General features: G+C 50.3%; 9 protein-coding genes and 1 non-coding gene across 18 annotated transcripts; 4 read left to right on the top strand and 6 right to left on the bottom strand.

Moving 5' to 3' along the window:
* The first annotated feature begins 17,290 nt into the window (after positions 1 to 17,290).
* Positions 17,291 to 19,189, top strand: GP1BA (glycoprotein Ib platelet subunit alpha). Its single transcript, XM_052658925.1, has one exon. It carries the CDS (start codon positions 17,291 to 17,293, stop codon positions 19,187 to 19,189), a length of 1,899 nt encoding a protein of 632 aa, XP_052514885.1.
* Positions 19,190 to 21,440: 2,251 nt separating this feature from the next.
* On the bottom strand, positions 21,441 to 24,253 carry SLC25A11 (solute carrier family 25 member 11). The gene is made up of 8 exons (XM_052657462.1): positions 24,018 to 24,253; positions 23,271 to 23,423; positions 22,978 to 23,184; positions 22,701 to 22,791; positions 22,529 to 22,619; positions 22,344 to 22,443; positions 22,200 to 22,251; positions 21,441 to 22,061 (listed from the first exon to the last, which is right to left on the bottom strand). Exons 1-8 carry the CDS (start codon positions 24,110 to 24,112, stop codon positions 21,906 to 21,908), a joined length of 945 nt encoding a protein of 314 aa, XP_052513422.1. The 5' UTR covers positions 24,113 to 24,253; the 3' UTR covers positions 21,441 to 21,905.
* A 74-nt stretch (positions 24,254 to 24,327) lies between these two features.
* Positions 24,328 to 28,940, top strand: RNF167 (ring finger protein 167). Its single transcript, XM_052657461.1, has 9 exons — positions 24,328 to 25,202; positions 25,285 to 25,365; positions 26,548 to 26,673; positions 26,768 to 26,855; positions 27,016 to 27,106; positions 27,327 to 27,432; positions 27,575 to 27,668; positions 28,295 to 28,375; positions 28,454 to 28,940. The coding sequence occupies exons 1-9, from the start codon at positions 25,119 to 25,121 to the stop codon at positions 28,747 to 28,749; spliced, it is 1,047 nt and encodes a 348-aa protein (XP_052513421.1). The 5' UTR covers positions 24,328 to 25,118; the 3' UTR covers positions 28,750 to 28,940.
* Positions 28,941 to 29,427: 487 nt separating this feature from the next.
* Positions 29,428 to 37,088, bottom strand: PFN1 (profilin 1). 3 transcript variants are annotated; one of them, XM_052657069.1, is made up of 4 exons: positions 37,024 to 37,088; positions 31,995 to 32,184; positions 30,386 to 30,578; positions 29,428 to 29,772 (listed from the first exon to the last, which is right to left on the bottom strand). In XM_052657069.1, exons 1-4 carry the CDS (start codon positions 37,077 to 37,079, stop codon positions 29,675 to 29,677), a joined length of 537 nt encoding a protein of 178 aa, XP_052513029.1. In that variant the 5' UTR covers positions 37,080 to 37,088; the 3' UTR covers positions 29,428 to 29,674. The 3 variants fall into 3 exon arrangements, with proteins under 3 accessions (XP_052513029.1, XP_052513031.1, XP_052513030.1); XM_052657071.1 differs by lacking the exon at positions 37,024 to 37,088 and adding an exon at positions 34,104 to 34,129; XM_052657070.1 differs by lacking the exon at positions 37,024 to 37,088 and adding an exon at positions 33,074 to 33,108.
* ENO3 (enolase 3) lies at positions 34,363 to 40,087 on the top strand. Of its 2 annotated transcripts, none has more exons than XM_052657067.1 (12): positions 34,363 to 34,393; positions 35,581 to 35,667; positions 35,952 to 36,047; positions 36,428 to 36,486; positions 36,653 to 36,722; positions 37,142 to 37,275; positions 38,206 to 38,428; positions 38,521 to 38,718; positions 38,905 to 39,106; positions 39,527 to 39,635; positions 39,790 to 39,848; positions 39,935 to 40,087. In XM_052657067.1, exons 1-12 carry the CDS (start codon positions 34,378 to 34,380, stop codon positions 40,002 to 40,004), a joined length of 1,323 nt encoding a protein of 440 aa, XP_052513027.1. In that variant the 5' UTR covers positions 34,363 to 34,377; the 3' UTR covers positions 40,005 to 40,087. The 2 variants fall into 2 exon arrangements, with proteins under 2 accessions (XP_052513027.1, XP_052513028.1); XM_052657068.1 differs by lacking the exon at positions 34,363 to 34,393 and adding an exon at positions 34,905 to 34,975.
* Positions 40,088 to 40,874: 787 nt separating this feature from the next.
* On the bottom strand, positions 40,875 to 45,066 carry SPAG7 (sperm associated antigen 7). The gene is made up of 7 exons (XM_052658678.1): positions 44,911 to 45,066; positions 42,403 to 42,470; positions 42,079 to 42,167; positions 41,847 to 41,931; positions 41,636 to 41,725; positions 41,382 to 41,538; positions 40,875 to 41,264 (listed from the first exon to the last, which is right to left on the bottom strand). Exons 1-7 carry the CDS (start codon positions 44,993 to 44,995, stop codon positions 41,155 to 41,157), a joined length of 684 nt encoding a protein of 227 aa, XP_052514638.1. The 5' UTR covers positions 44,996 to 45,066; the 3' UTR covers positions 40,875 to 41,154.
* Positions 45,067 to 45,859: 793 nt separating this feature from the next.
* CAMTA2 (calmodulin binding transcription activator 2) lies at positions 45,860 to 60,676 on the bottom strand. 2 transcript variants are annotated; one of them, XM_052658677.1, is made up of 23 exons: positions 60,608 to 60,676; positions 59,228 to 59,322; positions 58,910 to 59,013; positions 58,495 to 58,562; positions 58,277 to 58,412; positions 57,608 to 57,679; positions 57,194 to 57,347; positions 56,714 to 56,848; positions 55,223 to 56,163; positions 54,412 to 54,538; positions 52,727 to 52,861; positions 50,812 to 50,927; positions 50,036 to 50,220; positions 49,659 to 49,737; positions 49,304 to 49,526; positions 48,833 to 49,134; positions 47,614 to 47,810; positions 47,197 to 47,380; positions 46,911 to 46,982; positions 46,775 to 46,795; positions 46,421 to 46,590; positions 46,166 to 46,240; positions 45,860 to 46,059 (listed from the first exon to the last, which is right to left on the bottom strand). In XM_052658677.1, the coding sequence occupies exons 2-23, from the start codon at positions 59,256 to 59,258 to the stop codon at positions 45,996 to 45,998; spliced, it is 3,591 nt and encodes a 1,196-aa protein (XP_052514637.1). In that variant the 5' UTR covers positions 59,259 to 59,322; positions 60,608 to 60,676; the 3' UTR covers positions 45,860 to 45,995. The 2 variants fall into 2 exon arrangements, with proteins under 2 accessions (XP_052514637.1, XP_052514636.1); XM_052658676.1 differs by lacking the exon at positions 46,775 to 46,795 and having other exon boundaries at positions 57,608 to 57,694.
* Positions 60,677 to 61,192: 516 nt separating this feature from the next.
* INCA1 (inhibitor of CDK, cyclin A1 interacting protein 1) lies at positions 61,193 to 67,322 on the bottom strand. Of its 4 annotated transcripts, none has more exons than XM_052658256.1 (9): positions 66,926 to 66,951; positions 65,472 to 65,559; positions 63,467 to 63,683; positions 63,275 to 63,376; positions 63,077 to 63,190; positions 62,804 to 62,843; positions 62,334 to 62,527; positions 61,709 to 61,871; positions 61,193 to 61,499 (listed from the first exon to the last, which is right to left on the bottom strand). In XM_052658256.1, the coding sequence occupies exons 5-9, from the start codon at positions 63,127 to 63,129 to the stop codon at positions 61,353 to 61,355; spliced, it is 597 nt and encodes a 198-aa protein (XP_052514216.1). In that variant the 5' UTR covers positions 63,130 to 63,190; positions 63,275 to 63,376; positions 63,467 to 63,683; positions 65,472 to 65,559; positions 66,926 to 66,951; the 3' UTR covers positions 61,193 to 61,352. The 4 variants fall into 4 exon arrangements, with proteins under 4 accessions (XP_052514216.1, XP_052514217.1, XP_052514214.1 ...); XM_052658257.1 differs by lacking the exon at positions 66,926 to 66,951 and adding an exon at positions 66,690 to 66,718; XM_052658254.1 differs by lacking the exons at positions 63,275 to 63,376; positions 63,467 to 63,683 and having other exon boundaries at positions 63,077 to 63,141; positions 66,858 to 67,322.
* A 113-nt stretch (positions 67,323 to 67,435) lies between these two features.
* KIF1C (kinesin family member 1C) lies at positions 67,436 to 89,229 on the top strand. Of its 2 annotated transcripts, none has more exons than XM_052658776.1 (23): positions 67,436 to 67,587; positions 69,241 to 69,361; positions 69,608 to 69,739; positions 70,137 to 70,213; positions 70,552 to 70,731; positions 71,341 to 71,406; positions 71,783 to 71,961; positions 72,052 to 72,163; positions 72,550 to 72,627; positions 72,778 to 72,843; positions 72,935 to 73,010; positions 73,498 to 73,576; positions 73,782 to 73,927; positions 74,899 to 75,068; positions 75,228 to 75,307; positions 75,436 to 75,511; positions 79,567 to 79,646; positions 80,473 to 80,567; positions 83,899 to 83,982; positions 84,368 to 84,554; positions 84,699 to 84,771; positions 85,833 to 86,447; positions 88,005 to 89,229. In XM_052658776.1, exons 3-23 carry the CDS (start codon positions 69,634 to 69,636, stop codon positions 88,686 to 88,688), a joined length of 3,309 nt encoding a protein of 1,102 aa, XP_052514736.1. In that variant the 5' UTR covers positions 67,436 to 67,587; positions 69,241 to 69,361; positions 69,608 to 69,633; the 3' UTR covers positions 88,689 to 89,229. The 2 variants fall into 2 exon arrangements, with proteins under 2 accessions (XP_052514736.1, XP_052514737.1); XM_052658777.1 differs by having other exon boundaries at positions 69,608 to 69,743.
* Positions 89,230 to 100,591: 11,362 nt separating this feature from the next.
* TRNAS-CGA (transfer RNA serine (anticodon CGA)) lies at positions 100,592 to 100,664 on the bottom strand. Its single transcript has one exon. It is a non-coding gene; the product is annotated as a tRNA-Ser (tRNA).
* Between the last annotated feature and the right edge of the window lie 31,200 nt (positions 100,665 to 131,864).

Below are 131,864 nucleotides of genomic sequence, written 5' to 3'. Positions count from 1 at the left end.
GACAAGCAGAAGCTGTGGGTAGGGTCCCGTGTCACTTAGCTTCTTCGCACTGCAAGAGTCAGATTCACGAGTGAGGTCTCCTGTAGGTTTTCACATAGACTGGGACAGCCCGGACAACTGTCAGCACCCAAGGCAGCCCAGGGACTGACCACTGCTGCCTTTGCTCTGGGCTCCTCTCACGCCTGCTTTTTCTATCTCGTACGTCCTCTTCCTACTGTGTAGTCTCTGCTGTCTCATGTCTTCCACCTCATCTCACCCCTAGTCTTGGCCCCGCATCAGCCTTGACCTCTCTCCAGAGGCAGCCAATTCAGGCTTTGCTGCCTGATGCCATGAGGCTGTGGGTGCAGGCACAGAAAGGTGCTGGAATGGGCCAAAGATGCCCCCTTTACCCAGGGTGGTGCTGGGCATGGCCACACGACCAGTGCCATCCATCACTTACCAACCCAGCCCACCTCCTACATATCTAGTTACCAGGACACCCTGTCATGAGTCCATTCTCACAGCCACAGTTGAAGATGCATCACACCCTTCCAGCCAGGATTGAAACGTCTCACTTCCAAGACTGATGGTGACAAGGGCCCTTTGAAAAAGCTCTCTACCTCGGAGTCCAGTGTCCTCAGGCTTACATTCAACCTCCTCTGGGTGTGGTTTCTGTCCTTTTTCCAAAGCATGGACTAACTCCTCAGTTTAAGCACCATCACTACATCACGTATAAACAATACAGCTCTCTCTCTCACACACACACATAGACATCATGTAAGACACATAAAGGGGCAAACCCACACTTGGACCAACAACCTGCATGTAGGAGAGTAGCCTGGGGTGGAGGGACAGTGAGTAGGAATCGTAATCCCAAACCTGGAACTGAAGCCTGGGTTGCTGGCCCCAGACATCTCTCCTGTTCTCCAGGAGAGGGCTTTACTGCAGTCTCAGCGGGGTGGTAACTTAACGGGTGGAGATCTTGCTCACACCAGTGAATCCCAGGGGCATCTCCTGCAGAGTCAGCACATCAGAAAATCCTCCCCTGAGGGAGTCCCCAGGAGGGGCTCTCACCCTCCCTCCCCCAGCCCCTCCCCCACCCGCCAGTGCCGGCCAAGAGCTGAGCCAGCATCTTTCCAGTGTTTGCTCTGGATGAACATTGCCTGAGGGATGGAGAGGCCGATTTGGAGTCAGACACCTGATCCAGGTCTGGATTTTGTACCTTTTTTGGCTTCGCCACGAGGCACATGGAATCTTGGTTCCCGGACTAGAGATTGAACCCCGGACCCTGCAGTGGAAATGCAGAGTCTTAACCACTGGACCTCCAGGGAAGTTGCTGATTTTGTCCATAAAAAGGACAGCTGAAAATTCCACGGAAGCTCAGTGGGCTGCCTGGCAGTTGTGTTTCTGGAGACGCCTTGACTTCCAAGCTGGAGCCAAAGATCTCAGCTCAACAGGAAGCCACTCCCTTCACCTCCCGGCTCTTGGTTCTTGGCTGGCAACTCGAAACAGCTGCACTGTCCGGGCGGCCAGCTCTGCTCCGCAGCCATCAGCACCCCACAGGGGCAACATCCCCGGGCTGAGGCCCCGCCACTGGCAACTGAGGGGCTCCTCTTTTTTGATGGACCTGGAGAGTAGGTCTGGATGAGCCAGGATGGGGCAGGGGTGTGGCAGACACTGATTTCTAGCCTGTCTCCGGCTCTGGGACCTAAACCCTCAGATGGCTGAGATCTTGCTGGGTTCCTTGTTCACGGCACATGGCCCAGAGCCCAGGACGTAACAGGCTCCATAAGTGTTTACTGGATGAATAAGTAAGAAGAAATGAATGTGTATCTTCCCAGCACCCTCCCTTCTACTGAGAAGTACTCCTGTCCAATCACCTGACTACAGAGGAGCTTCCAGCTCCTTAAAGATGTCCCTCCAGACCCCCACAACCCTGGCCAGAGTTGATGGGCCAAGGGGAGGACGCCTGACCCAAGCCAGGCCAAAGAAAGTTTTTCCTGAGAATTTTGTTAAACAGGAACTCAGGGTCAGTCTCTCTGCTGTAGAAGATGTGAAATGTAGACACGCAAGACAGCCACATTCATTCCTCGCATTTTCCATGGAGTGAGAGAGAATGCAGCTGATACACAAAGACGAGTAGAGACAAGAAAAGGCCTCCAGCCTCCCAGCCCCTGGCTCCAGAAATTCCTGAGGCCCAGCTGTGCTTGTCTCCTCCCGCAGCCTGGTTGCCCAGTGATTCCTTTGATTGAATGAGGTACTACATTACCTTACCAGCGCAGCTCCCTTTCCTTGGCTTAAAAATTTTAAGATGTAAGAAAAATAAAGTGATACAAAGAAAACAAAAATGTCCCATAACACAACGCCTGGGAAAACGCCTCTGACAATAAAAAAGCAATACATGCCATCACCAGAAAAATGGAAGAGTCCAGAAAGACACAGTGAAAATCAGAAACTTTCCTCTTCCTAAAGGTTAACAGCTCCCTGTAAATCAAATTCTCTTAGACCAACGTCTGGCATATGTGTGTGTGAGTATCTGTACGTATATACACATATAACCTTCCCTGGTGGCTCAGAGGGTAAAGAATCTGCCTGCAATGCAGGAGACCCAGGTTCGATTCCTGGTCAGGAAGATCCTCTGGAGAAGGAAATGGCAACCCAGTATTCTTGCCTGGAGAATCCCATGGATAGAGGAGCCTGGTGGGCTACAGTCCATGGGGTCGCAAAGAGTCGGATACAACTGAAGGGACTGAGCATGCAGGCATGCAAAGAAGCATCAGAATGTGCTTACTATTTGGTAGGTTTTTATCCCTCAGCATATTGTAGAGATTGGTTCGTATCATCACACACGGGTCTTCCCCAGTCTCCTAATCGCTGCAGTGCTCACTGCATGCATGCAAATCATAGATAACGCATTGCCCAGTGGACAGACATTTAAGAAGCTAACAATTTTGGGTTCTGTGATCACATACTATGCAACTATATGTATGCATTTAACTTTGCTGGACCTTTGCAAATGATCCATAGGGTAAATTTTTAGCAGTGAAATTGCCAGGGCAAAGAGTTTATGTGTTAGAAAAAACAACAACTATTGATGCCTTTTGCCATGTTGTTCTCCAAAAAGCACGCACACACTTACATTCACTCCAACACATCACAAGAATACCTGTTTCCTCATACCCTCCCCAGGCAGCCTATTATCAAATTTAAGACTTTTTGCCAAACCAAGAGGTGAACACTACTGTCTCATTATTTTGATTAACATGTCTTTTTACAAATGTATTTACTTACTTTTGGCTGCACTGGATCTTCATTGTTGCACATGGGCTTTCTCTAGTTGCAGCAAGCTCGGGCTCTAATCTCAAAGGCTCAGTAGTTACAGCACACAGGCTTGGTTGCTCCACAGCATGTGGGATCTAGTTCCCTGACCAGGGATCGAATGCATGGCCCCGGCATTGGCAGGCAGATTCTTAACCACTGGACACCGGGGAAGTCCAATTTACATGTCTTGATGAAGAAAATTGAGATTTTTTTTTCAGCAGATAGTTTGGCCATCTATGTGTATCTTCTTTCTTTTTCTTTTTTTGAAAACTGCCTATTCATTTCAGTGGAACAAAATAATATCTGTTCCAATATATGAGAATCTGCAATACAGTGAAGATAAAATATTATCTTGATGTTGAAAACTAGGGGATTTCCCTGGCGTTCCAGTGGTTAAGACTCCACGCTTGCAACGAAGAGGGTGCGTGTTTCGTCTAAGATCCCACATCTTAGTTTTAGCCAAGCGATGTGGCTAAAAAAGAGGGGGGAGGGGAAAGAAAGGGAGAGACACAGGAAGAGGAAGGAGGGAGTGAAGCTGTCCCCATGGGGCACCCTTGGGGATCCAGGGGCTCCCAGAAGCCCAGAGTGAAGGACTCACTCTCCCCAGGCATTGCTCTCTGTCCTATCTTGGATAAACAAGTCCTTGGGACTTACCAGCACAGGAAAGAAAGTCCATACTAGTCATCTTGTTAAAGGGGATCTCCAATCAACTTTTCACTTCAGGACAGGAGACTAGAAAACGAATCATGAAGAGAAGTCTCAGTATCTGAAGAACTTGGAGCACCTTCCCAGCAAGTTTCTACGACCTCATGGGCTTGGCCTCAGAGAAGGTGATCTGATGGTAGATGCATCCCTGGGATTCCACAGATGTTGAAGGTCCAGGAAAAAAATAACTGAGTCAGAGAAAAACTGCTAAGAACTCCCAGTTCCTAATAGCCCAATGAAGTGGAATTCCTCAAGCAAGTAGGAGGCAAAAGGCAATTATAAAACGAAGTGGGTTAGAGACTTCTCTGGTGGTCCAGCAGCTAAGACTCTGCTCCCAATGAAGGCAACCAGAGTTCGATCCCTGTTTGAGGAACTAGATCCCACATGCCCACAATGAAAGATACTACCTGCTGCAACCAAGACCCAGCACAGCCAAAGAAATAAATAAAAATAAACATTAAAAAAAAATGAAGTGGGTTATATCCAGTGATTCATACTCCTAAACTCTTTTTTTGACTCCTAAGACTCTTAATATTAAAAATAAGTGGAACTCAATTTTTTTAAAGTCAGGTGTAAAATAGACTACCACTTTGGGAACTTGGCAGTTTCTTACAAAATTAAAAGCGTGTATTTCCTATCTGACCCAGGAATTCCAGTCCTAGAAATTTATCCAAGAAAGAGAAAAACTTATGTTGGTAAAAGATCTGCACGCAAACCAGAGCAACAGTTGCTTGGCTGAGAGGACTGACCAGAAAGGGCACAAGGGAATGAATGAAAATGTCTGTACTGATAGCGGTGGTGATTACATGGATGGACAGATTTCTCAAAACTCATAGAACTGTACACCTCAGATCTGTGCATATCTCTGTGTATAAGTTATTGCTCAATGTAAAAGGTTTTTAGGGAATTCCCTTGCAGTCCAGTGGGGAGGACTTGGTGTTTTTACCGCCAAAGGCCTGGGGAACTAAGATTCCGTAAGCCACCTGGCACAGATTTAAAACAAACAAAAAAGCTTATTAGTTGAAAAAATTAAAGTAAGACATTGTTGGGACTTCCCTGGTGGTCCTGTGGCTAAGATTCTATGCTCCCAATGCAGGGGGTTTGATCCCAGGTCAGGGAACTAAATCCTGCATGCTGCAACTAAAGATTCTACATGCTGTAAGTAAGACTCGGCACAGCCAAATTAATAAAATAAAATAATTTTTTTAAGTAAGAATTGTTTAAATGCACAATAGAGGACTATTAATAGAGCATACAACTCAGTTTTATAATGTTTAAGGTTGATTTTAAATACAGTTGGCATTCTGTACATGTGGACCCAGAAGCTATGGAAACAGAGGGCTGACTGTATTTACCCAAATAAGGGGGAAATATCAGTAAACTGAAGCAGAAAGGAGTAGTGATAAAGAATAGCTAGTGATGAAATGGTAATGAAAGATCTCCCCTCCCAGTGAACCCACACCAGGTCACTTTATGAATGAGTTGTACCAAAATTTCAAGGAATGGATCACCTGTATTTTGTATAATCTGCTCCTGAAAACAAAAGAAGTCAAGCCAACTAGGTTTATGAAGATTTTACTCCAGCTAAGGATGGACAAGAAAATAAAAATATAGGCTTCACTCACTTATGAGCATAAATGTGAAAACCCCAAAGGAAATATGGGCCAACCAAATCCAGAAGTTTACCTGCAAAGAAATCTTCCAATCTAACGAGGTCAAGTTTGCCCTGGGGGTGCGAGGACAGTGTGCCACCCCACATTCTTCCTTCCTGACAGAACCCCAGCTTGTTGGAGGCAGTGCGTGTGCCCCAGTCCTGAGGGATGAGTCACGATTAGTCACAGCCATGCCCTGCTCCCCGCCAGACACTCAGAATGCAAACCTCCCTTGCAACCAGAAGCACCAAGATCCGTTTCTGACTTATGATACCAGGACAAGTCGACTGGGGGAGGAGGTGTCAGTGGAAGTCTGACCTTGGCTGCTGAAAGGAGAGTCACTGATGGTAAAGCAGTTCAGCACTTCTGTTGTCCCACCCTCCCGTTCATCACCAGATCTGTGTCTTTGGATGCAGTAGTCAGCTTGCACCCCTGAGGGTGCCGCAAGGACAAAAAGCCAGTGTGCTGATGGCAAGACAGAAAGAGAGACTCTTGACTGGAGGATGCCATCAAGTGCTGGGTTAACCTGAGATGGACCCTCTCCAGCCTGCTCCTTAAGTAGTTACTGTCCTTTGAGAATTCCCTGGTGGTCCAGTGGTTAGGACTCCATGCTTTCACTGCAGGAGGCACGGGTTTGATTCCTAGTTGGAAACTAAGATGATCCCTCAAGCCTCAATGTATGGCCAAAATAAATAAATGAGTTAATTAATAAACTTAAAATAAGTTACTGCCCTTAGATTTTTAAGGTACAACTGCTGGTATTCTGCTATATGCAGCGGAGACCATATCTACCAGTTCAAATGGTTTATCATCAGAAAATCTACCACCATTATTCACTGCATTAGTGGGCTAAAGGAGGAAGAGCACACGATTGTGTTTTGTAATAGGAGAGGCTCAGGGCGCAATGCCTAATTTTAATCTATAAAACTTCAGAGGGAATTCCCTGGTGGTCCAGTGGTTAAGAATCCGCCAGGCAATGCAGGGGACATGGGTTCAATCCCTGGTCTGGGAAAATCCCACCTGCCCCGAAGCAACTAAGCCCATGCGCCACAGCTACTGAGCCTGAGTGCCGTAGAACCTGTGCTCTACAAGAAAAGCCACCGCTGGGCAACTAGAGAAAGCCCTCCAGCAGCAACGAAGGCCCAGCGCCGCAAACAACAACAACAAAGCAAACAAAACAATCCTATAACTAATGTATTTAATGATGCCCTCCTGGTTAACATGGATGCAAGACACAATTGCCACTACCACAATACTGGGGGTCCTGAGCAATGTGCTAAGATAAGAAAAGGCAATAAGCAGTACACAGACATGTAAGGAAAAGATACACCCATTGTTACCTGCGATGACATGATCACCTGTGTAGAGAATCTACCAGAAACAATAAGCAAACTACTAGAACCGAAAGGAGAGTCAGGGACTCTGATCACTACAGCAGAAATTGAATGCTAATAGCTCTCCGTTAGGAATTATAGAAAGCAAAACATCATTCACAATAGTAATACAATATGTAAAGTATTCAGAACTTGATTAAGAATGTTCTTTCCATTTATGTAAAGCCTTTATGGAAAAAAATTAAAACTGTTAAAAAGATATGAAATTTTGGTATAAATGGAAAGATCAACAATTTGTTTGGATGGGTCAAATCAATATTATAAAGATGTTGTGCTTAGTCGCTTAGTTGTGTCCAACTCTTTGCAACCCCATGGACTGTAGCCTGCCAGGTTCTTCGGTCCATGTGGAGTCTCCAGGCAAGAATACTGGAGTGGGTTGCCATGCCGTCCTTCAGGGGATCTTCCCAACCCAGGTGTTGAACCTAGGTCTCCCACACTGCAGGCAAATTCTTTACCATCTAAGACACCAGGGAAGCCCATAAAGATGTTAATTCTCCCTAAAATAATATATAAGTTAAATTTTCCGGAACTTGACAAACCTATTCCAGAACGTGTATGGCAGTACAGAGGTACATGGATAGTTACATCACCTTTGAAAAAGACAAGAAAAGAGAGAATCACCCTGCCAGGTAGTAAAACATATCGTAATAATTTTGGCAGAATCCTTAAGACTATAATAAAAAGACACTAGAGGAAGCATATAAAAGCTAGGTATGAGACACAGACAAGCCAAGGCAGTGTCTTATTTGATGTGGTCAATCTATGCCACAGTTTCTACCTCTTAGAGCATGAGCTATGTTTCTGAGTGCCTTCTATCCCAAAGCTCGCCATCTAGAGGGGTAGACAAACACTGAAACAAAGTATCACCATAGCTTTGGCAGGATTGTCTGGAATTTATATACAGTAACGAGTCCAGTCTAGGGAGCTCAAAGAATAAATACCCTTCCCAGAAGTGGTTCAGAGCTAGAGCCACCAAACCATGACAACCTTCCCGACAGAGTGCTCGTGCTTAAGAGTCCAAGAGGCTCCAGGGACTGGCCCAGTTAGTGGCTTTACCATGCAAATACTAGGTAGAAACATCCCATTCCACCTGCTGATACTTAGGTTCAGGTCCATAAGGACCCCACTCTGATTCTAATTTTTGTTGTAGTCGGGTTCTTTTGACTACAAGCAAAAAGGAATACAGTTAAATCACCTACAAAATTAAAAAAAGAAAAAGAGTCTCAACCTTCCTGGCCACAGTTGGTTTGTGCAAAAATCATCAATGGATGATTGTGGCTAAAGTTTGACTGGGAACAGGATATTTACATGCTATCAAAGTATCTCTCTCCGAAACTGCTTCTTAGTTACAAAAGGAATAATAGTATCTTTTTTTTTTTTTGGCTGCACGGAATGTGGGATCTTAGTTCCCTGGCCAGGGATTGAACCAGCTCCTGCAGCGGAAGCTTGGAGTGTTAACCATTGGACCTCCAGGGAAGTCCTGAAAAGTAGTATCATGATAATGAAGAGAATGGGTAGATTCCCCTTAACCAAATGCTCGAGGTTTTAAAATCACCAGTAATGGATCAAATTGACATAGTATATATCTCCCAATATGATGTACTGAGAAAGACACATTACTCATCTAATATTCCTGCCAGGAAAACAACCCAAATCCAATCATGAGAAACATCAGCTAACCCAAAGAAATACCTACATAATTGAGGGATATCCTGTGTAATTACCAGATGATGGTTTTCAAAAATGTCGAAGTCATGAAAAATAAAGACAGGTTAAAGAACTAAAGGAAACTAAAGAGATATGGTCCTGCGTTGGATCCTCAACTGGGGAAAAAAAGCTATAAAGGACATTTTTCAGATAGATGGCAAAATGGGAATATGAACCATGAGTTGGATAATGGTATTGTATCAATATTAAATTCTTGAAATTAATAACTATACTACAGTTAGGTAAGAAAATGTCCTTGTTTTTTAGGAAATATGTTGAAATATTGGAGGGAAAAGATGTGATGTCTGTAACTTACTCCCAAATGGTTCAGGAAAAAGACAAAGTGAGAAAGCAAAGGAGACAAAATGGTAATGAATGGCGAGTCCTAGCCAAAGTGATACATATTAATAAAATTAACCATCACACTATACATGGGATGTTTACTGTCAAGTGCAATAAATTTAGACATTGGCAATGAAAAGCTAGCCAAATCCACCCAAGGGACAATGAGATTGATTTACCTTCTCCTATTCTACCTGCTAAGTACGACTGGACATTGTATTTAAAACAAACACAAAAAGATGTAGAAACCCAAAAGGTTAGGTGCCTCAGGATCTCAGGGACAGCCTGATGGCAGTGAGATCCCTGGGTTTTCTTTTTGCCTCGAATGTCCCTCTCTTGGAGGAAAAGAAATTAGCAACCTGGAAACACCACAGACACAGCCTGCTCTCTCCGCCAGGAAAAGGAGAGCCTAACGGCAGAAAACTCCGAAAATAACCACTTGAGTCCAGCCAAATATTACAGAAAAACGTTGACCCCACCCACACCCATACCAACAAAGGCCAAGTGGTGAGCATAGATTTTCAGGCTTGCTATAAGGTGCCCCAACATCCCTGCTGGGGTGGTTTCTAAGAAGGCCAAGGAGGAAGTGGGAACTTTCACCCCTATCAGCTGGTAATGAGGCCTCCCACACTCAGGGTCCACAGAAATTGCAGGGGAGCCTGGACGCCCATCCAGACTGGCGCAGTGACCAGTTATCTTTCACCCTCCCTGCTGGCGTGGTATCAGAGGAAGCCTTCTAGAGAGTCAGAAGTTCCCCTCATTTCTGCAGAAATGAGGGCATCTGCCCCAAGTGGCAGTGGTGACCCAGTGGGGACCTGGAACTCCCACCCTCACTCATGAGACGTCCACAGTTTGGATGTGAAATGTGAACTTCAGCTTCTGCCTGGCAGTAAGGAGGCAGTGCCCCTCCCTTCCCTGCCAGAGCAGTAGCAGAGAAAGCCAGCTGAAACAGAAGGTTTAAATCAGATCCAGAGTCTCATAAAATAACGTTAAGATATTCCTGTTTCATTAAAAATTGGTCAATGTACCAAAACCAGGGAAGGTCTCAAATTGAATGAAAAAAGCCAGTCCGTAGCTGCCACCACCCAAAGGGACAGAGATGTTAGAGCTATCTGAAAAATCATTCAAAGCAGCCATGATAAAATGCTTTCACAAAAAATTATGCATATGCTTGAAACAAATGGAAAAATAGAAAGCTTCAGCAAAGAAAGAGATCTAAAGAAGAACCAAATGGAAATTTTAGAGCTGAAAAAATATAAGAACTGAAACAAGAGCTCAGGGAATGGGTTCAGCAACAGAATGGAGGGGACGGAGAAAAGAATCAGTGAGCTGGAAGATTCAATAATGGAAATCACCCATTCTGAACAACAGAGAGCAAGAATAAAATTAAAAAAAAAAAAACAAGCCACAGTCTCCCATGGGACCTGTGGGACTACAACAAAAGATCTGCCAATATGTCATCAGAACCCCAGAAGCAGAGGAGAAAGAAGATGAGGCTGAAACAGCTCTTAAATAAGTGCTAAAAACTATCCAAATTTGCAGGAGACATAAACTTACACACGTAACATGCTGAGCAAACCCCAAACAGGATAAACTCAAAGAATAACCCAAAGATAAAGCCTCCCAAAATAAACAGGCAACTACCATATGACCTAGAGATTGCATTCCAAAGCAATTTTCCCCAGGGAAATGAAGACTTACGTTCACACAGAAATCTCTAACATGGACAGCACATCTATCTGTAATAAGTCAACAGCTGGGATCCGCCTTCATGTCCTTCCACTGGTAAACAGATAAGCTGTAGAACATACGTACTAAGGAAGACTACTCAGCAATAGTAAGAAATGAACTTCTGATGCACAGAACAACCTGTACAAATCTCCAGAGAATTACGCTGAGTGGGCGGGGGTGGGGTGGGGTGGGGAACCAGTTCCAAAAGGTTATATACTGTATGATCCCATTTTGGGGGGGGGGGGGTGTGGGGGGCATGCCGTGCAGCATGTGGGGTCTTAATTCCCTGACCAGGGATTGAACCCTTGCTCCCTTACAGCCTTGAGTTGGAAGCTTGGGATCTTAACCCTGGACCGCCAGGGAAGTCCCAATATAACATTCTTGAAATGACATGATTATAGCAATGAAGAACAGATTAGTAGTGGTCAGGGGGTAAGGAGGGGTGGGGAGGTAGGAAGGAAGAGGCTAAGGGTATCAAAGGGCAACATGAGGAATCCTTATGGTGATGGAAATGTTCTGTATCTTGACAGAACAATGTCAATATCATGTTTGTGATACTGGATGTACTACAGTTTTGCAAGATGTTACTACTGGGGAAAATTGGGTAAAGAGTCCACAGGATCTCCATCTTATTTCCTACAACTCATGTGAATTGATAGTTGTTTCAAAATAAGAAGTTTAATTTTTAAAATTCTACCTGAAATTTTAAAAAGTATCTTTGTAAATAATTCCACTTTTAAAAAAATAGAAAATACAATCTTTAAGTTCATTATGTTCCAAGTGATATTCCAATAACAACCAGTTTAAAAAAAATTAAGAGGATTTTTGGCTCACTGAACTTCAAAATCTGTTTGATAAAGCATTTCAGTGATGCCAAGGACCTGGTTTCTTTTTTCATTATAACTTCCCTGATATTAACTTCATCCTAAGGTCAGATCCCCTTGTGATCACAAAATAGATGCCAACAACTCACCTGGGGTTACTTATTTCCTTGTCCACATCCAGAGAAAGTACACATACCTCAACCAACCAACAGAAGTCTTGGGCTTCGTTATGAAAGGACCAACTTACTTTCTGTCTCCATCCTTGGACCAGTCACTCTCACCATGGGACACCCTTACCAACTTGTATCAGGGGAGGAAAGGGAGGAGCTCCCCTTGTCCAAGGGGAGGAAGTGTAGTGACTAACTTAGGTCAACATATGCAGGTAAGATAGAGTCATTTGCACCAAAAATTCTAAGGATGGAGTATGAGTAATTTCTCGAAAGAAGAAAAGCTAAATGGGTCTTGAGCAGACCTCCAACTAATGTCTTCAGCACAAACTCTAAAAATGAACCACAGAGCTTCCCTGGTGGCTCAGTGGTAAAGAATTCACCTGCCAATGTAGGAGACCCAGGTTCAATCCCTGATCTGGGAAGGTTCCACATTGTTGCAGAGCAACTAAGCCAATTTACCATAAACTATTGAGCCTGTGCACTAGAGCCCGGGAACTGCAACTATAGAGCCCACATGCCACAACGACTGAAGCTGGCGTGCCCTAGAACCCATGCACTGCAACAAAGAGTAGTAGTAACTCTTTATATATAAAGAGTAGTTGGGGGCTAGAGAAGAGCCCAAGCAGCGATAAAGACTCAGCACAGCCAAAATGAACAAATAAATGATTTTTAAAAATAAATAAACCACAACCAGAGCCCTAAATTAGACTTCTTTGGATGCATGCAACAGAAATCAACTCTAACTTAATCCAACACAGAGTTCTTGAAAAGATGCAGAAGCTCACTGGCCACAAGTGAACACTGGAAATCCAGAACTGCTCAGGAATCAGGTGACTCTGAGGAATTAGTAGCAGGAAGTATTCTACAGCTTTTCCTGAGCCCTTTGTCGAAATGAATCAAGTCCAGTCCTATTTTCTCTACTTCTGTGGCCTCATTCACTGTTTGAAATCCTAGGAGAAGGAGTATGACTGTCCATGATTAGATCACATCCCTGGACTGATCCTTCCTAACAGGAAGGATCTAGTGGAAAGAACTTCCAAAGACATTTTGGTTTCCAAAGCAACAGGCCAGGATTCTTACTCCCATCAAGTCTGCACTCATCAGGGGAGGTGTAATCTCTCAAAAGAAATGGGGTCCTCTTATTTGAAAGGAATAGATGCTGGGTTTAAAAATTACAAATATTCAGGACTTCCCTGATGGCCCATGGCTAAGACTCTTTGCTCCCAACACTGGGGGCCTGGGTTTGAGCCTTGGTCAGGGAACTAGATCCCACATGTGGCAGCTAAGGGTTCACATGCTTCAACTAAATCTCCTGCGTGCCACAAATAAGACCCAGCACAGCCAAATAAATAAAAAATTTTAATCAGAAATATTCACCTTAGGTATTACATGATAAAACATGTGAGATGACATGAAGCAGCACTCAAATGAAAAGTATAAACTGAATGAGTTTACCTGAAAATCAAGATTGAAAATAAGTCAACTAAGATTTCAACTCAAGAAGGTAGAAACAGAACATGAAAATAAGCGCACTGGAAACTAACAAAACATCGTAAGTCAATTATACTTCAAAGAATAAATTACAAAATAAAGAAAATGGGCTCAAAGTGTGAGAAATTATTCAAGATCAAAGTAGATATTTGTCTTCAAATCAAAAACCCCAGCTATTGACTCATGAATATAATAAACCTGGTTCTTGGACTAGCCCATTAAAACAGACCAATCTTTGGCAAGTTTGGTCAATAAAGAAAGGGAGGCAGGGAGGAAGACAGAGAAGAGGAAGAGCAAAAATATAAATAAACAATATTAGGGGTTATAGCTACAGGTATGGAGATTTTAACAGATTATAAATGTATAAAATGTGCAAATTTATGACAATAAATTGAAGGCTACATGAAAGAGATATTGTATTAGAAAAATAAGTTACAAAAATTGACTCAAGATGTAGAAGCTTCAAGAAACAATTAGAGAAGGAATTGAAAAGGTATTTGAGGAGTTTTCCCACAAGTGTCTTCAGGCCCAGACAGTTTCATAGGTGAATTCCACCAAAACTGCATGGAAAATCCCTATGATCTCTAACTTTTCCAGATAACATAAAAATTTCCAGCTTATTTTACAAGGCCAGTAGAACTGTGAACACAACAAACACAGAGAGATAAATGTACCCCCCAAAGAAATCTATGGGCCACACCTATTTTCTAACTTTGTACATGTACAAATTCTGAATAAAATCTGAGCAAACTAACCTATAACGATGTTTAAAGAATAATTCATAATGGCCAAGTAGGATTAATCCCAAACATTCAACAATGCAAAATTAGAAACAATTCAGCCCATCGGCATGTGAAGAAAGCAAAATATTAGGACTGTTTCAGTAGGTGTCAAAGCACATGAATCCCTTTTCTGTGTCTGCAAAATCCTTCAACATGGAAATCTTTGGAGAAGCAGAACCTGCCTTGTATTATAGAAGGTGAAAATGCCAGATACCTTGCTTTCCAAGACTCCTTTGTAACTGGGTCATAGGTACAGATCAATAGGACTCACACCCAGACTTTTCAATATTTATTTGTTTTGACTGTGCCAGGGCTTAGTTGCAGCATGTGAACTCTTAGTTGTGGCATGTGGAATCTAAGTTTCCTGACCAGGGATCAAAGGCGGGCCCCCTGCATTGGGGGTGCAGAGTCTTAGCCACTGGACCACCAGGGAAGTCCCTCAAACCCAGACTTTGAATCTGGAGTTAGTATCACAACACAGGAGGGATAATGCAGGATTCTCTCTCTGCAGTCAGGAGGCTGTGCTAACTCTGAGCTCCTGGCCCAGCAGTTGCAGTGGAACAAGCTTCAGAGACCTGGTCTTGCAGGGAGAGCAGAGATTTCCTCGCCAGACTGGTTCTGCAGCCTGGTTCTCAGCTCTGTTCCTAGCTACACCAGCCCACGTATGGTTCTCTAGCCCTCGTTTAGAAGCCTGTGAAGTAGCCAATGTAGTTTCAATAAGTTCCTCTTGAGCCTAAATTAAGTAGAAAAAATTTCTGTTGCTTCCAACTAAAAACCCTAACTGATGCCAAAATGGCAAAAAACCCCAACAGCCTCAGAGGCCTTACTCCATGTCGTGGGCTCTATGTAACTTCACCTCGCTTCTTGCTACTTACATAGTGCCTCGTTTTCTCCATGTCTTTGAGTACTCTTTGCAGCCAACAAATTATATAACTAACAGGTCTCTGGATTAACTGCACCTGGCTCAAGTATCCATTCCTTGTCCAGTCACCAGCCAGCAGATAGGGGCAGGCCTGTGCAATTGCAGGGTACCCCTTCTAGGGGACAGTTAATAGGATATTTTCATCATGGAAGGGGCCGTGGACCAACAGATACGACATCTATCTGAAACAGGCATCCAGCTGGGTCTTGGGAAATCCTAAAAGGCTTTTCAGAGGAAGAAATTCTGGGTTGGAACTCTCCAGATAAGTAAGTTAGGCAGAAAGGGATGAAGGGTGAGAAGGCACAAGAAAGAGAGTAACCTAGAGTCAAGGGTGGAGCATTAAGAGATGGGATTAGGGACTTCCCTGGGGGTTCAGAGGCTAGGACTCAGAGTTCCCAATGCCGGGAGCCCAGGTTTCGATCCCTGGTCAGGGAACTAGATCCCGCATGCCGCAACCAAGAGTTCTCATGCCATATCTAAGATCCAGCTCAGTGAAAGGAAGGAAGGAAGGAAGGAAGAGATAGGGGCTGGACAGGTGGACAAGGGTCAGATCTTACAAGACTCTGTAGGCCTGTTAGGGTTCTCAGACTCCCTCCTGAGGGTTGCAAGGAGCCATTGGTGAATTTCAAGCAGTGGAAGGATACGAGCATTTCTGAAGGACCACTCAGGTGGGGAGAAGGAGGGGGGTCAGTAAATGGGGAGAGCAGTGGAAAGGCTGTCACAGAGACACAGTGGACAGAACATGGCACCCTGCATGAAGATGGTGGCAGTGAGGGTGGAAAAAAGGGGGCTGAGGGGCATTGGGAGGGAAAACCAGTGGGACTTGGTGGCAGGTTAAATAGGGGGTGGAGCTAAGGATGACTCTCAGGGATTTTGCTTGTACTAGATAAATGAGCGGATGACAAAACCATTCACCAGGTTGGACAACACAGGAAGACAGGCTATTCAGAGAGAGGCGATGAACTTAGTTTTTGAACATATTGCTTCAGGGCCTGTGGGACAGCCAAGAAATTAAAAAGGCAGTGGGACATATGTGTTTGGGTCTCAGGAGAGGGGTCTGGGCTAGAGATGAAGACTTGAGAGTCACTGAGGGGACAAGTGGTGGTCAAAGGCAAGGGAGTGGATGAGGAGAAGCTCAGGGGTTTGTGTGGCATCACAGAAGAAGGCCAGTGACTGAACTCTGGGGCAGGTTAATCTCTCATGAAGGACAGAAGAAGAGGAATCCACAAAGAAGATTTGAAAAAGGTCAGCTAGAGAAGCAGGAAGAAAACCAAGAAAAAATTACTCTTGGATAAACAACAAGGTCCTACTGTATAGCACAGGGAACTATATTCAATATCCTGGGATAAACCATAATAGAAAGGAATATAAATAAGAATGTATGTATGTGTATAACTGAGTCACTGGCAGTAACAGCAGAACAACACAACCTTGCCAATTAACTCCAATTCAACCAAAAATAAATTAAAAAAAGAAAAAAAATTACTGTCATGAGTCCCAAGGTGGGAGTGGCCACAGGTGTGTGGGCTGTGGAAAACAAGATGGTGTGGAGGAAAGTGTCAGGTGGGTGGAGAGGGTCAGGGGTACATGGCAAGAACTGAGTCCATGGAGTAGGGGGCAGGTGGGAAGCAGCCTAGAGGAGAGTGAGGAGTGAGAGGGAGGCCAGGGTTAAAAGTAGGCAATTCTAAGAATGCAGCTGTGAAGGGGAAATGAGGAGGGCAGCTGGAGAGGTTTTTAAGCCTGGAAGCAAGTGGTGGTTGGAGTCCACCCCCTATCTCCCCAAGGTAGGAGGAGAGCAGGAGAGAACAGAGCCTAAAGGAGGGCTCAGGGCAAGTTGTGGAAGGATGTGATAAGGGCTTATGTCCAGGATGGAGGCTGTTCCCGGGTTCCGGGAGCCCATATCAGGCTGCCATTTCCTCCCCATCCCTACCCTCTTCCTGCTCTTATTCAGGCCCCCCTGGAGCTGGAAGACAGAAGGACCAAGTCGCACCCTGGAAGAAGCTCTGTGTCTCCGGCGGTTCTTCTGCTGGTCTGTGAGCTGGGGCCAGGGCTCGGGGAGGCCGGGGCCTGAGGGAGGGATAACAGCCAAGGGCTGGAGCTAGTAGTTTAGGCTTTGCGGGGCAAGGGGAGGAGAGGGGAATGAAGGGAGAGAGGTGTGGGAGGTGAGTTTCTGAAACAATCCTAGAGGCTGTAGTGGGGGCCAGGGCCTGGAGGCATACTGCTGAGGGCCCGAGGGGTGCCCACTCAAAACCCCTTGCCCGCAGGTCACCATGCCCCTCCTCCTCTTGCTGTTCCTGCTGCCAAGCCCTTCACACCCCGTCCCCATCTGTGAAGTCGGCAACAAGGACAGCCAGGTAGAAGTGAACTGTGAAAATAAGGGACTGAAGGCACCGCCTCCAAACCTGCAGGCCGACACCGCCATCCTCCACCTGGGTGAGAACCCCCTGGGCACTTTCTCCATGGCATCCGTGGTGAATCTGCCCCACCTCACTGAGCTGTTCCTGGGTAAGAGCCAGCTGACCAGCCTGCAGGCAGACGCGAAACTGCCGCGGCTGGAGGTCCTGAATCTAGCCCACAATAAGCTGAGAAGCCTGCCCGAGCTGGGACAGGCACTGCCAGCTCTCTCTATCCTGGACGTGTCCTTCAACAAGCTGACCTCGTTGCCTCCTAACGCTCTGCATGGCCTGAGCCACCTCCACGAGCTCTATCTGCGCGGAAACCAGCTGAGGACTCTGCCCCCTGAGCTCCTGGTGCCCACACCCCGCCTGAGGAAGCTCAACCTGGCTGAAAACGACTTGCAAGAGCTGCCCACTGAGCTTCTAAAAGGGTTGGAGGAACTTGACACCCTTTACCTCCAAAAGAACAGGCTGCGCACGATACCAACGGGCTTCTTTGGGATGCTCCTCCTGCCTTACGCTTTTTTCCATAACAACTCCTGGTCCTGCGACTGCGGGATCCTCTATTTCAGCCGCTGGCTGCAGGACAACCCCAGCAACGTGTACGTATGGGAGGAGGATGTGGACATTAAGGCCATGACCCCCGATGTGAAGAGCGTTCAATGTGTCGATATGAACGGCACGTACGTCTACAAATTCTCGGGGGATGGCTGCAACATCCCTGGTGACAGGGACAACCTGGACTACGATGAATATGATGAGGAACAGGAGGTAGCTGCCGTGAACACTGTAAGCACCCTCTCTAGCCACACCATGCACTGGGACCTGCTCTATTTAGCACTGACTACTTCGCCAGGCAGTCAGGTGTCCTCCTTGCCTCCAGTTAAGAAACTGACCACGATCCCAATTACTATAGACTCCATCACCTCCTCCAAAACTCTAAAACCCACTACTGAACCCCCCACAACCCCAACCACCCCAGAATCCACAACCCCGACCACCCCAGAACCCACAATCCCGACCACCCCAGAGCCCACTACCTCGACCACCCCAGAGCCCACTACCTCGACCACCCCAGAGCTCACTACCCCGACCACCCCAGAGCCCACTACCTGGTCCACCCCCGAGCCTACTACCCCGACCACCCCAGAGCTCACTACTCCGACCACCCCAGAGCCCACTACCCTGACCACCCCAGAGCTCACTACTCCGACCACCCCAGAGCCCACTACCCTGACCACCCCAGAACCCATAAGTGAGACTTTACAATCAACCATATTCTTAACCTCCACAGAATCCATTTCACTCCCCACTATCTTAGAATCCACCATAACCATCATCTCTGAATCTGACAACCTCTGGAAGGCCCAGGGATTGGCTAGTTCCAGTAACAACCCTCTTCTCAGCTCTGACTCTTGCTGTCTGTTCCTGGGCTTCTATATCTTGGGTCTCCTCTGGCTCCTGGTTGCCTCTGTGATCCTCATCCTGCTGCTGTGCTGGGTCCAGCAGGTGAAGCCATGGGCCCTGGCCACGGCCACCCACACGGCGCACCTGGAGCTGCAAAGGGGAAGGCAGGTGACGGTACACCGGGCCTGGCTGCTTTTCTTCCAAGGCTTACTTCCCACTTTCCGCTCTAGTCTTTTCCTGTGGGTGCGGCCTAATGGCCGCATGGGGCCTCTGCAGGCGGGTCGGCGGCCTTCGGCCCTGAGCCTGGGTCGTGGTGGGGATCTGCTAGGGACTGTGGGTGTTAGGTACTCTGGCCACAGCCTCTGAGGGTGGGTGGTTTGGGGACCCCGAGACAGAGTCTGACTCTCCTTTTGGGGTCTAATAGGGGGCGGGTGGGTATGGAGCACAGGGTCAGGGAGGTCTTCACTACTGTGCCTTTATCAGGAGTCTCCCCTGCACACAGTCCCAGACCCAACAAATCATGGAGGAGTTGGAGGGGAGGTCACCGAACAGAGCTCCGTATGCTGGATAGATGGTGGGGTTCCCAGACCACTAGGTTATTCCTATCACTTTGGGGAAGTTTTAGGAAAGGGCAAATAACATTGTAAAGGTGGTTCCCAAGTGTACCTGTTGAGGAAAACTTGGAAAAAGATGTGTCAATGTGTGGGCCCTGAGTGTCTCTGGATGGTATAAATAGGGGTGGTTTTCTGTTCTTTTCCTCTGTTTACCATTTTCTAGTTTTCCACCATCGTAATGTTATTTGTACAATAAACATAATTTTAAAATGGAATTTTGTTTCTTTGGGTGGTGCAGGGAGAGGGAAACAAGGCTGGGGCGCCTTCACCAGCATTCCCAAGGCCCCATCTGCCCCACCCTAGTTGCACTGCTCAGAAGCTCTAGTCCTGACCTGCACCTCCCCTGCCTGGGGTGCCTTCCTTCTCTCCTCCAGGGGTCACCAACAACCAGGCCACCGCGAGCAAGTTCCAAGTCAAGAATCAGAAGTTTCCTGGGAGCTCAGGGATGCTACTGAGGGTATCTGCCTGCAGCCCGCAGTACTAGGCCAGGTGGGTGCTTCCTGGCACCGGGGGGCACCAGAAACACAGCTCTCCTGCTCTGCCCAGGGGGGCAGGGCAGGGCAGGGGAGAGCCTGGCAGTGTGCACCATCTTGGTGGGTTTTACTGAGTTAATCTCAGGTTTCCTGCTATCAAGCCAGGAGGCAGGCAAATGGAGCCCACTTCTCTTCCCCAGGTGCCGTGGGCTCCGCCATTCCCCTTAGCATGCTGGGCAGACTTTCTCTCCTGCCTCTAGCCCAAGCCCAGACTTGGGGTCCAGAGAATCCGAGTGAGGGCTAAGCATTTCTGGCTCCAGGGAGACCCCTTCCTCCTTTGGGTGGTGCAGGGAGAATCTTCCTAATGTGAAACCCTGACATTTCTTTTCTTGCTTTGAACTCTCCCCATAATAGAAGACAGCTCTTGAGCTTGGCCACCGACGACTTCTGTGCACCAATCCGCCTAATGGTCCGGCTTCCCCTCTCCCAGCAAACACTTCACTGCCTGTGCTCCAGCTATTAGGCTCTGCAGAGATTACCGGCTCCTTAGAGTTTCTCTAAGCCTTTGCTCTCAGAGGGCCAGGAATGCTTCCCCGCCCTGCTTCCCTGACCAGTTGGTTACTGTGCAGTCTCTCCTGGCCCAGACCGGCCTGGGTGCTTCATGTCACCCTGCAATGGTCTGCTGGTGACTCTGTTTCTGTGTCACTCTCCTCTCTCTGGACTTGGAACTCATTAAGGACAAGATCCAGGCTTCAAGTGTCCCTAAGCAGCTCCTGCGGCCCAGGCCAGCATGTGTGCAGAGCGGGTAAGACAAGAGGCAGAGGTGGGAGGACCGGGCTGCACGGCCAGGCTGTTGAGCTCAACTTCTGCTTCTACTGACGGGTTCTGCCAAGGGGACAGCTCTCAGCTGCTGCCTGCCTGTCCCCTGGCCTGGCTCCGGAGAAGCCTTCAGGCCTCAAGCACCAGGCTCTTCTTCCAACTGACCTTCCTATGTCCTTTTATGTCCTAAGAGGTTTCTAAACTTCTTGAGGGCAGGGCCTGGTATCTCACATCTAAAGAAACAAAGAAGGCAATCACCCTCCCCAGCCTGTGGCCCAGATCAAGTCTCTGGCAAACATCTTCCTCTTCCTAAGCCTCCAGGCTCTGGGGGCCTGACTGTGTGTCCGCTCCATGACCTGCTCCCCCCGCCCCCACCCTCAAAGGTCAGCCTTCTCCTCTCAGGCTGTAATCCCTCCCTCTTCAGGCTGCAGAAGCAGTCACCAGACTCCCAAGGCTCTTCCTGGGGATTACATGAGACAACCTGGGCGTCTGCAGAATTCTTGGGGGAGCGGCTGGGAAGACTGGAGTTTGGGTTTTTCTCATGTCAGCTGCTGCAATATGACTGATTTATATATAACACTTGTATAAAAACCGTGAGTGCTCTTTCTTTAATAATTTTCTTACAAACTCCAGTTCCTATTCTCCAGGAGCATCTGCTCATTTGTCCGGTCTCCTCCCCGTCCTGTGCCCACAACTCTCCAGATTTGGGGGTGGTGTCAGCAATCCAATTTATTGATTATGTCCTCAGTGAGGTGGAGGAAGGGCCACGTCCTCCTACTGCAGACCTTTGATCATCTTGACGGCTTCTGCTATCTCCTGTCCCTTCAGCCCTGCCTTGGTTTCCCCACTGAGAACGGAGGGACTTCTGCTGTCCTATGTGTCCTGAAACTAATATCCAAGGAGGCCCCAGAAATCCCCAGTGAGCTTCCAAGGTCCCCCCAAGGTATAGCCAGGGACAGAGATGATGCTGATCAGGGCAAGGAGGGCAAGCTGGAGCTGGGCAGGACAGACCAAAGTCTTTAACCGTAGAGCAGGGAACCACACTGTGTTGGGAAAATAAATAGAGGGGGCCCAGGGTAGCAGAGTCCAGGCCCCCAGGGTTGGGGGGCACACTGACTGTAGGAGCAGGGGGTGAAACGGAGGCCCGGTGCAGTGACTCCAGGCCCCTCACCTGCCTCAGCCACTGAGGAAGAGACGCTTGTAGGCCTTGTTCATCTGCTCCAAGAAGATGAAAGTGAGGACAGTGTGGGGGCCCAGGCGGGCATAGTATGGTGTAAAGCCCTTCCACAGGCTGAAGAAGCCCTCGTAGCGGACGACCTTCACCAGCACATCCTAGACAGGAAGGCAGGCAGGGCACTGAGGCTAGGACCTAGCCTCTGGGGTCCCCTTCCTCTTACCCAGCTACCGCCTTCTCCCCCTGCCTCCCAGCATCCGATCCTGCAGCCCAAGCCCCAGGCTCTGGTTCCTCACCAGCCCATTCTTGTATTCTGGCTTCCCATCAATCATCCGCATGTTCTGAATCCTGAAGGACAGGAGGCAGGGACATGAAGACATAAGAGGGCCTTTCTCATCCCTCTCCAGGCCCAGGTCTGTGCAGATTGTCCAGATACTCACCGGGTCTTGACAATGTCCACGGGCATGGAGGCAGCAGTGGTGACCAGGCCACTGATCATGCTAGCACAGAAGTGGCACAGGATGTTGTCAGAGAAGTAGCCTGGGGGAGGTGGAGCAGGGGGTGGCAGTCAGCTCGAAGCTGGTCCAGGCTAGCTGGGAGCTGAGGGCTCAGCTCTGGGTCTCACCTGAGTCCAGTAAAAACTGCTTGGACTGGGAGTAGGAGGCAAGCTGGGCGGCGTTAACGACGACAGCCCGAGCCATGGTAGGGATGCAGCCCTGGGGTGAGGGGTGGAGGGGGAGTCAGAAATGCCCAAGACTGGACCCCAGGTCCCCTAAGTCTCCAGCCCCTCTACTCACCCTCCATAGTGTGAGGACCCCCTCTTCCTGGACAATTCGAAACAGGGCATTAAACACGTTTTTGTAGCCACGACGCTGGTCAACTGGAAGCCTGGTGGGAAGGCAGGGAGAGGCCAAGTTCGGGCTAGACCACTCTGCCCCCACAGGCGCAAAGAAAGGAAAGCCAGAATGCTGTGAACAGGTGAATGCTGTGCCCTAGATCTAGGATAAGAAATCACTTCTTTCATACTAGATTCCAGGGAATGGTGCTGGGGGCAGGCTCAGACCTAGAACTCACCGGCCATCAGCGGTCATGCGGATAAGAGCCACCTCAGCTGGTGTCCCCACAAAGGCACCAGTTGCACCTGCAGTCATGCCAATCACGGCCTTCAGCAGAAAGCCAGGGGGTGTACCATCAGTCCCAGTCAGGCGCTCAAACAGCACGGTATAGATACCAAGGCGAGTAGTAGTGTAGGTGGCCTGGCGCAACAGGCCAGCTGATAGCCTGGGGAGAGGAGTGCAGGGGTCTGAGTCAAGCCCAGGTCTAGAGCTGACAACCCACAACCTACCCCCATCCTTTGGCCCCAGTACCCGGTGTAAATGCCCCTCAGCCCTTCTGCTCTCAGGATGCTGGTGAGGGCATGGAAGCTGGTTTTGTACTCTCGTGTCTTGGCTCCTTCCCCACTCAGCTGCATCCGGTTCTTCACGAGGTCCAAGGGCTGCACAAAAACTGTAGCTCCCATCCTGGGGGAAGACAGGGGTGGCATCAACGGCTAGGTGTCTCAGATCTACCAAAGTCCCTTGGAGCTCAGCAACAAGAGGTCACAAAGGGCAGGGCCTGCCATGCCACTGACTAAGTGTTCAGGAGCTGGTGGGCACGTGTACAAGAGTCTCTACCTGTATCAAGAGCAATGGGTCTTAAAAGTCCAGCAGTCCAGAAGGGACCATGCAATGAAAGCGTTTCACGCAGCAACAAGGGTGTCAAGCAGTGACCCCGGGACTGCGTGCAGTCCAATCCAAGGAGAGGTGGGCATTCATGATCTGGGACCCCATATAGTCCAGCAGGAGCCATGCAATGACCTGAAACCCCATACAGTCCCGAAGTCAAGCAATAGGTTGGGAAACTCAGCTGGTCTGGTGGGGGTCGTGCATGCAGCCCAGAGGCCCTGCGATGGGTGAAAAGATCCTGGCAGCCTATCAAGTATCTTGCAATACGATGGGGACGGCACTGACCCCGTGTCAGCTCGGTTCACTGCAACACACCCAAAGAAGAACCGGGCCCGGTTCCTTGCACCCGTCCCTTCCTCCTCCTGTCCCATCCCTGGGGCCTGAGCTTACCCGGCCAGGCCCCCAAACAGGAACTTGACGGACTTAGGGGAGGTACGGGGCTTCCCGTCCATCCCAGAAGCCCCGGGACTCGCCGTCGCCGCCATCGCCACTCAATGGCCCTCGGCTCGCGGTACCGTGCGCGCGCGGCCCCGCTCGCGCCCAAGGTGACACCGCGCGCGCAACAGGGGCGAGGGCGCGCGCGCACACCCCTCCAGCTCTCAGGTCCAGCGCTAGCTGGAAGTTGGCGCAGGCGCAGGCGCGAGCGCAAAGGCGGCCGGGAGTAAGGCGGAGCTGAAGGAGGAGCTTCAAGAATGGATGCGGGAAGGGGTGTGGCTGATTTTGGAAGCCGAAGCTAAGGCGCAATTTTTATCGGATTGGAATCGCGGGAAAACGGAGAGGAGGGTATCTAAAGATCTCGCGAGATGGACTGAGCTAGGCTAGTCAGAATTAGGCGGTCTCTCGCGATACATAGAGGAAGCTGTCAGCTGGTGGGAGGGAAATGTGGTGAAGCCTCTCGCGAGACTTGAAGGTACCGCGGCGGCCAGAAGGAGGGCAGGTTTGTAAACCGGGGTGTTGCAGGGTCCTAGGCACTAGCGGGGAAACGACTAAGTAGTCATCTGATGCATCGGTGCTCCTTTCATCGCCACAGGCACTGCCTCCACCTCTGACCTTTCTTTTAATCGGTCTTTTAGAACCGGAAGTCCTTAGTCGTGAGCGTCCAATGCTGGAAGCGGCCTGACTTTCCTTGCCGGAAACTCTTTTCCAGGGGATGGGAAGACGGCCCACCTGGCCGGAAGTCCCACCCCTTTGAGCTCCCCCTCCCTTCCAGAAGTTTTTCTGTCACCTGTGCTGGTCTCCGTCCCCTTTCCCGGTTTTATTCCTATATCAGAAAAGGGTTATTTTTAGTCTCTCCCTCCCAGCTCCAATAGACTAGTTGGGTACCTCACTCCCCGAGTCGGAGGTCCTTTCCCGAGCCCCCATGTAGCTGGGAAGTGGGACCTGGGGGTGGTTGGACCCCTGGGATCCTGAAGGAGGGCCAGAGAGGGCGCAGAACTCCGTTTCTGTTCCTGTTATCCGGACGCGGCCCCCTCCGCCTCTCCTCCCGCTGCCATGCACCCTGCGGCCTTCCCGCTTCCTGTGGTTGTGGTCACTGTGCTGTGGGGAGCGGCCCCCAGCCGGGGGCTCATTCGAGCGGTGAGTCGGAGGGGCCAATGGGGGAAGGGCGCTGAAGGGAGAGTTTGCAGACTAAAGGGCCAACACGGACTCTTGTCCGCAGATCTCGGACCACAATGCCAGCATGGATTTTGCAGACCTCCCAGCTCTCTTCGGGGCTGCTTTGAGCCAGGAGGGACTTCAGGTGATTTTCTTCCCTTTTTCCTGTTTCCTTAAATTCTCTCTCCTGGGTGGAGGTTCAGGAGGCTTTCTTGGATGAAGCTGTTAGTGGGAAAAGTGTCAAGTTAGGACTAAGTGCAAGAGCACGTCTAGTGTGGTGGCAATCCAGAATCTGGAGGTAAAAGACGAAGTCTACTCCTAGAACTCTGGGCCTCGGAAGGGAAACTGAAAGTGGACTAAGATAACAGGTAAGGCTAGTGGTGCTCATCAGTGGGGTCTCTAGAGCCTTACTGCCCTTATGATCTTGACAAGTTAAGTATCTCTCTGAGCCTTAGTTTGTTTTACTGTAAAATGGGAAAATAATAGAACTTATCACAGGATTATTGGGAGGGTTAAATTAGACAAGCAGTTTTGTAGTACTTTTTCACAGACTACCATATAGCAGGAACTCAGTTGGGCCATAAATACCAGTATTATTGTTTGTAAAATGGGTAATTGGAAAATTAAAGGGAGGTGTTAAGAAATAAAATTCAACAGGACTGAATTTTAAAGCTCTTACTGGCTTTTATTTAATGACCCATGAACCCAGCAGATAGATCTCTGAAGAACTATACAAAATGAAAGATTTACGGGCAGAAAGGGGTGGGACAAGAGTTATACCAGCAAAGATTTGTTTGTGGCAAAATCACCTTGCTTTAGGGGACAGAAGGGGTCTATCAGGCAGATTACTTCACTAATGCTGACCATGTAACTCCAGATAGACTGGTTTAAGATTCCATTCTTGGGGGAAGTATTGAGTTTGGTAACAGGGGGCTCAGCACAAATACCTCCTTTTTTAAAAAAAAACAAACAAGTATGTACTAGAGCAGAGAATGTGAAATAACTTGAGAAAGTGATGTGGATGAATGGAGAATCGAATTACAGTGAGTGGGGAACTGGAAGGCCGAAGAATTAGCCAGGAGTGGGGGTACAGATTAGCTCATGTGGGAAAGAGAGGGATGATGCAGAATCTAGTAAAGGGCTGTTGTTTGCCCAGAATTGCATCTTCAGAAGGTTAAGAGGTAGATTTCCGACTTTGGTGTGGTTGTTCAGACCAACCCCAGGAACGAGGATGTGCGGGATGTGGGAGCCAGTGTGCATGGTGGAACCTGTGGGGAGCAGAACCCAGGGATATGAAATCCAACTGTTGTTTGCTTCTCTTCCCCAGGGCTTCCTTGTGGAGGCTCACCCAGACAATGCCTGCAGCCCCATTGCCCCACCACCCCCAGCCCCGGTCAACGGGTCAGTCTTTATTGCACTGCTTCGAAGATTCGACTGCAACTTTGACCTCAAGGTTGCTGAATGTGGTGTGGGAGCTGGGAGGGTGAGCGCCAGGCACGAAAGGTGGCAACGCCCATGACAGTTTCTTATCTGCCTTTTCTCCCTAGGTCCTAAATGCTCAGAAGGCTGGGTATGGTGCAGCTGTGGTACACAATGTGAATTCCAATGAACTTCTGAACATGGTGTGGAATAGTGGTAAGGCTGGACATCTACATTTTCAGTAGAGCTTAGACTGAGAGGGTGGCAGGAGGGGTGGAGCCTTAGGGAAATCAGTGCTTTGGGTGGGATGGGACAAGAGAGTCAAAGGATTCGTGTGGCAGCTTGGGTCCCCAGTGTAATGCCCTCATCCCTGCAGAGGAAATCCAGCAGCAGATCTGGATCCCGTCTGTGTTTATTGGGGAGAGGAGCTCCGAGTACCTGCGTGCCCTCTTTGTCTACGAGAAGGGGTAGGACCTGTCCCTCCTTCCTACTCTTCCTTCAGCACTTCCATGCCATCCTGGAGCCCAAGCCTGTGCCCCAACCATTCAGCCTCAGGCCCATCATACTCTTCCTCTTGGTACTTTCTCCCCCATCCCCACCCGCCCTGTCCAGAGCCAGTTACTTTGTCCCTCTTTCTTTGCCCTTTTGCCTTTTCCGCCCCTCTGATATTTGTCTTCCTTTTCCCAGGGCTCGGGTGCTTCTGGTCCCAGACAATAGCTTCCCCTTGGGCTATTACCTCATCCCTTTCACAGGGATTGTAGGACTGCTGGTTTTGGCCATGGGAGCAGTGATGGTGAGTAGCTCAGGGACCAAGATGGGAAGAGTCAAGGCCAGATTTTAAAGCCAGATTGGCTCTGGGGTTGCAAGACAGGGATGGTTTATACTGGATTGTCCAGATTTCTTCTAAGACTGATGCATCCACTCCCTTTCACCAGATAGTTCGTTGCATCCAGCATAGGAAACGGCTCCAGCGGAATCGACTGACCAAAGAGCAGCTGAAACAGATCCCTACACATGACTATCTGAAGGGTGAGGAGGGTTAAGAGCAGGCCTTTCCCACCGCTTACCTGGTTCTGAAGGAGCTGAAGCCCAGGAGATAAGGGGCAGAGATGGTAGGGAGATGTCAGTTTGAGATGCCATCTTTCCTTTTTAAACCCGTACATAAAAGGACAGAACAGGTTTTAGAGCAGGAGATGGAAAACAAAGATGATTAAATGGAATAGTTGGGGGGAGGGGGAAAGATGGAGGACCTTTCTCGTAAGAGAGAAGGTGGATGAAGCAGAAAAATGGAAGGAGTGGGGAAGATGCTGCCAGAGAAGGAAGGCACAGGTAAGAAGGGGCTGGGTCTTCAGGCCTGGAGCCTTCAATGCCCTTATAAGGCTATGGCAGAAGCCCCGCCCCACTTCCTCTCCTCCCACTCATTATCTCTCCACTCACACTAACCCCCAGAAAACCCACTTCCCTTCTTACCTCTGCTTCTCTTTGCTTGTGCCTTCTAACCCCAGATTCCTCATGTTCCACCCTGCTCATCTTAGCTCTTCCTCTGGCTCTTTAGAGACAGAAAAATATCTTGCAGGTTTAGCACAGGCCTCCCAGAGTGACTTCCTGTGGGCCCTGGTTCAGAATGGTTCTGTAAGACTTTCTTCTTCCACTAGGAGACCAGTATGATGTGTGTGCCATCTGCCTGGACGAATATGAGGATGGGGACAAGCTGAGGATACTCCCCTGTGCTCACGGTGAGGCCCTCACTTCCTGTGCCCATGTCCCCAGGCCCCCAGCAGGCATCAGGTGCTTTACCTCATTCCTCTTGGCAGCTTATCACAGCCGCTGTGTGGACCCCTGGCTCACTCAAACCCGGAAGACCTGCCCCATCTGCAAGCAGCCTGTGCATCGGGGTCCTGGGGATGAGCAGGAGGAAGAAACCCAGGGACAAGAGGGTGATGAGGAAGGGGAGCCAAGGGACCAGCCTGCCTCAGAACGGACCCCTCTTCTGGGCTCCAGCCCCACACCTCCCTCCTCCTTTGGCTCTCTAGCTCCAGCCCCCCTTGTCTTTCCTGGGTCTTCAACAGACCCCTCACCCTCTACCTCTTCAGCTGCCATCCTGGTTTAATACTCCCTTCCGCACCACCTCTGATGACCTGTTTGCACAGCCCCTCTTGCTCTCTCCAGTCTTCTAGTTTTGAGGGATAGGAAACACTTCCACCCCAGATTTCTCCCCTTACCCAGCTCCGTCCTTTTGAAGGGGTTCGGGGTACAAAGGGACAGGGTCTTCACTTACTGGGTTAATAAAACTGTTTTTGTGGACTAAGGAAGGGTGAGATCATTCTCACACAGGGAAATGTATTATCTTTTGGGGAACTGCCCCTTTCTACCATACAGGGGTGTGTAGGGAGGGGAGGCTAACCTGCCGTCTTGGGGACAGCCCCAGTAGGCATCTGTTGTGACTCAGAGAGGGAGAGCCCCACCCACACATGAGGATGACTCAACTGGCTCTGCCTTGCCCGCAGGCCTGGACCCATTCTCTGGTCTGGATGGCTCTGTTCCATTATCCACCAATTCAGTTAGCTAGCACACTGGGGACCTAGCGCTGGATATGTTATTGGAGAAGGCCTGGCCAATTTGGCCAGGTGTTTAATCCTGGACATGAAAGCAAGAAGCTCAAAATCTTAGACCTTGTAGTCCCTAAACCCTCCTGCCGCTTCTAACCCCAAGCCAGGATAAAGGAGACAGGTCACAAGAGCTGTTCTCCATCCTGACACCCAGGCTAAAACCACACAGCACCTTGTTAGTAGAATCTTTTTTATTCAGAAAAAAAACCCAAAAAACAAAAAAGTTTTCCAACCACACACAGGAGGGGTATGGGTTGGGGGCAGGGGGTGTCTGTCCATCCAGCCCGGGCCCCCAGCCCATGTGGTTTTGGCAGCAATAAGGGGTGTGGGGTAATGGCCCAAAAAATAAAAATGGTGTATGTATGTGTGTGGGAAGGAGAGGGGTGCAAAAGCAGTGGGGAGTGGTGAGGGGAGGGCCAGACGAGGTCAGTACTGGGAACGCCGCAGGTGAGAAGCCATTTCATAACATTTCTTGTTGATCATACCGCCGTGGACACCTTCTTTGCCCATCAGCAGGACTAGCGCTGGAGGAAAGAGAAAGGAGGCTAGGACCCAGGTGTCACCACCCCACCCCCTGCCAGCTGTTCAGCAGCTGTCCAACCCTGGGGGCTGTAACCCAACCTCATCTCTCCCAACCCCCCACACACAGGCAGGCTGTCAGTCACCCTGAAACAATAGGTCTTTTCAAAAGGGGAAAATCAAGCTTAAAGGCTGGAAAGGAGCGCAGTAAAATTTAGGGGTCAAAGGCTCCCGGACTGTTGACTCATGTGTTCAGGCTAGAAATGGCTGTGGATGAGTCGGCCACCTCCAAGTTTTCACAAAAGAGCTCAAAAGACAAGAGCAGAATGCTGACTTACGATGAACCTTTTACCTCCTCCAAGAAAACAGGGAGTTTCTCCTCTGAAAATGCTCAAGGTAAGAAGGAACTTAAGAGGTAATACAGTTCAACTTCTTTACACCGTATGGTGAGGCACTGAGAGAACTAGAGGAACAATTCGATGCCCCAGCATCCGGCAGGCTGGGAGTAGAAACCTGGTTTGATCCTTTCATACTAAGTGACCACACAGAAGAACCCAAAAGATTAACAAAAGGAGGTACGTTAAGGATTTTGGAGCTAGAGAATGGGTAAGAACTCACTCTTGGCAGTCATGGTGACAGTGATGTTGAAAGTTGGGGCTCCACCGGTGCTCTTGGTACGAAGATCCATGGTAAATTCTCCATCCTGCAGCAGTGAGTCCCGGATCACAGAACATTTCTGGCCCCCAAGCGTTAGCCCATTCACGAAAAAACTTGACCGGTCTTTGCCAACCAGGATACCGACCTCAGCAGGCTGAAAAGGGAACCAAGCACCCAGCAAGTTAGTCAATACACCAAAGTTCTCACCTGTCTTCCATTTCTCAAGGAAGCTAAGCCCCCTGGGGTGAAAGGTGTATGTTATGTGCTTTGTACACATTCGTGAAATTTGAGAAACTAAGGATTGTTGGAAGTGCACAAAAATACGATCTTGAAACCTAGAGAATGGTAAAAGGAAGGGACAACATGGTCCTCTGACTCAGATGTCGATTTAGGTGTCGTTTAATAGGGAAAGCAAACCCAGTAAATAAATGGGGCCAAAAACCAGTTAAGAGAATGGAGTGGAGAGCCTTGGATGCTCAGAACTCTCCTTCAGGAAAAGCAGAAGCGAAGAGGGGAAGGGAGGGGGCGGGCAAAGCAGGAGAAGCAACTTTGCCCTTATTTGGTCAAAGGTTCTGCAGGAGTTGTTAGGGGCCCGGACGCCTGGGTCTCTAAGTAACTTAAGAGTTTAGGTTCAGGTATCTATGCTCTAAGATGAGGAAGCAGATGCCTGGGGGCATTCAGGGAAAGTCGAAGAACTTTTGGAGGGGGCCTGGGGCTAGACCCGACAGCCAGCTCTCGGGTCTAGATACCCCGGGGAACGTATCTTCCCCTCCCCCTTACACCCCAAATCCCCACATCCGGTCCCCTCCCGCCCGGAAATCCCCTTCCCCCCCTTTCGAACTTCCGCTCCCCCTCCCCACTTCCGGGCAGTGTGGACAGGGGAGGTGGTGATGGGGACAGCAGTAGTCATCCCTTCTTCCTTCACTTATACTGTCCTAGAACTTCTCAGAAAGTTCCCCTGCTCCAGGCTCTGCCGGATGGCGGGAAGGGAAGGCGAGGGGACTCCCGGGACTGGTGTCTCAAGAATGCTGAGTCCGACCGGCCGACTGGCGGGGAGGGGGTCGTCGTGTGGCGCCCTAGCCCTCTCTAATGGAGTTGGGAGGGGCAGGGACCCAGGCCATGCGACTGTGGCTCCCTCCCGTCAGAGGAACAATAGTGGAAGGGGCGCGAGCTGGCGGCCGGAAGTGGAGCTAGGGGTCCCGGGGTCCCCAAGTCCCTGCTCAATCAAAATCCCGGGTAGAAACTACGGCGCGTGCCCGACCCGCCCTGGAGGAGGCGGAAGTGGGCCGCCGCACCGGGCGGCGCACCCTCCCCGCCCCGTGCCCCGGATGTAACGCCCCGTCGCGGAAAGCGGGGCGGCGGGCTGGCTGGGCGCCGCCGCCCGGGGCGGAGGACTCAGGGGGCCATGGAGGGGCCCGCTCACGTGCAGCCGCCATTCGCGCCACTTCCAGGGCAAGGACCGGGTCACGGCCTTTCGCCGCCCTCCGCAGACCGCGCCCGCCCCCACCCGAGTCCCTCCCTCAGGGTCCAAGCCGGGCCAGTCCCCAGGACTGTGCAGGCCTCTCAGTACCGTGATGTTGACGAAGGTCTTGCCGGGGACGGCGGCCCAGACGGAGGGCGAGTCCTTATAGCCCACGATGGCTGCGTCCTGACAGGTCCCGTCCGCCATGAGGTTGTCGATGTAGGCGTTCCACCCGGCCATGGCGCTGCTATTGGGGCTGCTCTCGGGGCTGCTGCTGGGGCCGCGGGCTGGGCTCGGGCTGGCGGGCGGGGGAAGACTGAGAGCTTGGGGCACGCGCTGCCGTCCGGACCGCGGCTCTGCTAGCTGTGCAGCAGCCCTCGCACCGCCACTTCCTGCTCCTCCCCACCCCCCTAGATTTTTATTTGCAAAGGGCGGTGGGGGCGGGGCTTGCTCCCCACTCCCTCTCTCCCTCCCCTCTCCTGCCCAGATACCGAACTTTGCAAATGCATTTTAAAAAATCCCTCCCCCTATTGCAAAATTTGCAGAGTTCGATGGAAAGCGAGGCAAAAAGAATCGGGGTGGGTGGGGATGGGTTAAGATTAGGGCCCGCTCCACTCCGCCTAAACTATCAGACTTTAGTGGAAGGAAAGGTAGTGAGCCAGAGGGAAGAAGGAAAGTGAAAGAAGTAAGAATTAGCAAACTGCAAATTTAGCAAATTAAAGAGGATTCGGGTAACTCAGGGTTAAACAGGACGACTCCCCCTTCCCCCACCTCTGCCGGGGGCAGGAACGGCGGGCGGCGGCGGGGCGCGTGCGCCCGCGCCTGCGCCGGGGCCGGGAGGGAAAGCGCGTGGGGCGGTTAGGGCAGACGGCGGGCTTCGCGGGCGCGCGCCCGGGCGCGCCAAGCGTGACTGATTTGGACCCTCGGCGAAGGCAGGCAGGCCGGGGACGTGTCTCCCGCCGGGCGGAAGGGGCGGAGGCGAGGCGTGGCGTGTGCCTGGCCGCTTCTGCCCTCTTGATTTTATTTATTCAAGAAATAAGGTAGTAAAAGGAAATTAGACCAAATGCCCCCGGCCGTCTTCAGAATTGAAGGCACCTACCAGGGACACTTCTGTCCCCAGCATCTGCCCGGGCGGCACAAGCGGTACTCACTGGAGCCCACCTCGACTCCAGGGGGTTGTGACTCACTGGATCAGCTCCAGCCTCATTCCTCACTCCACGTCCCAGCCCTGCCCGAACCCCGGTCAGCAGTTTGGGTGCTCCTTGGCCCGTGTCTGCAGAGGTCATTGAGCACCGTGGGGCCAGACGGGCGGGCCTATTTTCCAAGGCGGAAGAATACTAAGCGGTTTCTCAAGATTGCAACTTTTTCAAGAGGAGGAAAGTCCCTTCAACTTTGCCCTTTTGGGTTTTTCTTTTTCTTTTTTTTTTCTTTTTCAGTAAAACTTAGGCTAAGAACTTGTGTGCGATGAGTTCGCTGGCTATCCACCGGGAAGCGGGTGGGGCAGGACCTGGAGTCCGGCTTAGGTGACTCTAGATCGCGCTGGCCGCCGGGGCCGCTGAGGGGCTAGGCCGCTTCCGGTCCCTCGGGGGAGGGGCGGCTCCCGGGCGCGAAGGGGCTTCGTTTCCCTCCTGACCTCCGCAGCGGGCGCGGCCACTCGGAACCCACGGAACACCCGACGCCCCCCGAACCAGTGTTCCTCGACAGCCGCCGCGGCTGACTCACTGGCCAGCTCGGGCGGGGCCGCAGGCGGGCACGTGGCGGCGCTCCCCGCCCGCCATCCTGACCTCTGGCCTACCGCACCCCCTACCCCAGGGTGGAAATCTCCCGAGAGGGAGCGGCCAGAGATAAGGGGGTGGGGGGGTTGGCGAGAAGGCTGGGAGACACACCGCGGGGCAGGGCGGGGAGGGGAGCTCGGGAGAGAGCTTGGGGGTGAGTCACCGGGCGCCGGCGGCTCGGGCGCCGGCAGGCTAGGTCTCCCGAGTCCGGGGCGAAGAGCCGAGAAGCCGGTGACCCTCGCCCGCCGGCCGGCCAGCCGGCTTGAAACCCGCATGCCCTCCGCTCCTGGCCCGAGCTGCAGCCAAAGTCAGGGCTGACTTTACTTGCGCCGCACCCACTGAGACGGAGAGAGTCACAGACTGCAGAGACCCACTTCCCCGCCGTGCTAGAGGCCCACCCGACTGGCCCCGGCGGTCAGACGCTCAGAAAGGGGCACTTCACCTTCTGTCCATTCACTTTTTGGGGGGTCACTTTTGATTCAGCACCATTCATTGGTGGGCTGGGATCACGCCCTAAAGCGCCAGCAGTCGCGATCGGTGGAGAAAGGGCTTCTGACTGACAGCTTCCACGCAGGCGATAAGTGCTGTCCCAGCGCTATCAGCAGGGCGCCGCGCCAACTCCTAGAGCCTGTCTAAATTCGTCTGTCTCCCCCCCTCCCCCACTCCCCTCGCCGGCCGGGAGAGGGTAGGATGGGGTGGCTCGGAGAGAGACCGCCATGAGGACCCTGAGAGGTGAGACCCTCTCGCCTTCTGAGTGGGCAGTTCAATTTAGAGCTCTGCTCTCGGCCGGAACCCCCTCCCCAGCTCCCATTGAGGACGGAGGCAGTCCCCCGCCCGCCAAGTGAGCTATGGATGTCACTCCTGCAGCCCCTTTTCCAGGCCCCCTCCCCAGCCCTGTAGGGCTCAGGTTACCCTTGGCCTTTCCTAAAGGGCACTAGTTCCTCTTTAACCTTTGCAAAAGAGGAATACAATCCTGACACGGGGAGAGCCCCCTCCCCCCAATTCTGAAGCCCCTCTCCTCTTTCTCCCCAGGAGCGGAATTAAAAATAAGGACTTTTATTGGAGAACAGAGAAAGGAGGGGATAGTCACTGACCTTTTGGGAAGGGGGCAGGTGCCTAGGGCCCAAAGCTGCTGCTTTAGGCTGTAGTGGGCACTTGGCTGCCAGCCTGGCTTCAGGGGGAGGATGGAGAGGGGGAGAGGCGGGGCTGGCTGGGGTACAGGGTGGCTCCAGGATAAATTCCCGGCCTGAGAGGGGGTGAGCTGACACTGTCCCAGCTGCCACCTAGACTCAGAGCCCAGCGAAGACATCCCAGGTCTGGTGAATCTTCCAGCCCCAGGGGATGGGGGTGGTAAAGGATGAGGGCTGTGCTGGCCTGGGGGAAATGTCAGCTTGTGCTTAAGAATCCTGGAGGGGTTGGAGCATACAGGATGGGGGTACCCAAGGATAGGAAAACGAGACTGTGAAGAGAGGCATACAGAGATGACGGAGAAGGGGAGTTAGAGTTGGAGCCAGGTGGTGGAATTTGGGGCCCCCGAGGATTTGGAGAAGGCTGAGGAGCAGGAAAAGTGAGGTAGAGTAACAGGAGAGGCTTTAAAGGCTAGGAAGCCATGGAAAATAGAGTATTTGGCCAGGGGGTGGAGGGAGAAGGCATAGTGCAGCTTTGTGGGAGATGGGGTTCAGCAAGTGGTGGAGTTTTAAAAGAGAGGCCCCGTATTCTGAGGATGGGAGGGTGGAATAGGAGCTGTTCTGAGTGGGGGAGGGGGCTGTGCCTGCCACTTTGGTCTGTGACCTTTTTGTGAGGTATTTTTAGCTCCAGCACCTGCCTCCTTGGGGTGGGGAAGACTCTTAAAGGGCAAGGGATTTGGGGTTCCTTAAGGGATCAGCTGTCCATACTTATTCACACCTCTCACCCTGCAGCCATGGCCATGCAGAAAATCTTTGCCCGGGAAATCCTGGACTCCAGGGGCAACCCCACTGTGGAGGTGGACCTGCACACGGCCAAGGGTAACCCAGGGCTATTGAATTGGTTTACCTAGGAAGACCCCCAACTCCATCTGCCTTTGCCCCCCAGCTGCATGCCACATCCACTCTTTTCTCTGGAATCCCCTTCTCCAGACTTCTCCCCAGGCCTTGCTCTTCCAGCTTGACTCCGCCCCCCCCCGCCCCCCCCCCCAGTGAGGAGCCATGGTCTCTCTACACTGCCCCCTGTCTCCGGGTTCCAAGAGGAGACCTCGGCCCTTTGGAGGTGAATGGGATTCTCTGTGATCTTCCAATTCCTCCCATCCCAGGCCGATTCCGAGCAGCTGTGCCCAGTGGCGCTTCCACAGGTATCTATGAAGCTCTGGAACTAAGAGATGGAGACAAGTCTCGCTACCTGGGGAAAGGTGAGGAAAGACCAAGGCTGGAGGAGCCATATGCAAGGGAGGCTTTCAGGATGTGGCATGAAATGTCTGCATAAGGTAGAGAAGGGGTCCCCAAACTCCAGGGCACGGACTGGTACCTCTTGTCAGATCACTGGCAACATTAGATTAGAAATAAAGTGCACAATAAATAGAATGCACTTGGGTCATATGGAAACCATCCCATACCCCTACCCCATGCCTGGTCCATGCAAAAACTGTCTTCCATGAAATTGGTCCCTGGTGCCAAAAAGGCTGGGCATCGGAAGAGGAAGGGAAACTGAAAGTTCTCCAGGAGCTGGGGGCCGCGGGAAGAGACCTGATTGCATAGGAGATCTGAACCCCCTGCTTTGCGGCCTCTCCAGGCGTCCTGAAAGCTGTGGAACACATCAACAAGACCCTCGGCCCCGCGCTGCTGGAAAAGGCAAGTAGAAGACGCACTCCTTCACCTGCTGCCTCATCCCCACAAGCTCAGGCTTGGCCAACCAAGCCTTCTGACCCGATACCTGCATGTCTTTTTCCTCTAGCTCACATCCTGACTCCTGAGAAATCTAACTTCTGCTCTCCCCTCCTTAAACTTCCCTTTTCAGAAACTAAGTGTAGTGGATCAAGAAAAAGTTGACAAATTTATGATTGAGCTGGATGGGACAGAGAATAAATGTGAGTGAAGGGCTAGGGACAGGGGATGGGCTGTGGGGGCCAGGGCAGAGGTAGGGGCTGGAATGCAGGGGCGGGGTTGGGGAGGACTGTGGCCTGAGGTCTGGTTAGGATTATTTCTGCATCCTGCATTTTGGGGCACAGTGTAACGGGCGGGATTTGTACTCATCCCCCAGGCATTTCCTGATGCCTGCACCATGCCAGGCTTGGGCCCGGCTGTGGATACAGACATGAAGTTGACAAGTTTCCCTAGGGTGGGGGATCCCAGGGCCGGGTAGGGTGGGGAAGAGATATGTTAACTTACTCAGTGCCCAGTGGTTTGGAGCTCTGGATTCTTTCTGGGGTGACCAGAGGGGACATTCTGGGAGACAGCCCTAAACCCTGTGGGTGGAGCACTCACAGTTTATACTTGCTTCCTCCAGCCAAGTTTGGGGCCAATGCCATCCTGGGCGTGTCCCTGGCCGTGTGTAAGGCTGGAGCAGCTGAGAAGGGGGTGCCGCTTTACCGACACATTGCAGATCTCGCGGGGAACCCAGAGCTGATCCTTCCAGTCCCTGTGAGTGCAGCCACCAGGTCACACCCCACAGGCACTCCACCCATCAGGGGAGGGCAGGGGCAGCCCCCAGAAAATCCACCTTCCAGACCCAGCTTCCAAGAAACAGTTTCTTGAAATGGAACCTCTCCTACTGCCGTCCAACCTTCCCCTTTCCCACAATCCAAACCTTCCCTTCAACCTCTCTCTGCTTCTTTCCCTAGATGTAACTGGCTCCTTCACGTTCCAATCCCAGGCTTAGTTACTCCACTTTTTCATTCTGCTGTGCCCCAACGCCAGATTGGATGGAGAGCTTCTTCATGGCAAAGATCTGGGCGTTTTATTTTTGTGTCTTCTTTAATCCTTATGAAACCAAATTTGCTCTTTATGGAAACCCTTTGAATTTAATCGCAACAATAATGTTACCATTTATTGTTACTTACTAGGCAGATTGTATAAGAGCCTGAGCTCTGGAGACAAGCTGCTGGGTTCTAATCCTGGTTTTGTCTCTTACCTAGTTGTGTGACTTCTGGCAAGTTTATTGAACTTCTCTGAGCCTCAGTTTCCTCATCTGTAAAGTGAAGGATAATAAACTGTACCTAGTTACAGGGTGGTTTAGAGAACGAAATGAGCCAATAAAATATATGTAAAGAAGTTAGAGCAGTGCCTGGCCTGTAGTGAGTGCCATGACAATGTTAGGTGTGCATGCTAAGAACTGTGCATCCAACTTCTCTTAATTTTTCACCTAAGATCCTTCAGGTAAGCAGATGATATCCCTATTTTATGAAAATGAGGGCAGAGGCTCTGAGGAGTAAAATTTTTCATCTAGACCACTCAGTAAGTAGGGGACCCAGGATTCCATGTTGACTTCACCCCCCCACCCCCGCCACCCCAATCCCTTCTTGATTCCTGGAAAAACTGGCCCAGGTTCTGAGCACCCTCTCCCCGTCTCAGGCCTTCAACGTGATCAACGGGGGCTCCCATGCTGGAAACAAGCTGGCCATGCAGGAGTTCATGATCCTGCCTGTGGGAGCCAGCTCCTTCAGGGAAGCCATGCGCATTGGGGCCGAGGTCTACCACCACCTCAAGGGGGTCATCAAAGCCAAGTATGGGAAGGATGCCACCAATGTGGGTGATGAGGGTGGCTTTGCACCCAACATCCTGGAGAACAATGAAGGTCAGTGTGAGCACTTGGAGGGGCAGGACGCTGGGGGTCCCCACGGAGATGGGGTGCACTGGAGCCTCAAGTCCTCCCTTGCCCTCTCCCAGCCCTAGAGCTGCTGAAGACGGCCATCCAGGAGGCTGGTTACCCCGACAAGGTGGTGATTGGCATGGATGTAGCAGCATCTGAGTTCTATCGCAACGGGAAGTACGATCTCGACTTCAAGTCACCTGATGACCCCACTCGGCACATCAGTGGAGAGAAGCTGGGCGAACTGTACAAGAACTTCATCAAGAACTACCCTGGTGAGACCCCGGCTTCCACTGCTCCTGCCCAAGTCTGCAGCAGCTGCTCAGCACACCGGCCTCGGCCGCTCTGCTGCCACCACCTCAATCCCTCCCATCCTTAGCCCCATTGCAATTTTCTGACCCATTACCCCTTTGTGAGGCCCTTCTGACCTTTAACCCGACTCTGCTTCCCTCCTCCACCAGTGGTGTCCATTGAGGATCCTTTTGACCAGGATGACTGGGCCACCTGGACCTCGTTCCTCTCGGGGGTCAACATCCAGATTGTGGGGGATGACCTCACAGTCACCAACCCCAAAAGGATTGCCCAGGCGGTGGAGAAGAAGGCTTGCAATTGCCTGCTGTTGAAAGTCAACCAGATTGGCTCGGTGACTGAATCCATCCAGGCGTGAGTGCCTCCTGGCCCAGGGCATCATGGCCTCCCTCCACCTAGCTCTACCCTCTCCAGCTACCCTCTTGTCCACTAACTCCAGGTCTGACTCTCGCTTGGCTCCTGACCCACCCTGCTCTCTCCACCTCGAACCTTTGACTAACTCCTGACCTGACCCTGGAACTTAGGTCATTGTCACCCTGCCTCAACCCATCCCTACCCCTGCCATCCCCATCTCCCAGATTCTGCTTCTTCCCACCAGCATCTCAGGAATCCAAATTTAAGATCAGGAATCTCCCCTTCTCTCTTTCCTCAAGAACTTTACCCTCCCCACACATCTCTCGTTCCCCAAAATAAAAGGGAAAGGCCTCACTCAGCCCCCTGCCTTTCACCCTGAGGAAGTCCCACCAGGCCTTATCAAGTGTCCTCTCCACCCAGCTGCAAACTGGCTCAGTCTAATGGCTGGGGGGTGATGGTGAGCCATCGCTCTGGAGAGACCGAGGACACCTTCATCGCCGACCTCGTGGTGGGGCTCTGCACAGGACAGGTACTCCTGGGCCCTCCTTTGCCCAGTGTCTGAGTTTCCTTCGAGTCCCTGGCTCCCTGCCCCAGAGCTGAATGCCACCACAGGTTGCTCTCTCGGGGCCAGGTGCAATCCCTTCTCTAATCTCTTGCAACTCCTGGAATTCTTCTCTCTTCAGATCAAGACTGGTGCCCCATGCCGCTCAGAGCGTCTGGCCAAATACAATCAGCTCATGAGGTACCATGGGCACAGTGAGCCTGGGCATCAGGAGCTGAGGGCTTTTGGGTTGGAATATCACAGCCCTGACCGTGTCTGCCTTCCAGGATTGAGGAGGCTCTTGGGGACAAGGCTGTCTTTGCTGGACGCAAGTTCCGTAACCCGAAGGCCAAGTGAGAGGCTGGAGGCCCCAGGAGTGCACAGGACAGACCTGGGCCTTCAAGCCCTTCCCCCTGAAATAAAACACTGGTGCCAACCAAGTCAGTGGCCTGCTCGTTTATGGGAAGGGGGAGAGGAGATGCTGGTCCCTGGGCTGGATCAGACAGGAGGTGGAGAGGTAGGGGCAGGAGGGGCGAGTGGACATGGAACCCGCTGCAACAAGGAGGAAGTGAGGGACTGGTCAGAGAGGAAGTTGGGCTGGATGCAGAACCATTACACTCACATTATGGAAGGAGGCAGGGGAAAGCCTGTGCATTATGTGAAATGAAGCTGAAGAGGAACTGACAGAACACTGAACCAGCTCCAGAGGGGTGGAGGACCAAGGTCTGACATCACCATGAGGGGGAAGCTGGATCAGATCTGCCCGGAAATGGAAATTTATGGGGTCTGCGGAGGGTACTGCAGTGCTGAGGTCTGAGTGCTTGTCCTTATGAAATTGAGGTACTTGGTGAGGATGGTCATGGGAACCAAAGCAGCTACATTTCCATGGAGCCTCGAGGATGGGAAACTATTATCAATATGCAATCTTTGAAACAGTCCTGTCAGGTAGTTACCATTATTATCCCCATTTTACTGGTGAGGAAACTGAGTCACAAACAGGCAAAATACTTTACCAAGGTGACAGGAAGTGGCAGAGCCAGGATCCAAAGCTAGACCACTTGGCCATAGTGACTGTGCCCTTAAAAAACACCATCCCTTAGGAATTTCTGCAGAAGTGCCAATATTTGGCCATCTTTGGCCCACAAAGGCAAGTTTATATTATTCAACCTATAATTATTTCACCTCCTCTCCAGAGCCTACCTTTCTCTCTGCTAACAAACCAAGACACTGGGTCAAATGGTATTTATTGAATGTAAAGTAATCCCAGCCCCATGGGGAAGAAACTTCCAGGACGAACAGAATAATACAGATTAAATACCCACCTGAGCATTCACACTTTCACATACTAACACACACACACACACACCCCGCATACATATCCGAGCTCGAACAGTGACAAACACTGTGCCTGAGTGACAGCTATTAGAAGGTGGGGCTCCAGGATGGGTTCTAATAGCAGCAGCCTCGTCCCTCCCTGCCCCCTGCCCTGCCCCAGGAGCTGGGGTGCCTAGGAGGTAGATGGCAACTCTTCCCCGCTCTGCCGCAGACGCTTCTTGGCCCGGATCTCATTCATGGCCTCTTCAATGGAGCGTGTGTCCCTCTTGTTGGCCACGGGCACTAGGGGCAGACGGGAGGGTGGGAGGACCTAGGAGTCCTGGGCCTTGGCCTCCCCTCTCCTTCCCCCCAACCTATCTCCTCTTCCCTGCTCCCTCCCAGCCCCCACTGTGGCCTCACCACAGCCGTAGGTCTTGTTGGCCTGTAGCATGTGAGCTGCATCCTTGGCTGCCCCCTTGCCAATAAGGTGGCTGTATTTGTCTTTGTAATCGCTGGCTGGGCTCACCACCACAGGTCCCTGCTGGGCCGCTTCCTCCTCCTGTTGCTGGGCCAGCTCCTGAGGGTGCAGAGGGGGGCACCGGAGCTCAAGGCCTGACCTCAGCCCCTCCCAGATGGTGGTGGCAGGGTCCCAGGGACTTCCAGGCATAACTCACCTTCAGCCTCCGTTTCTCCTCAGCCTTCTGGGGGTCCCACTCCTCGCCACGCCGGTAGGAGTCCAGCTCTTCATCTGAGGGTGCGAACTCCTGGGAAAGAAGTGGGTGATGGGGTCAAGGTTCCACATACATAGTTTACCTCATTCCTCTCCCCTGGGGTGGGGTACAGGCTGAAAAGGAGAGAGCGGGGAACTCAACTCGGGCCTTTTACCTTTTTGAAGATCATGACGTAGCGACACTCATCGTCTTCCCCGAAAGAGAAGGATGTCAGGCCAGCCACTTCCACCACATCATGTCTGGGGAGGGGGAGCCAAAGGGAAAGAGGTTGTGAAGCCATGAGGGGGGCCAGTGCCCTCCTCTAGGAGGTTCTCCCCTCTGAACCTTTCACCCTTTGTGCCTCCTTGACCACCCACTTCCTGTTGCCCCAGCCCAGAGACACTCACAGTATGCTCCTCTCTATCTTATTCATCGGCTGAAACTTTTTCTTGATCTGCCCACTGTCTTGGATGAAATCTGACACCTCTTTCTCCATCTTGGTAGAGGGAAAAGGGAAGAAGATATGAGATGATGGCTCCACCCCACTACCCCTCTCCCCAGCCGGGCCAACAGGCTTGCGCCTCCCACACCTTTCCCACCTCCGTGCCACTGACTTCTGGGCTTCACTTCTCTTAAGACAGTTTCCACACAAACTAAGTCCTCAACCTTCTGATTCTAACTTATTGTTAGTCCTTTCTGAAGCTGCCTTTGATCTCTCCAGTTGTTCTTACCCTTTTACGAAATTCTACTTTCTGTTGTTTCTCTTGCTCCTGTAGTTTCTTCAGGCGGGCTGCCTGCTCTGGGGGCAAGAAATGGCAGCATGAGGCCAGGCGTGGAAGTATGGGTGGTGAGAGGGTGTAAGGCTTTGGGAGGGGTCTCGTGTCCACTGGGAGGTGTCAGGGTAGGAAGGGAGGATTACTGTTATTTGCCAAGCATTTATTGATATTTACTCTATCCCTGATACATTGCTAGGCCCTGAAGTACAAAGAGGATGAAGACATAGCTTTGCCCTTTAGGAGCTCACAGTTTAGTGGGAGAAACAGAGATGAGAATCATGCTCAACCCTGTTTCCCACTGGGGAAACCAACTAGCAAACATTTTTATTTATTGCTTACGACATACCAAGAACTCTAAGGCTTGGGGAGGTAATGGGAACAGACCCAGTCCTGGCCTCAAAGAGTTTATCATCTCATTGTCTACACAGGATAGAGGAAATTATTTAACTTCCTATATTTTGTAATACCCCCACTTCTTATTTCTACAGCCAAGATGAAGCTGAAATGGCCAGTCTAACATTCTTCTCCTCTGGGAGTGCAGGTGTCTGAGCTGTAAAGAGAACTCGCTACCTTTGGGTCTTACTGTCCCCTCTTCTCTCTTCTGCCATTTCAAATTGCTGACATTCTTAAGGCCTACTTCTTCCACAGGATCAGAACCCCTTCAGCTGCAGTGAACCTATTCGCATTTTCCTAATCACTTCATGTCTTTGCACATGTTGTTCCTGCTGCTTGAAATGCTCTTCTTCCCCTTGCAAACTTTGAGATCCACCATGAGTCAGATGGTGAAGAATTACTTCTTCCTCTGGGGCCCAAGCACACTTGGTTCAGACATCCACTACAGCACATGCTGAGAACTAACAGACTATAACTTTTGTCTTCCCTACCCCAGTATGAGCTCCTAGAAGCCAGGGACCCGGTTCCTTTCCTATCCAGTTACTCTCCATGGCTCCAGGGCTTGACAGCTCAGGTGCACTCCTCTCTTCAACCTCATGGGCTCAGACCCCATCTTGGTCACTGACTGTTCTGTCTGTCTTGAGAGTCTTCTCTCTGCAACTGAGGAGGTGACTTAAGATTATGGATAAGCACATGGGCTTAAAAGTCACACCTGGGTTTGAAAGGCCGCCACTAAGTAACTGTGTAACCACAGGCAAGTGACTAAACTCAACTTCAGCTTCCTAGTCTGTCAACGGCCGCTGGTGAACCACCTAGTCAGTCGCGGTGAGCTTGAAGTAACTCAGTTCCCAGGTCCCATTATGCGCACTCCTTCCTTATAGCTTTCAAATATCTGCCTGGAGCACTGTGTTGCCCTCTCACTAACTGAATTATCTATTCTTCAGATCTCAGCTCACTGCAGGCTAGGTTAGAAGCCCTAGGTAGTTACAATCCTGACAATTATTTTTCTTTCAGAGCATTTATAAAGTTGATTTTTAACTCCCGTGTGATCATTTCATCAATGCTCCGGACTGTCGGCTCCTTTGAGTGTGCCCCTGGCCCTTAGCAACCATTCAGTAAATATGGATGTTAGTTTGGCATTAAGCAGCACTTGAGCACTTTGAAGGCACCCACCCCTGTCCTGGCCTCTCTCGAACGGGTGGGGAGCCGGTGTCCTCCCCCAAAGGCACTCATTCTGTCAGATTCATTCACACGCTGCGGAGAGAGCAGGAGAGGCTTGCACCGTCCAGCGGGCCGCGCCCTACACTGGCAGTCCAACTTGAACCGCCAGCAGAGAAGTTACTCGAACACAGGCTGGGAGACTATGGCCAGTCGGACCGGGTAGGGGCCTTCTCATTCCTCCAATCAACATTCACGACCCGCCCATGGAACTCAGAAATTTCAGGGTACAGATGAGAGAAATATTGGAGCGCGGCAGAAGGGATCGGGTTAAATCAAGTAGGCGGAGCATAAGGGCACCGAACGGCTCCAGCAGCCAATTAGAGGTGCTGAGGGTGGGGTGGGCTCGAGGAAGGTCGAACAAAACTTAATCGGTAGCCCTTTAAATTGAGGAGGCCAATAGGGGAGAAAGGGTTGTGGACGGACGTATCCTGGATCCAATCGGAAGGGGAAGAGGTGCACGGACCGGCGCGCCGGAAGGGCGGGCGGGGCCGAGCGGTCGATCTCACCGCCCTCCGATCCGAAGGCGGGAAGGGGTTGGGTGGGGTTCAGGACAGCCTACCAATCAGACCACGCCACCGGCGGACAGGCGGGCCCACGGGCGAATTGAAAACAAGGACTGCGGAAGGCCAGGGCAGGAAGAGGCAAGGGGCTGGTGCTGAGCTTCAGGGAGCCAATCATCGTCCGCTAAGAACAGCGGGCGGGTCAGCAGCCCTTTTAGGGACTCGGGGGGTCTCTGAAGGGGCCGGTGAGGGGTCTTTCAAGGTTGAGAAGGCGGGGTCATCCAAAGAGGGAGGATTGCGATCCGGAGAACCGGGCGAAGAAAGCCGGCTATGAATTTGGGATCCTCACCTCGGGCCTTGCGCCGAGTCTCCTGATCACCGAGGCTGGGTGGCTTCTCCATGGAGCTCAGGATGGAGCCCAGTAGGTCCGCCATCTTGGGAGTGACTGAGAGGGGGCGGTGCGTCTTAAAGGGAAGGGCAAAATGCCTTTAAGGCCGGAAACACGTCGGAGGCGGAAAACCACGCACCCGCCCCGCCCCGGTGCGGCTCAGATCCCGGCTTGGCGCGCCCGCAGCCTTCCGCCGGCCGGGGCCCCACCCCTCCCCTCCCCTCCCCGCCGCCCGCAGACAGAGGCCGGAGGCTGGCTGGTGCAGCGATGTTTAATGGCAATTCGTAGAAACCAAGCCCATGCACAAGTAGAAAGTGCTCGTGGAGCCGGGAGGAGGCTCCCGCCACGCCAGGAACCACAAGCCCGGCCGTGCAGCCCTCCCTGCGGCGCCTTAAATAGATTCTTCACTATACTCTGTATGTTACATTATGTACAAGGCCCCTCCCCTCGGGGACGGGGCAAGACTCCGCAGCGCGTTTCTATATACACCACCCCCCCCCCCCCTTTGGCCCCGAGACTGGTGGCCGGAGTCGGTCGGTTGACGGGGAAAGACAGGGCCAGAAAGGGAGGAAACAGACGCAAACATGCGGAGTCGGGGTGGGGGCACGGTCAGCCCTGAAACACGAGGGGCGCGCGCGTAGCGAAGGCAGAGGTGGGACCGAGGCGGATACATTCAGAGACGCGTCGAACAAATAAATAAGGCAAGTCAGGAAGGGGCCGAGGTGGGCACAGGCAGGGAGGGAGCTGTGGAGAAGGGGCAGGCAGGGCTCCGGAGGTCACAGCTGAAGATGCAGGTATGTGGGGCATGGGTCTTCTGGAGCCGGGGACTAAGAGAAGGGGGCGCGACCCGGAGGGAAGAGAAGGAGGCAAGGGTGGGAGAGGGAGTCCAGCACTTCGGAGGGGTGGGGGGGTGGAGACCCAGGACGGGTTAGCACAGAAGTGACGGGAAAGCTGCCGACAGGGGGCTCCCCCTCCCCCAGAGAGCCCTCTCCCTGTTAAGACTGCAAGAAGCGGCCCCCAGGGTGATGAGAAAGGCAGTGGAGAGGTCAGGTGGCCAGCCCGGGTTGGGGAAGCCCTTCCAGCTCCTGGTTCTGCTTCAGTTCCCTCATCCTGCGGAGAGACAAGAAAGGAGTCAGAGGAAACCGGCCGATCAGGGCGGTGGGATGGGGAGACGGCGGCGGGGCCCAGTCCTCCCCAGTGAGGGAAAGGGCAACACCTGTGTCGGCAGCGGCGCAGGAATCGCATGATCTTCCGGGCTGCCTGGTCCTGCTTCTTGGTGAGAAAGGAGCCTCTGGTGGAAGGAAGAACAGATGAGACCGCACAGGACACTCGGGAATCACCTGCCCCTCGCCCCTTAGGAACCTTGGCAGGGCAAGGGTGGGGGAGGAGCAGGATGATGAGTTGGGAGTCCATGGGCAGTGGCCGTGGACACAGTGGGTGTGCACTGAGGGCTGGAGGGTTGGGGCCGTACTTGTTGCGGGCAGGCAGGGTCCCTGGGGGTCTGCGGCGGTAGGAGCGGTAGCGCTGCTGGATGAGGACTGCCGCTCGGCGGCTCTGCTGAAATCGCTTCTGTTCGTAGTAGCTGCGGAACTTGCTCTGGATCAGGATGGCCGCCTGGGTCATCTTCTTATAGAGTGCAAACTGCAGGGGTGGGGAGGAGGGGCAGGGGCTGACATGGAGGGACAGACACCCAGACCCCTAAGGGTCACCCCCCACCCCGTTTCAAGTTCAGTCGATGCAAGTCTCTTTCTCTAATCCACACGCTCACGGAAGGAAAGGCTGAATCATCACAGACAGCCTCACACCCAGGTCTCATGCCTAATACCTTAAGTGCAATCCAGGTCAGCTTGTGGAGAGAAAAGGGGAGTTAGGGCTCCTGCAGCATTCTGGATAGTCTGGGATGGGGTGAGTGGCTGCGTGTGTGGGTTGGTGGGTATGCTTTCAAGAGAGGACAGCCTCACCTGTTTGTACTTCCGGTAACAGCGCTGGATCACAGCGGCTGCTACCTCCTGCTGTTCCTTCAGCCGCCGGCCCTAAGTGGCAAGAAGGAAGTCTCAGCACCTGAATCAGTTAGGAACTGCCCACCTAACATCTGACCTGCTCCTCCAACGTGCCTGGGGTCCCTTGACCCTTCTCCCTACCCCTGATCTGTCCGGATGATTGCTGTCTCCCCCAAAGTCCTGGGAACCCATCACCTCCCCACTCAAGATTGTCTAAGTCATCCCCTGAAGCCCCCAAGCACCTGACCTTGTATTTTCGGAAGGCTGTCTGGATGACTCGGGCTGCCTCGTACAGTTCCCGCTGCTCATGATCCGAGAGGGTCAGCAGGGCAAAATCACTCTCCATCTTGCCACTGGCAGATGCAGAGAGAAACTCTGCCCAGGAAGGTGCTGGAGGGACAGCCAGGCGACCCCGCTCAAATGGCAGCTCACTGTAGGGCACAGGGATAAAGGATGTCCTGGACATCTGAAGTCCCTCTTCTCCCACCTGGGCGCTGCCCTGAAGGCAGAGCCCCAGTAACAGGGTCTGGAGAGTGACTTCAGAGATCGACAGCCAGTACCAATCCCTTTCTCAAAGGCTGTGGCCATAGTGCAGCTTCTTTCCTCTCTCTCTCCCTCCCACGTTCCTTTGAAGGATCTGGAGGCTTTGTCCTAAGCTGGTCACCTCGGAGGGGCCGAGCTGGGGAAATGGTCCACGTTCTCCAGGTAGCTGGCCAGCCAGGACATGGTCTCACTGAGCCCCACCGCTCCTGTCCTCTCCCGTATTGTGGCTCCGGCCTCAGACAGCCCAACGAAGTCCTCTCGTTTAATCCGCTCTGGTGTGGCTTCAATGATCTGCTTGGCCAGTGAGATCATGTCCACCTGGATGAAGGAGAAGCTGGGTGAACCTTGAGGGGCCCCCCAGCTGTTCTTGCTCTGCCAAGGCCATAGCATAAGTTCACTTCCTATCTTTCTCCTATCAGCACCAGACGATGAGGCCTCATGGATGGCTGCCCCCATTAACCCTGTCTGTCTTGGCCAGTGTTCCAGGTTCACTTACACTCCTTGGGGTCCCACTCAATACAGCCCTGTGTTGAGACGTTGTGGAAAACAGGCTAGGAAGGACGTACAGCACGTGGGGATTCAGAAGCTGGGTGAATGAAGGGCTTAGCCTTCCAGGCTGACTGCCCACTGTCCCACCCAGCCTGCCCCATGCCAGCTCCCACAGACTTGGCCATGTCTGCCACCCCCTCCTTGAGCTTGCCAAGAATCAGCTGAGCGCTTGCCAATCACATGACACCTTATTGAATAGCTCCAGCCCTGCAGCCTGCAGCACTTTCTGCTGGTCTCACATAAAGACGCCTACCGTGTGGCGTTCTCTAAATCTGTTGCACTTCAGTGCACCCCGGTTAATCCCTTAGTCTCTCTAAAGCAGGTATGTCCCAGGCCGTAGCAGAGAAGCAGGCTGCTGCACGTGAAGAGCCACTCTCCACTCCCATGGGTTCATTCACTCTACAAGAGTCTTAGCTCTTAGCATGTGCAAGCCTCCCCCTACCTGCTGGTTAGTGCCAGACACTTCCGCTTCCATCTTGCTGACCTCTCTGCTCCTCCTTCCTCCCCGCTTCCTGCCATCGCTCTTGTCCCTTTATGGAACAACAGGTAACCCCTACCACCCAGCTCTAATTGAAGATATCCTCCAGAATTCTAACCTCTGAGGCCTCATGACTTCTGAATCCCAAGCCCTGACAGAAGCTTACGCAGAGGGTTACCTTGCCTGTCCCCAAATGGGGGTAAATGACCCCTTCTTCCCAAACTGCCACCCGGCTCTGCTTGTTTCATGTGGTGGCTGGTGTCACCCCAGCCCTGCACCCCCCTCTGCTTGGAGCCCTCCACCTAAGTGGTACCGGGATCACATCCACAGCTGGTGGACTATCGGCTTCCTCGGGAGCAGCCCCACCGTCCAGGGCTGGTGGGAGAGGAGGCGGTGAGGGTGGGGGCCCTCTGGGGTTGGTGGCTTCATAGTCCATGAGGAATAGGGGGGCCTCTGGGACACTGGAGGAGAGCTGGCCCGGGACCATCTCCATAGTCATCTCAGAGGCTGGCAGAGGAGCAGGGGGAGGACTCCCATCTGGGGCACTGGAATAGGCCGATGTGACGGAGAAAGTGCCATCCGAGAGCTCTGAAGGTGAGGAGACACTGCTCAGGCCTGCAAGGGGAGGGAAGGGGGTGTGAGCATAAGGCGCCACTTGCCCCTTCACTCTCCATCTCCCTGGCCTTGCTGCTCTTACCTCCCCATCCCTACAACCTCGCTCATCTCCCACCCTCTAGCTTTCCCCTGGCCTGCGCTTCCACCCACATTCTCCTTAAATCCTCACCAGTGTCGGGGCTGGAGGAGGGTGGCGACAGGGCAGGCGGGGGCTCAGCAGAAGCTTCCTGTCTTTGCAGTTCCTCCAGGCAGCGGGCGAGGCGCACATGACCCCGGGAATGAGCCACGGATAGGGGCAGGCGGCCCAGAGAGTCAGGAATGCTCAGCGCCTGTCTGTTCCAACGGAAGAGGAGCACAGCAGCCTCCAGGTGGCCCAGGGCACAAGCCCACATCTGAGGAGAAGAGGGGGAGGTAGAGAAGGCATGGGCCTGTCCTTACCCCTTCCCTGCATCCCCCAAACGATCTCTTTGAAGAACTGCTCCTGTTTCCCACTGTTCACATGCACTAGGAACCAGCATTCTCACCAGAGGGGTGCAAGAGAAGTGGTCCACATTGAGTGGGTCAACCTCTTGCTCCAAGTCCAAGCTTCCTGTCTCCACACTCCTGGAGGGTTTGGGAAAGGGACAGCGGAGCCCAGTTAGGGATAAAGGGGGCCCAGTAGGAACTTCCGAATCGAAGGGGCTGGCAAGCACTAAGGTCAGCAGGGTGAGTAATCAGAGATTAATGATTATAAGTAGATCAAGAAGTCAGCATTGTAAGTCAGAGGACATTAAAACTACCCCAAGTGCAAACCCTGTTCCAGCCCCTCTTCCCACAGTGACCCCAACTCCCATGGCAGGCCTCCAGTTCCTCCTCAGTCCCTGACAACCCCCAACCTCAACTCCCACCAGCCCCAGCTCACCGCCACTGGCTCAGGGTCTCGATGAGGCGGGCATAGCCCTGGGCAGCAGCCAGGTGCAGAAGGCTCATGCCCCGGAAAGGGCTTCCATGGGCCAGACGCTCAGGACCCCTCCAGGTGGAGCGAGGGATCATGTTCTCTACCAGGACCACCACCCGGGCCTCGAACCCAGGCCCCTGGCCTTCATCCTGTGGTGCACACACCCTCAGGCAGAGACCTGAGCATCCCCAGCCTGGGATGGCCTTAGCCACCCCACCCCTGTCCTCTCAGCTTCCAGTTCTGCCCCCTCCCTACAATTCCCATTCTAGGCTCCCACCACCCTGACCTCTGATGGCTGGTCAGTCCTCCCTGTCCCTCCGGCAGCTTTCTCCAGCAGCCAGACCTCATGCCTGCATGCCCATGTGGTGCTTTCACTTTGGCTCAGATCAGTGCCATATCCACAGATGGCTTCTCCCCCTCAGAACCTAGACTCCTCTCCAGCCTTCTTTCCTCAGAGACCTGGAACCCTCAGAGTGCTGAGCCCCGACTTCTTGGATCCCCTCCCCCACCTTCACCTCCACCCTCCTTCAGACCAGAAATAGTCTGAAGCTTGTCATGCCAAGAGGGTGCCCAGAATAGCCACTCCTGCCACAGGGTGGGGGTGGGAGCAGGGTGATGTCACAGAGAAGGGAAGGGGACTGGCTGGGGCCTGGACAGCGAGGGGAGTCACATACTACAGCTGATTTCTACAGGAAGACCCTCCCCCTGCTCCCCACTGTAGAGTGCCCTCATGGAGGTACCTGAATTGGAGGGGTGTCAGGAGCCTGGCAGGGGGCCTGCCCAGCTGCTGCGATCTCTGCCATCCGCTTCTCCATCTGCTCCAGTCGCTCCAGGATGGACATCCGGAACTGGTTGTCTGGGGGGAAGAGGAGTGGGCATGGGGAGCTCAGTGGGCAGGGTCCAGGGGATGCCCTGGGCAACAAAGCCAGATCCTGTCCCAGGGTCTGAGTGATGAAGACACAAGCATATCCTTTCCTCTTCTCCATACAATGGCCCTTTACCCTCCCCCCTCCACCTTCTGAACAGAGCCCCCCAGGACCAGTCCTCAGTCTAGGGCTCTTCATACGTGTCCACCTAGGACCTGAATGCAGAACCAAGACTGTGTCCTTCAAAGACACAGAGACTGTAGGACTCCCCGCTGGGTGTCTAGCCCCAGTTGCCCCAGATATCTCTCTCTCTCACAAACACACACACCCACACCCACACACATACCCACCCCAGATCTCTCACACATACATGCATGCACATGCGTATACTCCCAGCCTACTCCCAGGTGGCTTTGTTCCTTCTTGATGCAGACACTACCTTCGTCCCCCATGCTGGGGCTGAAGGACTTCAGGGTCCCTCCTCTCTGTTAATCACTGCCCCAAAGAACTGAGAGACTGATTTGAAAAGCACCACCCCCTCCTCATGGCCCCCCGCAGCTGTCCACAAAGAGGATGGCAGGAAGGGGAGGTGACAGAGATGGATGGCCAAGTCCATTTCTCCTCCTCCTCCCCTACCCCATGCACACATCTCAAGCTAATCTGTCCCCTCCTGAGATCACACAAGGATGAGGAGGGGAGACAGAAGGGGGTCGGAGCCATGGGAAAACAAACAGGTGGAGGCTGGGGATGTTTTGAGATGCCAGGACAGATGGGCAAGAAGGTTGAGAGGGGATGGTAGGGAGGAGGGTAAAGAGCTCAGAGCAGAGACTCAAGGTATGAGAGGAGAGAGGGGAAGACAAACAAGAGGAAGGAGAGGAGAGAAAAAGGGCAAAGGAGAGCTGGGGGTGTAGAACGAACAAGGAATAGGGAAGGAAGAGGGGAAGTGAAGACAAAAATCCAAGGAGGAATGGAGAGATGAGAGAGGCAGGAGACACACAGGAGAGATGGTAAAGCACAGGTTAAACAGGAGGAAACGGAGACATGCAAACCTCAAGAAAGCAGATGCGGAGAGAAACAATTCTGAAAGCCACAGGAGGGATAACCAGTAAAGGGGACAAACAGCTCTGGATTTAAACAAATACACACACACGTACACACACGTGTATGCTTGTGCATCTCTGTGTTGGTATAAGAAGATACATTAAAAGTGGTGTATGTTACTGAGCATTGTTACAGGGAATTTTCATTTTCTACTTTGTGCTTTTCTGTAACTTCAAAATTTTCTATAATTAATGCCTGTCTTTATAACTAGAGGGAAAAACCATAGGAAAGTTTAAATATATTGTGTAGGCACATATACTGGAAAAGCCAATGGGACCCCACTCCAGTACTCTTGCCTAGAGAATCCCAGGGATGGGGGAGCCTGGTGGGCTGCCGTCTATGGGGTCGCACAGAGTCGGACACGACTGAAGCAACTTAGCAGCAGCAGCAGCAGCAGCAGGCACATATACACTCATGTGTATCCCATGTTTGTTGCTTTGCACTGTCACGGCCCCACCCATGGCCTTGATCCCTTCCTATGGACAGGACAAGCGCTGGGACAAAGCCGCCTCCAAGGTTTACAGGGAAGAGGAGGTGAAGGAAATCTGCTGCTCCTTCAGAGATGAGCAAGGAAGCAGGAGTTGGGAAGAGGGGTACAGTGGGGGCAAGGCAGTGGCCACCCGAGTCCAGATGGGCCTAGGAACATGTCATGCTCAAAGGCGGTGGCGTCAGAAGGTTAGGAACTTACCGTCCAGTGACAGCCAGTCAAGCTGAGTACTAGGCAGTGACAGGAATCGGCGGGCTCGATACTCAAAGAGCACAGACGCAGAAAGGGGGCCCTCACGCCCTGCCACCTGCAGAGACACCAGCCCAACTTCATGGGCTGGAGAGGGCAAGGATCAGCGAGATGGCTCTCTTTCCTGGGCTCCTTCACCAGAGCCACAGGTGGTCCTTCCACATCCACCTCCCCCACCTGCCCTGTTGTGGCCCCAGAGGCCTCTAGCTCCAGTGGCCTTGGCTCTAAGTGGGGAGGAACCCCTTTATTTGAGAACTTAATAGCTCCTCTGGGCCAGAGACCCCTTGGGTTCTAGATCCTGTAGTTAAGGATGTTTTTCAGCACCAAGGCATAGAAACAGAGTCAAGAGATACCTATGGGTGGTTTAGTCAACCAAGTTGTGTCTGACTCTTGTGACCCCATGGACTAAGCCCTCCAGGTTCCTCTTTCCGTGGGACTTTCCAGGCAAGAGTACTGGAGTAGGTTGCCATTTCCTTTTCCAGGGAATCTCCCCAAGCCAGGAATCGAACCTGGGTTTTCTGCATTGCAGGCAGATATTTTACCAATTGAGCCAGATGGAGGTAGATGTGTAGAGATACCTATACATATAAACAATTTGATGATGGTAAAATCTCTTATCTCCTAAGATCAAGGTCCAGAGGCCTTAACTCTGTTACTAAGATGGGAGAAAGGAATTAACTGCTCACCAACAGGGTGAAGTGAGAGCGGTGTCCCAGGATCTCAATATCTATAGCCTTGAGGATAAAGCCACCAGGCCCTGGTCCCAAGATTAGAGGCTGAGACTCCCAATTCCCAATGTCTCTGGTCTCAGCCCCTCTCCTGCCATCCACCACTGAACAGGGCTGGTGAGACTCAGGGAGGACACACTGATAGAGAGCAGAGCTGTCGACATGTCACTCCAGTGGTCCTTGGGGGCCCCACAGCAACACTGCTGAGTGTCAGGTGAGAGGCAAAGCGGGTGGCAAAAGGGCACAGATGAATCTTGGCAATGACATCCAGACCAGTGCTGTCCAAAAGAACTTTCCTCAGTGTTGGAGACATCCTGCATCTGCCCTGTCCCCTGGCGGGGCACAAGCACATGTGGTCACTGAGCACTAAAATGTGGTTAGTGTGATGGCAGAGCTGAATCTGAAACTTCATATAATCTTAACTATTAATTTCAGTAGGCACACGTGGCTCATGGCTACCATACTGGATAGCACAGGTCTTGAAGTCAATGTCCCTTAGTCTCAGAACTGGTTGGAGGAGACCAACATCTTTCCCTTCTCATCTCCTGAGAGACTCTCCCTGGACTGGAGTAAGAGGGCCTGGGGAGGCATGAGAGTCCCCGTGGGTCAGATGGCTGGTCTTACAGAAGGGGAGGCCAAGGTCCTATGAAAGCAGTAGGCTTACTCAAGATCACTCGTCAGCTCAGCAGTAGATTTTTAGGATTAGAATCTAGACCTTCTGACACCTCAACTCCGACTCATCTGCCTGCTGGAGGGCGGTGGTGGGGGGCCAACCACCGGGCTCAGCCCCAGGACTGGATGAGCTTGTTATGTTCTCAGGAACAACCCAACACATTTGTTCCCAGTGCTTCCTGGGAGTCCCAACAGTCATGTCTTAGTCCCTTCTCCTACCACCCCCAGTCCCCATACCGGGACAGTAGCAGCGTAAGACACCAGGCTGGACGAGTGAGGCTGGCACGGCGATGTGATCAAAGACACAGGAGTAATGCTCAGCGGCCTCTGTCCAAGGTCCTGTGATGAGCACCTTGACCCCACCCTGCAGGCAGAAGTCAGAGAGCCATGTGACTGAGGCTCTCTCTGCTGGGTATAATTACTCACTCCTCCATTCATTCAGACCCTGAGAGCAGACCTATTGCTCTCTGTACACCCAGGGTCTGGGGTACAGAGGCTGGACGTGGAGTGGAGTGAGAGCCACCCACCATCCTTTCTCCCCACACTCCTGCCCTCTACTTGAATCTGCTAGAAACGGGGAGCTCACTGCCTCTCCCAAGGCTACCATCCCATTTGTAGACAGCTATCACTGGGAGGAAGTCATTTCTTGGGGCCCCCGGTACCCCCACAGAAGTTCCTGCTTCCTATCTCTGGGGCAGCGCAAAGCAGAACTTCACTGCTGAATACAGTCTTTCAGCTTCTCAAAGTCTGCCATCACATCCCAGTTGGGTTTTCCCTTCAGGCTGAACTGTCCCAGGCCCTCCCCGCCCCACCCAGTCACCAAAGGAATGAAGTCCCCTGGGGCACTTGAGGGACTCACACAACCACAAGTCACAGGTAGAAGGAGGAGGGAGGGAAAAAGGGGTAGTTAAGAAGGCCTGTGAAAACTGTTCTATGTAAAGATTGAGGCTGGGAAGAGAACTAAGCAGCCATGGATGCTGAGGGAAACTAGGTCACAGGCCACAGGGTGAAAGAGACGCAGGTGGAGGGAGAGAAGTCTGAGACTCACCTCTGGGTAGGACCACTCTGGGGAGAAGTCTGTGATGGTGCTCAGAGCAGGAGAGAGCTGGGGGGCGGGGGCGGGGCCGCTCGGAGCTTCGTCACTGATGAGTTCGCCCATGAGGTCCGGGAATGATGAGAGACTGAAGGGCTCCAGCTCGCTGCCCCCCCCAGCTCCTCCAAACAAGGCCTCCCCTCTTCCTACTCTGCCCGATGGCTCCAAAGGGGCAGGTGAGGGTGGGGGTGAAGGAGGGGGTGAAGGTACGGGTGGGGCAGCCCCCTGGGCCTTGAGCTCCTCTCCACTGTCATCATCCTGAATGAAGAAGCAGTTTCCCCTTCTCCCGCCTGCTCCAGACTGTGGAGGGAGACCCCGGGCAGCCACCTGGGGCTCCAGGGCAGCAGCAGGCTCGAGCGCTGGACAGGGCGTATGGGCGGCCTCGGCCTCGGGGAAGTCTGGGGTCACCCCCTGGCCCCCTCCATATGTCTGGCCCCTCTGTGGGCTGTTGAGAAAACGATCAGGATCAAAGGCAGGGCTCGGAGGGGCTGGCGGGGCCGAGGGCTCAGAGCCCACAACCACAGCCACGCTCATGGGAGGCCTCGGATCGGCCTGTGGAGCCAAGTGCCTGGTGGGTGTCAAGCCCCCGGCTCGCTGCTCCAGTCCTGTCAGGAGGAGGATGGCGGTGCCTCCTCTGGAAGAACCCCCTCGGGAGGTTGGAGGGCTCGGTCTAATCTCTAGGGGTTCCGCAAAGCCGGAGGAAGAAGAGGAAGAGGAAGAGGAAGATGGGGAGGTATGTGCTTTGGGGAGCTCTGGGGGAAGCGGGGCTATCAGTGGAGGTGGCTCAGGGGGATGGGGGTGGGGGACAGAGGTCAGGGTTAAAGCTCGGGGCTCCACTTTGGGAGAGATGATACGGTGTTTCGTGCTGCTGCATTTGTGGGTGAGGCTCCCAGAACCTGGAGTGGAAGGGGTGGTGGGGAGAGAAGGGGTAAGACACATTTCTCTCCAGCCCTCCTTTGCTGGAAGCTGTCATGTGTTTCCTGAGAAGTCACTACATACCAGAGGTGTCCTACTGCTTGTGGCCACTGGGAGGCAGCAGAAATATTTCTCCTCCCCCACCCTCCCCTTGGAGGAACACTGCAGGGGAGGATCCTGGGCTTGGGGGAATAGCTGAGAGCAATAGGTGAAAGCATAGAAAAAGGACAAAAGAACAGAACCAAGGAGGTGCCAACTAAGAGTAAGGCTAAGCCTGTATGTAAGCGGTAGTGCTGCGGTAGCCAGGAACTGCTAAAGGAAGAAAGCAGAGAGCCCAGGCTGCCAGGAATAAGTAAAAGGAACTAGGCAGTATGCAGACGGGAAGGCCTCTGCTCATCTGACCCATCTTTCTGGAACATGCAAAAGTCATGCAAATAAGCATGCAAATCCCAACAAGACAGCTACCCCCCTGGTGTGAGTAAGGGCAGACCAGCGAGGAGGGAGGAAGGTTCCAAGGTCAGGGTCACTCACCAAGGCCCCCACTACAGAGACAGGCATGGGTTCGGGGTGCAGGCTTGGTCGGGTGGGTGTCTAGGATCTGCTGCACCAGCTGCTCTACGGAGAACTCCTCTGTCCCGTTTCCACAGCTCCACTTGATGCCATGAACTGGAGGAGAGTTGGGGGGAAGTGCTGTGGGACCCCCCACAAAATAGGCCCCAGAGAACTCTGATGGCTCCCCCAAGCACCTGAGATACTCTGAGACTTCCAGCCAGAGGAACAGCGGTCAGAGGCCCCCAGACTGCTCCTACCTGGAGCTCACAGCTGCCCTCCATAGTCGAACACAGATCACACCAGGAACCCTGGTACCCACCCAGCCACCCAGGAAAGAAGCCTCCTGGCTTGGGGCGACATGGTCACCCCACAGGCTCCTGAGTATAGAAACTTGGCTGCCATGGGAGGCCCCTAGGTCCACTCTCCCCTTGGAGCTCTGTCCTGGCCCTGTTGCCTTACACATGGGCTTCAGCTGTCCCAAGAGCTCCTCCCGGGACCACTTTAGCCACTCTCGGCGGTCGCTGCTGATGGAACAAAAGATGGGGCTGCAGCCCTTTCCACAGTCCTCCAGGGCCGGGACGTTCAGGTAGTGCACAAGCACGATGTCAGGGTTCTGCGGGCACAACGGTACACAGAGAGTGCTATGGGGTCCTGATGTCCAGGGGCTTGGCCTCCTAGTCCTCACTTTCTCCCCAGGCACTCCTAGCCTCACCCTCCCAAGTTCTGGCTCTCTCCATCCCCAAACCCCTTTCTCTTCTTCCCAGTCTCCTTTCCACACTCAGAACCTCGTCATCCTTCCCCTTCATTCCGCAGACCCCCACCTCCCTCAAAGAGCCAGGTAGACTCTGTCTCCCTGAGCCCTTCCGTCCTCACCTGGAGCAGCCAGTAGCAGCGCCGATGGAATGTGGGGACGATGGAAGAGTGAACGTAGCAGCCATAGAGACACTGCCAGGAGACAGGCTGGGGTGGGGGGAGGGCTAGTCTGCTCCCCAACTCTTCCTCTGTTCAGTCCCTTCGCAGGAATCCCAATCTTGCCACCAGTTCCTCTTTAACCCTTACCAACCCCCATCTATTCCCCACACCTTTCAAAACCCAGCACCCAAGTTACCCCACGGTGAAAAGGGACAGTGGGGCCAGGACCTTACAAGAAGTACCAGATTTGAGACAGGGGACTATCCAGAAATCAGAGGGCAGGGCAATAACACATCTGAGATGAGGAGCAATGATTTGAGAGAAGAGAAACCTGTGCTTTGAGGTACTAAGTACTGTCAGACCCCTACGGGAAACGCAAGAGAAGTGAGGGGATTGGGCATCTGTGGCCTCCAGGGGGAGGCGTGGCCTAAGTCCTGGAGAATTGGGTCATGGAGAGAAAGCAGAGAGTGGGCTGAGCAACCACCCAGCTGATCCAAAGTGAGTGAGAAGCGAAGAGTGACTGACTGGGAGGGTGGTAGGCAGAGAAGGTCACCAAGCCCTGGCAGGGCTGGAACCCAGCTCATGGGGAAAAGCAGGGGCCAAGGCAGGTGTGCTGGAGGCCTTGCTTACCTCCATGCCCTGGACCTTCAGCTTCATGTGGTCCTCTCGGGTGGTCTTCCCATCCTTCCGCTTCTTCCAGAGGTAACCATCCTTCCGGTATTTCACCTTCTTGCGGTTGTAGAGGATAATGGAGCCATTCTGAGGCCTGAGAAGGGAAGGACTGGCCTTGAGTTCTGTGCACAGAACCCAGGACCCCTGCTACTCCCCGTCTTCACAAAACTTCTCACCTTGTCTTGGGGGCACAGGATAGCCACTCGTCATGCTTCTCAAAGGTGATCAAGTAGGATGCAATCTCCTGGAGGAGAAGAGGCACTCAGGTGGGGGTCCCCTTCCCAAAGTCTCAGCCTGGCCTCTTGGGGCTCCTCATCTATACCTCAGGGATAACGGCATCCCTGGAGGACTGTGTGAGATAACGCAGGACAAGCGCTGAGCACAGTGCTCTGTTTGTAGGAAATACTTTTAAGTGGTAGCATTTATACACAGGTGCATATGCCAAGAAGAAATGAGCTCCTACGAGATGCAGGTCTTTATAGCTCTCCCGTGATGTCCAAAGAGCCTAGAGAGTGTTGAAAGCCACAGAGGGGAACTCCTCCAGCCTACTAGGCCCTGCTGAGCCCCAGTCCCCCCGGCTCCCTAGAAAACCTCATTTGTATTCCACCGGAGCCGCTCTGGAGGCAGCAACGGGCAGCGAGGAAGACACTCCAGCAGCTTCTTGGGGAGAAATATCTTCAGGTGGTGGCTGTTCTCTAGAGGGGATGAGAAGGGAGGGCTTAGTGTGAGACATCCCAGTGAGAGCCCAGGGGAAAAGGGCCGAATCCAGAGCACTGGGGTGCGGGGTCGGGTGGTGGTGGTGAATAAAATGATGCCAAGGAGAGCGGGGATCCAAGAATTATAAGGTCACCACCGCTTGGGGGAAATAAAAGGCTGTGCCCAACCTGGAAACCTGGACTGTGAACTCACCAGCAACCTCGGTGGTGTCCTTGGTATTCATGGTGAGGACTCCAGGGGGCAAGGTCACCCCCGGCCTGAGGGGCCGGGGGGAGGGGGAGTCTGTGCTGGGAAGGGAGAGAACAAGGTCATGGCAGAAGCCCCCACACTATCAAGGATGAGAATGAGGTGGGAGACCTGGTACACAACCGGGTCGTGATATCTGAGGAAGCCAGAGGAAGGGGCTGGACTGTGGTGTCAGAGTACAGCCAAGTGATGGAGGAGAGGGCGAACCCAGACACCGTGCCAGGAACCAACACGAGTGGGAGACACAACAGAACAGAATAATCAGGAAGAGACCGGCGGGGTGGGGGAGGGGAGAAGACCGGCGAGGGGCGGCGTTTACAGCCCTGGCTCTCGCAAGGCTGGAGCTGCGGAGGGGTCAGACCCTGGGGCTAGGACTCAGAGCGTCCGGTCCTTGAAGGATGGTTTGACAAATGAGAGCCTGGATGTTGGGGGGAAGGCAGGAGTTCTAAGTCCGGGTGGAGAGCTAGGCCTTAAAAGACACACCCTGAGTTCCTTCTCTTTGATTTTTCCAAGGGGAAGGGCAGATCTGACAACTGATCTTAACCTCCACCCTTTCCTCCAGATTGGTTGGGCCTGAGTAGAACCTGGTTTAGACACCCAGGACCCAGCTACCCAGCCCCAGGTCAACCCATCCTCCACCCTGAGACTGACCGCCCTGTCCACCCCACCGTACCTCTATCCCCAAAGCCTCAGCTTCCCTCGGCCTCCAGGCCTATCCTACCCCATCTACCACTCTGGCTCCAGCCTGAGCCCCCACCCTCCTGGGGGAACAGATGGAAGCTGGAGGATGCTCTCAGCGCGGGCTCCGCCAGGTGTCTGGGAATGGAGAGGGGGAAGAGGCCCATCCGAGCACGACTGTGAGCCCTGGAACCTGGGTTGGGGTAAGGACTCCGCCCTAGGGCGCAGGTGCGCAGTCCGGGATGGGCAGCCCGCCAGGGTGCGGAGCGGGCCCGGGGGCGGACCCCCCAGGAGGGGCGGTGGTCAGCGGAGACGCTCCGAGGTGGGAGGGTTCCGCCTCCCGCCCTCACGGAGAGATGTCCTGGAGAAGCTGCGGAACAGAGTCCGCGGGCGCTTGGTGGGCAAGGGGCAGGGCAGGTGCTGGGGAGCGGGGGGTCCCCGGGACGGTCCGGCCCGGCTCGGCAGGTCCGCCGTGGGGCCCTGCGGCGAGCGGCGCCCCCTGGCGCGGGGGAGGAGGACGGAAGTGGGGAGTGAGGGCAAACCCGGGAGAGCGCCGGTGGTCCCCGGCGTGGCGCGCCAAGTCCGGGCGGTGGAGCTGCGCCCCCTGGCGCGGGGGCGGAGAGGCGGGCGAGAGGCCCCGGCTCTTACCTCCCGGGGTCCCGCGGGTGACGGCGGCAGCGGCCATTCTACCCCACACCGACCCCCCCCAGCGCCGGCTGACAGCGGCGTCCGACGTCACTGCGCACGGGGCGGGGCTTCCCAATTAAGGGGATGGGGGTCGGGACGGGAACCTGGGGTCAGCACACGTCTGGCCCTGGGTGGGGCGCTGGCCGGAGGGACTCGGTTTCCAAGGCCGCGAGCCAGGCGGAGGGACGGGCTGCCGGGAAGTCCCAGAGGGGGCGGCCGCGCTGAGGGGCAGGCTGCGGGGTCCTGGAGGCGGAAGCTCCGCCGACTGACGTGACCTCGGCCCGGAGAGCCGGGTGGGGAACACTGGAGCGGGCAGGACTAAGTTTTGGGTACAACTCCTTGAATTTGGGGGTATCAGCCCAACTTCATTTTGGCGGGGTCATCGCGAAGCTGAAAAGAGCCCTCCCTCCCCATAAGCCTCCCCATCACTACATTGCAGAGAGAAAGACAACTCTGGGCTCCACTTGCTTGCTTTTTAATAACAGAACGAAGAAGAGAATAGTGACAGGGAGCCTCGGGGGGCCCCTCTGAGAGTGGAGAGGGGAGGCCATCGGGGCTGTTCGTGCCTAGTTCAGAGGCGGGGAGAGGAAGATGGGAGAGGCCAAGGAAAGGAGGAATGCCTTGATGTCCAAAATACTGGAGATTCCAGCTCCCAATCCTGGGCCCCTGAGGCACGGCCAGTGTCTTGAGTTTGGACAGTTTCTCCCTACTCTTCAGACTGCAGTTCCACCCACCAGGGATGGTAAAAGGGGTTCCTAGTGGCTGTGACAGCGCTGAAGGAGCCCATAGAGCCCAGCTGCCTGGAAAGACAAGACCCCTCTTGGCCCAGGGGACTCCAGGGAGACCAAAGCAGCTGTAAGAAAAAAAAAAGAATCAAACAGTAGGTCTTCAGATTTCCTAGGCCCCAAACCCAGGTACCCCCAAGTCTCAGGATCTGGTCTACTTTACTTTTGTTCCTCTCACATCCAGCTATCCCATGTGGCTCTTGGCTTCCCTTGTCTCCCCATGCAACACCAGGGGTCCACATCACCACCCACCAAAGTCCTCTTCAGCCATCCATACCTGGGCCCTGCCAGAAATGAGGAAGTGGTTCTGCTGTGGATAGTCTGCCCTCTCCTCTTCCCGATCAGGGTGTTCAGTGGTGCTAGGGAAGCCACAGCCATCACTGTCAACCAGCAGAGGCCCAGACGCTGCCCCAGAGCTGCCCCACTGGGCCTTCTTCAGTCTGTGGAGACGTAAGGCTTAGGAAAGAGGGGCCTGGAGGCCAGGCTTCCTGTCTCTCCATTCTTCATCTTCCCGCCCTGAACTAGTTCCTGCTGGGACCCGGAAGTGTTATCATTTGACTTCCAACTCTCCACTTCCAACCTTCTGCTCCCCTCAGACTGAAGTAGTTTCCCATCCAGGGGCTCAGAGGTGACCTCTAGCTTTGCACCATCCTCCAGTTCTGTGGAGTGCTTTCCTGTCTTCAGTGACCAGGGTTCCACTCCTTTCAGCTCAGGTGACTAATCCCCCATTCCTTCGTTCCCTCCTCCTTCCCATATTATGGGAAACTTTGCTTCAGTCTCACCAAGACCATGGCACACTCCCAAGCAACCTCCAATTCCCTCAAAGCTCTCCACCTTTTCCTTAGTTCAAGCCACCCGTCCCCGTACTGTTTGGCTCCCAGAGCCCTGATGTCTTTCCTTACTCATTGATGATTCTCTGTCGCCTCCTTAGATCCTCCAAGTGATGAGTGACAGCCCTTACCCGGGCTGGGATGCCCCCAGATCCCTGCTGCATTCCTCCCGAATGTGGCCTCCTCCTCTTTCTTCTGCAGAGCACCTCAGGAGGTGGGAGTCCCTCAGGGCCATACTGGCCAGGCTGGGAGCAACCAGTGGCTCTCTGTACCAGATAATGGGGAGAGGGAGCTAGAAGGCAGAACTGAGTCTCTCGGGGAGCTGGGACTGAAATAGGGAACCAGGGGTCTTGGGAAGACCAGATTATAAAAACATGGCTGTGATCTGGAAAACATGATGGCTGATTCATAGGAAGGAGGGCCTGCTCAGTGCACTACCTGGGGCAGACCAGAGGGAAGGGAGAATAAGGGGAGCTGGGGATGGGATGGCAGTGGGTGTGATCTTAACCAAGAAGTGTCAAAGGGCAGAAAGTTCATCATACCAGCAAGGGTGGGGTGTACTGTTCCTCCATCCAGGTGGGGCTGTAAAGCACAAAAAGGGGGCTAAGTGCAAAGAGAATATCCCTATCCATGTTGTTTCTCTAACAACCTCTCCCAACCACCTACCTGGCATTAGGAGCTACCATGTCCATCACTTGGTGGGGCAGTTATCCTGAGACTAGGACTTATTGCTACAGTAAGGTTTTATGGTAGTTTAAAATTGTACAGCCTCTCCTCCCCACCTTCAGTTAGTCCCGTTTCTCCATTTCTCTCACCTGGGCCTTTGACTAAGATTCTCCCAGAAGGTGTCTCCATAGCGCTGGGGCATCAGTCCAAGGCTCTGGGAAGGCAAGGAGGGGGGTGGAGATCGGCTGACCACCCTAGAACATCTGAGGTGAGGACAAGGTATGCTCAGGTCTGGCTCTTCCCTTACGGCACCTACTCATTCCAGGGATTCAGGAGTCTTATCTTACCACAGGACCACACAGCTGCCCAGGCTCCCTCAGGCCATGTCCTCCCTTATCCATTTTAGATGAGAAAGGTGGTGAAGACTTTGATTTGAAAGGAGGTTGGAGCTGGAGTGAGCATGGAGATTAGCAATTGTTTGAGCCTCAGATCTCACTGAATCTCAAACTTCTACACCCCACAACCAGAGAACATCATACTTAGCAAGCAGGGCTGTTAGAGAGGGAGGCCCCAGCTACTCAAGTGATTCAACAGGTTCCTTTTAGTCAATGCAAGCATCCAGGAGAGCAGAGTCTCTTCACTCCTGCTATATCTCCGCATCTCAGCAGCACTAGGGGCTACCCTAGTTGCTCAGTGGTAAAGAATCCGCCTGCCAAGCAGGAAATGCGGGTTCGATCCCTGGGTCAGGAAGATCCCCTGGAGAAGGAAATAACAACCCACTCCAGTATTCTTGCCTGGAAAATACCATGGACAGAGAAGCCTGGCGGGCTACAGTCCATGTAGGCTACAGTCCATGTAGGCTACAGTCCATGGGGTCACAAAGAGTTTGACCTAGCGAGTAAACAACAACTCAGAAATACTAATATCCTTTAGGTAGGGTGTGCAAAAGTTGTTTGAGAACAGTTCTCATCACATCTAAAGCTGCCAGACTGACTGACCAGATGTCTGCTCTCCTGCTTTCCAGAAGAAAGTCCCAGGGCTTCGGCCCTGTGTCTTCATTCCTCTGTAGGTGATCTCACACAGGTCCATGACTTTAAATACCATCAATGTGCTGATGACTCCCAAATCTATATTTCCAGCTCTGGCTCCTCCCCTGGACTTCAGATTTGCAGGTTCAACTGCCCACTCAACACCTCCTCCCTAGCTTTCCCCATCTTGCCAAAAGGCACCCCAAACGCCCAGTTGCTAGAACCAAAAATCTGATATGCCTCACTCTCCCTCACCCCTCATATCCAATCTATCAGCAAATCCTGTGAGTTTTACATCTGAAATACACTCAAATTTAACTACCGCTCACCATTTCCACTCCCGCCACCATATTCCAGCACGTTTTCCCCTCTTTGGACTATTGCAATTGCATCCTCCTCCATTCCCTGCTTCCATTTGAATCCTTCAGTAATCTAGTCTGCACAGAGCAGTCGGAGTAATCTTTTAGAAATGATTATGTGAAATAATACCCTGTTTAAATTTACCTCAAAATGGTCTAAGTAGCAGGAGGCTAAATGGGTGTATCAAGAAAAAAATTATCCACCAGGGACTTCCCTGGTGGTCCAATGGTTAGGACTCAGCACTCTTGCCGCTGAGAGCCCAGGTTCAATCTTTGGTTGGGGAACTAAGATCCCACAAGCCAAGTGGTGTATCCAGAAAAAACAAAGGTTATCCATCTAATGATAATTATTGCAGCTGACTAAAAATGGTACTCTGGTTTCGTGGTTACTATTTTCTCTACTTCTGTAGTTGTTTGAAATTTTCCATAATAAAAAAGTTGAAGGAAAAGAAAGTCTGCTCATGTCATTTCCTTGCTTAGAACTCCCACTGATTTCTACTGTCCTTAGCATAACGTTCTCATTCTTTTCAATGGCCCATAAGGTCCTATGCGATCTGGCCTCTACCTGTCTGCCTTTACTCCACTTTTCCCTTAATCACTAAGTTTCAGTTATGCTGATGGGCTTCCTGGTCCTAGAAGACAGAAAGTTAGTTCTTTTCTTGGGACTTGGTTTTGCTTTTTCAAACCTACTATTCCTTCTTCTACTCCTTGGTTCTTAGCAGACTGGCTCCTTCCTATTTTTCAGATCTCAATTCAAACTCATCTCCTCTTCCCCTTCCACAGTCATACTCTATATACTTGTGTCTCAGAGACATTCTACTTATATTATACTGTACATTTATTTTTTTCATGCGCTTACTACTATTTGAAATTATATTTATTCATGTACACATTCTATTTCCTCCCTGTAGAATGTTGGCTCTATGAGCAGGACCCCTATCTTTCTAATTGCTGAATCCCCAATGCCTAATATTCAGTGCCTAGAACACTGTAGTGTTCAAAAATAATTTGCTGAGTAAATTAATAAATCACCAATCCCCTGAGACCAGGCACTGAGATTCTTGTTTCTTATTTTATACTCTTCTTGGGGAAGAACCCAGACATGGAATCCTGCCTCCGTCTCATCCCCCCTCCCCCACTGTGTGGGGAGGACTCACTTGGCAAAAGGGATAAGGTTGTCTGCATCTTCCTGTACTTGCATGACTGGACTGGGTTGGGAGGCTGGATTGAGTCTCCTCATTGGTGCTGGGAAGATAATGGATAATGAATCATTCACTCATGTAATTCACCATGAGTGAATGTAAAGATTGGAAAGAAGATGTGTAGGTCCAGAAGAAAGGAAAGAAAGCTGAAAAGATATTTCAAGTGCTGAATATTTTCATTAGCTGAACATACACAATCAAGACAGCAAACACAGGAAATGTAGAAATGGTGAAAGATTTTTTTTTTAATCTTTTTTCCTAAGCCGAATACACAGAATAAGTGAAATTGACAGATGGCAGTTGAGTGACTTAACTGGCAATATGGGATAATGAAATGAAAAAGAATGAGAGGTGAATTAGAGCAAAAGGCATTTGGGGATAATTGGTACAGAACTGGTGGCTGGGGCCAGTTAGAGAACTGAGGGTTGGTAAACAAACCAGGAATGAGGTGTTAATGAAAGGTAAGTGTGGACAGAGCGGTCAAGGTCAATTGGTGACGAAGAAGGAGGGGGCAGTGGGAAAGTCTAGAGATGTAGAAGGTGAGCAGAGGTCAGTTACACAGGACCAGAATTCCAGACGGCAAAAGGTGACCTGAGAGCCAGTTGGGGTGGGCAGACAATGCAGATAAGAATGTTAGATGAGTTAGGAGAGGCAGCATAAATGCCAGAAAATTGGAAGCTGTTGCAGGTGAATAAGTATTTATTCAAAGGTAACTAAGATGGGCTGAGAAAGGAAGAATGAGGAGAAGAGTATTTAGAGCTGAGCTGGCAAATATCAGTAAAGCTGGGCTGAAAGGGCAGATGGGGTTTTAATGGAATATCTTGGGCCAGAGCAGAGGAAGCTGAACTAGGGAGCAGGTGGCCGCTGAGGGACATTCAGAGCTTAGTAACTGGGTGTCTAGTTGGGTGATCCAGATCTAAGAAAAAGATGGGGCTAAGGAAGCTAGAAAGAGTCCTGGATAGTTAATGGGCTTGGGGTGGAGGGCGGGGCGGCGCGGGGGGCAGCCAAGTCTGGGAGGGGAACCTGAGCCTGACAGGGCAGAAGAGGACCCGAGGAATCTGGCCGGGCTGAGTTAGCTAGAGCCTGGAGGTCGTTGGGGGTGGAAAGCCCTGTTCAGAGGGAAGGCTTAGAGGAAAACCCCTTAGGGAGCTCAAGGGACCCTTGGCAGCTGACCCAGGCGTGAGGAGCTGCTAAGCCTGAAGGCACAATTTTGGGGCTGAGGAGTTGATGTGGCTTCCAGGCGGTGGGCCCTGCGGGGCTGAGGCCTGCTGGGGCCAGGATGGGCAGGCAGGGGTGGTCTGGGCCTGAGGGGGCGACACGGCACTGCGGGCCCTGTCACACCTAAGGACCAGGCAGAGACACAGCGCCCGAGTGGTGGTGCCGCTGCCGACTGCACTTGGCCAGGGCACCTGAGGCAGCTGCTCGTCGAATTCTAGAACGTTACACCAGGCGCTGAGGAGTGAGGCGGCGACAGGAGCCGAGGGCGGAGCCGACCAGTGCTTCGAGCCTTGGGGCGGGGCCTGCATCGCACCACCTCCTGGGCGGGGCTCGGCGGGCGGCTCCACCCCCTGAGCGCGCCTCCGACGGCGGCGACGTGCGCGCGCCAGAGGCCTGGGTCCCCTACTCGGGTCCGCCCCCACCTTTCCCGGCTTCTCTGGGGCTGGCCACCCTCTGGAGTCCCGGTGTCCGGGTCGCCCTGCCGCGTCCGCAACTCAGTTCCCCTCAGCCCCTCAGTCCCGGGGACATTGTCCCTTTAACAGCTGTCCGGGTCGTTCCCGGGCCGTTCTCGCGACGCCGCGCGCCCGCCCTCCCATCCGCGCGCGCGCGCCCGCCGGTCCCCCGCCCCTCGCTCCCGCCCCAGCTCGCGCTGCCCGGGCGGGCGCCGGCCGCTGGCGCCGCCACTGCTGCCGCCCCCGGGGCGCGAGTCCGCCGCCCGCCGCCCGGGGACCCGGCGAGGGGCGGGGGCAGCCCGGAACCGGCCCCGGATCGCCCCCGCTCCGGTCTCACGCTTCCCGGAAAGTTTGTCCCTTTGCACTCTGCCCAGCCGCTCCGGGAGCCCTGCCGCGACGAGGTGAGAGCTGGGGAAGCGGGGGGGTGAGGGAGGGGACGCCCGCGGAGGAATGTGCCGGGCAGGGGGGCGGGGAGCCGGGGTCCCGGTTTGCACCACTCGGTGGGGCCGGCTGGCCGCAGGAGCCGGGATCATGTGCTGTTTGTCCCGCGGAGGCGCAGAGAGGTGCCAGGCCCTGGCCGGCCGTCGGTTGGCTGGTCTGGAGGACAGGATCCGCATGGCCGCCCAGAAAGGCCGAGCCGGGGGCCTCTGTGAAAACTGCGGGGCGGGCAAGGTGCAGGTGGCCCGAGGACCTCTTTGGGGTCAGTCGGCCTCACTCCAGCTGAGGCTCCTCCCGTAACCCCGCTGCCCCTATACAGTGCACCGGCCGACCCCTGTACCTCTCTCTGAGTCCTTTGCGCCGCAGGCCCCCAGCAGTGCCACCCCATTCCCAGTCCCAGAAGCTGTCAGGGCGTCACCACAGTGTGTCCCTTCCGTCCCCTAGTCAGGGTCTGGGGGTCAGGGCTGTTCTTCCCCTAGACAGCCTCTGTGGTTTCAGCTACTCCCTTCCTGTCCTGGACAGACCAGCCCTCTCACCCCTCCCATGCCCTGGCCAGAAAGGCTGGTGAGGTGAGGACCAGCAGGACAGGGGTTTGAGGCCCTCGAGGTCCACAGAAGGGGGACCCAGCATCCCTGATCTGTATTCACAATCCTCCACCCTATTGTCCGTGGGTGTGGGCTGCTCAGCTTCTCCTCCCTGGGTGTGGGCACCAGATCACCCACATTCCTGGGCTCCAGCCTGGCACCTTCCCCAGGGCAGTGGACGCCATGGCACTAGCCCCAGGCTGGAGCTGGGACCTGCCTGCTTCCTTTCCCTTCTCTCCCTTTTCAGGGGGACCCTACTTACCCTAAACACAGGTATTCTGGATCCTTAACAGAGGACCCTGGGGGATGGTAGGATAGTTACAGGATAACCCCACCCTCTCCTGCCCATTGTCCTGGATCCTAAGGAGGAAGTGCTGGGGGCTGGGCAAGGGGTTTGGGGCTTACACGCAGGCCCTATGGAGCCCAGTTCTGGGCTGTACCTCCAGCCATTGGACTTTGACCATCAGCAGTCCTTCCCTCTGTGTGCAGGTCATGGACCTTAGGTGGGAACTGTTTCTACTTCTCCCTGACTGACCCTCTCAGGGAATTTTAGGGCAGGTCTTATGTTTGGGATTTTCTCTCATCTCATTTCTTTTTTGGGCTTCCAGTTTGTGCTTTAGTACTGCCTGTTGAACATTCCTGTGTTTGCTGTCCTCTAGGTCTTCCTTTTCATTTCTTCCATTATTTCCATAATCTCAGTCTTGGTCGCTCTGGTTTTCTTGGTGTCATGGTATTGGGGACTTTCTGCCCCCGCTTCCCCCCGGCCTCAGTGTCTCTGCCCATGTGTCTGAATTGTCCTCTGTCCAGCCTCTTTCTGTCTTCTCTGTCTGAACATCCAGTACACTTGTGAGTGACGAGGAATAAAAATATCACCATCCCTGCCCTTGGATTCACATTGCATTTGGCCACTCCAGAGGGACAGCCAGCCTCACTTTTCCTGACATTACCCCCTACCCCTTGCCCTCCAACCCTAGCAGCCCAGACACCTCTGGAGCCATTGGTGTCTCCTAACCACTCTTCCCCCACAACCAGGGTTTCCCCCACAGCCCCAGCTGGCGCGGCCAGGCCCCCAGTGTAGGATGGGGCTCCTCCTACGAGGGCCGGTGGCAGCCAGAACTGATACAGCTCCCCTGGTCTGGGGCCAAGACGCCAGGTAACTCTGGGGTGACAACCCAGGTCCCTCTGAGCTGGGATATGGCTGGGGAGAGAGGCAGGCACACCTCCGGGAGTCCCCGAGAGTGACACTGGGGAGGAAGGCCAGGGGAACAGAGACTGGGTCTTTGAGGGGCTGGATAGCCGGGGACAGGGCAGGGTGGAGAAGCTGGTTCCTGGGAGAAGCTGGGAGGTGACATCTGGGTCCCCCAGCCACTCTGACACCTCTTCTGTCTCTGCTCTCCAGCTGAGGAGGGTGGGCGTACTGGAGCCATGGCTGGCGCCTCAGTGAAAGTAGCAGTGAGAGTTCGGCCCTTTAACGCCCGTGAGACCAGCCAGGATGCCAAGTGTGTGGTCAGCATGCAGGGCAGCACCACCTGTGAGTGAGTCCCAGGGGCCCGGCTGGGCACAGACAGGGCAGGCTAGGCCCACTATACCGGCCAGGCCTGCCGGGCCGAACCGGGAGGAAGGCTGTGCTGGGCACAGAGCAGGTGCTAGTTGTAAGGACAGGGGCTGGCCTTTCCATGCTCCCAGTCCCTGGGAGGGGGAATGTTGGCCTGAAGCCCTCCATTGCCCAATCCAGGGAGGCAGCCGGGAGGGGGGCGGGTCCTGGGAAGCCAAAATTAGCTTTGGTGGCTGGAGGGGGTGGGGAGTGTTAAAGGGGAGAGATGAATTAGGATAGAGATGGGGAGTGGGATACCTGGATTCTGGGGGCTTGTGGAGAGTGGGCAGAGGTTGGGAGTACCTGACTTTGGCCTTACTTCCTTTGCTCTCAGCCATCATCAATCCCAAACAGAGCAAGGATGCCCCCAAAAGCTTCACTTTCGATTACTCCTACTGGTCACACACTTCGGTGAGGTTGCTGGGCTGGGGGAAAAGCTAAGCAATGAGGGACAGGGGCTATAGGTCCTGGGGAGGGGGGCGTTGCTAGGAAGTTGGATCTCCAGGGGATGGGTTGGGAGGACCAGCACCCGTGGGTGGGGGTAGGTAGGACCCTGTGCCTGTGACTTGGACTGGGAGGGGGAGGCAGAGTCCCCAGGGTAATGAGGACCAGCAGGAGACCTGATGGTATCTTCTGGGACAATCAGGACCGTGATGGGGGTGGGGAGCACACAGGACCTTTGGGCACCTGGATACCAAGGACAAAGGCATTTAGGGTTCCTGCTGTCTCTCTTGCCCCCTTTCACCTAGGCGGAGGACCCCCAGTTTGCATCTCAGCAGCAGGTGTATCGGGACATTGGAGAGGAGATGCTGCTGCATGCCTTTGAAGGCTACAATGTGTGCATCTTTGCCTATGGGCAGACGGGGGCTGGGAAGTCCTACACCATGATGGGGCGGCAGGAGCCGGGGCAGCAGGGCATCGTGCCCCAGGTACTCATGGGGCCTGGCAGGGAGGCTGAGGCGGGAGCACCTTCAGCTGCCTCTAGGGGAGGAAGGCCCGGATCTCAGGCTGACGGCTCTCTGAGGTCCTCGGAAATAGGGAAGGTGATGGGGGTTGAGGTTGGCCACAGCCTGGACATTAGGGCCAAGAGGGCTCAGTGAGAAGAGCCACTGCTTTGGTGGCTGAGAGCCCTGGGTCTGAAGCTTGATTCTACCACTTTCTGCCATCTTACCTTGTCTCGGAATTAGTTGCGAGTGTAGTTCTGCTGTAGACTTGTGTAGTCAAGGTGTTGACTATAGGAAAAATCAGTTGTGGATAGCTGAGAATTGACCTATATTCTTCCTGACTGCAGCACTGTGGCCTTGCATATGGGCTCTGGGTTTGCATTTTGGCTCACTGAATAGTAGCCTAAGATACTGGGCAAGCCAACCTCTCAGAGGTGACTCTCCCTTCTATAAAATGCAAATGATCCCATCCCTCCTTTGGGGTTGTGGTAAGGGTTAAGCAGGGTCACCTGAGACCTGGCCTGGCCCGATGCTGGGCTCCACAGGTATGCTGTGAACAGCAGCATCTCTGTGCCTCTCTCTGTCTCCCTCCAGCTCTGTGAGGACCTCTTCTCTCGTGTTAGTAAGAACCAGAGCGCTCAGCTATCCTATTCTGTGGAGGTAAGCCCAGGTCTTGGGAGGGGGCTGGAGGTGGTACACAGTGTCCCCTGGGTAGGGAGGAGGTGAGCAGAGTGATTAAGACCAAGGGCGTCTTTGGAGTCAGGCAGCCTGGGATCTATTCTAGGCTCTGCTGGCTTTGGTCAAACGATTTCTCTTTCGGCTCCTGAGGATGTTTATGTAAAATGATAATGATCAGGGGTCCCCTCCTAGAGTTATTGGGAGGATCGGGTCAGCTTGTGCTTGTAAAATGCTTAGCAATGCAGAGTAAACATAGTAAACAGTGTTACCTGTGTTGTATTCAGTGGGAGTCCACGGGAAGCTTTACACTGGGTATGGTTGTTAGCTTTGTGGTGTTTAGTTTGTTCCTCCCGCTCAGGTGAGCTACATGGAGATCTACTGCGAGAGGGTTCGAGACCTCTTGAACCCCAAGAGTCGGGGCTCTCTGCGGGTCCGAGAGCACCCCATCCTGGGCCCCTACGTGCAGGACCTGTCTAAACTGGCTGTGACCTCCTACGCTGACATTGCTGACCTCATGGACTGTGGCAATAAGGCGCGGTGAGGCAGGCTGATGGGGTGGAGGGGTAGGGGAGCCGGGGTTAGGAAGGTGCGGGGCGGGACCCACTGACCACTCCCTCCCCCACCCAGGACCGTGGCTGCCACCAACATGAATGAGACCAGCAGCCGTTCCCACGCTGTCTTCACCATTGTCTTCACACAGCGCTGTCACGACCAGCTCACTGGACTGGACTCAGAGAAGGTAGGGCCCCCCTCCCACCTGGTCACGGAGACAGAGATGAGATCAGTGGGCCTTGTGTCCTCCCTCCCTGCCCTGGCTTGGTTGAGGGCCTCCTCTGGGCTCCCACGGCCCCTGCCCTGTGCTTCCTCCATCAGATCAATGGGATGCAATCTCCTGTTTGAGTGTTTGTCCTTCTTGCTAGATTCGTCAGGGCAGAGCTTGGAGCCCACTGTGCCTTGTCCTGGCACACAGCGGGCATGTGAACATCGTAAACAAATAAATGAACAAATGGACAAGTAACTAAGCCCTCACTGTCTTCTTGTCTATTCTCCCTCCCTCCCCCACTCCTGGCTTTCTCCATCCCCCACTAACTGCCCAGTCACCTCCTGCCTCCTTCCTCTGACCAGGTCAGTAAGATCAGCTTGGTGGACCTTGCTGGCAGCGAGCGGGCCGACTCCTCAGGGGCCCGGGGCATGCGCCTAAAGGTGAGGCGCTTGGGAGGGATGGACAGGGCCGTGTTGGGTGCTGAGGGCGGTGGTCTCTGCTTGCAACCTGGGGCTCTGGCTGTGGGGAGGAGGGGCGGAGGGGATCGGAGTGGGAGAAGAAGGCCTCATTCCCCACGTTCCTCTCACCAGGAAGGCGCCAACATCAACAAGTCCCTGACCACTCTGGGGAAGGTGATCTCAGCCCTTGCGGACATGGTGAGAGCTGGGTGTGGGAGGAGGAGGGGCTCTGGGAAAGTGGACAAAGCGGGTGGCCACCTTGACCCCCTTTCCCCCTTCCGTCCTTCAGCAATCAAAGAAGCGGAAGTCGGATTTTATCCCTTACAGGGACTCTGTGCTCACCTGGCTGCTCAAAGAGAATCTGGGTGAGGGAATTCTCTCTCTCTCTCTCTCTGCCGACCCTGCCACCAGTCCTGCTAACCCCTGTTGATGCATCTGACGACCCACTGCTGCCCCTGGGACCTCAAGTCCTCCAGTTGTCCCCTGACTCCCTGCCTGAGCCTGGGGCATCCTTTATACAGTGTCCTCATGCTGAGATCAAGGCCATACCCTCCCTGCCAAGCCAAGGGCCTCACTGACCTGGGGCTCCCTGTGAACCCTCAGACCCCACAGCCGCCTCTGACTTCACCCTCCTCTCCCTGACCTTTGACCATCCCACAGATGTCTGGTATCCCCACTTGTTCTGACTGTCAGTTTCATGATCAGCTTCATCAACTCTTAGCTTCACTTTGCCTTGAACAGTGATCCTCTCAGACCCCTGCCTGGGTAGTGAGGCCCCCTGCCCCTGAGACCCAGTCTGACTTTTTCTAGAACTCTACCCAGCTTAAGCTTTCCCGTGCTCTCCATTCACAGGTGGGAATTCCCGCACAGCAATGATTGCAGCCCTGAGCCCCGCGGACATCAATTATGAAGAGACTCTTAGCACCCTCAGGTGGGGCTCTGGCAGGGCTGGGGTGGGACATGAGAAGTGCCAGGAGCTCAGAGGCTGGTAGCTCAGGAGCCTGTGCATGAGAGAGGGCTGACCTTCAACTCTACCCCACTGTGAGGAAACGTGGGAGGGAGAGAGGGCATCAGGCAGCAGACCAAGGTCGCCTGTGTCTGGCCCTCACCGGTCCCACTCCTCCCTCCTCTTCCAGGTATGCTGACCGCACCAAGCAGATCCGCTGCAACGCCGTCATCAATGAGGACCCTAACGCCCGGCTGATCCGGGAGCTGCAGGAAGAGGTGGCCCGGCTGCGGGAGCTGCTCATGGCTCAAGGGCTCTCCGCCTCGGCCCTGGGAGGTGGGCCTCCGGGAGGAGTGGCTCGGGAGGTCCCTGGGCCTCATCCCTCCTGATTTGCCTTTGTCCAGGCCTGGAGCCAGGGAGGGACCACTACCCAGTAAAGCCCATATGTGCCCCGTGACTTAGCTGCAGATATGGAGAGGTGACAGATCATGCTTTCAGATGTGACAGCTGGGAGCAACAGGTCCTCCCGAGGAGGGGCAGGCAGGATTCAGAGGGACCTTGACAGGCTCCTGGAACTACTGAAATGATAGGAGCAGGAATAAATAGCTAGTCATGCATTTGTGACTTACACAGTAAGTCATTAAGAATAGACTGCTGGGCATCTGCTTTGACAGAAATTCTTGTGAAACATTGGGAATTAAATTGATCGTAAACTTAATTACGGGAACTTGGAGTAATTTCTGAAATGTGAGGCTTGGCCTCTTTACCCTGAAATGGCATCTGTATTAGAGAATCTGCGATCCGTGTTAACTGTGTCCAGTCTTGGGGTCCTTCTGCATTCAGTCTTGGGGTCCATCCCTTTGAGGAGTCAGGGTGCTCAGGGGCATGATGGGGAAAATAAGGGTTCTTGGGAAGAGAAGGTAGATGCGATGTTGGCCTCTGCACATTTGAAGGGTAGTTTTGTGCAAGAAAAAAAACAGTGTAGTCCCTCTCATCCCAGAAGGCAGAACTAGAAACAGGTACGTTTCAGATTTTAGCTCAACACAGCAAAGCACTTTCTGATGGCGCATGTCATCTAATAGCAGAAGGAACTGGCTGCCTTGTTTAGTAATGAGCTCTCCATCCCTGGAGGGGAACAAGCAGAGACTCAGTGTCCATTTGTCAAGGCTGTAGTAGGAAGGCTTTCCACTTGGTGGGAGGGGACTACATGTCTTCTGTAGTCCTTACAGGCTGGTCTGGTGTGAGATCTCTGTCTCTTGTGAGATGCATCGTTCCTTACCCTCCTTTTATTTCTTTCTCCCTCCTAGGCCGGAAGGTGGACGAGGGGAGTCCCGAAGGTGCTTTGCCGGCTGTGTCGTCACCCTCTGCCCCAGCTTCACCTTCATCCCCCGCAGCTCACAATGGGGAGCTGGAGCCCTCATTTTCCCCTAATGCCGAGCCCCAGATTGGGCCTGAGGAGGCCATGGAGAGACTGCAGGTGGGATGCTGGAGCAGAGAAGGGGTGGGGCCTGGGGGCCACTGGGAGTTTTTTCTCCAAAGCCAGGGTCCAAGAGGAAGAAGGCATTCTGGGAGTAGCATGCCCCCCTGGGAGGGCTTGTCCTAGACTGTCCTGATCCCTGCCTGTTTGTGCCCACAGGAGACAGAGAAGATTATCGCTGAGCTGAATGAAACCTGGGAGGAGAAACTCCGTAAGACGGAGGCCTTGAGGATGGAGAGGTGTGGGGGTGGGGCCCACAGCTGGAGCCCCGGAAGGAGCGGGGTGGGGAGGGGAGGTCAGGCCCTGCCCAGAATGGGTTTGTGGGTCCTGAGGACAAGACCAATATCCGCCTCTCCTTTGCCTGCAGAGAAGCACTGCTGGCTGAGATGGGGGTGGCTGTCCGGGAAGACGGGGGAACCGTGGGCGTCTTCTCTCCAAAGAAGGTGAGTGAAGGGCTGAATGAGGAGGCCTGGGAGACTCTGGGTGCTGAGAGAAGAGGGTTGGGGTGGCAGGGTAGTGAGTTCTAACTCTGCTTTCTGAGGTCTCTGGATTGGCCCTCCATTATCTCTGCCCCCATTCCTGCCACTTGCTGTCTATGTTATCAGGCTGTCCCTGTCTTCTCCATCCATCTAGGGTCCGCAGAAGGATGCCAGGGAAGACCTAGGTATTGACAGACAGAAGCCCACACACGTGTGTGAGTTCACGCATAGCGTGTGTTTCTGGCTTCATAAGAAACTGGTTATGGTGGTTACCCCAGGGGAAGGCAGAGGCTGGGGAGAGTACAGGTTGATTGGGAAAGTGACTTTTCCACGATGTGCTTTTCTGTATCGTTTGGATTTTATACCCTGCGCATGTGACCTGCTTTTGGTGGCTCAGTGAAAAAGAATCCGCCTGCAGTGCAGGAGATGCAGGTTCAATCCATGAGTCAGGAAGATCCCCTGGAGTAGGAAATAGCAGCCCACTCCAGGATTCTGGCTTGAGAAGTCCCATGGACAGAGGAGTATGGCTGGCTACTGTCATGGGATCAAAAAGAGTCAGATGTGACTTAGTGACTAAATAACAACAACCCTGTGTGTGTGGTACCTACTCAAACAAAACCTCAAACCTAAAAAATTAAAGTTTTGTAAAGTTAGCTTGGGAAAACAAGACTGTAAAGGAATAGAGGAAGAATGAGCACAAAATTGTAATGTGTTGATTGGAAAGGCAGCAAAAGGTTTAAAGATGGATGTATCAGTGCAGCCTGGAGACTTGTGGAAACTGGTTTCCTGGAGAAGGTGGTTTGGAAAGTGTAGCCTGAAAGATGGATGGGGTGGTGGGAGCAGGGAAAACATGGGGCTGAGCAAATGTGGAATCTTGTCACCAGAGTGGGGCCTTGCATATGCCGGTGGTGTAGTCAGAGCTCAGAAAGTCTCTGTGGTGAGGAAAGAAGGAAGGAAGCAGGGCAGGAGTGATGAGGCTCAGTTGGAGGAGGGAGGAATGATATTCAGAACCTGTAACAACCAGCACAGCACAAGGACCCACCAACCAGAGTGGACTGGGGCCAGCACAGCTGTACCGGGGCCGGTGAGCAGAGTAGGAACTTCCCGTCCCAGCGCTGGAAGGGAGCCATGCTTGTCTGGGCCTTGGTGGCAAGCATAATGGGACCGGGCCCTAAGAGTGACACACTCCCTCCAGGCGGTGGGTCATTGGAAGGAGACCCCTCCGAATTTCAGGTAGACGAGGCATCTGGGAGACTGAGCAAGCAGGGCCCACTGAACCGGGATCTAAACAGAGGAGAGGGGTTTGCCTGAGGCTCAGCCTGGGGAGTGAGAGAGCTGTCTGTGGGTGATGGAGGGTGGCCGGCAGTGCTGAGGGGTCAGGTCTGGGGCTAGGTACCTGGGGTTTTGGGGTCCCCAAGAGGCCTACACCTGGGAGGAGGGTCTGGAAAGAGGCTGTCAGTGTGGCTTGCCTGTCCATCACCTTGGGGTGCTGGGTACCTCTGGACCTTCCGCCACAGGGATGGACAGACTGACAGGGTTCTCACAGCACAGGATGCCACCTGCTCAAGCCTGGGACCAATGGGAGGGGCTTTTGTTTCGTTCTTGTAAAGATGGCATTCACATGCGGTGAGGTGTGTGGAGTGAAAAGGAAACCTTCTTCCCACCCTCAGCTTGCCCTCCCAGAGGCGAGTCCTGTTAGCAGTATCCACTGTGTTCTAGAGGTCATCTCCACGCATGCAGGCGTGTGTGAGAGAAAGTCAGCCACATACTCAGGCACGCTTCTCTCTTTGCAGTAGCAGTGGTTCCATACCTGACATGTTATTTTTTTCACATAACAATGCATCATAGTTCTGTCTGCCGTTGTTTTTTTTCTTCCCCACAGTGTCAGGATATTCTATTGTATAGACATCAAATAATTTTTTTTTTAAACCAGCTTCCTACTGATGGACATTTAGGTCATTTCCCATTCTCTGATACTATAAACAATGTTATAGAAGATAGTCTTAAAAATAGTTTGTGGTCTGTAGAACAGATTCCTAGAAGTGGAGATTTGGGGTGCAACAGTCAGATTTTGATCTGTTTTGCCTCCAGATTATTAACCAAGCCCACTTAGACTCCCTGAGCAACATATTTGAGAGCCCACGTTCATTTACTGTCTTCACCTTTTTCATCTTTGCCAATCTGATCGGTTAAAAAAAAAAGGTGTCTTAGAGGAGGTAACTTTTGCATTTTCTTCTGGTGGTGAAGATGAACCGTTTCTCATGGGTTTAAAAGTCATGTGGATTTCAGAGAAAAAGCTGTTAGACTCACAGGAGAAACAGGTTTAGTGGGGGTGACTCCAGCCTAGGAAAGGTCCAGTGAAGAATTGGGTCTTTGGGGCCAAAGCTCCAGTTTGTCCTGGGGAGAGCCAGGAACTTTCGGAAAAACCCCCTCATTCTGGGACCTTACCCCAGGCCTAAGATCTTCTTAAGTTGGTCATCTTCAAACCTGGCTGGGAGCTTCCTTCACGGGGCCAAGATGGGAATGGGGAGCAGGACAGAACTGTGTGTCCCCCACCCCCACTTCGACCTGAGCAGCTCTCTGCTTATCTGCTTGATGTGTTAGGCCTCTCGGTAAGGTTTCCTGTGAACAAAGGGTTCTTGGGCTGAACAGAGATTGAAAAGCACTGTCCTAAATCGTGTCTCCTCTCCCAGGGGACAGATTGCTTTCTGCTTCTAGGGCCCATCAGTGTTTGCCGTTCCCAGGCAGGCCAGACACTGCAGGGTTGAGAGGGGCGGGACTGTCCTTCTGGAGAAGAACAGGTGTTGGAGAATGATTGATGAGGGGCCTGGTGGAGGATCAGACATCAATACTTATTGCACCCACCATGGACATAGCCTTGGGCTTCCTGTTCATGGGAACTTCCAGAGAAACATGGGGCCTTGACTGCTGGGTGTTTCCCCCTGTACCCTGTGCTTTCTGGCTTCCCTGCCTTTGTTCAGACCCCTCCTTTCTTCTGCATGTTCACGTCCTCCTCATTGTCAGAGACCAGGTCCCATACTGCCTTTTCCATGAAGTTCCCCTGACTTGCCTGAGCTCCCATTGGTCTTCACTGCGCTCATCTTTGTGTATAAGCGCCTTCCAGGATACAATGGGATAAATGAATGAATGAGCTAAGTGAGGGCATGAGAAGTTCAGAAAGTCTACTATGAGACATGCATTTCTCACCTATGATGGTGTTTCCACGCCCAATCTTGTCTCCGGTTGTTGACTCTGATTTCCTGACTGATGGGACAGCAGCATTTGGGTTCGGCTCATCTCTGTGTCCTGCCTGGCACCTCAGTAGAGTCTTGTACCTAGAAGGGCCACAGTAACTCCTTGGAGAACAGGCAGGGGATCTTGTGTTCAGGTGGACGGCTTAGGAAAGCTTCGTGGAAGAGGTGGCATTTGAGACAGACCAAGAGGGACGGGAAGTGAATGATTATGATGGGTGGGGGTGGCGCGAGGAGGGAGGCTGTTCCAGGCAGGAGGACAGGCAGGGATGTAGGAGCTCTGCTTCAGGAGTGAGGGCTCAGAGTCCAGTGGGTGGGAGCTCAGAAGGGGAGAGGACGCCCTGGAAAGGGGCTTGGGCTAAGTGAGCTGGGCCCAGCCATGGAGGAGGCCCAGAGGTACAGGCTGCAGAAGCAGACTTGAGTCAGGTGGGCTTGAGTTGTGGGCAGGAGACGTCTGAACAGTCCTCTCTCATTACCTCCCCTCACACCCCACAAGTGGTAAAGTGTATTTTGAAGGAAGAAATGATGAGCTTGGGGCCAGAGGGAAAGCAGGGCAAGGGCAGGTTGCTGCCAAGGTTTCCTGCAGGGAGACTGGTGGGGCCTGGGAAGCAGCTAGAAGGGTGGGGGTGTCCTGTGTGTGAGGAGAGGGTAGGGTGGGTCAGATAAGTGGCAGCAGGAGCTGGGAGAGCTCACCTGCAGAGATGTTTGCCAGAGTGCTTTCCCTCCCTCCTGACGGCCCTCTGCTGACTGCCGCCCCCTCCCCCTCAGACTCCTCACCTGGTGAACCTGAACGAAGACCCCCTGATGTCCGAGTGTCTGCTCTACCACATCAAAGATGGCGTCACCAGGTAGCCTTTGCTCTGGGCCTGTGGGGCGGTCTCTCTTTTCGGAGGTTAGTTGCAGAGGGACCTGCCTTTCCTAGTGACCTCATGGGAACCTTCTGGGTCTCACGTCAGCTCTTTTGCAGCCCTGCTAGCTCTGGGATTCCTGAGAACTGGCTGAGCCTACCTTTGGTGGGGGTGACACGCCTCCTGGGGACCAAACGAGCCCAGTGCTGGCATGGCTGGGTCCTGATCTCCTGGGGCAGAGAGTGGGTGGGAACTTGACCACCGCGTTCTTACCCTGCAGCACCATTGCCTGGGCATCACTTAGTGGAACCTTCCCTTGGGGTCGGGGGAGTGAAGGGAAACATGACCCTGGCCCCACACTGTTGAGGGACAGTGCCCATGTGGCAGGTGGCTTCACTGGCTAATGCTAATGAACCCCAGGTCTCAGAGCCTCCTCTCTCACCTCCTGGAGGTAAGCGGGTGGGAGTGTTCCTTCCTTTTCCACCAGGCTGCTCAGCTGTCCTTGGTGATCATCACGTAAGGATATAGGAACCGAGACTGAGAGCATCTACCCCACTGTAGGTTCCCTTCCCTCTCTGCTACATAACAGTACATAACAGATGCGGGCTTGCAGCCAGGCAGATCTGAGCTCACACCCCAGTTTCACCACTGCCAGGCTGCCTGACTTTGGGCAAGTTACTTATGTCTCTGAGCCTCAGCTTCCTCTTCTGCGAAATGGGAATAATTATACTTGGTTGATTGAGTCAGATGAGCGTTTTGGTTCGAAGGGGCTTGGCATATGTATGACTGGCACATGCTCAGAAAATGTCGGCCATTGCTTCCCCAGGGTCGGCCAGGTTGATGTGGACATCAAGCTGACAGGGCAGTTCATCCGAGAGCAACACTGCCTGTTCCGGAGCATCCCTCAGTCAGACGGAGAAGGTAATGGCTGAGGGGGTGAGAGTGGAGTGGCCAGACAAGGAGAGAGCGCTCCCTCATGCTGAATGCAGAGGCCTGGGTCGGGCTCTGGGAGTGTGGCCGTGTGAGAGGGACGTGTCCACCCTAAGAGGGGCTTTGAGCTCCTGGTCAGCTATGGGGGCCCTGCTTTGTGCACCCACCCTCAGGGTGCAGAGTGTTTACAAGGGGCAGGGGTAGTGAAGGTCCCCAAGGCAGAAACAGGAGACTGTGGCTCCAGAGGGTAAGATTTTGGGGAAGAGGAGATCCAGCCCTCTTGCTTGATTTTTTTAGCCTCAAATAGCACCTTGGTCATTTTTTATGAAAACTTGTACTTTTTCAGTGGGATATCTGAATTTATCTCTGAAAACCCACTTACCTGTCCAGCTATGAATGCAAAAGTTCTAGGCAGTTAGTTGATGTGTGTATCCTTTTGGCTGTAAAACTTTCAGAGGTTTTTAGCTGTTTCTGGCCACAGCAGCAAAAGCTTTTAGGAATCACGAGCCCTCAGGTAGTAGTGTGTCTGACAGATAATACCACAACGCTCGTGGTGAAGTACCACTTAGGGTGTGTTCTGAGGTCACATTTTGTTCTGGTTCAGTCTTTTTTTTTTTTTTTTTTTTAAACGGACTGATTTGTATTCAGCTGGGCCCGAGTGAAGTGGAACTCTGGGGAGCGAGTTGGGCAGGGAGGCTGGCCGTGTCACAGCTGAGTCCTTGGTGTCTGTGCTGTGTCACACCTGAGCTGTCTGCCACCTCAAGCTGGGGCTATGTGCCTCAGCGCAGGGTGGGGGATGGTGGGTAGGGTGGGGGGATGGGAGACGGGCATATCAGAGCGTGTTTTAAAAAAAGAAGAGATGTATTCTCATGGCGTGCAGCTCAGGTTGAACACCTGCCAGGTGGGCTTCCATTCCAGTTCAGGGTCAGTGGATTATCGCCTGGCTCAGGTCCCCAGTGGCAGCACACGCTTCCGGCATTGCGAGCTGTGAACTGTTAAATCAGTTCAACCCAGTGAGTGAGTGCCGAGTTCCTGTTCTGCGGTTCCCTCAAGCTGTGTTCTGGGGTGATACCGAAACCACAGAAGGCCCTTGGAGCCAACCCACCCTTGAGGGGGAGCTCAGAGTGTGTGTGGGAAGAAGACAGGCACACATTGGTTACATCACAGTGAAAACAGCAGCTGTTCTGTGCCCTAAAGACGTTGTTTAGTCGCTCGGTCATCTCCGACTCTTGGCGAAACCATGGACTTTAGGCCACCAGGCTCCTCTGTCCATGCATGGGATTTCCCAGGCCAGAATACTGGAGTGGGTGGCCATTTCCTTCTCGAGGGGACCTCTCAAACCCAGGAATCAAACATGAGTCTCCTGCTTGGCAGGCAGATTCTTTACCATGGAGCCACCTGGGAAGCCCTCGCCAAAGATGGGGGCTGTGTAAAGGGTTAGTCTGTTTGGGCCTTTGCTCTTAACACCAGACTTAAGACCAAAGACAGGCTGAGAAGAGCAGGCCACAGGGATGCAGTCGTGAACATGGAAGAATAGTTGTTACTTACCGTGTACTTGTATTGTCTCATCCAGCTCACAGGTGGGAGAGCTGAGGTTCCTGGGGTTGGGGAATTTGCCTGAGACCACACAGCTAGCTTCCCTGGTGGCTCAGATGGTAAAGAATCTGCCTGCAGTGCAGGAGACCCAGGTTCTATCCCTGCGTTGGGAAGATACCCTGGAGGAGGAAATAGCAACCCACTCCAGTATTCTTACCTGGAGAATTCCACAGACAGAGGAGCCTGGTGGGCTTTAGCACACAGTGTTGCAAAAGAGTCAGACACGACTGAGCGCGTCACACACAGCTAGCAGGAGAACTGGGTTGGGATGCAGCATGGCTGGCTCTAGGGCCAGAGCTGTGAGTCCTGGCTGCCTCAGTTCAGATCTCTGTGGGTTCACCTGGGTTCTCTCCTGGCCCGATTTCCTTCCATTACAACTATCACCGCCCAACCCTGACTTTAGATTATTTGCTCAATTACTTGTTTATCGTCTTACCAAGTAGAAATGATGTCTGTATGAGAAGCAATTATGTTTTTTATCTCCTGTATTTCCAGGACCTAAAATAGTGCCTGGTGTATTATAGGGGCCCAGTATATTTGTGGAATGGATGGATGAATTTGGGGTGTGGTGGGAAATAAGGGCAAAAGAGCCAGCTCATGGCCTTACAGTCATCTCATCCTGTCCTCTGCCACCACCTTCCATTGCTGGGCTTGGACCAAGTGATGTTTTATTACATCTGTCTGCCATCTTTTCCGTCATTTCTGCCCCTTGATCTGAGTTTCCCTTCGAGCATCAACTCAAAAGTTAGCACTTTCCCATGATCATTTCTAGTCCTCTGCCCCTAAGCCAAGTTCCTCTTTGCTATTTTTGTTCTCCTGACTGAAACGACTTAGCAGCAGCAACAGCAACAGTACCCATAGGCTCATCTTTGCTTTACGTTACCATTTGTTCTGGTTTCTCTATTCCTTGTAACGTAAATAACTCATTTTCGTGCATCACTGTGTTTGAGCCTTTCAGCCACTCTGTACGGAAAGACTTTGTTATCCCATTGTATAGCTCTGAGAGATCAGGTGACTGCTCAGTGTCCCTCCACTAAGGAGTCACAGAGTCTGGGTCTTTGAAATTCAGGGCCCCCTGACCATGGGGCACTTGTCCTTGAGGACAGGGAGCTGCCTCAGGCATCTTTGTGTCCCACAAGAGGAGGGTTCTGTGATTTGTACAAGGAGCACCTTGATAGACTGTGGCTTGGGTTGACTTTAATCTCATCCCATGAAGGTAGGGATCTGTGGACTGTGGCTTGAGAGGATTAGTCAGGTAGCACTTTGCAAGCTGCTTCAGACAGAAGTGGGGCTAGGAGCCTTCCGGAGGAATCCAGACCTGGCTAGGCACAGTGTTGTTTGGGAAGGAGGGAGTGGGTTGTCGTCTGGATGGCATGAATGATAGACAGGGCCCACTGACCAGTTGGACCTGAGAGACCACGTTCTCTGAGAGTTCCAGGCTTGTTAAGCCACTGCTGGAGAGGCTGGTGGAGGGTGAACAGGCAGCACCCACCCCCCACCACCACCGCCGAGGCTCGTGGGAGCTGCAGCTGGGGCTCTAACCCTCCTTCTGCTCTTCCTTTCCCATGCTGCCTGCCACCAGAGGGGCCATGGCACCCCCAACAGGTACTGGAGGGTGGAACTGGGGTGCATGTGTGTTTTGGAGGGGAATGCAGGGTGGGAATATGTGACCTTACCCCTCTTCCCTTGGAGTCTGATCCCTCCTTCTTCTCTCTCCTTGCCTCAGTGGTGGTCACCCTGGAGCCCTGCGAAGGAGCTGAGACCTATGTCAATGGGAAACTTGTGACCGAGCCCGTGGTGCTGAAGTCAGGTAGAGGAGGGTGTAGTGAGGGGCCTGGCTGTGCAAGGAAGAGCTTCGTGGGTGAATCCTGGGCAGGACTCAGAGATAAGTAGGAGACAGTGTGGGATATGAAGATCGACTGGGAAGGGGAGAGGAGCCAGGGTTTGGTTTGTCTTGCTGCCTCAGGGCAACAGGAAGAGGATGCCCAGTTCCTGACTTCCTGTGACTCTCAGGGACAGGGCAGTTCCCAGGGTCAACTGGGGGAGCCTTGGCTCTGATCGCCCTGGACTTGGGATGAAGGGAGAGATGGTGTGTGGGCTCCTTCGATTGGTGGGCAAGGCCCCTTACACCTAGGGCGTGAGGAAGGGGTCCTGCTCTGGGGAGTGAGCCCACATCTCCCTCCTCCCTCCTCCAGGGAATAGGATCGTGATGGGCAAGAACCACGTGTTCCGCTTCAATCACCCGGAGCAGGCACGGCTGGAGCGGGAGCGAGGGGTCCCTCCACCCCCAGGACCGCCCTCCGAGCCCGTTGACTGGAACTTTGCCCAGAAGGAACTGCTGGAGCAGCAAGGCATCGACATCAAGCTGGAGATGGAGAAGAGGTGCGTGGGGAGGGTGATCAAGCCCCAGGCCCTCCTGGCCATCCCGCCCAGGCCCTCAGCCCCCAGCATCCTCCTGTTGTTAGATGCCCCACTGAGGTGGCTCCGGAACCTCACAGCTTTGCCTCCCCTCCCACCCAACTCCAGGCTTCAGGATCTGGAGAACCAGTACAGAAAGGAAAAGGAAGAGGCTGACCTTCTTCTGGAGCAGCAGCGGCTGGTGAGGGGCTGGCGGGGGCATGTCGGGATGGCGAGGGTTGGGGGGGCATGGGGTGCAGACAGGCTGGGGGGAGGTGGGCTGACAGCACTTCAGCCTGACTCCCACTGAGTCAGAGGAGGGAGTGGCTCTGGGCCGGGGGGTAGAGGTGGTGTCTAGGAGGAGACAGAAGAGAAATGTAACCCAGGGAAGAACCCAGACATCCCAGGAGCGAGAGCTCCTCCCAGGCAACTGGGGCTTCTCGGACTCTTGCTGATCCTGGGCCTCTTGTGTGATTTTTACCACCTGTGCTGTCACTTCCCTGGTGGCTCAGTGGTAAAGAATCTGTCTGTAGTGCAGGAAACGCAGAAGCCTCAGGATTGGTCCCTGGGTAGGGATGATCCCTCGAGGATCTTGACAACCCACTCCGGTATTGTTGCCAGGAAAATCTTGTGGACAGAGGAGCCGGTGGGCTACAGTCTATGGGGTTGCAAAAAGTCGGACATGAGTGAAGCGACTGAGCATGCACCCATGAGCTGTTACTTATTTAAGATTGTTCTTTGAGTAGACTTGCTTTTATTTTTACTATTTAAAATATGTATTCATTTGGCTGCACTGGGTCTTAGTTGTGTCACGTGGGATCTTTTGTTGCAGTGCACAGGTTCTCTAGTTGTGGCGAATGGGCTTAGTTGGCCCATGGCACATGGGATCTTAGTTCCCCAACCAAGGGTGGAACCATGTCCCCCGCATTGCAAGGAGGATTCTTAACCACTGGAGCAACAAGAAAGTCCCTTGAACTTTTAAATCTTTAATCTCGTCCTGAGTGATATATACATGAAACCCGCACTGGGCATGGGTGCAGCTTATTAGCTATACTCACTTCCTCTGTGCCAGCCACCACACCACACACTCCAAGTACCTGTGGGGAGGTGCTGTCATCACCTCTGCTGTGCAGACAAGCGGAGATCAAGACCTGTGCCCCGCACTGCACGGTTCTAACCACCGTGTTTCTGTGTTGTTGGGATGCACTGCCCTGAGGTGTCCTTAGCTGTCTCCCCACCTGTCTCCCTTCTCTCTGGCCCCAGTACGCGGACTCTGACAGTGGGGATGACTCTGACAAGCGCTCCTGCGAAGAGAGCTGGCGGCTCATCTCATCTCTGCGCGAGCAGCTGCCCCCAACCACGGTCCAAACCATCGTCAAGCGCTGTGGCCTACCCAGCAGTGGCAAGCGCAGGGCCCCCCGCAGGGTGTACCAGATCCCCCAGCGGAGGCGGCTGCAGGGCAAAGACCCTCGCTGGGCCACCATGGCCGACCTGAAGATGCAGGCTGTGAAGGAGATCTGCTATGAGGTGGCCCTGGCTGACTTCCGCCACGGGCGGGCCGAGATCGAGGCCCTGGCTGCCCTCAAGATGCGGGAGCTCTGCCGCACGTACGGCAAGCCCGAGGGGCCTGGGGACGCCTGGAGGGCCGTGGCCCGGGACGTCTGGGACACGGTGGGCGAGGAAGAAGGTGGCGGAGGTGGAGGTGGCGGCAGTGAGGAGGGAGCCCGCGGCGCAGAGGTGGAGGACCTGCGGGCTCACATTGACAAGCTGACAGGGATCCTGCAGGAGGTGAAGCTGCAGAACAGCACCAAGGACCGCGAGCTGCAGGCCCTGCGGGACCGCATGCTTCGCATGGAGAGGGTCATCCCCCTGACCCAGGTAGGACAGGCCTGCCCGGCCTCTCCCCGCTTTCCTCCCTGCCTACTATCCTCCCCTGTAAGAACCGGAACCTCCCACTACAGAGTCCAGCCTTCATTCTCCTCTGCCTTTAAAAGAATCTTATTGATGTTTAACATAGCTCTTCTCAGCGTAGTTTGTGAATCATCTACTTCACAACCACCAGGGCCCTAACTGAAAATGCAGATTCCTGGGTTTTGCCCCAGACCCACTGAAGCAGCATCTTTGGGCATTAGAAATGAATCTGCATTTATAACAAGTGCCCGGGTAGTTCTGAAGTGCAGTAGACTTTGAGAATCACTGATATAAAGGGTACAATCCCTTACGTTACCACTCAATGGGTGTTCACATACTGTTCACTCTTAGAACCACCCCTCTCCTGGGTGACCCTCGACTCTGGTGGCCGCTGTACTGAGCACTTCTCCTGTGTCACTGTGTAAATCTTCACAGTGGCCCCGTAAGCCATAGTGTTACCACCTACCCCGGTTTTGCATGTGTTCAGTCAACAAGAGTTGAGTGTTTACTGTGTGCCGGGCATCATGCTAGCTATAGGGGTTACTCACAACAGACAGAATTTCGGCTGTGTTCCCACTTGCCTGCTGAAGGGGGATGACAGGCAGCTGGTCATGACGACAGTCATGCTTGTTGAAAGCTTACAACTCCACATGCAACCCTTGCCCCTGTCTCCTTGCTCTCCCCTCTCCAAACCCTTGGGTCCTTGCTGTTCCGTGAACTCCTGGCCTCAAAGCCTTTGAGCCTGCTGTTCCCTCTGCCGAGAACACCCTTCCTCACTGAGACCATATAGCTCACCCCTCACAGGAGGTGTTCACTAAAATGATCACGTTTCAGTGAACCTCTTCTGTTCTTTTATTGCCACTCCTCCCACCCTGGCCTCCTGTCCCCTCTCCTTGTTCTGGTCTTTTCCATGTGAATATATATTTTTGTATTTATATAAAATCTACAACATGGTACTCTATATACTATATAATATAAATAATATATATTAAATAACTTGAACACATACATTCAGCTTTTTATGGAAGTACAGCATATGTACCATGCTGTATGTTTGTCTCATTTGTCAGTTGTTTTAAGTCCACTGAAATGATGGCAGGTATTTTTCTTCCGTTTTTACTGACTGCTGTATCCCCAGGGCATGTCATTTATTCAGCAGTATTTGCTGAGTGCCCGCTAGGTGAGGCTTGTGGAATTTCCCATGTAGTTTTATAGCAGCCCTGTGTCATAGGTACTGTCATTGTTGACGTCATCTTGCACGTGAAGACAGAGGCATAGAGGTTACAAGCCAACGACTCAGACCCACAGCTCGAAGGTGGCCGACCTGGACTGGGTCTGACCACCCGGCTCTGGGTCTGGGCTCCTAAACCAGTATCCCTCCAGCTTCCTCAACCCTAGGCCCCTCTCAGGACCCTGGACATCCACCCGCTCCAGGGCCTTCCCACGTATCCTCCTGAACCTGTATGTCTTCAGAAGGCCACTCTCCTCACTTACCCCCTCTCCTCTCACCCCTCCCCCTCCCAGGATCATGAGGATGAGAATGAAGAAGCTGGTGAGACCACGTGGGCCCAGCCCCAAGGGTCTGAGGCAGCGGAGGAGGAAGTCCCCAGTGACCGAGCGCCCCCTGCCCGGCCCTCCTCGCCACCCCTGTCGAGCTGGGAGCGAGTATCAAGGCTGATGGAGGAGGACCCTGCCTTTCGTCGGGGCCGCCTCCGCTGGCTCAAGCAGGAGCAGCTGCGGCTGCAGGGACTGCAGGGCTCCGGGGGCCGGGGAGGGGGGCTGCGCAGACCCCCCGCCCGCTTTGTGCCCCCTCATGACTGCAAACTGCGCTTCCCCTTCAAGAGCAACCCCCAGCACCGCGAGTCCTGGCCGGGGGCGGGGGCTGGGGAGTCCCCAGCACCACCACAGCCCCCTGAGGAGCTCACTCCACCTCCGGCCACCCCTGCGCGAAGGCCCCCAAGTCCCCGCAGGTCCCACCGTCCCCGCAGGAACTCCCTGGACGGCGGGGGCCGGTCCCGGGGAGGGGGTTCCACACAGCCCGAACCCCAGCACTTCCAGCCCAAAAAGCACAACTATTATCCCCAGCAGCCCCAGCCATACCCAGCCCAGCGGCCCCCAGGGCCCCGCTACCCCCCGTACACTACACCCCCGAGAATGAGACGGCAGCGCTCAGCCCCTGACCTCAAGGAGAGTGGGGCGGCCGTGTGAGCCCCGCATCCTGGGCAGAGAGGGCCTGGTGGGGCCCCTCCGTGGGAGGAACACTGCTTCCCCAGAGGCAGGGAGGCCCTGGAAAAGAGAGAGAGAGAGAGAAGGTCCGAGTAGGTGATAGAAGACGTAGGGGTGACTGGGCCGGAGGCTGAGGAAGGACAAGGGCACGGAGCTGCCAGGAGCGAACCAAAGTGAAGGAGAGCAATGGGAAGCTGCCTCGGGGCCCCCCTTGCAGGGGAGGTCCCACAAACGCTGCTAGGGTGGGTGGGGGGCTGGGGTGATATGTAGTCAGTGTTTGACTTTCTTTTCAAGTCGGGGCAGAGGAGAGAACCTAGAGGGAAGTGAGGTCTCCCCGTCCTGGCCCCTGTCTGTCTGTTTGTCTGTGGTGGGTTTGTTTCCAGGGAGGTGTGGTGGGATCATAAGTCATTCCCCTCCCCCTTTCAGGCCTCCTGCTATATTTGGGGAAACCTGTCTGGTTTCTGGTTTGGCTCGGGTCCCGTGAGTATGTGGGACCCTTCAATAAAAGTTAGCAAACAGAGAAGCCTGTGGCTGATGGTCGTTCAGTTTTGGTTTTCAGTGATGTAGCAAAATGCACAGAACTTCAAGCGTGGCTAAGTGAATTTTTGCATGCGTGTGCACCCATGAAGTCGCCATTCAGGTTAATAATATAGAAGGGTGTTTCCATTAGTTTCTAGAATGTTCAATATCACGTGTTCTCTCTGGAGAGTGTGTAACCCATTCCTTTCATCCCTTTCATTTCTGCTTACCCAGCATCTCCATCTCTGTCTCCAAAACAGCTATCATTGTCCTTGAGGGAGGCAAGAGAGGGATGAGTGGGGAGGAAGAGGAAGTTCCAGCCTGTTAACACCCACTGCCTGTTCCTCAGGAAGTGGAGGGATTTGGGAGCAAGGCCTGATTCTGGTTCTTTGGGTCACTGAGCTATTCTAAAGGTTTCCCTATGCCTGTGTTTAGTCGTGTCTGACTCTTTGGTGACTCTGGGCTGTAGTCTGCAAGGGTCCTCTGTCCATGGGGATTCTCCAGGCAAGGATAGTGGAGTGGGTTGCCATGCCCTCCTCCAGGGGATCTTCCTAACCCAGGTCTCCCACATTGCGGGTGGATTCTTTACTGTCTGAGCCACTAGCGAAGCCCAAGAATACTGGAGTTGGTAGCCTATCCTTTCTCCAGGAGATCTTCCCTGACCCAGGAGTCAAACTGGGGTCTCCTGCATTGCAGGCAGATTCTTTACCAGCTGAGCTCTCAGGGAAGCCATGTAGACACAGTTTCCCCAGGTTCTGTTCTATCGGGATGTTTAACAGTGAATGTGTTGGTCAAGCTTACTGCACCTACCTGTTCTCATGCCATTTGGCAGGGCGCAGTCAGTATTCCAGGTAATATTTTTGTCTGAAGATTGTTTTAAGAAGCATGCTACCTGCTTGTTTTAACGTTCTGGCTCGGAGGAGCATGTCCATGAAAGTTCACATTTTGCAGGAAATTATATCTGTGTCTGCCTGCACCAGGCCAGGCTGTGGGATCCCCATGTTTTCAACCTGTACTCAGGAAAACACTTCCACCCATTTGAAAATTTGAGCTGCTTGCCCACAGCTTCTTGATGTCCGTCTTGAGGTGCAAGCAGCCAAAACCATAGACATTATCCCAATTGCAGCCAAACCACAGCTCTGGGCAAGACCATGATTATGTTTACTCTTGGTTTCCGCACCATGATGCTGGCTACCTTTATTTTGGCAACCTCGACTGCCAGGTCTTCAGGGATCTGTTGACAGTGACCCAATATCTGGAATGTAATGGATGGTTTGTCAACTGTGTTTATTTGAGCAGTTTATAATCTAGTCAAGGAGACTAAATGTGAGCAAGAAAATGATAGAATACAAAGTTCTCTCCAGGTCAGAGCAAGCTGAGTGGTACAAGCAGTTTGTGGAAGTTGAGATGGGAAAGACAGTTTACTAAAATACAGTTGGATCATTTTCCCCTCAAGATTACCTTGTATAAATATGTTTTATACCACTTTTTATCAACTTCTCTTTACTAGATCAGTCTTTTAAAATGTGATGAATTTTAGATTTCATTCAGAGAATTATCCACTAATCTCATCTGTGCTATACATGCTAACATCTTTTATGCATATCATTCTTAAAGCACTGTAAAGGGGGATTCTTTTTGTGTCCATTTCTCAGATAGGAAGACTGGGGTTTGGCACAGTTAGGATTCTAACTCAGGTCAACTTGACTGAAGCCCAGACTGTTTCATGCCTTTAGGATGTCAGGTATCATTTATCCTTCTAGAAAACCAAGTTGCCTTCTCTCGTGAGTCTGCCTCTCGTTTCTGGCCTCTTCCAAAGCTGCCCTGAGAGGAAGTGAGAGCCACTACTTGTGCGCCTCCTCCAGGATCACAAGCCAAAGTCATCCAGACTGCCTGCCAGCCAGCTTTCTGTATGTATGTGTATGTGTGCATTGCTCGGTCATGTCTGACTCTTTGTGGCCCCATGGATTGTAGCCTGCCAGGCTTCTCTGTCCATGGAATTCTCCAGGCAAGAAAACGAGTGGGTTAACCATTCCCATCTCCACGGAGTGTTCCCAACCCAGGGATCAAACCCAGATCTGCACTGCAGGCAGATTCTTTACCATCTGAGCCACTTGGGAAGCCCCAAAGTATCTGTAGCTCCCTCAGTTTGGACATTTCTACAATTTTATCCTTGGTTGCCTTGGAAATTAAGGCCAGCAGCCTCTGCCTCATTATACAAATTCTCCTTCCTCCCACCGACTTCTGTCTCTCTTGAAAGGCAAGAGGAGATGGTGGCATCATCTGGATAGTATATCTTTCCTAAAGGTCTGGTCACCAGATGGGTGTTGTAGAAACTCTCTCATCATCCCTAGACAATCCCACAGTTGTAGGCACCGACATTAACCTGCCATGCCCTGATAGCCTCATCAATGAGGATTTCCACCTTGACTCTTCCAGGTCCTTTCCTGTGTTCCCTCTGTCATTGGACCTGGAAAAGGACTGTGTGGGGATACCTGGGAAAGTCTTGCCCTGACCCCCTTAGTTCTTAGGATGTAGCTGGAGTCCTGCCTGATGCCCTAGGCACATGGACCAGCCTGAAAAGTTCTCCTGCCTAACGAGCTAAGCTTTTTTCAAATGACCGTGGAAATGGTTCTGGGTGTTCTTGCAGAGACTTCTCAGCCAGAGAGGAGAAGCAGGCTCTGGTTTCTCCAAGCCCAGGGCCCCACGCCACCAAAGGTCAGGGCTCCAGACAACCTTTGGAACACACAGACCTGGGTCCCAAACTCATCACTAGGTAGCTGTGTGTCTCTAAGTAAGTCACCCGCTCTGGGTCTCACTTTCGTTCTTTGTAAATCGGACTAATACTGCAGTGGAAAGATTTAATAAGATAATAGATGCAAAGGGCCTGGCACATATTAAGGGCTCAGGGTTGGTGCCTTCCCTTTTCCCTTGTTCTGAACTGGCAATGAGGACTGGGGAAGGAGGGTAAGGAGGGGCCGCAAAACGAAGGCGGATTCCCCAGAACGTACCTCCGCGACTCCTGGCACCCTCTATCCACCAAAACCTCTCTCCCAAGCCCCGTTGTTCCACTGTTGTCCGCCAGGGGGACACAGGGTGCACGTTCCCTCGCTGGCCGCCTTTGCGCGTTCACAGAGTCTTGAAAGAGCGCGGCCTTGCGCGTTCTTGAGTCTCCAGGGTCAGGGCACGCAGGCGCAGAAGGCTGGGCATGACGCGTCTCAGGGCATGGCTTCCCTTTCCCGCGTCCCCGGAGTTGCACCGGGTTGATTTTACCCGGTTCGGGGGCACCAGGAGGGCGGTTTGGGGCTGGTGTGTAGGGCTGGGGGCCTTGCGGGCATTTCTTACTCCGAGACTAGCTTTAATCTTCGTTTTCCAGAAGAGGTGAACCGACTTCCTTCAGAGTTAATATTTTCTTCCCCATCATGGATGATCAGGAATTCCAAAGAAAGGGTAGAGGAGGGACATTCATTGAGCACCTTCTGCCATAGGGGCAGCGATGCCCACATACTAGAGGAACTTTTGGATTGGGATTTGCTTTGTTCGAAATTTAGCAAATACAGAAAAATAGAAGGAAGAAAACAGAAATCATCCACATTTCCTCACCACAAAAGATCCCTCGCTGTCTCCTATAAATGTACCCTAGAATGTTTGTTCAACAAGTATTTATTGAACACCCACCTATCTGCTCAGCAGGTTAGGTTATGTGGGACTGCAGAGGGAAAGGAAAACTGCAAAAGAGGACTGGAACCAGACCTCAGATCTCAGACTCCAGGCTGGTACTGTTTCTGTTGTTCATAATAGCCAAATGTGGTTCAGGCTTTAAATTAAATGCTCACATTGTTGAGTTTCAGAGAATTCATCCTGGAGGGAAAAGTCTACAAATTTAATCAAAGTTTGAGTTCTCAGATCATAATTGATGTTAACCAATTCTTACTAAGGAGATCACTTGTAAACATGATGAATAGCCTTTCACTATATCATAATTTTGAAAAATATTTACTTATTTGGCTGCATTGGGTTTTGGTTGTAGCTGGACGGATCTTCGTTGCAACACCAGTAGCCTCTCTAGTGTGGTACATGGGCTTAGTTGCCCCTGAGGCATGTGGGATCTTAGTTTCCTGACCAGGGATCAGACCAGCGTCCCCTGCACTGGAAGGTGACTTCTTAATCCCTGGACCACCAAGAAAGTCCTATATCATAACTTTTAGTAGATAACAGGATTTATATTGCAAAGTAACTAAATATGTTTAATAAATATGATAAAATGTCAGATGGATTCCTATCTTTGTTAAATTCCAGGGCATCCACACTTGAATTAACTCCAGAGAAAGTTTGCCCAGAACCAGGCAGACTCCTGTCACGCCTATGATGAAGGAACCACCCAGTTTGCTTTCTGTATGGTTCAGGACATCATCATGCTTCAGTCATGAAACAGGAAGAATGTGGGATGGTGAGACCGGGACCCAGCTAAAAGTCCTTACTGCAGACTACATGGTTGGGGAAAGGTCTTTGGAAATACCCTTTCAAGAAGATTCTAGAAGAATATCCAGAGTCAGACCTTCAAGGGGGAATGATTAGGGTGCTATGGAGTTCTTAATTTGGTTGTATATCAGAGTCACATGTGAAGTTTCTTAGAAATAGAGCTTCTGGGGCCCAACCTTACAGCCTTTCTCACTGTGCAAATCTGTGGTTCCCAGGACACCTAGGTTGAGAGCCAGTCTCCTTACCATGGCTCACCCACATTGTTCACTTTACCTCTGAGTGTCTAAGCACTTTCCTTTCCTATCTTTGTGTATCACTTATGCCTCAATTGAAACATTGTCTCTTCAGAGGACCTTTTTTGACTTTACCATCACTTTACCCAGAGACATTCACACTTTCTGGTGTATTTCACTTTTATTTTCCACGTAGTCCTCCTCTCTCTTTGAACGGCTACTTGTCGTACTTCACTTGTTTTTGTTCATCTCAGGGGTCTTTGTGGGGCTTCCCAGGTGACACTAATGGTAAAGAACCTGCCTGTCAATGCAGGAGACGTAAGAGACATGGGTTAGATTCCTTGATTGAGAAGGTCTCCTGGAGGAGGGCACAGCAACCCACTGCAGTATTCCTTCCTGGAGAATCCAGTGGACAGAGGAGCCTGGTGGGTTACAGTCCATGGGTTGCAGAGTCAGACACGACTGAAGCAACTTTGCACGCATGCACGCATGGAGTTGCTCTGGCCTGCCTCCTGTTTCTGTATAGCCTGAGAGCTAAGAATGGTTTTTACATTTTTAAACCGTTGGAAAAAATAAGAAACATCAGACTTCCCTGGTGGTACAGCAGATAAGAATCCACCTTCCCATGGAGGGGATGTGGTTTCCATCCTTGGTCGGGAAAATGGGATCCCACCTGCGGCCAGGCAACTAAGCCCCAGTGGGAAAACAAATAATCCTTCATGCTGCCACTAAGACCCAGACACAGCCAAAGAAGTAAATTTATATATATATATAGCCATATATATATATATATGGTTATCTACTTTCTGAGTAGGTGCAACTAAGCCAAAAGCTTCTTTCAGGGACCTCATGTTGAGAAATGGCGCCATTAGCACGTTCTGAGGGCGGAGTTTGACGTCTGAGGCTCTCTGATGTCAAAACGGTATCAAGAGGCACTTGCGCATGCCCAGTTGGAAGGCTGGCAGTCTCAACCAGTTTTAACTGGGTGGAGCTCAAACTGGACGCTGCTGACTGAAGGACGTGTCACTCAAAGTTATTTTTGTTTAGGCTACGTGAACCTTAGAGGATGTGCACATTACTGTAAAAACAATTTCAGGCAAGCCTGATCAGTGAAGGTAGGTTACAGTATTTTATTTATTAATATTAAGCAAGTTAGAGTTTGACAGATTTGACTGACGAGCATCCCCGGCGTCACTTGTTCACATCTAGAGAGGCTGGACATAAATGGAAACAAGGTCAGCGGAAGTCTCAGTGAGGAGTGCCCCAAACCTAGGGATTCACCATGAATTTTCACAAAAGAGCAAAATTGGGAGACAAGGCATGTGGTACCCCTGGGGAGGGGATAATGGTGGGGGAATAAGCAAGGAGGGGGGCATTGGGATCTAACATACCCATCTCACCTGAGGAATCCATGTGCTGCTTTTTTTTTTATTTAAATTTTTTTTCTGACTGCACTGGGTCTTTGTTGCTGTATATGGCTTTCTCTAGTTGTCTCCAGTGAAGGCTACATTAGTTGCAGAACAGGGGCTCTAGCGCTCCGATTTCAGTAGTTTTGGAGCCCGGCCTTAGTTGTCTCGCAGTATGTGGGGTCTTCTCGGACCAGGGGTCGAACCCGGTGTCTCATGGACTGGCAGGTGGATTTTTATCCACTGAGCTGCCAAGGGAGTCCTCCCTGTGGTTCTTGGTAGATGGCTTCACGGTGCATAAATAGCCCTGCTAACTCTGTGGCACCCACTGAGTTCCCCAGGAAACAGGGCATCCTGGGGAGTAGCCCTTCTTTTTTTTTTTTTTTTTTCTCTAATTTGAAAGATTTTTATTTTTATTTTGGAACTGCACTTCCTGGATAGGGAGTGAGTGAGTTCAAGGGGCCTAACACTGTTCTCATTCTGCAGCCACCAAAGATGATGGTTCCATAATATCCAATCCAAGTAGGTGGGAGGGGCAAGTGGTAAAGATTCTCCTGTCTCCTGGTTTTCCCTTTCCCCTAATTTCCTTAGTAGCCACGAAGTATCTGATACTTGGAATCCTAGACACTTCCTAGGGTTCTTGTGTTGAAGATTTCACAGCAGCATATAACATTCTGATATTGGGGTCTGTAGGCAGCAGTTGCCCAGTGGCACAGTTGATAAAGAATTTGCCTGCCAATGCAGGAGACGTGGGTATGATCCTTTGGTTGGGAAGATCCTCTGAGCAACTGAACACACACAGAGAAGGTGGACCCAAAAGCCCCATAGCCTTGTGAGGACTGGCCTTGGGGAAGGCACCGTGGGGAAGGCCCTTAATTTGTGAACCATTTTCCATGGGGTAAGCCCTTTGTAATGATTTTGATGACTTATCCCTCCTCTGTGTCACCTAAGATGGTGATCACAGGGGGCTGCTGCCACCTTCCTGCTCTTTGCCTTCTGCTGTGGCAGCCCTGGTGGTTTAGATGGTGAACAATCTGCCTGCAATGCAGGAAACACAGGTTCGATACTTGAGTAGGGAAGATCTCCTGGATTAGGAAACGGCAACCCACTCCAGTATTCTTGCCTGGGAAATCCCATGGACAGAGGAGCCTGGTGGGCTATAGTCCATAGGGTCGTAAAAGAGTCGAACGAGGCAGTGAATAAATGACAATATCTTCCATCAGAAACTCATAACCTTTGGAACTCAAATCTCAGAGAGGCCTTGCACTGCCACTTATAGCAGCACTGACTTGGGAACTGTAATGGACTTTGGAGAACATTTAATCCATCATCTTTTTTTTTTTTTAATTTCTCTCTTTTTTCCCCTTAAATCCTAATTCTCTCTTTTATAGAAATAATTTTCTTTATTTATTTTTGGTTGTGCTGGGTCTGCGTTGCTGTACATGGGCTTTCTCTAGAGGCGACGAGCAGGGGCTGCTCTTTGATGCAGTGCTCAGCCTTCTCTTGTTGTGGTGCCCAGACCCCAGGCACAAGGGCTCCAGCAATTGCACCTGGTGGGCTCAGTAGTCCTGCCGCACAGCCTTAGTTGCCCTGCGGTATGAGGGATCTTCCTGGACCAGGGAACCTGTGTCCCCTGCATTGGTGGGCAGTTCCTATCCACTGTGCTACCAGGGAGATCCTAATCTATTATCTTATTGTGTTTGTTTATTATTTTTTTTAATTTACAGAGGATCTACTGCTTGGATACATTTTCGTATGTATTTTGGATGGCACAAAGGCATATTAAATATCTCTTTCTTCTTCTCCTCCCTTTTTACTGACATTCTCTGCCTCCCATCAAATTGTTGTTGGTTCTTTATAGATACCACACTGTTTCTGCCTGTGTTTTTCCTGGAAGGTGCTCCACACCTCACAGGCCCCCTTTGATTAGATGCCTCCTGTCACTGTGCATCTCAGCTTAACTGCTCTCATCTCAGGAAACCTCAATTCTCTCAGTCTGGGTTGGGGACCCTTTTCTTTTTCAGCTTACCCTGGGCACATCTCCATCACTACTCGTGGTACCATGTGATGATGCAATTATGAATTTGTGTTTGTCATCTCCCCTTGATTCTGGCCTCTCTGTGATTATGGACTAAACCTGTTTATCTTTGAGTCAGACCCAGATTCTCCTCTACTAAAGACTAGCAGGAGAGAGAAGCCATCATGAGGCTTTAAAAGGGGTATATCAAGGTGGGCGTGGCAGAGATCATAAGCGCAGTAAAAGACTAGCATGAAGTCACTCTCAGCTTCTTGGCAGCAGGCCAGAGCTAGAAATTCACCTCCAGATAAGGAAGTAGGAAGGAGTCACTTCCTTCCGAACTAAAGCCCTTGAGTCCCAGGGAGGTTTTTTCAAGCACAGAAGCATGAATCATCACCAGGTGAGTGTTCTGACAGTGAAGAGTAGTGGAAAGATCCCAAGGTGGGTGGTCAGGGGATCTGGTCCTGGTTCATGCTTTGTTCCATTCGGTCCACCAGGATACCCACTGGCCACATGGGACTCCCTAACATTGTCATTCCTTTTTTTTGGCCTAGAACCACTTCTGTCCTTGCCCAGATATCTTCTGGTCCGAATACTGCTGTCCTTAGGCTTACCTGGTGCCTCAGTGATAAAGCATGTACCTGTCAGTGCAGGAAACATGGGTTCGATCCCTGGTGAGCAAAGATCCCCCGTGCCTCAGAGCAACTGAGCCCCCTGCACTGCAGCTGTTGAGCCTGCGCTCCAGGGCCTGGGAGCCACAACTGCTGAAGCCTGCGCACCTTAGAGTCTCTGCTCTGCACCAAGAGAAGCCACTGCAGTGAGAAGCCTGTGCACTGTAACTAGAATATAGCCCCCGCTCACTGCAACTAGAGAAGAGCCCACATAGTAACAGTGAGCCAGCACAGCCAAAAGTAAATAAAATCATAAATATGTAAAAGAATATTGTTATCCTTTTAGATCCAGCTCAGATCCCATCTCCTGAGTGAAGCCTTCATCTTCCAATCCAGATGTGAAGGGAGAGTGTCAACTCTTTGCTCTGAACCCCTATGGAGAAATGTATATACCTTTCTTAGGAATGGGCTTCCCCAGTTGCTCAGATGGTAAAGAATCTCATATGGCAGACCTGAGTTCATTCCCTGGATTGGGAAGATCCCCTGAAGAAGGGCATGGCAGCTCACTCCAGTATTGTTACTTGGGAAATCCCATGGACAGAGGAGTGTGGCAGGCCACAGACCATAGGATCACAAAGAGTGGGACATTACTGAAGCGATTTAGCATGCGTGCCTGCTCTTAGGAAACTTCACTTTGTTCTGCTTCACCATTTTCTTATGAGTTTCTGTTTCTCTAAATTACCTCCATTAATTTTTCCCTCCTTGAGAGCCAAGATCATATTTGTGGAGATCCTTTATTACCTAATTTATGGTAGATACTCAAATATTTGTTGACTGAAAGAGTCCCTTTTATTTAGTAAAGAGTAAAGAGTCATGGCCCATGGTATGGACTCACTCATTAGCTGTGTGACTCTGGGCAAGTTACTTAATCTGTTTGTGTATCAGCTTCCCCAGCAGTAAATGGGAATAATAGTACCTATTGCACAAGGCTGTATTGAGGAGTCAGTGAGCACTTAGCCTGGTTAGTGCTAGTCCAGAATGTGTTACTCTCTCAGTCATGTTCAACTCTTTGCGACCTGATGGACTATAGCCTGCCAGACTCCTCTGTCCATGGAATTCTTCAGGCAAGAATACTGGAGTGGGTTGCCATTTCCTTCTCCGGGGGATCTTCCCAACCTTGTGATCAAACTTGGGTCTCCTGCATTGCAGGCAGATTCTTTACCATCTGAGCCCCCAGGGAAGCCCGGTGCTAGTTCAGTCTTCCTTCAAAATATCAGAGCAGGACATACTGTCATTAGTATTGAAACACCAATGGGTAATTGGAATTTTCTTCTCCCTAATTCAGTGGCTTCTTCCCTCATACCCGAATCTGACATGGCCAAACCACTAGTGAGATGTAAAACCCTCCTGGAGAGCTTTATTTATTTTTAAAATTAATTAATTAATTTTTGGCTGTGCTGGGTCTTTGTTGCTGCATGAGGGCTGTCTCCAGTTGTGGCAAGCGAGGGCTACCCCAGGTGGTGGGTTCTCTTTTTGCAGGGCACGGGCTCTAGAGCATGTGGGCTCAGTAGTTGTGGCACGAGGGCTTAGTTGCCCTGAAGCATGTGGAATCTTCCCAGACCAGGAGTCGAACCCATGTTTCTTGTGTTGGCAGGTGGATCCTTAACCACTGTGCCACCAGGGAAGTCCAGAGAGCTTTACATTGTCCTAGATATTTGCACAGATTCCTTGGTTTAGGTTTATCTTGGAAAAGTAAGATTCTACATTGTGTTTTCCAGTTAATCTCAGAGATTTATTTGTTAATTTGCACTTGTTTTGTTTTTACAAGAAGGAATGCCTTTAGCTGGGTTCCTGAGGACCCACAGAAGTTATTCTATTAGTGAAGTTAAGTAGAAATAGAGCAGTCATGTTACAGAAGGTTTATAATGACCAGGTCCCTGAGTAAAGTCAACATCCTGTGATAATTAACACACTTTTCAACTTAAATGAAATGAAGACAGTTTTCTATACCAAACAGTCAAACAAATGTAGATTCCTGTAACAGTCACAGGCTCCGGGTTATAGCAAATGATACTTAGAATTATGAAAACAGCCCTTCTAATATTGATGGAAAAAGCCCTTTGACCCTTTAGGAAAACTAAAACAAGGACCTACTGTATAGCACAGGAAACTATCCTTAGTCTTTTGTAGTAACCTACAAAGGAAAAGAATCTGAAAAAGAATGTGTATATTTAGCTTTCATATAGAAATATGTGTGTAACTGAATCACTTTGCTGGACACCTGAAATTAATATAATTAACACAACATCAGCTATACTTCAATTGAAAAAAAAATGAATAAAATGAGAAGGTAAAAAAAGAAAAAGAAAAGATTTTGAATCCCAGTTTTAGCAGGACAGGATACAGAATAAATAAAGACTTAACTTATATTTTGTGGCCTCTAATATGTAGACATTTCCTCACTTATTTCTATTTCAAAAATATTTATTTTATGTCCTTACTTGGCTGCACCAGGTCTTACTTGCAGCATGGAGGACCTTTGATCTTCTTTGTGGCATCTGGAAACTTTAGTAGCTTCATGCAAACTTGTAGTTATGGCATGTGGGATCTATAATAGTTCCCTGACCAGGGGTTGAACCTGGGCCTTCTGTATTTCGAGTACAGAGTCCTAGCCACTGAACCACCAGGGAAGTCCCTCCTCACCTATTTTCTTATCTTTCCAAAAACCAAGGTTAATGACTACCCAGGACTTGCCTTTCTCAAGCACTTCTATCTAAGCCAGAGGTATCTGGTATATAGGTTTTTTTAATTCCACCGGTGAGGTTGGATTATCAGATGAAAGAAGTTGAGATGCTGCAGAGAGAAGGGGTCAGATGAGGTAACTAGTGGAGTGAAAGGGAGAAGCAACATGTTGCTCTGATTGTGTTTCTCTGCTTGCTGTCAAGCACAGTGAAGCTGTATACTGCTGGCGCTCGGCCTGTTTTGCTGCCCTCAACCACAAATGACTTGTTTCAGAATCTTTTCCTTCTGTAAGGCCTGGGTTGGTCGTAAGGTGGTGCTTCTTTTCACAGTCCCTGCGTCTGGCACCTGGCAGTAAGGCCTGAGGGAAAGGGGGTCTTTCCAAGTCCCGCTTTCTTCCAAGGAGGGGATGAGACTACAGACTCCTTTCTTTGAGGTCTTTCCAGGCGAAGCCTGAGCATGTCTGCCTGTCCTCTGCTCCATACTGGCTGGAGTGGGGAGAGGAGGGGGCTGCCTGGGTGAGCATCGTCGTCCTCTGCAGTTGCCTTTCTCCTTTTAAGGACATTGATTTTGTCTTTGTTCTGACAAACAAACAAGAAGATTTTCCATGGAGAACTGGACAATCAGAGGAACTTCAAGGCTGGGGGCCTGTTCCTGCTTCTCTACAGCGTTGCCAAGGGGGAAGGGAAAGAGAATAGGGAAGAGATGCTTGGAAAACTTAACTGCTTCCTGAGAAGGTTTTATATTTCTATTAAAAGTATACTGCACAGACTTCCCTGGTGATGCAGTGGTTAAGACTCCATGTTTTCCCAGGGAGCACAGGTTCAACCCCCGATTGGGGAACTAAGATCCCGCATTCCACACAGTTAGGCCTAGATAAATGAAAACATAAATAAAAATTCTTTAACAAGAACAACAACAAAAGGACACTGCAGTTTACCACCATCACACACTGAATGCTCCAGTGCGGCTGAGAGGGAGTGCAGGACAGTAACCATGGAGACAGTGTGCCACGGAAAGCAGCATTCGGGGGTTGGAAAGCTGAGTGTTGATTGAAGAAGACAAACAGGCCTGAGGAAATTTGGAGGTTAGCCTTGTTGTTCTCCCTGCTCAGGCATGTTTGGAACCCGTGGGGAAAAGGCTTGATCCACCCCATTTCTCCTCTATTACTTCTCTGTTTCTCCTCTCTTACTGCAGGAGTTTCTAAACACATCCTGCATGCTGGTGTTTGCTCCGACCCCTGGGTTCCCTGGACAGTAAGTGTGCACATGTATGAGAAGGTTACCTTCGTCAGGGAGGCCTTTCCTTCATTCTGAAATTATTTTCTTCCCTCCTCCTTCTCCTTTTTAAAAACACAATGATACTGACAGTGTTCCCCTTGCCAAATGTCTTTATGGACAAAATTAAAAAGCAAGTATTTGTACTGGAAAAATGTTTTAAGATATATGTTGGGCCCCACAATTTGGATTTCCTGAGTAGTAAAATTAAGAATTAAAAGGTTTGAGAAGCACTGTGTGGTCATACAGTGTGCCCCTTTGTCAACACAGTCCGTCCACCCCGTTCCTGCAGACTGGGTGGCCATCCTTGCCCCAGTCCTATTTGTGGAAACACTTGTCTTCACCCAGGCTCAGCTCAGGATGCCACACCTGCAAGCACACCGAGGTTAATAAGAAAAGAGACATACCTCAGAGATACCCCCAGTAGTGAGAGAATGACAAAAGTTATCTGACGAAATGATGGGAAGGGGCAGATGGAAGGGTTATTCAATAAATAAACGGGAAACACAAGTGGCCAGTAAGCATATGGAAAAAGTACTCTCCCTGACTAGATATCAAAGAAAGACAAGTGAAAACATCAGAGGTATACTGTTTGTCACTTAAGAAAAGTAAGCTTATTTTAAGTATTGTTAATTATAAGTATTTGGGGAAAGTCTCAAGATCTGCTGGCATAAACTGGCAGATGAAAGAAGGATCCAGTTACCAGCAGAAGGAAAAGAAACACTGAGTAGGTAAAAACAGTAAGAACCCATTGCAGAAGTTTTCAAATTTTGGCCTTTTTTTTTCTGAATAAATTCCCAGAAATACAATTATTGCATGAAAGTGTATGGACACATTTACGGCTCTTGTTTCTTTCCCAAATGATTCCCAAATGCTGATTTATCCTCCCATTAGTACAGGAGAAAGCCAAGCTTTGAAAATTAAAGATAAGGTCTTCCCTGGGGGTCCAGCGGTCAATGCAGGGGGCCATCCCTGGTCAGGGAACAAAGATCCCACATGACACATAACCCAGCCAAAAATTAAAACTGAAGAAAAACTAACAACCTATGAACCAAGCAAAAAAGTACAACCGTACTGTTATGGATATATCTAAGCGAACTGTTGAGTCTTAGGACCCTCAGGAGTCTAGTCCTGGCTCTTGGTTATAGGCTTGGCTTGCACACCAAACAGCTATGAGCAAAACTCCTGCTTTTTATGTGTCATTGTGTGCAAGTATGAGAAGAAAGGCTTGGACTAGTTGAATTTATTTTATTTTATTAAAAATTGTTTTATTTTTGGCTACACAGGGTCTTTGTTGCTGCACACAGGCTTTTTCTAGTTGTGACAAGCAGGGGCTGCTCTTCATTGTGGTGCACAGGCTGCTCACTGGAGTGGCTTCTGGTTGTGGAGCACAAGCTCTAGGTGCAGGAGTTTCAGTAGCAGCTCAAGGGCTGTAGAGTGCTGGCTCAGTAGTCTTGTTGCATGGGCCTAGTTGCTCCGTGACATGTGGACTCTTCCTGCACCAGAGAGCGGACTCATGTCTCCTGCATTGGGAGGTGGATTCTTATCCACTGAACCATCAGGAAAGTCCCAGGAGTAGTTGATTTTAAAGCTCTCTTGTAGCATTAATATTTTATAACTCTGTAGCAGTTTTTATACAGCTTTCAAAGGTTTGGGGCATTTAACAGAGGAATAATAGCTGACCCTGTTTTTTTTTCCTAGGAGCCAAGACAAGCTGATACACAGTAGAAGGAGTCCTGAGCAGGAGAAGTGCATGAAATGTCAGTCTGTGACTCACCAGTCTTGCTCATTGGTACACATAAGACCTCCTTTGGGGACCCCCACAATTACCTGGGGAGCACTTTGCCTGGATTTGTGGGTCTACATTGTGAGGTAGAGATAAGATCTCCTTCAGAAGATGAAGAGGAAGTATATTAGGTATGTCCTAACTGTACTTTTAGTCTACAATTATTTATGGAACACTTGTTCTGTGCCAGGCGCTTTCCTAGGTTCTGAATACTAATACTTGGCAGTAAGAAAAAAAAAAAATTCCTTCCCCTCAGTGAACATTCTCATGAAAGGAAAAAACAATAAACAAAGCAAGTAAGTGAAATACATAGTATGTCAGATGGTGACAGATTCTATGGAGAAAAGTAAAGAATAAGGGAATTATGGGAAAAATCACAACTTAAAAAATTTTAGAGCATTTTTTTATATTTTAAAATTTTTAATTGGAAGATAATTGCTTTACAGTGTTGTGTTGGTTTCTGCTGTACAACACTGTGAATCATCATAGCTCTCTCTCTCTATATATATATATATGTAGCCCCTCCTTCTTGAGCCTTCCTCTCACCCCTGCTTTTTAGACCAGTTGTAGGTTCACAGCAAAATTGAGAAGATGATGCAGAGATTTCCCATAGACCTCCTGTCTCCACACACGTACAGCCTCCCACATTATCAACATCCCCACACCCTGGTCAGCTTGGTACGTTTGTTAACAATTGATGAACCTATATTAACACATCACCAACACCATCCAAAGTCCATAGTTTACATTAGGGATCGCGTTTGGTGGTATGCTCAGCCTCTCACATTATCAGCACTCCCCCTGCCCCTGCCCCCAGTCAGCTTGGTACATCTGTTACAATTGGTGAACCTACGCTGACGCATCTTCAGCATCCAAAGTCCGTAGTTTACATTAAGGTTCACTCTTGGTGTTGTATATTCTGTGTGTTTGGACAAGTGTATGATGACATGTATCCACCATGGTGTCATATAAAGCTGATCCAGGAAAAGGAAGGTATTGAATAATATCCTCTGAACTGAGAAGGAACTTTGAGATAGAAAAATGAAGGGGCAACTTCCTAAACTACAATTACAAAGTTTCTTGTGGGGAATTTGCATATAAGCAGCTGGACAATCCAGAAGGTACAGGGGGCTGTAAAGGGGCCAAAGCTAAAAACAGAATCTGAAAAAAAAAAAAAAAGAGAGAGAATCTAACTACCATGTGAGAAGCAGGGCTGCACAGACTGGAACCTTGGTTTTTTCCTACCCTCGGGGGGTATCATAATCTGCATCAGCAAAAGGCATTCTTTCAGTTTTCATATCAGATGAAGGTAAGGGTAAAAGTTGACAGAGAACTTCCCTGGCTTGGGCACATTCTTTGTGAATGGGCTTAAGTTCAGTAACAAGAGGGAAGAACTGCAGGCCTAAGATGGAACTGACAGTATGGAGTCAGTGTGGTTCAGCCACATTCTCTGCCGAGAAAAGTCCTCTGTGCTCTTCCTGTTCTTCCCACCTTCCTCCCAACCCCTGGCTGATCTTTTTACTGCCTCCATAGTTTTGCCTTTTCCAGAGTTGGAATCATACTGTATGTGATATTTCAAGTTGACTTCTTTCACTAAATAATATGTATTTCAGTATTCTTAATGTCTTTTCATGGCTTGATACCTCATTTCTTTCTGGCAATATATAATACTCCATTTTCCGGATGAGCCACCATTAATCAATTCATCTACTCAAGCACACCTTGGTTGCTTCCAAGTTTTAGTAATTGGATAAAATTATTTTCAGCATCTACCTGCAGGTTTTTGCATGGATGTAAGTTTTCAACTCCTTTGGGTAGGTACTGAGAATGTGATTGATAGATCGTATGGTAAGGGTAGGGTTAGTTTTGTAAGAAACTGCCAGCTGTCTTTCAAAGTGGCTGTACCATTTTGCATTCCTATCAGCAATGAATGAGAGTTCCTTTTGCTTCACATTCCTGCCAGCATTTGGTGTTGTCAGTGTTCTGGATTTTGGGTATTCTTAATAGGTGTTTGTTTTTTCTTAATTCAATATTTATTTATTTGGCTGCTCCAGGTCTTAGTTGCAGCTTGTAGGATCTAGTTCCCTGACCAGGGATTGAACTCAGGCCCCTAATATAGGAACATGGAGTCAGCCTCTGGACCACCAGGGAAGGTTCCTTTAATAGGTGTTTTAATGGTGTCTCATTGTTGCTTTAATTTGCATTTGTCTGATGACATACGATGTGGAGCATCTTTTCATATGTTTGTCATTTGTGTATCTTCTTTGGTGAGGTGTCTGCTAAGCTAGCTCTTTAGTTCTCCCTCTTTTTATGTGATTGGTGCTACTCTGAAGCCTTTTTTTAAAAAGTCTTTATTAAATTTGTTACAGTATTGCTTCTGTTTTTATACTTTGTTTTTTGGCTGTGGGGCATGCGGGATCCTAGCTCCCTGACCAGAGATCAAACCAGCACCTCCTGGGTTGGAAGGCGAAGCCTTAGCCTCTGGACCACCAGGGAAGGCCCTCCTCAACACTTTAAATATTTCACTTTACTCTTTTGCTTGGTTGGTTTCTGAGAAGTTGTATGTAATTCTTATCTTTGCTCCTGTGTAAGTGATGTGTGTTTTCTCTCTGGCTTCTTTCAGAATTTTTCTTTATGTTTGATTTTATGTAGTTTGAAAATGATATGCCTAGGTATAGTGTTGTTGTTGTTGTTGTTGTTTTTGAGGAGGGGGCATTTATCCTTCTTGCTCCCTCTTGGCTATCTGGATCTGCCATTTTGTGTCTGATGTTAATCAATTTGAGGAAATTCCCATTACACTTGTCACACTTTTTGTAGTTGTCCTATAGTTCTTGGATATTTTGTTTCTGTTGTTTAGTCTTTGTTTTCTTTGATTTTTTAATTTGGAGTTTTCTCTTGAGATATACTTCAAGCTCAGAGATTCTTCCTCAACTCTGCCCTGTCAGCTCACAAGCCCATCAAAAGCATTCTTCATTTCTGTTAGAGTGTTTAATCGTTAGTATTCCTTTTTGGTTATTTCTCAGAATATACATCTCTGTTGCTTACATTGCCCATCTCTTCATGCACACTATCTGTTTTACCCATTATTAGAGTCCTTAGCATATTAATCATAGTTGTTTTAAATTCCCTGTCTGATAATTCCAACATTCCTCCATGTCTGGTCTTGATGCTTGCTCTGTCTCTTGAAGCTGCGTATGCTCTTAGTATGCTTTATAACTTTTCTTTAGATTTTTGTTTTGATGTGGACCATTAAAAAAAAAATCTTCATTGAGTTTGTTACAAGATTGTTCCCATTTAAAAAATGTTTTGGTTTTTTGACTGCAAGGCATGTGGGAATCTTAGTTCTCTGACCTGGGATCAAATTGGGGCCCTCATTAGTGAGAGCAGGGAGTCTAACCACTGGACCGCCAGGGGATTCCTGACATGGAGTGTTTTATAGGCCAGTGATTAGGCCTCAGTCTTTTAGTGAGCCTGTGCCTCTGAACTGTGAATTTCATAATTGTTTCTCAGGTTTTTTTTTTCTCTCTACCTTTTTTCTGACCCACTTGGGTGGGACAGGATGCTTATAGGAGGCTGAAGTTGGATATTTCCCTTTCTGCAGGTCTGTTAGGCTTGATGAAACCCTGGCAGGTTAAGTTCTGATTAGCTAGTTTCTCCTTAGGGCTTCCCTTGTGGCTCAGTTGGTAAAGCGTTTCTCCTGAGGGTAGTCCCTGTTAAGAACAGAGTGCTCTGCAGTATTTCAAAATAGTTCCTTAGATTTTTCTCCAGTATTTACTGCAAGAAGTTGATTGAGTTCTTGAAGATAAAATTCACAAAAGCATGCCCCTCCCACCCTTGTAACCATGTCCTTTTGAAGATTTAACTCTTAGACTTGTCCACACTCTTTGAATTGTTTCCAGTAATTCTCCAAGTTTTAGTTCCAGTTTCCCTAGCCCAACACTGGTTCCAGTGGAGGTTTCTCTCCAGTGTGTTGTGATTCTCTGAAGTTACCTGTTTCTCCGATTTTGGGAGGTAGTTGTTTGCCCTGTGACCTCACTTCTTTTATGGATCTCAGAAGAGTTTTTTGATTTTTCAGCTTGGTTAGCTTTTTACTTGTTGTTAAAATGGAATGTCAGTTTCCAAGCCCTGTACCTGTGGGACCAGAAAGGGCAACAGATTACAGTTTTAAATAATACACTCCCTTAACTTCCTTGCTCTGTCATACCTCGCCTGCCTGAATTCACATCTCTCCATTTGTCTCTTTTCTAGATTTCACAGGTTTTTCAATTTAATTTTTAAGATGAGCAATACTTTAGTGTGGTGCAGAAAACAAAACTAAATGGTACCAGCACCCAGCTATTCTCCCTAGAATAAGGATCTCAATCCTGTTAGAGATAGGCTGTCATATCTGTGGGATTTTCCTCCCTCTGTTTTTTTTTTTAATTTATTTTTAATTGGAGGATAATTGCTTTACAGTGTTGTGTTGGTTTCTGCCCTACAACAGTGTGAATCAGTCATAAATATACATATGTCCCCTCACTCTTGAACCTCCCTCCCACGCACCCCACTCTGTTTTTGTCTGTGTGTTTTTGGTTATGTTCAATTCACAATTGGTAATGCTCAGTAAAGACTATTCTGAACCTTATTTTCATTTTTAAGGTAGTTCCATATTGGTTTATACAGAGCTTCCTCATTCTTGGTCATGGCTACAAGGTGTCTCATTTTATGCTTGTATAATTTAGCTAACCACTTCCCTTTGGATCCATTTAGACTGTTTCAAACCATTTGCTATTATGAACAATGTTGCAGTAAATAACCTTGTATAATTGTGATTTTACACACAATAAAGTCTATCCGTAGAACCTGTTCTTAGAAGTAGAATTTTCTCTGTCAAAAGTAGACATGTTTTTCGATTGGGAAAATTTGTTCCTGGAATATGTGCCAATTTGCATTCCTCAAGTAATGAAGAAGGGCTTATGTCTCCCCACCCCCCATCAACAAAGTTTTATCAATTAAAAAAAATTTTTTTACCAGTGAGCTAGGTGAAAATGTGACATGTGGGGGCAAAAAATGTATATCATACTTTATCATAGGATATCATACATTATCATAGGATATCACACATTATCATAGGATAATTCATACTGGAGAAAAATCATAAACAATGAATTTTATGAGAATTTTCAAAGGGAAATTGGAATTTGTTAGGTGTTGTTGAATCATAGTGGAAAAAACCTAATGAATGTAAGGAATGTGGGGAAACTTTTTTAGGTGGCAATCTTGACTCGCTGAACATCAGAAAATTCACAGTGGAAAAATGCCATAGGAATGTAATGAGTGTGGGAAAAGTTTCTAGAAGAGTTCATACATTGTTCAACATCAGAAAATTCATTTGAGAAAAATCCCTGTGAGTACATTGAGTGTGGAAGAGCCCTCAGCTACAGCTTAGGTCTCATTGAACATCGGTGAATTCATACTGGAAAAAATCTTATGAATGTAAGAAGTGGGGAAACATTTAGATATAATTCAGCCTTAACAGTTCAGAGACTTCACGGTAGAAGAGAAACTGTTTAAATATAATGACTACAGGAAAACCTTTCCTCAGAGCCCACATCTCATTCTGTATCACTGAGTCTACTCATGAGAGAAATCCTATAATTTATTGAATGCTGTAAAACCTTTAATCAGCTCTTGAACATCAAATAATTCATTCTGGAGAGAAACTCTGTGAAGAGAAACTCTAACATCACACGTGTTGGAAGGTCTTTAGTTATACTGATGGTTGAGACCCAGAGAATTCATACAGGAGAGAAATTGGCTGTAATAAATGTGGACATGAAAAAAGAAAAAAAGAACAAAACTGTGGACATGCTCGCTGACCTAGGTCAAGCTTCACAACAACATCAAAGACTTCATTTCAGGGAAGAATCCTATGAATGTAATGAATGTGGTGATACCCTCACTAGACATGTGCTTGAGAATCTGCTTCTGAAAAAAGAGAATAAAAACTCGAGCAATTGGAATGTCTCTATGTATTTATTTTGTGATGTGAAGCTGCTGGCAGATCTCTGTATGTATGCACTGCCTTGGTTCATACATTTCCTACATGAGTCCTGGATGAAATGGTAAACGTGGAAGAAAGTTTGTTTACATTTCCTCTTTCTAAATCATCAGAAGTACCACACCAGTTGGAAAAGCACTGGACGTAATCCTTGGAAATTAATGGAAGCTTTCTGACTTGTGCCATGTAAGTAGCTCAGATGTCCTTGTCAATCAGGGTCAGAGCTCCTGATAGCTCTTGTAGTAATTTTCTACCTGGAATTAGGGAAATGCAAGAAGATCTTGAACTGAAGGGTCCCGGCAAGCTTTCCACCACCAAGAAGTAGTTTATATTGGGAAGAAAGATTCCAGGGTGCTGTGGTGTAAGAGCCCTCATACCTTTGAAAGGGTTGAAGGGTGGATTGATTGTCCCTGGTAAAAATGAAGAGAAGTGGATGATGACTGATAAAGTTATTTTCTGAAACTTAATGTTGATTGAATTAGCCACTAGGGTGGTGTATATTAAAGAGGAGGATGTGAAGATGCATTCATGCTTGTGAGAATTAATGCTCAGTTGTTTCCCAGAACCCTGCTTCTGTGTGTCTTCTCAAACTTGCCCATTTCCTCTCAACACATGCAAGACTAGGGGTACAGGTTCCCGAGCAGATACCCTTTCAAGACAGAATGTGAGGCCAGGACCAGAGTGAGTGTCTGAGGTACGGAATTCCTGGAGGCATTTGATCTCTTGCATGACCTTGTGCCTCTTTTGGCTCAGTCTAGTCCTGGCCCTGCAGGGAAGCCCTAGAGCTTGGATGGCTTGCTTGGAGGGGACTGAATGGAAATTTGGATTTTAGGGGGTCTTGGAACAGCTGGAGCAGAGAGGAAGGGATGGAAGGAAAAATGAAGGAAACATTTGGGAGGAAGCTAGCTGAGGGAAAGAGCTGTAGGAATGGACTTAGTCACAGAGCTGGCTGGAAAAACTGAGTGGCTCTAAGACAAAGCTCTCCCATCTTCTGAGGCACCAGTAATGGCCCTCCCTGTGTCCACTGACTCGTTTACTAAGTGCCGCTGTGCTTGACACATCGCTGTTAGAAGCATGCTTTGAGACTTCCCTTGGCAGTCTGGTGGTTAAGACTTTGCCTTCCAATGCAGGGGGTGTGGGTTCAATCCCTGGTCTGGGAGTTAAGATCCTACAATGCCTCTTGGCCTAAAAACCAAAACATAAAAAGAAGCAACATTATAACAATTTCAATAAAGACTTTATAAATAGTACACATCAAAAAATCTAAAAAAAAAATGGTTTGGTTGGACTCTTCCCAAGGTCTTCAGAGGCTAGCTCACGTAATGATTCTTTATCATAAAGGTGTTGGGGTTATTATTACTACTTTTTATAGCTTTGTTATAAAAATAGAGAGAGAAAAAAAAAAAATAAAAATAGAGAGAGAACTCGGTGGTCTGGGCTGCACAAACTCTGCCCATTCCCAAGATTTCCAGGGCTGGCCCTTAACAAGCTCTTGGGGGATAACCTTTGAGCCCTTGAGATATCTTGCCTGCTAAGAGAATTTGTATATCTGAGGCCTTGGGCCATACCAGATAGTTTCTGTTAACAATGTGATGCATCCTGAACACCTGTTTTTGTATCCTATGGGCTTGGGCCACACTGCATCTGGGCCAAAGACTGAAGAGCTAAGGTCAGTCACACTGGCACTCCATGCTTCCATGACTGATCCCCAGCAGAAATCCTGAACTGCAAGGCTTGAGCTTCCTTGGTTGGCAACACCATGTATGTGTTGTCATATATTGTTGCTGGGAGAATTATACACTGATTATGTGATTGCCCGGAAAAGGCAAAACCAGAAGTTTGTGTCTGGTCTTTCCTGAATTCCACCCTATGCACCTTTTCTCTTTGCTAATTTTTTTTTTTTTTCAAATTTGATTTTTCTTTTCTTTCTTTCTCTCATGGCATGCGGAACTTCCTGACTAGGGATAGACTTTTTGCTCCTTGCAGTTAAAACACGGAGTCTTAACCTCTGGACCACCAGGGAAGCCCATCTCTTGCTAATTTTAATCTGCATCCTTTTACTGTAATAAACCTGCTTCCTGAGTTTGGTGAGTCCTGCTAGCAAATCATCAAATCTGAGAGTGGTCTTGAGGACTTCAATATAGATATTCTTGTTGGAGTACCCAGGAAAAGCAGAACAGACAGGCTACAGATTGTTTTGGATCCAAGGCAGTTCGAAGGACTTCTATTTAAGAAATTAAAAAAAATCTCAGCCACAGAACTTTATTTTTAAACCAATTATAAGTATCCAAAGATAGAAGTTCAAAAGCAAATGAAAAAGAGCACAAACAGCTATAGTTGTCTATACATTGCTAACAACAAATGTCAAGCAAAGGATATCTCTAGACTAGAGGCACAGTTAAGGGCCTGGTTTACTGTTGGGCCTCATTTGTTGTTCTGGGAGGAACCTATTTGTGATTTTCCCATTTAATGGACCTCTGGTCTTTACTATCAAAGCATTCCTTTTCCCAGAGGAAAAGACTATTACTAAATATGTAAGTGAGCTTCCCAGGTGTTGCAGTGATAAAGAATCTGCCTGCCAATGCAGAACCAGGTGCAATCCCTGGGTTGGGAAGATCCCCTGGAGGAGGAAATGGCAACCCACTCCAGTATTCTTGCCTGGAGAATCCCATGGACAGAGGAGCCTGGCGAACTACAGCCCATGGGGTTGCAGAGAGTCAGACATGACTGAGTACACACACTCGTGAAATACATAATTATAATGTATTATCTCACAGTCCTTACTACCATCCCAGAAAGTTCAGTAAATATAAAAATGAACTACTTGTTGGAAGAGTGTCTGTCCATGCTGACTCAATATTGAATGATTAATACCTTAAACTTCACTTCTACTTGTTAACTTTCTCATCTCAGAAACCAGTGACCTTGAAGACACCCCGCTGGTTACTAGTTTGGTGAGTAATTCAGAGTTAGTGGGAGAGCCCAGCTTGTTTCAACAGCAGGAGTTTTGTAGATCTTTAATCCTCCCACTCTGGACTTTCCCTCTTCTCAGACTGCACTGAAAGAAGACTCAAATTAGCAGTATTTTTACTATATTATTGTTGACATTTCCCCCTTCTCCTTATGATGCTCGTCAGTCTTATAAGTTTGAAAGTTGTCTTTGCATCTCTGTCACCATCTTCTCTACTTCTCTTTCTTTTCTTTGATTGCATCAGGTCTTAGTTGCAGCATGCAGGATCTTTAGTTTCCACATGTGGGATCTAGTTTCTTGACCAGGGATCGAACCCGGGGACCTCTGCATTGGGAGCACAGAGTCTTAGCCACTGGGGCACCAGGGAAGTCCCTTATCTTCCATTTTCTTTATCCAAATATTTTTAAAATACAGACGTTATTCTTTAAAAACAAAGCCAGAGGGACATCCCTGGTGGTCCAGTGGTTAAGACTCTGTGCTTCCAATGTTAGAGGCAAGAGGCACAGGTTTGGTCCCTGGTCAGGGAACTGAGATCCCACATGCTGTGTGCTGTGGCCAAAAAATAAAAAACAAAGCCACGGCTCTTACATGCAATGTCAGTTGGATGATGTTTGGCTATGACCCAAAATAACAATGGCTTACTCATGATTTAAGTTTTTTTTTTTCTCACATAAAAGGCCAGAGGTAGGCAATTCAGGGTTCCTAAAGAGCCCTCACAGTCTTCTGGGATTGTCTCTAGGGTGAAGCTCCTGCCTTCAGGTATAAGGTGGAGCGGCTGGCATCAAAACCATGCTGTAGGCAGAGAATGGAGGAAGATGCCTGCCATCTGTCTCTCAAGGGAATTTCCTACAAACTTCTCTTTCCATTCATGTCGCACAGGTCAGGGCTTAGCTATGCGTCCACACCAGCTCAAAGAGAACCGGTAATTGTACTCTTCTTCTTTTTATTTTGGCCGTACCATGCGGCATATGGGATCTTAGTTCCCTGACCAGGGATCAAACCTGTGCCCTCTGTACTGGAAAGGAGATTCTTAACTGGTGGACTACCAGAGAAATCTCAACCTCTGGGACTCTTAAGAGGGTTGGGTGATACTGGGTCACTCATCTCCACCACAGTTGTCACGAATGTTCATCACATTTTCCTCTTTTCTTTTCCCCACCAGGGCTGTTGTTTCACTGCCGTACTTGCCTATAGAAACAGCTTGTCTTACTTTGGGATGCTGGTTATGATATTATTTTTATATTAAGTAATACACATAGAGTATGCATGCTTCAACATATCTCTTGGTATAGAAATAATTAAGAAGAATCTAGATGAGGGGAATGGTCTTATATTGAATTTTATGGGTTTATTGAAATGTAAACCCCTGACTTAAGACACTGCCACTATTCAGAGTGGCAGCTGTGTCAGATTGACAGGGCTCTGAGATTTCACTTTTTCATTCCTTCTCATCTGCTTTCCCACGCAAAGCTGGACTCTGGTTTGTAGGCTTGTGGCGCCACCTGACGCCCATTGAGGACACTGCCTCTTCATCCCCAAGCTGGGAGAGGACGCCTTAACACATAAACATACCTCTTGCTGCGGTGCCTTTTGAGATCTCCCCATCTACTGTGATTACCCTTTGAAAATCCTCACACAAGCAGTCTTTCCTTCTACCCCTTTCTTTCAACTCTTGCCTGTGTGTGTGTGTGTACTCAGTCATGTCCGACTCTTTGTGACCCCATGGACTGTGTAACCCACCAGGCTCCTCTGTCCATGGAGTTTTGCAGGTAAGAATACTGGAGTGGGTTGTCATTTCCTACTTGAGGGGATTTTCCCAACCCAGGAATTAAACCCATGTCTCTTACATCTCCTGTGTTGGCAGGCGGATTCTTTACCACTGCACCATCTCTCCTCTCCTTGTTTGCACCAGCAGTTGCTGCAGAGTTAACTGCCATTGTACACATTCCAGAGCCTGGTATATGCTAAGAGCTTTTTGTGCATTATCTCACAGTTCTCACAAGAATCCTATGTATTTACTAATTTATCCCATTTGGAACATCCGTGAAGGTCCAGTGGTTAAGAATCCTCCTTGCAATGCAAGAAATGTGGATTTAATCCCTGGTCAGGGAACTAAGATCCCATATGCTGCGAAGCAACTAAGCCCATGCATCACAACTACTGAGGCTGTGTATCACAACTAATATTATCCCATTTTACAGGTGAGAACACTGAGGTACAAAGCTGAAGTCATTTTCCCAGGTATGCAGAGCTACTAAGTGGAAAAGTGTAGGGCTGTCTCTAAGCCTATGGTTTACCAGTGGTTCTCAATGCTGGAAAGCACCTGTATTTTTTTAAACTTTTTTAGAAAGTACTCTAAAATGTATCGTTGTGTTATGGGAAAAATACATTTTGGTGGTTATTAAGAAAATTTGGGCTTCCCTGGTAGCTTTCAGCTGGTAAAGAATCTGCCTGCAGTGCAGGAGACCTGAGTAAGATCCCTGGGTTGGGAAGGTCCCCTGGAAGAGGGCATGGCAACCCACTCCAGTATTTTTGCCTGGAGAATTCCCATGGACAGAGGAAGCTGGCGAGCTATAGCCCATGGGGTAGCAAAGGTCGGACATGACAGTGACTAAGCACAGCATGGCACAAGAAAACTTACCCAATGGTCATGACAATGTTCCAGGGGTACATAAATATATTTCTGGTTTCAATAGCTAATCTAAAAATAAAATTTAGGAGCACTTCCTGCATGTAGGTTAAGGATGCCTATATACTTGTGTGTCTTGGCATATGTTCACTGAATCATTCATTCTCTCAAGTGTGAATTTTAGCATCCAGGCTGATTGTGTTACTTGGATACTGAATTTAAATTGAAAGCCTTGTTCCTCAGGGTTAAGGTGACTTTTATATATTATTTATTTAAAAACATTTATATATTTGGCTGCTCTTGGTCTTTGTTGCCGTGCGTGGGTTTTCTCTAGCTTCAGTGTATGGAGGCTACTCTTCTTTGCCATACGTGGGCTTCTCATTGTGGTGGCTTTCCTTGTTGCAGACAACAGGCTGTAGGCACATGGGCTTCAATCATTGCAGCACTTGGGCTCATTAATTGTGACTCACAGGCATAGTTGTTACAAGGCATGTGGGATCCTCCTGGATCAGGAATCAATCCCATGTCCCCTGCATCGGCAGGCAGATTCTTAACCACTGGACCGCCAGGGACGTCCTAAGGTGACTTTTATATTTAGTAATGTCTTGAGACATCAGAATCACCTGGGAGTTAAAATACAGATAGCTCTGCCCCCATCCTGGACCTTCCCAAAGCACCGTCTCCCCAGGTGGGCCTGGGAATCTGAAATCTGCCTTCTGCTCACTAAGGGAAGTGCCTTATAATAGTATGGTATTACTGCATGCATTTTATGAGATGTTGAATAATTTGAAAGCATGTGATAAAAATTCATTAAATATGCAATAAGTGAAAAAAGCAAATCCCCTCCAATTAAAATAAAATTTCAGGAATCTCAGTTTGAGAGCTCATGAAGGAAGCTGGACACTGTTCACTCTAATGAACCGATAAACAAATGACTGAGTCCTTTGTGAGTATCATGAGAACTTGGCCATTGTTTTGATTTGCTTCATGCCTTCTGTGGTTATGTTGTGGATTGTTATTTTTAAATGTACTGCACAGCCTAGCAGAACCTAAAGAGGCATGACGACTAAAAGTAATGTGTTCTGGATAGGATCTTGGCATGGGAAAAGGCACTAGATAAACACTAGGGAAATCTGAATAAGATACTGGACATTAGTAATTGTATCAGTTGGTTCTTTAATTGTAACAAATGTACCATTCTCAGGTAAGACGTTAATATGGGAAGCAATGTGGGATAGATGAGACTGTGTAATACCTCTGCAATTTTTCTATAAATCTAAACTGTTCTAAAGTTAAAAGCTTATTTAAAATAAGTAAAACAAAGAATTACAAACATGGCAAAAATGTACCGTTATCATTTAAGTGTTTTTATGTTCTATAACCTTAGATTTGCATTTCTGTGTAATGGTGTTAATGTTGGGCTTCCCCTGTGGCTCAGTGGTAAAGAATCTGCCTGCCATGCAGGAGACATAAGAGGCATGGGCTCCATCCTGGGGTTGGGAACAGCCCCTGGAGGAGGGCTGGCAACCCACTCCAGTATTCGTGCCTGGAGAATCCCATGGACAGAGGAGCCTGGCGGGCTACAGGCCATAGGGCTGCAGAGAGTCGGACACAACTGCAGCGACTAAGCACACAAGCATGCATGCTAATGTTAGCATTGAAAAATGAAAGCAAGATGTAATAAAACTCCATAGAAAAGTTTTAACAATCACTATGCCACTTGTTCCTAAATCTTTAGGAAAGAGTACCTTGTGAAATCACATAGACAACAAACATAGCCTTTGAGCAAAACATATTCATTGATTGTAGGTTTATGAGTCATGTGATGATACCAGCTCACCTTATCTTTATTTCTTTGGGGGAAATTACCTTAAATTGTGTAATGTCTCCGGAAACTCATTTCTTGCCAAAACCTGTCAGCTTTGTAATGGTGGTGGTTTTCTTATCAGGTGTGATGAGGGCAGTCATGTCCATTTTCATAGAGCCAAGAGGTTAAGCCACTTATTAAAGTCTCAGAAATAATAAATGGCAGAGCCAGGACTGGAAGCCGGGTCTCATGGCGTTTAAGCTAATATTCTTTTCAACTCTTTGCAACAACACCACCTAACCCTTTACAAGGTACGATGGGCCCTCTTCCTCTTTCCTGTCAGAAGGCCACTTTCACTCAGGTATCTACACCTGCCTGGAGCACCTGAATTCCGGAGAAGTCAGCTGGGTCTTAGATCTAGGTGGCTCCCCAATTGTCTAACCAGGGATTCTTTAAAAATATATTTTTTAAATTATATTTTGGCCACACCACACGGCATACAGGATCTTCACTCACCAGCCAGGGATTGAACCCATGTCCCCTGCAGTGGAAGCACAGTCTTAACCACCGGACCACCAGGGAGGTCCCTAACCAGGGATTCTTAACATGAGAGCACACTGGAATCCCCCTGGGGAGCTTCGCTGATGTTTCTTACCTCCAGAAATTTGGAAATATTTGGTCTACAAAGCAGCCTGGGATTTTTTTTTTTTTTTTTTGCCCTAAAATTATGGCATGTTGTGGTTTATCGTTGCTATCCCTTGGACTGCAAGGAGATCCAACCAGTCCATTCTGAAGGAGATCAACGCTGGGATTTCTTTGGAAGGAATGATGCTAAAGCTGAAGCTCCAGTACTTTGGCCACCTCATGCGAAGAGTTGACTCATTGGAAAAGACTCTGATGCTGGGAGGGATTGGGGGCAGGAGGAGAAGGGGACGACAGAGGATGAGATGGCTGGATGGCATCACTGACTCGATGGACGTGAGTCTGAGTGAACTCCGGGAAATGGTGATGGACAGGGAGGCCTGGCATGCTGCGATTCATGGGGTCGCAAAGAGCTGGACACGACTGAGCGACTGAACTGAACTGAACTGAACCAAAGAACAGATCTGCCTGTGAAACCTGCTTCTGAGGAGGTCATGGAGTTTTTCGTGGATGTCATTTCTGTTGATCATCTATCCCAGAAGGTAGAACACCTACCCCTTAGAAGCGGATGCCTGGCTTTAGGCAAAGCTCTTTGGGTCTCCTCCCCACAAGACAGACGTTCTACATCTCAGGATATAAAGCAGAATTCATTTCTCGTGTTTTTAGAGTAGAAGGCTAGCCCACAAGCTGAGGGCTGCAAAAACCTAGTCATACTGAACATTGTGTGCTGTTGTTGAGTGTGTTGTTGCAGAGGGCAAAAGTCTTTTGACTGGTCTCTGAGGGGCTGCAGTGTCCACTGTCTCACATAGTTTAACACTTGGGCCTTGTCAAAGGAAATGAGTCCTCTGATTCTGACAAGGTCTAATGTAATTATTCATGTCCCTCTCCATGAATCCCAGTCTCCTCCAGGTTCAGCCCCTTTCTCCTCTCACCCTAACCGATCTACGTCTGAAATAGTTGTTTTGTTGCTGTGCAGTTGCTAAGTTGTGTCCCACTCTTTGCAACCCCATGGACTGCAGCATGCTAAGCTCCTCTGTCCTCCACTGTCTCCCAGAGTTTGCTCAAATTCATGTCCATTGAGTCTGTGATGCTCTCTAACCATCTCATCCTCTGCCACTCCCTTCTCCTTTTGCCTTCATTCTTTCCCAGCGTCAGGGTCTTTTCCAGTGAGTCAGCTCTTCTCATCAGGTGCCCAAAGTATTGGAGCTTCAGCTTCAGCATCTGTCCTTCCAGTGAATAATCAGGGTTGATTTCCTTTAGGATTGCCTGGGTTGATCTCCATGCAGTCCAAGGGACACTCCAGAGTCTTCTCCAGCACCACAATTTGAAAGCATCAATTCTTTAGTGCTCAGCCTTCTTTATGGTCTAACTCTCACATCCATACATGACTACTGGAAAAACTGTAGCTTTGACTATATAGACATCTCATATTAAGCAGCATAGGATGATGGGAGGTGTGGCCTGTTTTCCCAATTAAAGGTGTTTGTCCATCTCCTCTAGGGATGCTGCTTGTATCTTTGGGCTCTAGAGACTTTAAACCCTTGCCCACTAGTTCTGGGAACAGTCCCAGATTCTTCCAACATCTTGGCACCCCAGATACTCCCTGGATCATCGTGTCCTCCCTCGGGTCTAGCACAGTAGGTCAAATTACATACTCAGTCTTATTAAGGAAAGGTCTAATTTGATCTTCTAGAAGGTATAACTTTATAAGATTGATTGCTGCTTATCCAAGGGTGGCCTTATTCAAAAATAAAGAACAAATTAACCAAGCTTGATGGTTGATCCCTCTGGTTGCTGTATTTTGGTTCACTGACACTCCAATGTTATATGGAACTTGTGGACTCTAGGGTCAGCTAAGGTTCCTTATCCACCCTGTGAAAAAGTTACCAACCCCATGATAGCTGTTGATCTAATGGGATAGAAGGCCTTCCCCAGATGACTTGGTGGTAAAGAACCACCCTGCCAAGCAGGAGACATAGGTTCGATCCCTGGGTCATGAAGATACCCTGGAGAGGGAATTGGCAACCCACTCCAGTATTCGTGCCCGGAGAATCCCATGGACAGAGGAGGCTGGAGGTCTACAGTCCAAGAGGCAGCAAAAGAGCCTGACACAACTTAGTGACTAAACAGCAACAATGCGATAGAAGGAGCTTTGCACAGTTAACTGCCTACATTTGCTCTTTTAACCAGCTTTACCCTATGTCCCAAATCCCTGCCATTATTCTTCTGGGTTAACGTATTGTTCCTTAAGGCCACTGTTAAAATTCAGCTTAATTACAGAAGATTTTGTCAGGTAAGCATTTCCTAGTCAACATGTACAGACCATCTGTGATTAGTGCAGTGCTCTGGGCACAGTCCCTGAGGGCAGGTTGGGTTCTTATCACTAGGTGGGGAGATGAAAAATATTCTCACAAGAGAATACAAGATACTAAAGGTGAAATTAGCCCAAATGCCAAATGTCACTGGAGGACAGTGAAGGAGTGATTGAAATGAGAAGAGAGCAAGCCTGAAAGGCTTTGTGGATGTGATTTTTTGGAACCAGGTCTTGAAGTATGGAAGCCAGGTGGTAACGCAAATACACTTATCATGCAGGATTTTATTCCAGTAGATGGGAGACACTTTATGTACATGTGAACCAAATGTGGATTTTCTGGTTGTTAGATTTGAAACTTCCTCTCTGGAACTGATTGTTGGTCAAAATAGTGGCAAAACTGGCCTAGACAAAACAGCCCCTCTAAAGGATGGATGGGTGGTTTAGTCATGAAATCATGTTTGACTCTTCTGACCCCGTGGACTATGGGCTAGACTATAGGACTAGAGGACTGCCAGGCTCCTCTTTCCATGAGATTTTCCAGGCCAGAGCACTCGAGTGGAGTGCCATTTTTTCTCCAGGGAATCTTCTTGACCCAGGGATCAAACCTGGGTCTTCTGCATTGCAGGTAGATTCTTTACCAACTGAGCCAGATGGAGGTAGGTATGTATTCAGTGAGACTCTAGGAAGGAAGCCAGGTTGAAATGAGGAGAGCCTGGGGAGGAGTCTGAAGATGTGGGTGCTAATCTGGTTTCCCGTCTTCTGACCTGAGTAAACCTGGACCAGCCACTGAATCCTTTGAGCCACGTTCCCCTGTGAAGGACTTTTCTGCAGCTGCTGTAGACAGCCAAAGCTTCCAGAGATGCTGATCCTGGGTAGTATATACAAGAGGGCTTTGGAAGCTATGTTCAGTATTTGTAAGGTCTGGATTTGTTGTTATTGTTCTTTTAAACTGTGCCTGAAAGCCTATATTTTTGCCTACCTGAATAACATCTCTTTATCGTGATTTTGTATATGGCATGAATGTAGTGAAGTTGAGGATCATGTGAATAACTCACTGCTGCAGGGCTAGAGAGAGTTTGAACAAGGAGGAAGACGACAAGCCCAAGATAAATCTAGAGAGAGAATGTATGGGTGTTGGCAGCAGAATTAAGCATCAAGAGACAAAGGGACACTTTTGCTTTAGAGGGACCCCAAAGGGTCATCACAACTATGGATTTCAGTGGCATTGGACCCAAGGACAGCATTGTGGGTAGGGGTGTGACGTAAGAGAAAACGAAGTACAAAGAACAGTCATCAGTGTGGGCGATGGCAAAGGGATCACATTAACCTGAGAGGTTGCATCACAGAAAAAGGATCTTGTTGAAGCGCTGAAGTGCATCCAGGGTTTTTTAAAAAGTCAAAGTATAGTTGGTTTACCATGTTGTGCTAGCTTCAGGTATACAGCAAAGTGATAAGTTATATAGATAGATTGGATGCATCCTTTTTCAAAATTCTTTTCCATCATTGGTTATTGCAAGATACTGTATATAGTTCACTGTGCTTTATGGAAGGTCCTTATTTTTCTAAATTAATTATGTATTATTTTTGGCTGTTCTGGGTCTTTGTTGCTGTGACAGTTTTTCTCTTGTTTTGGAGAGCAGGCACTACTCTCCACTTGTGGTGCAAGACTTCTCATTGCAGTGGCTTCTCTTGTGCAGCTCAGGCTCTAGAGAGTGTGGGCTTCAGTAGTGACAGCTCCTGGACTCTAGAGCAGAGGCTCAGTATTTGTGATGCAAGGGTTTAGCTATTCCGCGCCATGTGGGATCATCCTGGACCAGGGATCAAACCCATGTCTCCTGCATTGGCAGGTGGATTCTTTATCACTGAGCCACCAGTGAAGCCCTGTTTATCTATTTTATATATAGTAGTGTGTATCTGTTAATCCTAAATTCCATTATCCCTTCCTCCCACCTTCCCCCTTTGGTAACCATAAGTTTATTTTCTATGTATGTGAGTCTATTTCTGTTTTGTAAATAAGTTCATTTATATCATTTTTTTAGATTCCACATATAACTGACATCATATATTTGTGTTTGAGTTATTCACTTAGTGTGATAATCTCTAGGTCCATCCATGTTGTGGCAAATGGCAGTATTTCATTCTTTTTTATGACTTAGTCATATCCCATTGTCTCCATATATACCGCATCTTGTTTGTTCATTCATCTCTTGATGGACATTTAGGTTGCTTCCATGTTTTGGCTATTGTAAATCATGTTGTTATGAATGTTGGGGGTGCATGTATCTTTTCGAATTCAAGTTTTCACCTTTCCCAAATATCATCCATGATTTTTAGGGGCTGTATCTTGAGCTGGAAAAACAGCATCATGACGATAGAGTGAGGAGTCATTCTGGCCTTCTGCAGGTTCTCTAGTCACATTGGGAACTAACATGTCCCTGTGATGGTGGAAGACACTTGGACTTGGACACAACACTCCTCCCATGTTGTTTTCTCAAAATAGAGCCTCAGAAATATTCATGTAGGACTGCCTTGGTCTGGATGGCAAATGATTTCCACTCACATGGGAATTCAGACTATACTTAGCAGCAGTTTCTCAAAGTGTTGTGATGAGGGGCTCAGTGAACAGAGACACTAGAAGTGCTGTCTCAGCCCTGGTGACATGTGGGCTCTGTTTTTTGGCTGTTCTGGGTCTTTGTTGTGGTCCGCAGGCTTTCTCTGGTTGCAGAGCAGAGGCTCTTGAGCACACGCACTCACTCTCCTCAGGTGGGCTCATTATTTTGCTGACCTTGTGAAGACTCCAGAACCCTGGAGAAGAGCCTCAGGCCCTGGGCTACAGTTTTTTGTTTTTTTTTTTTCTGCTTTTTCCTCTGATCACTTGTTCCCTTGTACATTCTGCTTTTGTCTATTTCCAATGCATTTCCTGCCACCACCTCCAGCTCTCCTTCCTCAAAGCCCAGCACTGACCCCTCTGCCAGAGCAGCCTTCTCTTCTCCGCCTCTCTACCTGGCACTTAACCATAGCCCAGTCACTGAAGAGTGAGATTTCCAGGTGTTGCTGCGTTTTATCCCATGTTGAAGAGCTTCCCAGGTGGCGCTAGTGGTAAAGAATCTGCCTGCCAGTGCAGGAGACATAGGAGATGAGGGTTCGATCCCTGCGTGGGGAAGATCCCCTGGAGAAGGAAATGGCAACCCACTCCAGTATTCTTGGACTTGGACACAACACTCCTCCCATGTTGTTTTCTCAAAATAGAGCCTCAGAAATATTCATGTAGAACTGCCTTGATCTGGATGGCAAATGATTTCCACTCACATGGGAATTCAGACTATACTTAGCAGCTGTTTCTCAAAGTGTTGTGATGAGGGGCTCAGTGAACAGAGACACTGCCTAGGAAATCCCATGGACAGAGGAGCCTGGTGGGCTACAGTCCATGGTGCTGCAAAGAGTCAAACATGACTGAGCGTGCGTGCGCGCACGCACACACACACACACACACCCCACATGAAAGGAGCCATGGTTTCACCTGAGAGGGAGAGAGATGTGGACCTTACAGGATCTTGAAGGCACCTTTTCGATTTAGGACTTGTCCAGGAAAGATCTGCTATTTTGGCACAATGTAAACATAACCTCAGATGTTAAGATGTTAACATGGGTCAGACGATAAAATATCTGCCAAAATGTGGGAGACGCGGGTTCGATCCCTGGGTCAGGAAGATCCCCTGGCGAAGGAAAAGGCAACCCACTCCAGTACTCTTGCCTAGAAAATTCCATGGATAGAGGAGCCTGGTGGGCTACAGTCTATGGGATCGCAAAGAGCTGGACACGACTGAGCGACTTCACTTTCTTTTCTTCTTTAACATGACCTTGCTGGATTAGGCTCAGAACTGGTTCCTCTGGGTTCCCCAGGGTAATTGTTAACCCTAGAAAAGGAGATTGCCTTTGTGTTTTATTTCCTTGCATCTTCATAGCTGGAGGTGTGAAGGGAACACTGAAGACTTAATTGAGCCTTGACTCACCTTCAGCCGGTTGCTGTAGTGTGTGGAGATGAGATATGAATATTTCACGTCAGTCGCTTTCTACTGAACATGGGCTCAGCATGGCTGGAGGCTCTTCTGGATGTATAACCAAGTGCTGACTCTTAAGGGGCACTCTGTGTGTGGGAAAAGGTGTATTCATAGGAAATGGTTAAGTCACATAAGGCAGGATGCATTTGTGTTGTGCGGAGTGAGACTCTGGTGTGTTGAATGTACTGTGAGGTTGGTGCAGTTGAAAGGAAGGCAGGATCAAGGAGAGAGGTGATGGTGATAAAAAGAATGAATGTGTGAAGTTGAAAGAGAAGAGCTATTTACAGGAAGAGAAAGCTACCAAGCCAGTGTCCCTGTGTTAGGTCAGGCCCTGGCCCGGGATTATTGACTGGGAGAAAAGGGTTTTGAAAAATAGGAAGGTTTTCAAGGTGGGTGTTTTTGGTCATTTCTTCAAGAATCCTGACAAAGACTTACGTTTACAATGTTATTTAAATCTCAGGGGACACTGAGTGCTGTTATGAACAGTTTGGTGGTAGCTTGGAATGTTGTCCATAGAGGATAGAAAATATAATTATGATCAGTACTAGGTCGAAATCAGAGTTGTAAGCTACTCTGAGAAGTGGCATGGTTTTGAAGTCAAAGAGAGGAGAGTAGCCAGTACTGGTAGCCCTTCTCCCCACATCTCCTATAGAGAGAAGAGAAGGGACAAGGGTGAGCAAGAATCATATGCCTTTTATTTTCCATATTCCTATCGCTGTGTGAATTCAAGAGGTGGCTGACATTCCTGGCTGCCATTTTTTTTCAAGAGGAGCAACACTGCTCATACTTACATATAAGAAGCAATTCCGTGGAAGTCCTGAACCTGTTAGGAGACTGTGAAACACCAGCCCCTACCCAGTCATACACATCCTCATACACTCTTGAGAATGGCTATTTGTGGACCATATGCCTTGGCTTCTTCCCTTGGTAGGTCCCTGTTGCTCCAGATGGCTTCTAAATTGGCTAGTGTAGTGAGGCAGATAGGCAGGGGAGTACCTAGGAGGATACAACTTATCCTTTTCCTGTTTAACCCACATACTGGGGCTGATCAAATGAAACACTGTTAACATCTGGCTAGCAAAGTAATGCTCAAAATTCTCCAAGCCAGGCTTTAATAGTATGTGAACTGTGAAATTCCAGATGTTCAAGCTGGATTTAGAAAAGGCAGCAGAACCAGAGATCAAATTACCAACATCCATTAGATCATCAAAAAAGCAAGAGAGTTCCAGAAAAACATCTACTTCTACTTTATTGACTATGCCAAAGTCTTTGACTGTGTGAAGTGAAGTGAAGTTGCTCAGTCGTGTCTGACTCTTTGCGACCCCATGGACAGTAGCCAACCAGGCTCCTCCATCCATGGGATTTTCCAGGCAAGAATACTGGAGTGGGTTGCCATTTCCTTCTCCAGAGGATCTTCCCAACCCAGGGAAGATTGACTGTGTAGATCACAACAAACTGTGGGAAATTCTTAAAGATATGGGAATATCAGACCACCTGACAGGCCTCCTGAGAAATCTGTATGGAGGTCAAGAAGCACAGTTAGAACTGGTCATGGAACAACAGACTGGTTCCAAATTGGGAAAGGAGTACATGAAGGCTGTATGTTGTCACCCTGCTTATTTAACTTATATGCAGAGTGTATGACGCGAAATGCCTGGCTGGATGAAGCACAAGCTGGAATCAAGATTGCCGGGAGAAATATCAATAACTTTGGATACACAGATGACATCACGCTCATGGCAGAAAGTGAAGAAGAACTAAAGAGCCTCTTGATGAAAGTGAAAGAGTAAAGTGAAAAAGTTGGCTTGAAACTTAACATTCAGAAAACTAAGATCATGGCATCTGGTCCCATCACTTCATGGCAAATAGATGGAGAAACAATGGAAACAGTGAAAGACTTTATTTTCTTGGACTCCAAAATCACTGCAGATGGTGACTGCAGCCATGAAAATAAGAGACGCTTGCTCCTTGGAAGAAAAGCTATGACCAACCTAGACAGCATATTAGAAAGCAGAGACATTACTTTGCCTTCAAAGTTCCAAAGCTATGCTTTTTCCAGTAGTCATGTATGGATGTGAGAGTTGGACTATAAACACAGCTGAGCACTGAAGAACTGATGCTTTTGAACTGTGGTGTTGGAGAAGACTCTTGAGAGTTCCTTAGACTGCAAGGAGATCCAGCCAGACCATTCTAAAGGAAATCAGTCCTGAATATTCATTGGAATGACTGATGCTGAAGCTGAAACTCCAATACTTTGGCCACCTGATGCGAAGAGCTGACTCATTTGAAAAGACCCTGATGCTGGGAATGATTGAAGGCTGGAAGGAGAAGGGGATGACAGAGGATGAGATGGTTGGATGGCATCACCAACTCAATGGACACGAGCTTGAGTAAGCTCTGGGAGTTGCTGATGGACAGGGAAGCCTGGCGTGCTGCAGTCCATGGGGTCACAAAGAGTCAGACAAGACTGAGTGACTGAACTGAACGTCTGGACCAGTGACACCCAAATTTTAGACTGCATCAGAACTCCTGAAGGGCTTGTTAAAACACAGATTGTTGAGCTCTAACCTCAGTTTCTGATTCAGGAGATCTGTGGGTGGGGTCTGAGAGTTTGCGTTTCTAACCATCATTCCAGCGGCTGCAGATTCAGACACCACACTTTTGAAAGATTTTTTTTTTTTTTTTTTTTTTGGCTGTGCTGGGTCTTCCATTGGTGCATGGGCTTTTCTCTAGTTGTGGCGATGGGGCTACTCCCCAGTTGTACTCCAGCTTCTCATTGTGGTAGCTTCTCTTGTTGCAGAGCAGAGGCTCTGGGGCTCGCGGGCTTCGATAGCTGTGGCGGAGAAAGTAACAAGTACACAGGTGCTGAGTTAAGAACTATCAAGCTATTCAAGAAATAAGGAAGTTAAGTTATGGTAGAATGCTGTTCCCACTGCCTGAACCGCTGTCCCCTTTACTGTTAACCCCGGTAATTCCCGGTCAACCTTCAGATTTCAGCCTAAACATCACTCCCTCCAGTCACCTCCTTGACCTCAAGAGTGGGTCTCCCTTTGCCCCCAGCAGATGACCGGCCTGTTCCTAGGATGTAGGGGTCTGTGTTTACCAGATTCGTGAAGTCGCGAAGGGAGTGACGGGGTAAGGGATGCAGATGGGGAAGTTAAGGACACAGTCTCTGCTCGGGGAGAAAGTGAAGCCAACTTTCAATTTCTTGAGCCCAGATCAATGCTTGGGGAGCGACATCAGCGTGCAGAGAGGCCGGTTCCAGGGCGGAAGTGCATCCCTGGAGCCGTTCTAGGAAACTCGGAGGACCCAGCTTGTCGGTGATCCTCGGACAGAAGTGGGCATTGCCAAGCGCAAAAGGCCACTTCAGGGAGCTGGTGTGGGAGGCAGCGGCGAGGTGGGGCTCCTGTGAGGGCGAGAACCGGGGCAAAGGAAGCCTGGAAAAGGTGAGGAGTCGCCCGCCAGCCGACCACCTGTTCCTCCCGGGAGTGCGGCGCGTGCTGATTGGCTGGAGTGCTGCCTGGGTACCGGAAGTGGCCGATGCCCGTCGCCCGTGAAACCAAGACAACAGCTGTGCGTTCTGAGCGAGCGGGCGGAGGAGCTTGGGGAGCCCGACCGGAGCGAGCGTGGGGCGGTAGCTGCCTGAGGTGAGACCTCATCCCGTCCCGGCGGGGGGCGGAGGGCACTGGGCTCCTGAACCCCTGGCCCGGGAGCCCCGCGGAAACTCGACGTCTAGGCCCCTACCAGATCCGGGTTCGATATATGACCTTGGACGTTATGGTCCCCCAAGCCCCCACCGGGTCCCCACCTGCACAAACCCTGGACGCGGCCAGGGCCCGTCCTAGCCCTGGTTCCCTGCCTGTCAGTCGCTAGACGGGAGCAGCAGGGACACCCCCTTCCTCGGTCCAGACTTGGGGGCCGATGGGAGCTGTGGTTTCCTCAGATAGTCCATCCCCAAGTAAACTGCGGGGACGAAATGGCGGGCAGTGTCAAAAACTCCAGGCCTCCTGGCAGCTTGTGCCCAGGGCCGGCAGACGGGATATTGGCATAGGAAGGTTAGTTATGGAAAGGAGGTAGGTTTGAGCACAGGGTTAATAGAGCCTTACTGATTGTGGGAACAGGGAGACAACAGAGGAAAAGAAGATAACAGTGCTTTAAAGGAGCTTCTTTTTACAGCTAGTTACTGACAGCAATGTGTCAGACCCCCATCTAGGCTCTTGAGATACAGAAATGAGTGAAATACCCAGTTCTTCCTCCTGGGTACCACAGATTCCTTGTGTAGACAAGACATGTACACAGATTCCTTGTGTGTTTACCAGGTACCCGAAATATGTTAGGCACTGGGAATGTCAAGATGAATAGAACGTCCTTGTTTATGGTCTAAAGAAGGAAACAGATGACTTAGCCTATCCCTGGAGATTCCGACTCTAAGAGATCTGAGGTGGGACCTGGAAGTTAGTATTTTCAGAGGTTTTTCTAGTTGACTTTTCTGCATCTAACCTAATCCCAGGCCAAGAATCATTAAGTATCGTTCATTAAACAAACACACAAAAACCTTCCTGCTATGATTGCAAGCCCACTGAAGAATTTTTTGAGTTTTATGTGGCTCCTCATGTAGGCAGTATGGTCCTTTAAAAGTTTCATTTCTCGTGGTTAATAAGTTGGTGGATATTTGGTTTATGCATCATTATTTTGTGAATGAGGATTTCTGAGTGCATTAAAAGAAATACAGATCTGCAGAGTTGAAAACTCTGTTCTGAACTTTGGAGACCCAGCAGATGCTTGTCATCCCCCGAACTGAGAACTAAAAGTGCTGAGCCTGCTCCTGAGATGGCATGTCCATCTTCTCTCTCTCCAGGAAAAACTCATTTTAAATTTAGAAAAGTGAAGAATTGAGAAACATAGGAAATTATGTTTGGAAATTTGAATTTGTGCTATGAGTAGTGGAGTGTTTCCACATCAGGACAAGGTCTGATGTGTATCTGTACCTCTGGGGAAATCATTCAAAAGGAGGATGGCTTTGGGACTTCCCCGGCAGTTCAGTGGTTAAGACTCCTCACTTCCACTGCAGGGTCCATGGGTTCAGTTCTGGTTGGAAACTAAGATCCTACGTGCCTCCAAATGTGGCCAAAAGAAAAAAAAAAAAGAAGGATGGTTTTATTTATACATAAGAAGGTGTCTATAAAGAAGGTGTCTAAAAACAATATTTAACAAGTGGCATTAATATTGTGGCACTGGTGGAATGCAAAGTAAAAATAATCAGAGGGGGCAAAATTTAATTGGGAAGACTTTCTGGGTTAGAATTTTGAACCAGTGTTGAAGTTGGGGATAGATATACATGCCTAACTTCTATGTCTTGTATCTTGTTTTTCTGTGAACACATGATTTTCCATATGGTGTGAGACAGATGTGAGTTTTATGAATGCTGATTTTATAAGGAGCTAGATGATAGAAAAGAAGTAACTATAAGAGAGATGGTGGTGAAAAGGAAAAAGGCCAGAGAGGGGTCAGAAGTAGACAGGGACTGAAATACCAGCTTGTGGAACTTGTTCTTGGATGAGCATTAGAGAGAAATTTATTTAAGACAGCGCTTCCTAACTCAAATAGTACCATGGTTGAAGAAGAGAGCTAAATTCTCTATGATGAATTCTTACAGTTATATAGGTACACATTATTTATAATTTTCAAAAACTTCAATGGAAAGGGGAAATCCAGGTTTTGAGTGTCTGCCTTTTTTCCATGGGAAAATTAGAGAAGGCACTGAGTGGGGGAAAATTGAAGAAGATTCCAGTTCATTTTTAGAGGTAGCAGAAAGAGCTTCCAAGACTTTAGGATTCCAGTAGGAGATCAGGTTCCTTCTAGGTGTCAGGAGAGGGAGCTGACCAGGGCTGCACCCTTGAGTGACTTGGGAGGCCTCAGGGTATGATCCTGTGGATGACTGGAGGCTGGGCAGAGAAAAAGGGCAGTACAAAGGGCACCCCCAAAATCCCACCTTTCCCCTTCCCCAGTCTCTCCTGCCTCTGAGAATCTTCATTTCTTCACTAATCTCATCTTTTTTTCCCTCTTAAGCTTTCTCTCTACTGGCACCATCCTTTCTAACATAAGCATATTCAACTCTCTCCCATTGGAGAAAACCCTTCTTTGATTTTCTTTGGCCTTTTGCACTAGTGCCCATCTTGGTCCTCTCCTTTCATCTAAAATTTCTGAAAGAAGCAGCAAATTTACTAATCAGTCCACTGCCACCTAGTTTCTGCTGCTGTCATTGCACTGACTCTGTTCTCGCATGTTATCTGTAACTACTCAGCAGATGTTCTCCAGCTCTTATCCTACTGGATGTATCAGCTGCGTGTGATGCTTTGTTGTTCCCTCTGCCATGGCCTTGGTGACCTCTGTGCCTCTGTATTCTGGTACTTCTACTTCACTAACCCTTCTTTCTCTTCCTGGAGGGCTTATATTCCTCTCATTACCCCTTTATCATTAGGGTCCTAACAGGAAACAGGTACTTTGCTCAAATTAGGATAATTTGAGTAGGGTTTATTTGCAAAAAAGTTAGTTGTAAAAGGTGTGGGTGTGGGAAGGGTGTTGAGGAACCTGGGACTGGCAATAGCAGAGTAGTCACCAGCCCTAGACCAGAAGAGATAAGAGGTAGGAGAGGTTCTGGAACCCATAAAAGACAGTTGGGTAGGACAGACTCCTTGAGATGAGTAATGAACTTCAGTTGAAGGGCACCAGGAGCTCAAGGAGACCTCGTAGGAAGGAACCAGGAGGATAAATACTCTGACCTCACTCTCCTCCCTCCTTTGAGCCTCCTGTTGGGGCTCCCCATTGGTAAAACACAACTGTTGGCCTGTTGGTGAGTGCTGTGTAGGTTAGCCTTCTGGGGCAGAGAGCAGGGTGGAGAAAAGTTGAAGGATCTGGAGTGAACATGGAATTTAACTGGAGTACTCTTGAATGTTGGCTTTGACTTTCTAGGTTTCTGTCTTCAGTATCTGACAGTTCTCACGCTGTATTCATTACTGCCTATGCTGAGTACTGTCAAGTCTGTATCTCTCTTCTTGACTGCTATAAGCTTTAGACCAATATATTTTGGCTGATTCTTTGATACTTCTGTACGGATGTGCTGAAACTCATCTTGTCCAAATCAGAGCTCACTTGTCATCTGCCCTCCTAAACTAGCTATTCCTCAATATTCCCAACCTTGGTGGTACCACTATCCATCTAATTATAACTACCTCATGCATGTATTCAATCATACTCCAAGTCTTAGAGGATTTGTTCTCTCAAACATTTCTCTAGTCTGTTTCCTCTTCATTCACACTACTGCTATTACCCTTGCTAAATCTCTGGGGCCATTGTATGTGTTAGTAGCAAGTTTGACTTCATAAATAAAAAAACCATAATGACTTAAGCAAGGAAAAACCTCATTTCTCTCTTAGATAAAAGAAATCCAGAGGCAGGCATTCCAGGGCTGGTCTGGCAGCTTCACAGAGTCACCAGGGACCCAGGGTCCTTCCTGCTCTGGTCCAGGGCGTGCTAGTGAATGCATGGTCTGAGGTGGCACGTCCAGCTGTCATCTAATGCCCCAGGCACAGCCCCAAGGAGGGTGAAGAAATGTATCCCCTTA

This window comes from Budorcas taxicolor, chromosome 19 (genome assembly GCF_023091745.1).
Source record: "Budorcas taxicolor isolate Tak-1 chromosome 19, Takin1.1, whole genome shotgun sequence".
In the NCBI taxonomy this organism is placed as follows: Eukaryota; Metazoa; Chordata; class Mammalia; order Artiodactyla; family Bovidae; genus Budorcas; species Budorcas taxicolor.
This window is presented reverse-complemented; position numbering and strand designations above follow the sequence as displayed.

Bases quoted from the DNA above. Each gene is read 5' to 3' on its own strand.
- SLC25A11 (XM_052657462.1), bottom strand. From the start codon at position 24,112: ATGGCGGCGACGGCGAGTCCCGGGGCTTCTGGGATGGACGGGAAGCCC. The intron at 23,424-24,017 runs GTAAGCTCAGGC...GTCTTCCCCCAG, and splicing joins CTGTTTGGGGGCCTGGCCGG to GATGGGAGCTACAGTTTTTG. The intron at 22,620-22,700 runs GTGAGTAGAGGG...CCCTCACCCCAG, and splicing joins GGGTCCTCACACTATGGAGG to GGCTGCATCCCTACCATGGC.
- RNF167 (XM_052657461.1), top strand. From the start codon at position 25,119: ATGCACCCTGCGGCCTTCCCGCTTCCTGTGGTTGTGGTCACTGTGCTG. The intron at 25,203-25,284 runs GTGAGTCGGAGG...TCTTGTCCGCAG, and splicing joins GCCGGGGGCTCATTCGAGCG to ATCTCGGACCACAATGCCAG. The intron at 27,669-28,294 runs GTGAGGAGGGTT...TTCTTCCACTAG, and splicing joins TACACATGACTATCTGAAGG to GAGACCAGTATGATGTGTGT.
- ENO3 (XM_052657067.1), top strand. The intron at 36,048-36,427 runs GTGAGGAAAGAC...CGGCCTCTCCAG, and splicing joins GTCTCGCTACCTGGGGAAAG to GCGTCCTGAAAGCTGTGGAA. The intron at 39,107-39,526 runs GTGAGTGCCTCC...CTCTCCACCCAG, and splicing joins GTGACTGAATCCATCCAGGC to CTGCAAACTGGCTCAGTCTA.
- KIF1C (XM_052658776.1), top strand. From the start codon at position 69,634: ATGGCTGGCGCCTCAGTGAAAGTAGCAGTGAGAGTTCGGCCCTTTAAC. The intron at 69,740-70,136 runs GTGAGTGAGTCC...CTTTGCTCTCAG, and splicing joins CATGCAGGGCAGCACCACCT to CCATCATCAATCCCAAACAG. The intron at 75,069-75,227 runs GTGGGATGCTGG...TTGTGCCCACAG, and splicing joins AGGCCATGGAGAGACTGCAG to GAGACAGAGAAGATTATCGC.
- SPAG7 (XM_052658678.1), bottom strand. From the start codon at position 44,995: ATGGCGGACCTACTGGGCTCCATCCTGAGCTCCATGGAGAAGCCACCC. The intron at 41,932-42,078 runs GTGAGTGTCTCT...CCCCCTCCCCAG, and splicing joins AAGATAGAGAGGAGCATACT to ACATGATGTGGTGGAAGTGG. The intron at 41,539-41,635 runs GTGAGTTATGCC...CTGCACCCTCAG, and splicing joins AGGAGAAACGGAGGCTGAAG to GAGCTGGCCCAGCAACAGGA.
- INCA1 (XM_052658254.1), bottom strand. From the start codon at position 67,042: ATGCAGGCCCCGCCCCAAGGCTCGAAGCACTGGTCGGCTCCGCCCTCG. The intron at 65,560-66,857 runs GTGTGACAGGGC...TTATCTTCCCAG, and splicing joins TGTCTCTGCCTGGTCCTTAG to CACCAATGAGGAGACTCAAT. The intron at 61,872-62,333 runs GTAAGGAAAGAC...ACGTCTCCACAG, and splicing joins CGACAGAGAATCATCAATGA to ACTGAAGAAGGCCCAGTGGG.
- CAMTA2 (XM_052658677.1), bottom strand. From the start codon at position 59,258: ATGAATACCAAGGACACCACCGAGGTTGCTG. The intron at 54,539-55,222 runs GTGAGTCTCAGA...TTCTGCCTGCAG, and splicing joins CAGAGTGGTCCTACCCAGAG to GGTGGGGTCAAGGTGCTCAT. The intron at 49,135-49,303 runs GTGAGGATTTAA...CTCCCCTTGCAG, and splicing joins CTCCTCCAGCCCCGACACTG to GCCTGAGCAGTGTCTCCTCA.
- PFN1 (XM_052657069.1), bottom strand. From the start codon at position 37,079: ATGTCCCCTCTGGTCACCCCAGAAAGAATCCAGAGCTCCAAACCACTG. The intron at 32,185-37,023 runs GTAAGTTAACAT...CCCGCCCGCCAG, and splicing joins TCCAAACCACTGGGCACTGA to CCCGAGCCCAGCCCGCGGCC. The intron at 29,773-30,385 runs GTGAGTTCTTAC...TCTTTCCTCCAG, and splicing joins TGTCACCATGACTGCCAAGA to CGCTAGTCCTGCTGATGGGC.
- GP1BA (XM_052658925.1), top strand. From the start codon at position 17,291: ATGCCCCTCCTCCTCTTGCTGTTCCTGCTGCCAAGCCCTTCACACCCC.